The sequence below is a fragment of the Trachurus japonicus genome, chromosome 9 (genome assembly GCF_045865225.1).
Source record: "Trachurus japonicus isolate A0001 chromosome 9, Traja_1.0".
In the NCBI taxonomy this organism is placed as follows: domain Eukaryota; kingdom Metazoa; phylum Chordata; class Actinopteri; order Carangiformes; family Carangidae; genus Trachurus; species Trachurus japonicus.
The window spans coordinates 32,478,780-32,592,311 of NC_140915.1; the positions used below are offsets into that span (position 1 = coordinate 32,478,780).

The 113,532-nt window shown below is 42.2% G+C and overlaps 8 protein-coding genes across 14 annotated transcripts; 4 read left to right on the forward strand and 4 right to left on the reverse strand.

The window, feature by feature from the left end:
- Positions 1-4,248: 4,248 nt before the first annotated feature.
- Positions 4,249-7,123, reverse strand: neflb (neurofilament light chain b). Of its 2 annotated transcripts, none has more exons than XM_085787456.1 (4): positions 5,797-7,123; positions 5,476-5,600; positions 4,959-5,353; positions 4,249-4,868 (listed from the first exon to the last, which is right to left on the reverse strand). In XM_085787456.1, exons 1-4 carry the CDS (start codon positions 6,859-6,861, stop codon positions 4,678-4,680), a joined length of 1,776 nt encoding a protein of 591 aa, XP_085643582.1. In that variant the 5' UTR covers positions 6,862-7,123; the 3' UTR covers positions 4,249-4,677. The 2 variants fall into 2 exon arrangements, with proteins under 2 accessions (XP_085643582.1, XP_085643583.1); XM_085787457.1 differs by having other exon boundaries at positions 4,558-4,865; positions 5,797-7,045.
- A 952-nt stretch (positions 7,124-8,075) lies between these two features.
- On the forward strand, positions 8,076-49,700 carry cabin1 (calcineurin binding protein 1). Of its 5 annotated transcripts, none has more exons than XM_085787451.1 (39): positions 8,084-8,278; positions 8,829-8,886; positions 9,033-9,125; positions 9,232-9,345; positions 9,568-9,702; positions 9,801-9,981; positions 10,081-10,210; positions 10,306-10,455; positions 10,808-11,115; positions 11,232-11,409; positions 11,499-11,632; positions 11,723-11,940; positions 12,415-12,487; positions 12,717-12,904; positions 12,998-13,135; positions 13,317-13,505; positions 13,617-13,859; positions 13,954-14,107; positions 14,202-14,317; positions 14,575-14,736; positions 15,764-15,970; positions 17,530-17,675; positions 17,968-18,229; positions 18,468-18,638; positions 19,525-19,614; positions 19,766-19,929; positions 20,032-20,243; positions 22,714-22,779; positions 23,540-23,743; positions 24,088-24,476; positions 25,767-25,880; positions 34,820-34,983; positions 35,077-35,173; positions 35,288-35,971; positions 39,895-39,969; positions 44,386-44,647; positions 47,581-47,748; positions 47,835-48,037; positions 48,163-49,700. In XM_085787451.1, the coding sequence occupies exons 2-39, from the start codon at positions 8,884-8,886 to the stop codon at positions 48,304-48,306; spliced, it is 6,729 nt and encodes a 2,242-aa protein (XP_085643577.1). In that variant the 5' UTR covers positions 8,084-8,278; positions 8,829-8,883; the 3' UTR covers positions 48,307-49,700. The 5 variants fall into 5 exon arrangements, with proteins under 5 accessions (XP_085643579.1, XP_085643581.1, XP_085643577.1 ...); XM_085787452.1 differs by having other exon boundaries at positions 44,389-44,647; XM_085787454.1 differs by having other exon boundaries at positions 8,086-8,278; positions 20,032-20,129.
- A 4,430-nt stretch (positions 49,701-54,130) lies between these two features.
- On the forward strand, positions 54,131-57,013 carry tbx16 (T-box transcription factor 16). Its single transcript, XM_085787458.1, has 9 exons — positions 54,131-54,371; positions 54,536-54,692; positions 54,808-54,910; positions 55,329-55,493; positions 55,625-55,771; positions 55,868-55,938; positions 56,035-56,123; positions 56,219-56,432; positions 56,524-57,013. Exons 1-9 carry the CDS (start codon positions 54,356-54,358, stop codon positions 56,963-56,965), a joined length of 1,404 nt encoding a protein of 467 aa, XP_085643584.1. The 5' UTR covers positions 54,131-54,355; the 3' UTR covers positions 56,966-57,013.
- Positions 57,014-64,974: 7,961 nt separating this feature from the next.
- Positions 64,975-70,235, reverse strand: klhl22 (kelch-like family member 22). 2 transcript variants are annotated; one of them, XM_085787460.1, is made up of 7 exons: positions 69,433-70,235; positions 68,207-68,372; positions 67,786-68,109; positions 66,912-67,321; positions 66,164-66,356; positions 65,772-66,005; positions 64,975-65,493 (listed from the first exon to the last, which is right to left on the reverse strand). In XM_085787460.1, the coding sequence occupies exons 1-7, from the start codon at positions 69,678-69,680 to the stop codon at positions 65,152-65,154; spliced, it is 1,917 nt and encodes a 638-aa protein (XP_085643586.1). In that variant the 5' UTR covers positions 69,681-70,235; the 3' UTR covers positions 64,975-65,151. The 2 variants fall into 2 exon arrangements, with proteins under 2 accessions (XP_085643586.1, XP_085643585.1); XM_085787459.1 differs by having other exon boundaries at positions 64,976-65,493; positions 67,798-68,109; positions 69,433-69,839.
- An 11,628-nt stretch (positions 70,236-81,863) lies between these two features.
- On the forward strand, positions 81,864-86,513 carry npy8br (neuropeptide Y receptor Y8b). Its single transcript, XM_085787461.1, has 2 exons — positions 81,864-82,019; positions 84,180-86,513. Exon 2 carries the CDS (start codon positions 84,339-84,341, stop codon positions 85,440-85,442), a length of 1,104 nt encoding a protein of 367 aa, XP_085643587.1. The 5' UTR covers positions 81,864-82,019; positions 84,180-84,338; the 3' UTR covers positions 85,443-86,513.
- Positions 86,514-97,046: 10,533 nt separating this feature from the next.
- Positions 97,047-97,843, reverse strand: LOC146981884 (progonadoliberin-1-like). The gene is made up of 4 exons (XM_085788215.1): positions 97,821-97,843; positions 97,580-97,718; positions 97,387-97,485; positions 97,047-97,184 (listed from the first exon to the last, which is right to left on the reverse strand). The coding sequence occupies exons 2-4, from the start codon at positions 97,715-97,717 to the stop codon at positions 97,137-97,139; spliced, it is 285 nt and encodes a 94-aa protein (XP_085644341.1). The 5' UTR covers position 97,718; positions 97,821-97,843; the 3' UTR covers positions 97,047-97,136.
- A 302-nt stretch (positions 97,844-98,145) lies between these two features.
- On the reverse strand, positions 98,146-106,435 carry kctd9a (potassium channel tetramerization domain containing 9a). The gene is made up of 12 exons (XM_085787464.1): positions 106,262-106,435; positions 105,813-105,934; positions 105,686-105,729; positions 105,503-105,599; positions 105,338-105,396; positions 105,109-105,237; positions 104,931-104,998; positions 102,287-102,382; positions 102,047-102,196; positions 101,523-101,628; positions 101,302-101,435; positions 98,146-99,733 (listed from the first exon to the last, which is right to left on the reverse strand). Exons 1-12 carry the CDS (start codon positions 106,307-106,309, stop codon positions 99,617-99,619), a joined length of 1,170 nt encoding a protein of 389 aa, XP_085643590.1. The 5' UTR covers positions 106,310-106,435; the 3' UTR covers positions 98,146-99,616.
- Positions 106,436-106,713: 278 nt separating this feature from the next.
- ankrd39 (ankyrin repeat domain 39) lies at positions 106,714-109,825 on the forward strand. Its single transcript, XM_085787462.1, has 4 exons — positions 106,714-107,115; positions 107,330-107,433; positions 107,527-107,730; positions 107,828-109,825. Exons 1-4 carry the CDS (start codon positions 107,025-107,027, stop codon positions 107,972-107,974), a joined length of 546 nt encoding a protein of 181 aa, XP_085643588.1. The 5' UTR covers positions 106,714-107,024; the 3' UTR covers positions 107,975-109,825.
- Positions 109,826-113,532: the final 3,707 nt, after the last annotated feature.

Here is a 113,532-nt window from a genome sequence, read left to right on the forward strand (position 1 = left end):
AGGCGATCAAAAGTTAGAAAAAAACAATCAAATCTGCAAAAAGGAATACAATATTGCCATCACCTGACTGATTTGTGCTATTGCAAACAGTAAACTGGAGTAGTGGCAAAGTGTTTTGGATATCTACATCTATTACCTAATGAACTCATCCCCTGTCTTTAAAGCCTTTAAAGGGAAATCTGCAATTCACATGGTGGTGGGCCGGTGTTTGTGTGCCTCTGCGTGTTTTGCATCAATGTGTGACAGCTGTGACTAAGTCTTAACAGAAAATCTTCTCCCCTCGTCTTCTAACACAGACCAGATTGTGTCTTCTATTAAAACTCTCCACCTGGGTTCACCATTGGTAAAAACAATGAAGAAAAGAAAACTCCTACGTTGTGGGGGGTAAAGGTGCATGTGGACACAAAGTCAGAACAGCTGAATGTAAAATTCTGAAGCTCTCACATGAAAGTGAGGAAGTGTGGGCTGTGGTTATTGTTTGAAAGAAGATGAAGCTGGTGTTTTTGTCCTGAAACAAGAGTATCCTGTCTGTTTACTTTGCCTGAGGGTCTCTCAGTGTGTCATAACAAGCTATGAATAAACATTTAGCATGACAGACAATTGAAATAATATCTTCCCGCAAAGTATTTGCAGGTATACGTGCGTGCTTGTGTGTGTGTGTGTTTGTTTTATTTTCATGGGATGCAAATAAAAATGAAGTGAAGCATTTATATGTATGAAATGTACCATGTGAATAAAACTTGACCTGACTTGACTCCATTGTTACTGACATTAACAAACTCAGTCAACTGTGACTTCCACGGTGCGGGCAACGACGACAGTGCTTAAGAGACTTCTGAGTGGTCAGACTGTGGTCGTAGCCCCCACCGAGGTGTTTGGTTCCTTAGACAAAAGCAGACAAAAGGCCTAATGGATTTATGGGTCCACTGCCAGGACCGCATGACGCCAGAGGCAAATTGGGCCATAACACCCACCTGACTGTCTGGCAGCAGAATCAGGTAATATAGCGCGCTCCTACAATGCCATGCAGATAGATCAATGCACTATCTCTGCACAAGGACTCAACCTCCTGGGGCAGAAGTTGACTTGCAGTTGACTTTTGGTGCTGGAAGTCATATTCAAACTTTTCTACTTCTGCAGAATGATAAATAAAAGATGCCTTTTTCATGCTCTTGCTGCGTGAAGTCGCCATGGTCACTGTGTAATGATGCGAGCTGTCGATATTTTTCTGTAGTTATTTCAACACCTACATGAATTCATCCACATTTGCTCTGCTTGTGATCTATCGTCTGATGTTATGGTCAGATAAACACAGTTATTTTGCACAGATGGGTTTCATTTGCAGCCCAGCCTGGAGAAATGCAGGCAGTGGGACATATGTGATCACAGAGCCAGTCCTCTGCAGGAAAGTTAGGGTTAGTACATTTACTCCCACAAGTCTAACATCTAATATCTAGGTTGTGATGTACGACAAAGGATGTGCCCTGAGGCTCCCCCATTTGTCTCCATCTGACTCAGTGAAGCATCCTTTGTAGCACTGTAGTGGGTATGTACACCAAGAGAAACAAGTGTCTATTTTTAGAGTAAGAGCGCCACATCTTTAAATGAAATAGCCTGCTGTCTGTCAGGCCAATGCAAAGGCTCGTTCCACAGAGGCTTTTAATTAGGTGGTTCTTTGAGATCAGCAGAGGGAGCCACAACTCTTATCTGAGATTTCCATTTCTTTGTGCAGACAAAGCGTTGCTGTGTGACAACAGAAAAAGGCAGACTGCAGTGTGACCACCCAGTCTGCAGTCTGGACCACAGCCTAGAGTCCAAGAGGAGCGTACACACCCCAACTTCAGTTTAAAGAGCACAACTGGTACAACAATGACTCTCCTCAAAGTGAAGACGTCATCATCCGTCTAAAGACTCAGATAGCAGTAATTCTGTTTTTTGATTCTAATCACCATGAATAAATTAAAAGGAAATGGATGCAAATATATGCTGTCTTTTGCAGGTGCTGACATCTGTGTACACTGAAGTGCAAGATTTCACCTCATCATCACCTCGGTCATAAAGCTAAAGGTTGTCATGTGGGCCTGAGTGCAAATAACGGGTGGCTTTGCTGACAGTTGCAGATTTGCAGATTCGATTCCTGACACTGAGTCCAAAACCCTGCCCCAAAATATAATATGTGTTTGTTCTGATTGAAACTTTATGTTCTTGTACTCATGAAGATAGTGTTTAATGACATTTTAGGTTTGAATTCTTGTTTTTGCTTCTATATCTGATGATGCTGTAAGTCGTCCGATATGGAGATCTTATGGATATGAATATCTCCACAGGTACAGCTGGAACATAAGTATTATATTTAGTGTGGTGAGACAAAAACAGGAACATTAACACTAAAAACAATCAAATCTACTTTAGGGTTACTGTACAATACTTACTGTACAACACTTTTTGTTTTGGCTTTTTACAGGAAACTCAGCTGTCAGCGTCTCCCGCTGCACCTTCTGTTCTTTGTGTTTTCATCAAAGGATCTGGGATCTCTGAGGGCCTCGGTGATGGGCCTCCCTCCCTTTCACATAGTGCATGTCCACAAGAGGGGGAGAGTTATAAGATTTATATACCACTCTGTTCACAGGCCAAATGTGACAGATGAAACAGGGGGTGAAACTCAATAAAAGATGAAAGAAAGAAAAATACAGCTTTTTGTGATATGATATTTTCAGGAGATCTGTTTTCCACTCTGCCCCAAGACACAAAGACACACACACATGTTGAGACCTGCAACTCTCCCCTAACTGCATGTGACACAACACAAGTGATACATATGAGCACCCTGGGGAGTATCTAGCTACAGTATATCCTACCGCGGGTTCACAGTATTTATTATGAAGCGCTCTGTCACTGCTTCAGCATCCTCTCTGCTGGTAGTTTGTGTTAAAATCCAGCCAGCAATATATCACTGGTGCACTTTTAATCAATAAGAAAACATTTACAATATTGCTCCCACTTTGAGTGGGGAGAGGTGTGTGTAAGCGAAGCCAAAGTCATTGCAAAGTAGAATTTCTAATGATTAAACTGAGTGCTCCACTGGACTGGCTCAAGTCTAACTGTAGCAGCTGAGAGCCGTGGCAGCAGGATAATGTAGTCTAACTCAAGGCGGGGGAAACCAAGGGCAAGGTGGATGGAGGGGGAGAGGAGATAGGAGATGCATATGGTTCATGTACCACATGTGCAGAAAGTGCAGGTATTAGCATAAGATGATTCAACATTTCAGAGTGTGCTTCCTCCACGAGTGTTTGGTGTTCATTTTTGTGTTATAGGGATTGCATCTCTGCAGATGCTTAAAGGAAGCTCCCGGTATCTCCAACTCTTTGCTGAGTAAAAAAAAACAAAAAAATCAGTCTGTCCTCTTCCAAGGTTTCATGCAGTGAGATACTTTGCTCTCCCGCCTGATTCTCCCTCCATCTCTCTTTCTCTCCTTAATGGCATAATGAAATTGCCCTCTCTCTCTCTCTCTCTCTTGCTGTCCTGCCTGAGTTGACACTTGGCCAGATTCTTTGGTGCAGCAGACTAGCTGAGTCATAAAGGTTTCAGTGCGTCCTGATTTATGGACAGTGATGTGGATGAGGGTGAGGCAGCAGGAAAAACACTGGTGTCAGCTCACTGATCACACAGAGACTGTGGGCACATCAGAGCAGAGGCGACCTGCTGACTTGAGATAAAGACAAAAAAGCCATTGTAATTTATCTCTTTCAGTCTAGACTTCGGTTTAGCCAAGTCAAGCGAAATCTAATGTTGATGGCGTGAAACTTAATTCGGTTTGATGCAGTGTTTTCTTGTTTCATTACTTGTTTTTCATGTTTTTTTCATTAGCTTGGTATCATTTACTGAAAAATAATAAAAACAAGCCAGACTTGCTGACTTTGCTGTTCGCTGCAGCTCTCGCTTCCAGACAGATTTATCAATATGGATAGAAGCAGGAGCTCTTTGGCAGCCATCTATGGACTTTTTCCATTAACCCCTATTAACATTCTGTCGAGAGAGGAACATTTTGTTATAAACCCTGAGTGAAAAAGGAGCCTGTGGCTAATTAGCAAGTTATAAAATCTCTTTGCTTTGCTTGTGAAATTGAGTCACAGAGCATGGACATTGAATATCATTTTCTGCTAATGCGTTTATTGTGCTAAATATGACTTGATTTGACACGCCAGTGCAAGTGTTCATAAATACAAATGAAAATCCCGATGCCAGCTCAAGGTTGTCAAGGCTTCAAGGCTTTATTGGAGTTCAGTGCAGCACATCAAGGACTAAAAGCACTCCGTGAGTAAGGCATTTCAAAGTGGATATTGCACATACAGATAGTCGGGTTACAGGCATGTTTTGGTGGTAGTAAAGCACACAGGTGTTTTGCAAACACATCTCCACAAAGCAGAATTTCTACTCCAAACACATCCTGCCTTCATCAGTTAATTAATTAGCTTTTAAGTTTCTTTGATGGCACAGTTTGCATGTGTGCATACATGCTATACGTCACTCAAACTGTTCATATACAGGGTAAGGTTCACTGACATTCTTTTGAATTCAAGAGATTCTTTGAGGTTTCATCGAGACAAAAATCTCTGTATTTAAAGCACCGGAGATCCTTTAGCTACAAGCTGGCAGGTTTTTTTTAAGCAGGTAAATTTAAACTTTTTTATCTGTTGGTTTTTTCTCTTCAGCCTCCACTTCCTCTTCTTTTTCACCTTCCTCCTTCTCCCCTTTCTCGCCATCCTCATCATCACCCTCTCCCTCCTTCTGCTCAGCGTCGTCCTCTTCTTGGGGTTCATCTCCTCCTTGCTCGTCATCTTCCTTAGCTTCATCCTCTGCTTCACCTCCTTCAATCACAAAAAGGTGTGAGGAAGGATAAAGGTTAGACTGAGTCTACAACTAAACAGATGCACATGTTAAACAATTACAACACTAACCTTGTTCATCTGCCTCTGCCTCTTCCTCTCCATCTTCTTGTTTTTCCTCCTCCTCCTCGTTCTCACCCTCCTCTCCCTGCTCTTCCTCTGCCTCCTCTTCCTTCTCCTCTCCCTGCTCCTCCTCCTCTTCCTCCTTCTCTTCCTCTTCCACCTGCTCTTCCTCCTCCTCTTGAGGGGCGCTGGCCTCCGCCTGCTGCGCTTGGCTTGCGGTTATTGTCTCCTCTTTTGAGATCAATGAAGTGTACAAGCGGGAGCTCAGCAGGTATGGAGCTGCAGCCTGCATGGTGATCTGTGTTCTTCCATAGGATGGAGCAGCGTACATGGCCTGGGAGTATGAGGTGACAGAGCCCAGACTTGCCACATTCAAACGATTCTCTTCTCCTTCAAGGAGCTTCCTATTGGAACAAAGGACATGCAAGAAAGTAGTGAGTTTTTTGCAGAGTGGGATTCAAGCCAGGATATGGTACAGTAGGCAAACACAGGAAAGACTCAATGCTAAATTGATTATACTCCTGACCTGTAGGCTGCAATTTCAATATCCAAGGCCATCTTCACATTCAAGAGATCCTGATAATCTTTCAAGTAGCGAGCCATGTCATTCTTGTTTGCCCTCAACTCTTCTTCCAGTTGACTTATTGTATCCTGTATAGAAAAAATGACGACATACATTAGAGCATATTTGTATTAGATACAAATTCCGATAATTGATCATGCAGAGTGATTCATTTGAATTGTCAATAAACAGAAATTCATTTCACAAAATCAATTTTCTGTTTTTTGTGTTTTTATTGATATTTTCTGTCCTGTTCCTGTAACTTAGAGTCAATCTGTTCCTCACCTGCAGTGCAGAGATCTCAGCGCTCTGTTTTTCCTCCACATCTTGTAGTTGATTTTCCAGTGCTTGGTTCATCTCACGGCAGGCATCAATCTCCAGTGTCCTGGCTTTGAGGAGCTGGCGGTATTCTGCTGCCTCATCTTTGGCATTTCTTGCACTCTCAGTGTTGCGAACGGTGCCCACTGTCATCACATTCATCTTATCGCAGAACCACTCTTCGGCTGACTGGAGGTTGCGTTGCGCCAGCTTCTCGTACTGTGCTCGGATGTCACGGAGAGCAGCGGATAGGTCAGGTTTGGCGACCTCCATCTCCACAGACACATCGGCTCTGTACTGTATTTGGGCCTGCAGCTCTGCAATCTCGCTCTCACACAGGCGCTTCAGGAAGTCCAGCTCATCCAGCAGGGTTCTTACTCTTTTCTCAAGCTCGGCCCGGTTCAGAGAAGCTTCAGCTGCTCCCTTCCTGGCATCCATGAGCCTGCCCTCTGCTTCTGCTCTGCCCATCACTTCATCCTCAAAGCGATGCTGCAGGTCCCTCAGTACATCTTCCATCTCATCCCTGTGATCCTGGGCTGCTTGCTTTTCATGGCGAGCCTCGTCTACAGCGGCACGGAGCTGGCGGATCTCATGCTCGTACAGGGCCCTGAGGTTGGATGGCTCCGTCTGCCTCTGCCTGAGCAGCAGGAGTTCGGTCTCCAGCAACTTGTTCTGCTGTTCCAGCTCATGGACCCTCTCAATGAAGCTTGCAAAGCGGTCATTCAGGCCCTGCAGCTCAGCCTTCTCCTGGGTCCGTAGATTTTTGAACTCAGAGCTGACCTGGGCAGCTTGGTCAAGGCGGAGCTCAGTGGCAGCTGCAGACACTGGAGCAGAAAGCACGGAGGAGTAGCTGGAGGAAACTCGGGCGTGTGTTGGATAACTTCTGCGTGAGGATGCATAGGAAGTTAATGGGGCGGCGTGGCTGGAGTAGGCAGACCTAGAGCCTATTCCTCCTCCATATCCTGTACTGCGCACCACCACTCTCCTCTTGTAGGTAGAGGGGAAGTAAGGGTCAAAGCCGATGGAAGTCATGACTCAGAGACAGACTGCTCTGTGTCCAGGAATGTAGCTGGGTTGACTGCACAGTGAATCTGCATTACTCTGGCTTTTATAGAGCCAGTAATGACTGTGACGTCAGCTTTTTTTTTCAGGCATGCTGACAGAAGGAATTGATAATGGTGCCAGCCAGCCAGTCTCAGCCAAGGAAAGATAGGGTGGGGTAAGACTCAGTGTTGTGGGTGGAGGAGGCGGGGATATGCGCTCGAGCAACAAGGGACTGCAACGGCCAGGGTCACTGAGGACAAAAACAGTATAGTGTTACTCCTAAAAACTGCAGAAGTTATTACATTCTGCCACCATAAATCCTGACAAAGACACAGTATGTCTGTCATGTAGCTCTAAAATATTGCATGATGGAGGAGGTGATGAAAAACACCCACTATAAAAGATGACATTGCTTTGCACCATTTTGAAATGTCTGGTCATCTTCTGTTATAAAGAATATTGTTGACAATCACCATTACAATGCTCTACATATCCCACTACAATACTACAGGAAGTAAATGCAGAGTAAATCGGCAGAAGATGTAACATTTTGGAAAATCCTGCGAATAAAAAACACCCTAAATCTCAAAGAAACAATTTTACATTATTATAATAAAAGTTTGCCCTCTAGTGGTGATTCGTTTATCTTGCAAGTTACATACAAGTGCTGACAGTACTGTACCATGCGTACAACCTACACATATTTGCATAATTAACCTAACGTTTCACAGTCTACTGTAGTGTTGTGCCCTTTGTGCTGTAAAGACAGTGTAGCTAATGTGGTTCGTACGCATGACTCTGCGAATTAAAAAAGGAAAGGAAAAAAAGACAATATTATTTCCACCCTACAGTTCTGAAAAATAAATGGACGGGTGCGACCTGCAACACTAGTGAAAACTGCCCTACACAGGCTGATGTGACCTGTTTAGTAGCCTAATAAAAATATTCATAGAAGTACCCTATGTGTATCCATCAGTTAAGGCTAATATATATATATATATATATATATATATATATATATATATATATATAGTTCATTTGTTAATTATGTCAACATAATTAAAATAGTTACCTAAGTCTGTGTCGCTAACAGGTAACTTCACCAATGTGCTAAATTACGTTAGTGCGTTACAGCAATATCGGAACATATTATTGGTCACCTGAGTACACCCTCAGTGTATTGACCAATGAGAGACGACCTTACTCCTTGGCGGGTAGCAAACGTCGCGCTGTGAGGCTGTGACGCAAACGCTCCCAGCGTTGACAACAACAAAGGATGATAGAGAAATGAAGTTTCAAACTCGCTTTGTGCTTCGTGTCCGTTAATGTCTGCGGTGTGTGGGCGACGTTGTGCCATGCTGCGGCAATAACAACGTTACGAATGCAGCTGAAACCGGAATAAACGGTAGGTCATCAGTCACCCAGCTTTGCAGGTGATGGTCAAGCCGGTGCAGCAGCAGCTAATGTTAGCTCATCTGACGTGCCAGTGGATAACAACGAGCTGCGGCAGTTACCAGCTTGTTGTCTCTGCTAGCCCGTGAGAAACATACAATTACCACCTGCTGTCCGGAGCTGTGGTTGTAATATTCACCTGTACAAGCTACAGCAATGTCCCACTACAGGGCTAAGCTAACCGTGCTAAGTTTAGAGTCAGATTTGGGGAAGGGACGCTCGTTGTCTGGAGCCCCTCTCGACATCCTCCGATGATCTGGGGTTAATTCAACCCGAGAGGCTCAGCAGCATTGCCTAAACTGAATGAACAACAGGCTGTTGGAGACGAGGCTGTCGACTGGCTTTGGTAAATGAGAGAGTAACTGTTGTCAGCACAGCAGCCTGGGTCAGTGTTTGCAGGAGGTGACTGGTTACGAGACACAACATGTCATGATTCATATTAAGTCGCCCAGTTGATAAATGCAATACTTTTGTGCTTCTATGGTTTCCCCACATTTCCACAGATCCCATCATAGTCTGCAAACCGTGAGAGTGAAGCTCTCCTTTCCTGATATTAAAATGGTAAGGGTTTTTCTATTATCGAGCGCAAGTTCTTCATTTTGTATCAGTACATCTCGTGATCCTGCAGACCTGCAGACGTTTGAACCCCCTTACTCATGCATCTGCTTGCTAAAGTGTTTCACCTCTGTTCTCTGTGTTGATTACAGATTCGCATAGCAGCTCTGAATGCCTCTGCAGCAGCTGCAGATGAGTCTCAAGACCCTTTGAGAAGTAGCAAAAGTCAGACAAAAGAGGCTCAGGTATGTTGTATGTAATAGTGAGTCAGCAATATCTTCTGCCTTGCATGGCTGCAATTATTTTCTTCTGTACAAGTAACAAGATGTTGCTTTTTATTTCTGTCCACAGGAAGCCGAGGCTTTTGCTTTATACCACAAAGCTTTAGATCTTCAAAAACATGACAAGTTTGAGGAGTCTAGTAAGGCCTATCATGAGCTTCTCAAAACTCCACTGCTCAAAGAGGTAAAACATCACACAGTAAATAGTCTCATCACAATCTGCTAATGTACCTGTATGTAACTGTTCTGCTGTGTATCTGGGATGTAATTGAGAGCAGTGTAATACTCTCACAATATTTTGGTTATATGCCCATTTTTAGTGAGGAGGATCACTTGTTTTGGCTCAGGATGAATCTGCATTACACTCTGGTTGGTGCCAAATTTGATGTGTCCTCTGATATTTTAGGCCATGCCCTCCGATGATCAGAGAGTGGGTCTCAAGCATCCTGGACTGATGCTGAAATATTCTACTTTTAAAAACTTGGCCACCATGTCTGCATTGCGGGATGACCTGGAGACTGCCATGGAGTTTTACTTGGAGGTGAGACAACAAAACTGTCCCAGTTATATCCTAGTTAAACACATGAATAGCACTGCACTGAAGGCCAATATAATCTTTCCTGTCTTGTTTTTTCTCAGGCTGTTATTTTGGATTCCACTGACGTGAACATGTGGTACAAAATCGGTCAGGTGGCCGTGCGACTGGTGCGCATTCCTCTGGCTCGACATGCTTTTGAGGAGGGATTGAACTGTAACCCAGACCACTGGCCTTGCCTTGACAACCTCATAACTATCCTGTACACACTCAGTGACTACACATGTAAGTAATACATCCTCATAAGCTTTTTGCATGTCATCAATAGTATGAGAGCTCAGGTAAAGAAAGAGATGTAATTGGCATCTGTGTACATTTTTCTAGGGTGCTTGTACTTCATTGCCAAAGCCCTGGAGAAGGATCATTGTTACACTAAAGGCTTGGTACTGAAGGAGAAAATCTTTGAGGAGCAGCCATGTCTGAAGAGGGACACAATGCAGATGTTCACAAAATGGTGAAGCCCGCTCACATTTTTATCTCTTTTCCTGTTGTGTTGTAGCTGCAGCTCCATATTTTCACATCAATGACTCTGTGCTGTGATGTTTGCAGCGATATGTCTATTCATTATGTGGAAGTGGATGAAGAGGAGCGTAAATCCGTTGTGGAAGAGGCCCTGGAGATTCGAAAACGCAGACAGGCGCTCTCTCACTGTGAACCAAAACCAGACCTTGTCCTGATTCAGCCCATCCGCTGCCTGTCGTGAGTGCTGTGCTGTTATGTCTCTGGAAATTATTCATTCTTCTTCTGTTTGGGTAGTTCAGTTGAAATCAGCCTGTCACTTTTTATTTTAAGTTGGAATAAAAGTAAATATTTCACCATGTCTTATGCCTCTCTGAGGATGGATCAATTAACACTCATACAAGTTTTCTTACAATGCTTGAAAATGCAGAAACGGCATATACTGCACTGAAATTCTTTGAGCTCCACTGACTTTGAATTGAATGTTTTTTTCTAGCTGTAACCACTGAAGGCAGGTTGGTCTGTCGTTTGTTTGGTAAGACAGTTTATTCTAACATGAATGAACTCTTTTTTTTTTTTTTTAATATCTCAGATGGAAACATGTAGGCGAAAGCCTTCTCGCAATGTACAGACATCAGACCACATGTGAGCCACCGCGGCCGAGCCTGGGCCACAGGATTGACTTGTTGGAGTACAGTGACCCCAACTTCCTCCAGAACCTTCCCCAGCCCAGCAGCCCTGTCAGCATGGGTCAGACCACAGTGCTGAGCAGCAGCCCCAGCTCATCTCTGCCTCCAGTAACCTTCTCTGAGCCAATAATGCTTTCCCAGGGTGGCACTCAACTGCCGATTACCACCAGTCAGACCACTGTGGAAATCACCACCTCTGCTCCGCCTGTTGGTTAGTTGTTTAGACAAGTTTTTGTAATTATAAGTGCATCTGTATAAACATTATTTTTTGCAGAATTTAACGTTTTTTGTTTTTGTTTTTTTTTAAATCCCCCGGTATCTCCTCAGCTACAGCAATGGATGTTTCCCTGACAGATAAAGCGAAGAAAGCCCCAAAGAGGAAACGTGCGATAGAAGATAGTGGGGAGACAGCAAAGCGACGCTCAGCACGTGTTCGTAACACAAAATGCAAGAAGGAAGAGAAGATTGACTTTCAGGAACTGCTCTTTAAATATCTACCCTCCAGGTAGCTCACCCCTAGATAATATCCATGCGTATGCAGCTTGTTATAATTCTTTAGATTCAAATCAAAAAATTTTTGCTGGTTTGTCTTAGGCTAAAGAAGTTTGATCCTGATAATGATGAGGAGAGTCTGAGTAATCTTGAGACACAGTGTGATGGGAAGGAGAGCATACAGCCTCTTCTTGGGAGTTGTTTGCCTGTTGACTCAGTTGAATACATGGAATCTGGTATGTAGTGCTACAGTATGTGTATATACATTTACACTGCTGAAAAATGTTTTTATGTCATATTAATGAAACATGTGTTCCCTTCTGTAGAGCAACAGGATGTCCACAGCTACCTGCTCAGTAATATGACCAACGGCGGTATACTGGACCTGATGTTGCACTACCTGAAAGCAGTGGGTCAGAAGTTCATGAAAGAGTGGCCACAGGGGCTGGCGGCTGTGGTGATGGAAGTCTATCAGACCTGGAGAAAGTACAGTTGTGGTCTTCCAAACCCTTTGCTTCGGGACTGCAGCAACAAACACATCAGGGTAAATGACAAAAAAAGAAGAAACAGAAAAAGAAAAACAAACAAAAAAAGGCGCCCAGGCTTTTATAAAATAAGTCTACCAGAGGATCTGAGGCTCACAGATTCAGAACACACTTCTAAGTCTTTAAAAACTTGTTGTTATATATGTGCTTTTATGATGTTGCCCTTTATCTTTTTGTATGACATGCTTTCAATTTTCCTTATTGATCGCCCTCCCCTTTTATGTTTTATGTGTGCTTTTTTGTGTCTTGTTTTTGAAATGTACAGAGGATGTCGACTGCTTTTTAAACAATGCTTTGAAAAAGGGCTTTATAATTTTATCAATATTATCATTATTGGTAAGGATGAATTTCTTAATTATCATTTTTTCCAGGATCTTAAATTGTGACCAAGAAAACAGCCCTAGTTTTTCATCAGAACTGAACCCACTGATCTCTAATATGATTTCTTACATGTGTAAATCTGCCACGTACAGGAAATGCTGACAATGAGCTTAGCATGTATGGAGTTGCAGTTGGAGCAGTGGTTACACAAAAAAGGGAAGACTGGTGAGTAACAATGAGTGAACTCACAAAGCTTAGATGAATCATGTATTATATTGTTGTGGAAACCACAGCGGCTGCAGTGTTTGTCATATGTCGTATCACAGATACCACTGATGGGCCTGAACTGTCCTAAGCAAAATGACACATGGGATTCATCAGTTATTATTAGATCACATGTCACAATGACATGCTTTCAATGGATTTGTTTTGTTTTGTTTTTCCATTCGTCTAGTATCTCCAAGAAGAAGCAGCGTTGGTCCTGGTAATGACGCGGCTGACTCAGAATTCTCTGGGCAGCACTTCCAGGGTGATTTATTTCTCCTGGCCTTAGGTTCATCCCAAAGAGACCTGTTTGAGGATGACTGGCTGGATGTCATGGTGCGTGTCTACTGGCTCAAGGCACGATTCTTGGCCCTACAGGTAGGATCTCCTCTTTCGCTTTTCTTTGAAAACTTTTTAATTTCGCTCATTGCAGACAGATGTGACTTGCAATTCTGTCTGGTCTTTTGTCAGGGAGACATGGAGTTGGCCCTGGAGAGCTACGATGTGTGTATAGGCCTTTTGCAGAGCAAACCAAAGTCTCCTGAAGGGAAACACTACACCATCAACCTGCCAAACCTTCGCGTAGATGCAGCGATCTCTGTGGAGGAGGTCAGTGCTTCATGAGTTATGAAAAGGAAAAAAAAGTTTATATTGTACCATACAATACTTTTAACATGTGTGATAGAAGAAGAAGCAAAAATAATTAATAATAATTTAATTACTTAATATTTGAGGTCCATTGCTGCTTTAACATTGATTTCATTTCTGTGTCTCCTGTCCGCTTTGATAGATTGACAAGAGGCTGAAGTCTCTGGAGCGCTGTCAGTCTTTGGAGGAGATCCAGCGACTCTTTGAATCTGCAGACTTTGAATCTGTCGTCCGTCTGCTGCAGCCCACTCTTAATTATGGCAGCAGGAGTAAACCCCTGGAGTTTGTGAGCTCAGCACCAGAGCGGCCTGCTCAGCTAATGTTACTGCAGGTTGGATATGCTACAGTAATATTTATCGAACTTGCTGTATATACACTATATTTCAAAAAATGGACGAAGGTTGACACGTCTTATCCTCTGAATTGTAACTGTCTGGCCTAGAACTCACTCTTGAAGCTGCAGGACTACCAGCAGTGTTTGGAGTGCAGCGAGCTGGCTCTGAATGAAGCCCTGCAGCAGCTCAACTCTGCTTCAAGCGGCTCTCCCCCTAGTAAGGAGGAATGGGTCAGCACCATTGGAAAATTGCTGGATGGCATCGAGGTCTGTTTCACCAAAGACTTGGAGCTTCTGAGCAATGTCCCCCACTTCTCTAGTATGGCTCGACTGGCAAACAATTTAATTCAGGTAAGAGGAGAGCTGAAAACAACACAACTAACAAAGAACTGCTCCTATAATAAGACATTTCTAAGTCATTGTGTGATTTCTATTGTGTTTTCAGCTGATCGATCTCAGCATGTCCATTTCCGACGATCCCAAGGAGCCTTATTTTTTCTCTGTGCTGCCGTGGATTATACTGTATCGCATTATCAAACACGAGGAGGCAGCTTTTGACTGTATGCTTCGACAGCATATGTCTATAGGGGATGATGAAGGTTTGTTGACTTGTTTCCGTGCCTCTGGTTTCCTCTTGGTGTCCATACCATGGTAGCTATTACAGTAAATGACCTCATCAAGTCTCATTTTCAGATGACTCAGACACTCCGATGCTGCCCTCCTCCCTGATGCTTCTGAACACAGCCCATGAATATCTTGGCCGCCGCTCCTTGTGCTGCAGCTCTGACGGTGCACTCCTCAAGTTCTTTGTAAGTCTGTTTGTAGACTTCTCTACTGTATTATGTCCAAGGTGATACATGAATGCACAGCTTACATGCATTTATTTTAAGTTCAAGAACAAATGTAAAGATTACTTCTATTCTATATTCATCGCTCTGTCATATATTCCTGCTCTGGGATACCAAATAAAGACCGAAACTTATGTTTTTTTGTTAATGTGACTACATGAATTTGTAGAGACCATTTAAACAGTTTGACCAAGCTTCATTCTTTTGTTTCCCTGGAGGTTCGAGTCCTAGAAAAAGAGTTTGTAGCTTCTTCCAGCAGTGATGCTCATCCCTACAAAGAGGAGTTGGAGATGGCGCTGGAACAGTGCTTCTTCTGCCTTTATGGATACCCCAGTAAGAAGAGCAAGGCCCGCTACCTTGAGGACCACTCATCTCCACAGGTCAAATACTTTCTTGTTTTTTGTCTTCTTATTTCTTATTATGAATTTGCTTCGGTTACTATAATACTATAATAATTACTATAATTTGTTGCATTAGCTTGAAGTGACTTCATCAAGAGTAAGCCACAGGGTCAGTCTCAGCAAAGATTAGTTCAACTGTTTTTTGCCAGTGTTGTATTTAATTAAAAATGTGAAACTGAAAAACTACGAGTGTGGCTGAGCAGGTACAATAGTAAAACATAGAAGAGGTGATTACAATTGCTCTGACGACTTTTCTATACATAGCAGGAAACATACATGAATTGCATTTGAACAGCAGCATAATGTTAACAACAAACGTGTTCCGTCACTGACCCTCACGTCACAGAGAACGTGTCCTTCATCCATTAATGTTGTTTTGTAGGCTTACAAGGTCAGGTGTCATTGAAATAAATGAGGTTGTGAAATGGCATTAATGGCATAATAGCATTAATTTACTGAGTGAGAAGTAGGAACGCATTTAAATGAAACACAAACACCATTCCCACAAAATTCTGCTCTGGATCACTTTAGTGTCTCATTTTCATTTTGTATTTTTACGACTGTTCTGTCTCTATGTTTTTAGAGCTTTTTCATTTCTTCAAAGAAAATGAGATGAGAACAAAACATTTTCTTAATCTAGCATTTGTTTCCTTATGAACAGCTAAATTTGATGCGTATTTGGAAAATAAAAGTTAGAGACAATGTGCTAAGAGTCTGATATTTCATAAGAGTCCTGCGAGCTGGAATCTTTGTTGCTACACCCTATGGTGTCCTTAGATTTTTGTAATGCATTTGTCCAGCCACCAGGTGGGTGTCATTCCCACTGCTGTACATTATTGCATTAAGATAAACTACCCTGTGACTGCATTCATGCAATATCACACTGCAAGAGAGAAGCCCTTGGGAGACCTTGTTACCACTAACTGGCTCTGGTGCAGTGTGTTACGCTCTTACACAATAGACTATAACACTCATGTTTCCTGCGGACTTAATCTGTGTTCTGCAGGTTGAGCTGTTGTGGAGTGAGGCCCTCTTCATGTTTCAGTATTTCAAACCAAAGTCACTGCCTGAGTTTGACAGCTATAAGACGAGCACAGTATCTGCGGAGTTGGCTAATCTGCTCAGGAGGTTTGCTGGCATTGCCCCCTCAAGTGACACTCCCACCCTCACCATGGAAGAAGTGGCAGCCTACATCGAGGGCATGACAGAAAAGGTCAGTCAGTGGGCACACACTGCATGTTCGAGCTCCAGTGAGTCATACATGCTAAACAGTGTTCTTGTTCCAGTGGTGTTCTTTTTAACTCTTGTTTTGCCTTCATGTCACCTTTAAAGGGATAGTTCAACATTTTGGCATAGCCATAATCCCTATAGTCATAGCAGTAGATTTGTTACCTTTATTTGTCGGTGAAAGCCATTTTTAGAACGGCCGAGCCAAGTTGTGAGCTGCTCAGAGCTACGCTACGGAGGCTAATGGGATTTCTTGGTTTCCCTCATCAAACGCATCAAATACACCACGCTATGAGTTAATAACGGAGTTGTTTTCGAGGTAAATACATGCAAAACAGCTGATGCGCGTTGCCGCCAGGGGCAGTTTTTCTCTGCATTTGCCTCTAAAACAACTCTGTCTGGTAACGTTCTGTTATTATCTCATAACGTGGTGAATGTGCAGGTCACAACTTGTCCACCAGACTGTTGTGGAGTTATTGGATTGTGTATTTGATGAGTTTGATGAGGGAAACCAAGAAATCCCATGAGCCTCCGTAGCGTAGCTCTGAGCAGCTCATGGCTCTGCTCCACTGATCTAAAAATAGCTCGCACCGACATTTAAAGGTAACGAACATACTGCTATGACTATAGGGCAGTGGTTCCCAACCTTTATTGGCTTGTGACCAAGGGGGCAGTTGTCGGTCTGAGAAGTGAAGTGCACTTCCGCGTTCAAAAAACTGCAATCCCCCGGCTTCCTCTGGGGGCTGGTGTCAGAAGGGAGCATTCCCCATAGACCCCCATGTTAAAATCGCCGATTTTACATCCTCAATAAACATGTTAAAAGCCTGGTGTCAGAACGTTTTTTTGTCTCAATCGATAGTTTCTACCCCCGCACACACTCTGAGGGGGGTGAATTTTTTTTTAACTCTACCGTTTTACTGTTATTAGGTTAAAACTCTGGCCAATTAGGGCGCGGAAACGTTTTAGTGACAGGTCCGAGCAGCTCCGTGGACAGCTGCTTCGAGGCCAGTGGGCGGGTTCTCGGCCGGCCAATCCAACATGGCGCTGTTCAGGTCGCCATATTTGAGTCACAAAAACGACTCCCCAAAACCAATGGGTGACGTCACGGATGCTACGTCCATTCTTTTTACAGTCTATGCTTGTGACCCCATTTTGACATCACACATTTCTGGCGACCCCGCATCACGTGGCCATTAGTCAAGATGCGCCAACTCAGATATTTTTATATGCTGCATTTTATTTGAACTCGATTCATAGTATAGACTAAGTATAGAATGCAGCTGTTTAAGATTGTGTGTGGTGTTTTTTAATCATAATATAAATATATTTTTTTTTATCAATTATTTTGATAAAAGATATTTCAGGGGACCCCATTTGAATTCCAGGCGACCCCACGTGGGGTCCCGACCCCTAGGTTGAAAAACACTGCTATAGGGATTATGGCAATGGGCCAATTTGCCAAAATGTTGAACTATCCCTTTAACTTTTACCTGGTTGCACTGAGAATCATGACTGTTAAGAGAAATGTTGACTTATTTTCTCTAGGCCCCATGCCTTCCTGAGGGTAGCGCTCCTGCACCTGCCATCATAAATGAGATCTACTACCTGCTGGCTGATTACCATTTCAAAAACAAGGAGCAGAGCAAAGCCATCAAGTTCTATATGCATGACATCTGTGTGTGTCCCAACAGGTAACTCATTTTTCATTCTTATTTTGTCTGTCTGTATTTTAATTGTTTTCATTCTATGTAGTGTATTGTTATTTGTGTTTTATTTATTTATTAGGGACTGCGGATGTAAATTAATTACACTGTTATAATCTGGCATATTTACTACTGTACATTAATATGCACTGTCCCTATTCAAATAAAGGTATTATTATTATTTATCTACAGTAACTTTTTAACATGATTTATGCAATGAACATGATTCAGTGTCCATGTGTGGAGTGCACTGACTTCACAAGTGTGTGTCTTTCCTCAGGTTTGACTCGTGGGCAGGTATGGCTTTAGCTAGGGCCAGCCGTATCCAGGACAAGCTCAACTCCAATGAGCTGAAAAGTGACGTTCCTATATGGAAACACTCCCAGGCGGTGCTTAACTGTTTTAAGAGAGCCCTGGAGATAGACACCTCCAACCTGTCCCTGTGGATCGAATACGGTACCATATCGTATGCCCTGCATTCGTTTGCTTCACGGCAGCTCAAGCAGTGGCACAGCGAGCTCCCTCCAGAGGTGGTCAAACAGGTAAGGCACATGTTAATACAAACATTCACCTCGGTGCTCATCATTAGTCCCTGTCAGTTCACATTATATGTTTTTAATGTCAAGATTTTTGTGTGAGAGAGCAAAAGCCGATGTCACATTCAGTTTCTTTTGCTTGTTACTTGTGTGAATTTGTTGTAGAGTAAATTGATCTGTCGCCTTCAGCTGCATTTCTCATTAAACCTCCACTCTCTGTTTGTGTGTGTGTGTGTGTTTTCAGATGGAAGAGAGGAGAGACTCCATGTTGGAGACGGCGTTCCAGTGTTTCCAGGGGGCTTCCCGTTGTGAGGGTGACAGTGACGAAGAAGAGTGGCTCATTCACTACATGCTGGGGAAAATAGCTGAGAAACGCAAACAGCCACCAGTGGAATATCTGCAGCTTTACAAAAAGGTAAACAGCTGTGAAGACCTCAGGCCACATATTCAAGAAATTCAGTCAGCGATTCAGCTTTTGATAACAAAGTTTGGCACTGCTGAGGTGTTTGTTTGCTCTGACAGCAGGTAAAATGTGTCAGTTACTAACAAATCATTAGAAGGTGTGTTCACTGGTTTTGCAGTGCAGGATATCTTGGTTCGATTTGTACTTGAAGTGCCATAAAGCCACAAAGTCAGATGTAGAAATACAAGTGTATATATAAAAACATCTAACATACACAGAACAACGTGAGCTGCACATTGTGTCTGTGCCTTTGAAATCAATCCATTCCTGGAAGGTCTTCATTAAACAAGGAATGCTTATGCTTTCTGCACACCATTGTTTTTAATTATCTCCAAATTCTCCCTTATGAAAACCAGATACGTTCTTTGCACTACAGTGTGTTGAGCTAAAATCTGTGTGTGTGTGTGTTGAAGGAAAATTAAATGATATTTTCATGATGAAAAGAAGGGAAATAAAATCCTTAGCTGGATGTAGGTGTAATAATGCTTAAGCTGATTGCAGACATTTTTCTTGCGCTTGCTCTACATGGAGTTGTTTCATAATCTGCCTACAGGAAGATCATTGCCCTTCCACCCTCACAAGATGTTGTTTTCCAAGCAAGAACAATGTATGGAGTTAGTCATAGCTCTGTAGTTCTGATTAGATCAGTGGAGTCGAACTGTGGATGAAACACTGTGTCATGCGGGTCAGTGAGAACGTAGCGAACACTCACGCAAGCATACATATCTGTCATCTCCTCCTTATACCTCTTCCTCCTTCAATTTTAGGAGTTGATTTTTTGATGCCAGATGATAGTGCTGAATTGTTGATTCCCTCCTTGTATGTATTATATTTCTAGGCAGCAAACTATCTGCATGAAGAAGCTGCCAGATACCCTCGGAAAATCCATTACCATAATCCTCCTGACCTCGCCATGGAAGCCCTGGAGGTAAATGACCTGTGGCTGGCAGCTCGAGTAATATCTATCTGATATATGTCAATTACATTCATGCGATGTTATGTAAGATGCAATCACACTTAAAGACACTGCACACATACTGTGGACCATTCAAATTCTAACTCTTCCTTCTTTCCTATAGTTGCATTTCCGTTTGAGCGCCTCCATCCTAAAACTGCTGGAGGCTGTTGAGCCTCCTGATCTGGAACACGAACTCTTGTTCGGTTTGCTGGTGGAGGCAGCCACAGGGCCGTTTGCGAGGGGTGAAGAGAAGAGTATGCCAAGCATGCCAAGGTCCCACGAAAAGTAAGCTTCAGAAAACCACCCTGGCAGGAGTTATAAAAAAAAAGGTTTTTTTTATGTTACGGCCAATCACTGATTCTGAACATTGTTCTTGATTCACTGCAGAGAGAAACCTCCCTCCATGACGGATGAAGACTTTAATTGCTCGTCAGTTTGTATAGGGAACGTCCACAGCTCATCCCTCCCGTCAGCTGCCACCCCAGGTCTGACATCCCCTCCTTACGTGGCCACGCCGTTTGACCATGATTACGCCAAACGCAAAACACTTCGACGGCAGCAGTGGCAGCAGCAGCGGCATGAAGAGCAGCAGGCTGATGGTACAGTCCCAGTCCTAGACACTGCTTCTGGGGTTGGGCTCTTTGACCTTTCTGCACTGGGACAGGAAGCCCACTGGGGAGCGCTCAGATTGCTAATCACCATGCTTAATGGCTTTGGTTTCAGTTCCAAGGATCCCCATGCATTTGGGTGATTGTGATGTGGTGAAATGGGCAATATGGCTACTGATTATTTGACTGATTTACTATGCATGACAAATCTGTGTTGAAACAAATGGTTTTCAAGATTGAGTTTTGCAGAGTGCATTAAGGCCTGTTTGTGTGAGTGTATGTGTGCGTGCGTGCAGGTGTGTGTGTGAAATAACATCCATTTCTATTCGCTGCTTTGTTGCTGGTGTTAATTTTCTTCCCTTACCAATCATCTTGCTCTCCTAATATGTTACAGTTGTCTTTATTGTAACTTCCTGAAGCTTATAACCTCACGGAGGGACACTTGCAGTATCACTGGCTTGTTTAGATTTTAGTAGATTTCAGCCTTAATGCTGAAATCTACTGATGTGCAAGCTCAGTTGATTAAACAAAGTGGTTTGCATTTACAGAGGTCCTTGATGCTAATCAGGTTTCCCAGTAGCAGCCAAACTGGTTAGTGGGCACCTTCGTTACTATAACAGCCTGTACTTGTGCAGGTAAGTTATTTAAATCAAGAAAGAGTCTACAGTGTACAGCATAGGAAAACAGACTAGCCACACACAAGCACATACTACAAACAGCATCAGAAACCATCCCAGACATCTCTACAAATGTATTAAAAATGAAAAGTTAAAATTCTTTTAGTTTAATGAAATTTTTAATTACACAATTATTTTGCAGATCAGTCAGTTTAAATTGTGAAAAGTGATAGAAGACGATCTTGGCCTATGTCAGTATTTGCCTGTAGTGTTACAACTGTTGAACTGCTGAAAGCAAAAGCAAAACAATGACAATTTGGGCATTTCATGACGAGGATACTGTCTTCATGTTTGAGTACTCTACATTACATGACTAACACAGTATTCATCCAGTACACCGTGCACCATGAAGACAATAGCTACCCATGTTAAAACATGCACATCTTTATTTTTATGTGTTGCAGTCATAACTGTGTTTGTTTGAGTTTGAGAAGATGCTTTTCAGTATGCCTGTTAAAGTTTTAGTTGTGTTTCATAGTGAGTTAACCAAAAACCATCCTCTCTCATATTGAGTATCCTCTGAGTAAAGCAGCATGGATTAAACTGTCAGTAATTGAAAGTGTTAATGACTGTACCTGTGTAGGGTTTTTGTGAAACAGAAGCCTTAATGTTGTTTGGAGAAAACAGTCCTGGCCATTCTTTCCATATGACAAAAACAGGGACATCTGTTCACTCGCCCCATGTGTCATGTTTAGCTTGAATGTGCAAATAACGCAGCCATATTGCCCATGTTGCCAGTTTTGTCACCCTTTTCAGATTCCTTCCTACCTACCTACCTACCTACCTGCCTGCTACCTCTTTGCCTGCTTGCTTTTACCACCTGCTTTGCCATGTATATGCATGTAGTTCAAATGGGGTGAATGTCTTCACAACTGGACAAAGTCAGTCTTTAATCACAATCCACTTAATTGTCTGGTGTATCATGTGGTCGCATTTATTTGGTGTGGGCTTAAGTTGACAAAAAGTCAAACTCCCTGGAGATATTTCAAACTCTTGCCTGAATCATGTGTTTGCTTTTTTCCCACTAATTGGTTATAATTTCCAATTATGGTCAATTAGTGAGAAAATGTCAAGTCAGGAAGAATGTGGCTAGCCTATTATTGCTGTTGAACCAGAAAATACCCCACCATGCACATGTTTGCTTGTAGGTGTCCAGTCTCTCTGGCTTGAGTCCTGCTTAAAGCACATCACGGTGGTAAGACTGTAGGGCCAGATCCAGACATGCATCTATCAAATCATTATCAGAGAAGATAGTCCTGTTATGATCTCCTGTTCATCAAATACATCTTAGAAATCCTCCTGGATTTGTACCATGGCTTTTCTTTATATTGCCTCTCTATTGACAGTTAAACAGGAGATCGGTCATTGGGCAAAATAACAGAAGCCAAGGTGATTTTTTTCCCCCTCTTCTGAGGTTATGAACACAAGTTTAAGTGTATTTGCCACATTCCTGCAGAAGCAACTCTAGGCTTTATTTACTGATCATATCACAGCGAAAGTTATTTCAGGCTGCGGGGGGAATATAGATTTTTGAGGAAAACTGAACTCTACCAGACTGTTGAAATGGTATCGGAACACATGCACTGCACATTTTGTGTGGTCTCTGAAATAGATGCGTGTCTGAATCAGGTTCTACAAATTCAAGGGAGTGGCATTAAATCTCTGCTCCTTTGTCAAGAAAGGTAAATGATTTTTGAAGGCAATTGCAGATTATTTCTTAACAAGTTTGGAGGTGCAGTTTTGCTTGATAATATTTTAAAACCAGCTCCCCATATCTCCAACAGCCTCACCAGAGTTTGACCATGATTACTGCCTGCCCAGGTCTTCAATGTGGCTGGCTTCCCTGAATGGTACTGATCTTCAAACCCACCAGACTCTTTAAGAGGCTATGTTTTTAATCCAAAGTGAAGTGTATTCTCATAGGAACTACTGAATACACAGTTCATACAAATCTTATTGTACCACAGTAACTTTGCTGTTAACTTGTGATTGTGATTTTTTTAAGTCCCATGTGTGCATTATTCTCTGAAATAACAAAAACTGTTGCCCTCTTGATTCTGTTATTTACAGTTCTCTGCCAAGGACCATTTATTTTTGCTGACACTGCCCAAAATGGCATTTAAGAGGAATGCTGGCATTTTGGTTTTGGACCACTTACAAAAACAAACTGTATTGTCTTTTTGACCATGAGTCATTAGTAATGGACTATTAAGTATTTGTGGCTCATGACCTATTTTTTGTTCCATAATTATCTTTTATTACCCCCTGTCCCCCAACACATACACTTACACATATATATTATTACAATTTGGAATTTTGGGCATTTCTAAGCAAGTCACCAACCAATAGTGACACAAGAGGCCTACACAGTGAGCTATACATTTTAAAGTTACACATTTTGGATAACTGGTGAAAATCGTACTTGCTTAATGAAAGATGATCCCATTTGAAATTTTAAGTTTACAGATTTTTTAATGTAAACCCAACTTTTTGGAAAGAAAAGTTATGTATATTTATCCATAATATTCCAAAGGATAATTTTTTTTTTCTCTGTATCTGTGACATTGCGTTTGGCTGCCTGACCCATGATGTTTCTTGTTGTTTTGGCAGAGCGCAGTCAGGACAGTGAGGTGGTGATGCTCTCTGATTCCAACTCCACCCAGGATGCCTTCACAGACCCCACCAGCTCACAAGACAGCAGCCACAAACCTGCCTCTGGGAAAGTCAGTTCATTGTCATCAGAAAGTACAACCCCGGTGAAGGATGGGCAACAAGCATCTGAGGACACGGCTATACGAGGATTCATCCAAAGTGGTGACTTGTTTTCATGCTTCACATTAAGCAGTCAGAAAGTCATATATGATATACACTTGCAGATGAAGTTCTGTGATAAATCAAATGTTTAACTGTTCATATAAAACTCTAATACATTTAGACAAACAAATTTTACATTCTGTCTCTCTGTTTCATGTATGCTTCCTTATCCTTTCACAAAAATGTAATAAATGTAATAAACATATCTCATCTTCACACTTCATCCACCTGAGCATGCACAGGCTGACTTGCACACCCTTTCCTCCTCCTGAACTGCTCTATATCTCTAAAGTGTTCCGTGTAATGCACAGGCTTTTTAATATTTGAATCTGTCTTAACTCCAGCCTCCCATGGAGAGCACACGGGCATCCAGACTGAAGAGAAACTTATTCAGGAAGTGGTAGATTCTGTGGTGGTGATCATCCCTGAGACTTCAACCCCCAAGGCCTCTGCGGACCCCTTTCCTCTTCTTGTCCCGGCCACCCCTCCGAAGTCAGCCCCCGCCCAACAGGCTGCTTCTCAGACCCCAGGCAGTGAGGTTAAGAGGAAGCCAGAGCCCCCAGCCGAGGTGATCGAGGTGCCCAAGGCCCTGCCTGCAGATTGTGTAGACCAGAGGCGCATGCTGGTGGAAATGTGCAACCGCGCTCTGTTCCTCTGCCTCAGCCGCTTCCCTCAGCACTACAAGAGTCTCTATCGCCTGGCCTTCTTCTACACCAACAGCAAGACTCACCAGGTCAGTCCAGCCCTGTTAACTGGCGGTTTTAGTCCACTCTCATTGCATTTCAAAGGTCAAGTCATCTATTAAACCAAAACCGTACACCTACAATCAGTATCCCTCCGCCATTAACGGTGACTTTTAGAGAATATGAGTGCCACTGAAGATTCCCTGTTATTTCCTCAGAAGACACATGCATTGTCTATTTCAGTAGCAATAAAGTGTATCAGAGCTTGGATGGCCATTACGTATTTCTGTCTTGGATTTTTCTCAGGGGGCCTGTGTGCTCTGCAGTGATGCACGAGTTGCTGAAACAGCTTGTGTTGGCTATGAGGCTCTGTGGGCAGAGGTGTGTGTGGGTGGTAGCACAGTGCACTCTCAGCCAGTTTGGCACAGGGAGATTGCGTTGAGCTTTACTGTGGTGGCATCCTTCTGTCAGCACTCTGTTTGTCGAGCCTTTTGAAATTGGCCTATGTTTCTACTCTACTCTGCGCCGTGAGGGTGAATTGAGCCTGTAAAGGTCCAAGCTCACATTTTAAAATGCTCATTTGACCTCAGCGTGCAGTCTGAGCAGCATCATTGACTTTATGGCTCACACGGATAGTGTCTTCTTCATTCTCTTTGTTCTACATTATATTCTATCAGCAGTCACAAGCGCAAAAATCGTAAGTAATTTCCATGAGACACAATTAAATGCAGAATAATTTTTGATTGAGGCTCAGACGGTTGGGGAGGTTTCCCTCAGTTTTTGCCTCCAGTGGTGTTTTCAGCAGCCTGCCTGGATGAAAGCCAGCGCTCTCTGGCAGTGAGATGATGACACAGTCGCTTGATGCAATCCTGTTGACTTCAGTTGCTTCCTCGCAACCTGACAGATCCAGTGTTAAAAGCCTCTGTGTTCCTTTTGTTCTCAGGACAAACGCTCTTCTCACATCTGACCGGCCATCTTTATCCCCGCTCCAGAGATGGAGGGAGAGGGACCCTGTAATTTCATGCTATGGACTAGTGGTATTGTCAGAGATAACATGAAGTGGCGTTAGTTAGCTATCTTTTGAAACAGGGTATTTTGTGTAGACATGGATTTGTGAGTCATCCCACTGCAAAAAGAGGTCTGCATTTTCCTGATTGTAAATGAGTGTCATGTTATCCTTTTTTCAGCAGAAATTAAATTCTGCATCTGTCAGTCTCCTCTGGCGAAGGAGGAGTCCTCTGGGTTTTTTTCCCTAGGGATTCTGTTGTGATGTGTATGTAAAAATGTACATTCAAATTATATGTGTTTTTTCTCATTTATTTATTTATTTCCTGACACAGAACCTACAGTGGGCCCGTGATGTGTTGCTAGGAAGCAGTGTCCCATGGCAACAGCTGAAGCACATGCCAGCACAAGGACTTTTCTGTGAAAGAAACAAGACAAACCTGTTCAATGTAAGTCAGACATCTCCATGCCTACATGTGTTTTTTCTGCTTTGCATTAGGGATGTCACGATTACAGATTTCCTTGGTACGATTATTGTCAGAGAATTTATCACGATATTATGATAATCTTGATTATTATGCGTTAATTGATTTCACAACACTATGAAGGTGTCGGTGAATGAGAAAAGAGAAAATGAATTACCAACACCCAGTTGAGCTTTATTTGGGCTGTGTCATGTCAACTTTCAAAATATAATTACCTTCCTAGTCATATGACTCACTATTTGTATTTGTATATTTAAGTATCTATTTATATAGGACCAATCATTAATCCCCCAGGAGAATTGTTTAAATTATTTAAAGTAGAAGTAAGCGATCCGGTCGTTTCGGCTAATGCTGCGTTCCAGGCAGGCTTTTGAAACCGTAAATTACAGCTTCAAGTCACAACTTACGACTTTGTAGCGTTCCAGGCAACCCACTCGTGTTTTTCCGACCTGTTTCACCGGTGAAAGTGCACTATAACGGCCACTCGTAACTTCCGACCCGTGAACTCGTACCAGATCGAACTGGTATGACTTCACAGGTCGAAAAACACGAGTTACGAGCTGCCTTGAACGCACCATAACCAATGTTCCCTCTAATTTTCAAAACTCCTGAGCAGAAATTCAACTCCCCTGATGACCTGCTTGAGCGACTGTGAGCGACAGCTTAAGCGTACACACAGTACTTCCACATGCTGGTGCTATGGCCACACCTCTACAACTCCAAATATCAATACAATTGGCTATTACTATTATGCTTAATAACAGATTATTTTGACAACATTACCTAGGCTACTCCATATCTAGGTCAGTTACAGTTAATGATAACAAAATACAATATTGTTTTGGCAAAATAGAGTTTGCATTTGTTACCATATGAACAATGTGAAAAAAATAACTAACATCAAGTTGGTGTCATCAACTCTTGGCACTGAAGCATTCTTGATATGAACAGTAATAATAATTCTCAAACAAAAACTTAAATTGTAGTTGCACTACAGACCACGGTTAAGGTCAGACATTTCACAATTCGAAGCGCACATTAGGGAGAAATAAACAGTAAACTAGTCGGGGATATTTGAGTGTGCAACTTTTTTTGTCTTCTGGGCAAAGAGGTGGGGAGCAGTGAGCAATTGCACAGTAAAACACCTTAGAGGGAACAGTGACCATAACAGTCCTCGACCCTACGTCACCACATTCACGGCGTCCCTTGGCTGCACACACAGCCCCGCATGCCGTTCTCTCTCCTCATTGGATAAAAACTGTAGGATACGATAAATGTTTTCTCCTCGGCTCAGGGCAGAGTGACTGACAGACCCGTGTTTCGGTCCAAACACTCTATGTAAGTGATTGCTGTCGGAAGATATAACTATTTAAGACTTATATTAACACAAATATATCACTTACTTCTGCTTTAAGTCATGAATTGTCATCTATACCAAATGTTAAATTTATGCGCTTAACTATGGTTCCGTCATTATATTTCCTGACGGTACGATCAGTTAACCGTAGCACTTAATATCACAATTAATTGTGTAACCGAGTAATTGTGACATCCCTACTTTGCATATATCATTATGTTATCACACATTGCTCAATACCTTTCTTGACACCTGTCATCGCTGGATTTATTGGCAATTTTATAATTGTTAAGATTTAACATTATTCACATGAGACAGAAGTAAGAGAATTTTTTTGACTGAATTGGCTCGGGGCCTAAAGCAGTTGTTTATGTTTAATAAATTCCTGCATCATTTCTAATGTAATTCCATATTGTAATGTAAGTGCAGTTCCTTTAAAGGGGAACTTTGCAAGATCTGCACTTTAATTAAACAGCTTCAGTAATTTTGATGGTTAAGTGACTTGTTATGGGGAGAATGGAGGCTCTCTGCCCTCCACCTAGGCTCTCTTGGTCAAAAACCAAGTTTGCGGGGCAGTGTTTAGCTCAGTTGGTAGAGCACCCGCCCCATATGTCGAGGCTATAGTCCTCGCTGCAGGCGGCCCTGGTTCGAGTCCCGCGTCGGACGGCCCTATCCTGTGTGTCATTCCCCCCATCTCTGCCTCCCATTTCCTGTCACACTCTCAACTATCCTATCGAATAAAGGCATGAAAAGCCAAAAAATATACTTAAAAAAAAACAAGTTTGCAAAATCAGCACCTCCGACCCGGTGTCCTCGATCTTGTCTCGCAAGAAACAACATTTGCTGCACTACGACACAAACACTCCCGATTACATCCGTAATCTTAACGTTACCCACCTCGGTAGACATCGCTCCATGGATTGCCTTCTCGCCGGCTTTGTTGGAAACAAATGCGCATGGACAGGAGGGGAGGGAGGAGGGTAAGCGGTAAAAAGATGACCAAAACAGAGACAAAAGTGACCAGGGAACAGACTAGTTCCCTTTATAAGAGAGAAGCTCTACAGCCACAGATCTATCATAATTAAGTTTAATTTTCTATCTCAGGTCTCTGGTTTAGACCAATACCAGAATGTGCCACCACCTCTGATCTGTAGTACCTCCTGTGTTTGAGGCCTGCTCAGACCAGCTATTAACATCCATCTCAGGTGAGGTCATCACAAGTGGACAGCTTGAAGTACAAGTGTGAACATACCTAATGTAGCTATGATGCATTGAGGACACATCTGAGATGGAACATCACAACTGCAGGTCGTGTGGGCAACATGTGGCGAATGCAAATGTGTCTCGGGCTACACTGAAGGACCGCCCACTGACACACTCTGCTGCAGTCTAATTTGTCCTGCCATGTTTTCATAATGAACCAAAGATGTCTTATGGCTAAAACCTTATTGCACTGTAGAGCTGGGATGTCAGCCTTCCTGAATATTAACTCTGAAGGACAAAACGATGCTGGGTCAGTTTTAAGACAGACCTGATGGACTTAACAAGAGCAATGACAAGAGTGTTCTTAAATGTTAACAAAAGAAAACATTCTATTGTACTTAGGATAATTTTCTTAATGTCGAAATCGTTTACTTCTTGGTTTCATCGTTATGACATTATAAAGTTTTGGTATATATCATCATTAATGTGGCATCAGAGTAGCGTAAAATAAAAATCTGAGGTGTAGGTGACTAATATTCTCTCTGTTTGCTGTGCATGAATGTTTGCTATACTACTCCTATGTTTACACTTTACATACATATCTACATAATTCAATGGAATACACAAAATCAATAATATCCAAAAACATGGAAATCTACTTGCAAGTGCTGCTATAATGGAGTCGCACAGTGTGAGGTTGTTGAATAATCTGCCTTTCAGAATTACAAGGCCTCTGTTGGATTCCGGCAGAGGAGATTACTGTCTCAACCTGTCATCTGTTTTGCATTTCAATTTATTTACTTCTCTCCACTTGACGCTGATAATGTCTTTTCAGTGCTTGGCTTCTTAATTTGTTCCATGAGTGATTTGTCAAGGCCTAAATGCTCTCGTTTTTTTGTTACAGAGCAGCTCATACAGTTAGAATGTCACATCACGTTAGCACTTCATATCACTCAACTGTCAGGGCAGATTTTGTCGGTGTACATTATTTCGTATATGTAGGCTGCAGAGTCGAACATGGACTCCAGAAAGCTGGTGGTAACAGACTGTAGAAGTGATGTGGGCCAGGTCTGAGCTGGAGGAGAGCTCTGCAGCGCTCTGGCTCCCACTGGGTTCTCACAGAGCCCCTTCTGGAGGCAAACCTGCCACCCTGACATGCCAACTGTTGGAGCTTTACCGTTCCCTGCAAACCAAGTCCTCTTTCTCTACCATAGGACAATGCAAACCTTTGTAGAAAATTCATCAAACATGCCTGTTTTCATAAAGTTTATGAGTTCAGGGCTGTTAATACTGCACATCATTACACTACATTATTATTTTAACATTGTCAGCCTCGAGAGTACGAGTGAATAAGAGCCTTCATCAGGTATGGGTTTTTTTCTCAAATGTAGTTGGAGAGAAAGTTGTTCAGCACCCAGTTTTCTGCCAGGTGGATGTTGTCTCTGGACCAGAATCTTTCAATCCAGCTTCTCTAACCTGCACACACATTTCACCCTTATTATTATAATTGTTAGATGTTGACCACATGAGTACCCAGGAGTTGGCACGAATGTGAATGCATTGATCACATCAAACATATGGGTTGACGCACTTCACCTTGATATCAAGGAGACTTGACTGTCAGCAAAATCCCCACCTCACTGAGCCTGATGGTGAATACTGACTTCCCTAATGTAGGTCATGATGGCCTACTTTTCCTCCATGCTTTGGCTGGGTTACATTAACTGGGACCTACAGTATATAACCGATATACTGCTGTTTATAAATGATCCACATGAGTTTGTGTTGCATAATTTATGGATGTGGTTGTCAGTACGAGTACTTTGTAGGAGGACCAGCTTCCTTTTACACTGATGATAAACTAATAATAGGCACACTGGGTTAATAAAGTTAATGTAGATGAAGTGAGGTTGATACTTGAAGAGACAGACGTGGGACATGTAATGAATATTGTATTATGTTATTGTACAGTTTATGGTGATACTGAGGAAGTGGCTTTGGCTATTTGACGTTATAAATGATGACATATTATGTTCATAATCCTGTCCAGTGTGTGCTTTAAGAAGGCTTAGACTCTCCTTGCTCTGCTCCCTGCTTTAGTTATTGTTGTAAAGCTATACATCCATTGTTGTTTACAATGGAATTATCAACACAATTATCGGCTTAAAGAATATAAGGCTGAATCTAATGTTATTGGTCATATTGCTGCCATACTGCCAAAGCCTCTAATGGCTAGGACTAGAGTTCAGACAGACTACTGTGGAGTGATCGTGAGGAGTCCCCGTGCACTCACTCAGGCACAGCGTTACCTCCTCCCTTCACACCGCACACAATACTCTTGCTTACATATTCTTCCACCCACTCACACGTTGTTCACTCTCTACGAAGCTCCAGAGAAAATGCATGTCCTTGTTGCTACATTTCAGACAAACGTAAATCCGTTCTGGTCTTGTAACTTTTCGTGGAACACGTTTTGCACTGATGGTGTCCAGTCAGAACAAGCTTTCATGTTTGATTTGACTGCTTTAACACAACTTTGCTTGTAGGTAGGGCTCGGCGTCTCATTATATTAGGTCAGGAAATCTTCTGGGGAGCTGTTACACTTGCGTTATGTGCCTTTTTTTTGATGCATGACTCAAACATTTGTGTGTTCAGCTGTGCAATTTGCTGTAGGTGGAGCTCCACTCAACCTGTTTTTTTTTTCTGTTGTTTTTTTCTCTCCCTTCGGGGAGGAGTATTGGCCCAATGAATACATTTTACAGAAGTTGATATTTTGATTTGCATGTTGGAGGGTTAACCCTGACTGCCAGTTTGTTTTCCATTGGCTTCTTCTGCTCTGTGTTCGGCTGAGCTTGACATTTTTCAGCCGTTGTTTTTTTTTTTTTTTTTCCTTCATTCACACAACAGGAAGCAGGAAAAACAAGGTGTGTTTGCTTAGTATGTTTATGGTGACCAGCAGGAGAGACACGACCAGAGTTGAAAGAGAGGAAAGGAAGAAGGTGAGGGCTGTTGTTGCGACACTGCTGCCTGAGGAAAATACCTTATGTGTGAACACCACAATCTTATCTGTTCTTCAGCCTGTGTCTTTTGTAGTTAATGAACGCTTTATCTATGCAAACCTGTGTTTTTTCCCTCAGGTTTTTTTGTGTGGTTCTTTTCCATCCTCCTTGCCATCCTCTTCATACATCCCACTACACTGGCATTGCTGCGCTGAGTTCATTTTTCAGCCAGTTAATGTTCTCTAGCTCTTTTCCTGTTGCTCCGTCTTCAGGGTGATCATGCTCTACCCCTCCCCCTGGCTTTTTATTCGCTCTGCTCATCTCTTCTCTCTGTTGCACTCGCTCTGTTTCCTCATTACTCTCTCTCACTCCTCTGTTTGTGTGTGTATTGTGTGGGTGTGCACTAATGGGCGGGAGTTTCTCCGCTCGCCTCCGATTGGCTGGCAGAAGCCAACGACGATTGGCTGTGTGCTGTGTATAGTGCGAGAGAAAGCAAGGGAGGCGTGGGGAGGGGAGGGGGGTGGGAGAAAGAACTCCAGCAAGCTGGGGTCAGGGGAGAGCGGAGATGGAGTGCGTGGGTGTTTTTGTTTTGAGATGGCAGTGTTTGAGAGCAGGAGAGGAACGAGTCAGCTTGTCTGTCAGTGGCATACTGAGCCTATAGGCCCTGACTCCAGAGCTGCTTCTTCTCTTGCCAAGGCATCTGCCATTCTCCTCTTCTATTCCCGTCCTCCCGTGTGCAGCTGTGCTTCCCTCTTCTTCTCCTCTCCCGCTGCTGTCGCTGCCCTAGCACCCAAATGCAGCCCATCCTTTGCTCTGAGAGCGTGAACCTTTTTCAGGGTGGAGGCGCTGCTAGGGCTGCTGGTGCTGCTATCGCCAGCAGGAAACTGTCCAAAAGAATACTAACACGGGTCCTGTGGAGTAGCTTTATTTGGTGATGGTGAGTCGCTTCCTCTCTTTACTTCAGACTTTAACTGATCGAGCACAAGTTCAGTTGGTTTTTGAGTGAGTCGAGTTGTTGTTGTTGTACTTGGAGTGGCACTCATCGCTACAATACTGCAAACTGAAAGAGTTCCTTTGAGCGTTGTTCTGATGTTTGCTTGGTACTGTAGGTTCCTACCGCTCTGGGGATTAAATGTTATTGCACCCACCTAGCAGATAGTGGCAACAAAAGTGAGTAACAAGCCATCGGTGACAGTGACTTTAAATTTGTATAGAATTGTGAAATTCTAGTTGCATGAAAGATGCAGCAGCGGCTGCTGGTTGCTTCAACAGTTTATGCAACTTTCCTGCGATGCAAATTTTGGGCCAGAAACTTTCCTGTCACTGGTGGCATGTTAGGACTTGAGTAGATGAAGTAGGTGAGACAAAGAGTTGATGTTTCTCCTGCAACAGCCAGTACCGGTATGTTGTTTTGACACAATAAGAAGTAATCAGACAATCTGAATGTAGTACATGCTTTCCATTGTCTTTTTTCTTTATCCCTTTGTAATACAGAGTTATTGTGATAACTTTATGATGATACTTGTCCACTGACTATCTTCCCTCCTTTTATTCTCTACAAACAAACAAAGAAATTCTTGAACCTGGAAATAGTTCAAGGAAAGATCAGCTCCCCTTCTTGGTGAGGGCTTCTCTTGTCGTATATTTATCTCTTGTTCACCCCTTTGTTTTTTTGTGCATCTTAATCTCTGTCTGGTTCTTGCGTGATGTATTGGCCACATCTGTGCCAAAGCTGTTGCTCCAGATATCAAGCAGTGATCATATTTTTTCAGTCATTTAAAAAAAAAGGAAGGGGGGGTGCTTAAAATCATTGCATTTAAGTCTTACAAATCTGCTTTAGCTGTTGTGCTACAGCATAATCTGTATAAAGCCATGGCTCTGGTTTCCCTAAACAGATTTGTTGTGGTTGGATGGTAGTCTGATGAAGAATAACTCTCCTCCATTAGAGATGTCTTCCTAAGTGAGCCGAGCTCACCCCCGTACTTGTCCCACTCTTGTTGGAGGCTTTTGGTAATCTGTGCATTGAAAGGTTAAAACCCTCCCAAGCCCTGTCTGTTTGCATCATCATATAATAATAATCTTCTGATTTTCACAGGCATTGGAGCCATATGCTCGTTCCTCAGAACCACTGGCTCCAAATTGGGGTCATTCCACGTTCTTAAATTGGATCCAGTAACATAATTGAAGTGATTCATGTATATAGTATTTTAGAAATGGATTTTAAGAAGTACATTTCAACAAAAAAACCTTGCTATCCCCTTTGAAACATCTTTGTGTGAGTGAGAACTTGGGGAAGGGAAGGGAGGTTTGGAGTTCCCAGGGTCACACTTTCTCAGTGAGCAGGCTCTAAGTCCATGCTCAGGAATGCGTTTTGTTTTGGTTTATTTATCCTCTCTCTCTCTCTCCTGCTTTCTTCCTCTCCAGTGGCTTTGAAAATGTCATCTGATAATGTGGTTCTGTCTATTAGGAGGAGCATCAGCCTCCCCGGTGCCTTCAGCGGCTGATAGAGCCATCTCATTTGTTTTGTTCCGATCTGATACGGTCATCTTCGTTCTGTTTCTCACACATTTTCCGACGCTGCAGCCGTACTCTGTGCCATGTGCTTTGTGGCTGCACGTAGCCCAGCCACCAGCTGCACTCGCATCAGTAGCTTCAGAGTGCAGAACCTGGCCTCGCCCTCACCTGCTGAGAGGACATGTGCTCGCTGAAAAAGGTGGACTTTTCCATCAAAAAAACATCTCATCATGCTTCCTGCAAACGAGGACTGCTTGTTGGCAGCCGGTCTGCTGGTCTGTTGCATTGCTTGGACAGAGCTGACCACTAATGAGGCTGCCTATCATGTGTGCCCAGAGAGAACCCCACGCCCCCCATCCCTCCCTCCTTTCCCACCTCCTCAATGGCCAGCCAGTTCGCGAGTTCTCTCTTGCAGCCTCTCCATCCCCTCATTAGGGATCTCTCCTTTGAATGCCATGAAACTCACACTAATTTCTCTACTTATTTTTCTTTCTGTTTTGTTTGTTTGTCTTATTGTTTCTGTGTGGCATCCCCTCCATATGCCTTCGAAAGCTTAGCGTAGCAACTGAGCATAGCAATGAAAATGTAAATGTTCAGGAATGAACACATTGGCTTTTTTGCTCTTTGGTGTCCAGTCAAATGTGTAACCAGGTAACTGGACTGTTCCACCGTTTGGCCTTCTTGTCCAATTGAGATTTGTAACTGTAGTACCATGTTTTGAACCAGTGTTTGAACCGCAGTTTTTAGAAAATATATTTTTCCTATGTGTTGGTTGCACAGTCTAACTCCTAATTGTCCTTCTTCCTTATTTTCCCCCTCAACTTTTCCAGGGCATCTGGCGTATTCCAGTAGATGAGATTGATCGCCCAGGAAGTTTTGCATCTCATATGAACCGATCCATTGTTCTCTTGCTGGAGGTGCTGTCTCAGCTTAAGGATCACGACACTCTGCTGAAAGTCTCTTTCATGCTGCAGAGAACCCCTGACCAGGGAAAGTAAGGACCAGTGTCGCATGATACTGCTGTTTCTGTTCCGTATTATGTATTTGTTCCATGACTTCTCACCTCGCTTCTTTCTCATCCATGAAGGAAGTATTTACGGGATGTTGATCGCCAGGTTCTGGCCAAGAGAGCATTTTTCCTCACTGTAAAAGTCCTGGAGGACAATCTGAACAGTCTCACTGGGGTAAGGAAACACAACTCGTTGTAGACACGCACACTAAGAGCCGAGCAGCGCTCAGTGTGTTAGACGTCTGGCATGCACCCACTTCATGTTTTGACAGGTTCTGTTCTCTTTCAGGTGTCTGAGCAGCTTCTCAAAGCGCCTGCGTCCTCAATGGGGGAGATGACCACAACTGACACATCCAACAGGCCCAGTTCAGAGGACAGCAAGCATGCACTGCCAAAGAAGCCTGGGCTCACAGAGGGAGTCTGCGCCACCGACGCAGGACCCAGGGAGGCCTCACAGGCACAGCTCACCACACCACTACCATCCACAGATAAAGGGAGTAAGGTTCAGGAGGGCTACCCTGGGAAGGTTGAGACTGCAGGGAGCGAGGAGCACAAAACGGGGCCAGAGGAACCCATGGAGCTGGATACCAGCCACTGGAGGAAGCCCTCTATTACCACAGATTCTCAGGGCAACCAAACGGAGGCTGAGACTTCCCTGAGCACCGCGGAGCCTCAGCCAAAAGTGACTGACAGCAGCCGGACAGCAGAGTTATCTCTGGAGGAGCTAAGTATCAGTTCCAGGCAGCAGCAGCCTCAAGCATCAGCCCCTAAAGTCAGTCTGGCAGCGAGCGGGGCTGATCAGGGTTTACTACGAAGGCCAAACAGGAAAAGGAAGCTTCTGGAGGACATCGAGTCCGGAAAAACCCTCCTGCTTGATGCCTACAGGGTGTGGCAGCAAGGCCAGAAAGTCATGACCTACGACCTGGGACGCATTGAGAAGATCATGTCAGAGACGTATATGCTCATAAAACAGGTATACTTCTTCAAGATGTGTCACACCAGATGGGGCATATGTGCTGTCTGCATACACATAACAATATTGTTTTAAATATATGTGCTGCTGATACAATATAATATTGTTTTTTTGCAAAGTCATACATGCTTGTCAAGCCCGCCTAAAATCATTTTGACTTGAGAAACCCCTTTTCTAACTGAATTAGAAACACAACACCCACTGTAGAAAAGGGACTTTCCCTCTTTCAAACACAGCCGCACATCCAGAACAAATAATGTGGTTTTGCTTTGACTGTCAGTAACCCACATTCGACCTCTGTGACTTTGGTCTCTGCTGGTAGTTGTGAAACAAGTTGCTGACTCTAAATGCAGCCCCTACTGGGTATTTTTAAGATAAATAATAGTTTTTTTTAATCTTGTTGCAGATAAGTGAGGAGCAATGGATCAGTCACAGTTTCAGATTCATTAAATTGAGCTTGTGAACTTTATGCATCTAATCACTGCAGTCACGTAATTAGGGCCCGAGCGGCGACTGCAAGTCGCCCAGCGAAAGCCCTATTGTAATTGCTCTGTTTATTATTATTCTTTCTTTCTTTCATTCTTTTTCTCTCAAAAGGATCGCATTTTTGGAGGCTTCAACATGCCCCAAAACGCGTAAATTTTGGCATGCACATCAGGACTGGCGAAAAATTTGATATTTTAAAGTCGTTGGAAATGGGCGTGGCCAAATGGCTAAATAGCGCCCCCTAGAAAATTTCAAAACATCAGCCCCGCCTTTGTGTGTCACCTAGACGAATGAAATTTAATGGGTTTATAGAACATGGCAAGACACACAAAAAAGCCTCTTAATGTCATGGTGAAATCACAACAGGAAGTCGGCCATTTTGATTTGAATTTTTGATCTGTTTGATCTAACTTCTCCTACAGATTTTGTCCGATTGACTTCAAATTGGCTAGAGACCACCGAGATGCCACTCTGATCAAAAGTTGTGCTCCGCAGGGCTCTAGGTCAAAGGGCGTGGCTTCTGGGGCCTTGAGGATTTTGGCGACTTTTCGTTTGCTCGCCATTTCACCTTCGAACAGCTCTAACGCCCACATACTTTATCCGATCAACTTCAAACTTGCTGGACATGATGACGGCTCCGCCCTGAACGTCCCGATATATTAATTTCCTACGTCACTCATAGCGCCCCCCGGTGGTAACAGGAAGTGGCCAGGTTTTACCTTAACGTGTACTGATGCCACATAGTTGACCCCATCAACTTCATTCCACTTCTAAAACATGCAGACTAAGGTGGTGAAGCTCCATCATGAACGCTGTGAAGCTACGAGTAATGGTGTCCGTGTGGCGACGCGGCGACCATTCCTCGCCATGAAAATACGTTTGGCTTCATGATGGCTTTATTGAACTCCTATCAACATGAAAATTGGTACACAGGTCCAGGGTCACGACCTCAACGTTTCTATGTACTCATAGGCGATCTCACTCATTTGCCCCCTAGTGGAAACAGGAAGTGGCATATTTTACATCAACATTGTCCGATTTCCACGAAACTTCACATGTGTGATGAGGGACTGACTCTGAACACACCTACACGCATCCCATTACTGCCCCCTAGTGGATGAACCATTAACTGCTCATAACTCCCTCATGCTTTGTCCGATTCACTCCAAACTTCACATGAGTGATGAGGGGCTGACCCTGAACACACCCACCCACAACTGCTTAGCGCCACCTGGTGGATGAACAAAACATTGCAGCCCCAACATGCCTCAGGCCCCGCGGTCGCATGGGTGAGCGAGGGCCCGTCATCGCCGCTTGCGGCTTTAATTTAGAAATTGCAATTATTGGCACAGAGATTTAATTCAAAAGCAAGTGCTGAATCATTTTAGTGTCGATGTCAGCCAGTTTTTGCTCCCAAATGAAACGGTGAAAGCCCTGTTAATGTAATGGCACTAGATCTGGTGCCAAAGAGTAAAAATGTGTAGTGGCATAGTGCCATTGCAGGGGAAAAGGTCTGACACAATCTGTATTATAAGATTATTGCAAAGTTTTAGGCCATATATCTTCTAAGCATATATGTTTTGACAACTTTATATTATACAGTTTAAAGACGAGGCAGGAAGAGGTTGGTCAAAAATCATTACATTAACCTTCTCCTGTGAAGGAATTGTCAAAGAAGTTTCTCCACAGCAAAAGTTCCTCAGTTGTTGAAATGAAGTCCAACTTCAGTGGTTTCTCTGGCACTGATGATGTAGTTGCACATCAGCCCACATCAGTTTGTATAGCCATATTGAGCTGAAGATCAATGCTGGCCCTAGAGAAGCTGCAATGTCACTGGCTGTGTAATGCCAAAGAGCTGTAGTTGGAGTGGGAGGGCGGTAGGCGAGGGACAGCAGAGGAGGAGAAATCCAAAGAGATTGGCCAGCAGTTGTTTTGTTTTGTTTTTTTGGTACTTGGGTTAAGTTATTTTTCTGTGTTCTTCAAGAGAAAGCAAAGTGAATATTTTCCCAGGCACACCCTGAGATAGAGTAACCAGAATAAGCCCTGACATGATTCCTACTGTACAACCAGATGAGTTATGCAATTAATATGTTTGGACATCTTCCAGAAGCATCTTCGGTGTGTGCGTGTGTGTGTGCATCTACTTGCACAAACAGCAGATGCTTTGTGGTTTTGTGGTCGGTTGCATTGCACAGCTGCACACACATTGCACCTTAAATCTGTACCATGCATCATTTTCATTTTTTTGTTTATGTCATGCAGTCTGATGTTTTTCTTTATTTCACATCTCTGTTAAGGTGGTAAAAAAAAAATTCAAGGAGCCACTAAATTGTGTGTTCTACATAGACACAGCATTTCCTGCCATCATCATTGCCAGTATTTTCGACCTGAAGTGAAGCATAAACGCTGCTCAGTTTTATCCATAAAGAAGCTCAATCGCATATCATCACGCCCCAGCCCTTCCCACATTTTTATGGCCCAAAGCATCGCCTCAGAATGTGTTCAAATCGCTCGGGGGTGTTAATGACAGCAAAGCAGCTCCTCCATCTCTGAAAAATCACGTTTGTCCTCCAAACTGAGCCCCTTTTTTGGGAATAACGAGAAAAACTAATTCAAATACAAAATACTATTGAATGCAGTGTGTCCTGTCCTGTGAGTGGTTCCATTTTAGAGAGAGATGTGATGGAAATGTCCTGTTGTATTGTAATCACTACGTGACATTTAGAAAACACCATGGGCAAGTGTGTGTGTGTGTGTGTGTGTGTGTGTGTGTGTGTGTGTGTGTGTGTGTGTGTGTGTGTGTGGGGTTTGAAAGGGAAAGTTTGCAGTGGGCTAGAATGAGCTGAAAGCAGAGGGGCCGTCCTCTGTGACGCACCCAAGCTTGACTCAGTCCATTTTAACAATCGGAATAATGTGAAATGTGGAATGAGGCTGGCTGCTGTAAAACCCCTCCCTGTGGGGGTCCCTGAACCGCTGCACACAACAAGCTGCTGGAGAGAACATAACAGCTGTGTGAACAAGATTACAGCTAAATGTACAATGTTGTGCCGTAGCTCAGCTCGCCAACACTCACACACCCACTCATTGAACAGGGGCCTTAATGTGAGTCTTTCTTCACTGCTGCTACGATCAGAGGGAGAGGCTCGGAGGAAAATCCCACTTGCTCTCAGACAGAATCGGAAGAATTTGTTGTTGGTATGGCAGCAGCGTGGGGATGTAACATGGTATATATCATAGGCGAGGTCGCCTTAGAAACGTGTGATCAATTTGCAGCTGCACACGTGCTGCACCAGTGTTGATTCAGGATTTTTTTTTGCTGAAATAAAAGAGATAAGATTGTGAAAATATTGAAGGCTGTGGGTTATATAACCACAGGCATAGGAAGATAATTATGTTGCTGTGCCTTAATGCCCTTGTGTTCTGCATGTTCTCTCCAGGTTGATGAGGATGTAGCTTTGGAGCAAGCTGTGAAGTTCTGCCAGGTCCAGTTGGCCACTTCTGCCCAAAGACAGGTAAGACAATGTAATTCAGCTGGGCTCCCATCCTACCCCCCTCCTGTGCATTTATGTATTTACAGTTCAATGATTATTCTGTGTATACCTCTTTTTTATCCAAGTTGATACCACTTATGTTTTATCACTCATGTAATGGGAGCAGATTTGCAATGTAAATCTTCAGGTATTTAAAGGGTTAGTTCAACATTTAGGCAAATTGGCCCATTGCCATAATTCCTATAGTTTGTTTGTTACCTTTATTTGTCGGTGCAAGCTATTTTTAGAACGGCGGAGCAAAGCCACGAGCTGCTCAGAGCTACACTACAGAGGCTCATGGGATTTCTTTGTTTCCCTCATCAAACTCATAAAATACACAATCCAACAACTCCAAAACGCTCTGGTGGACAAGTTGTGACCTGCACATTCACCACACTATGAGATAATAACAGAACGTTACCAGACAGAGTTGATTATGGCAATGGGCCAATTTGCCAAAATGTTGAACTATCCCTTTAAGGCTTCATGATACAACAGCAATATTTGACTTGAAACCGATGCCAAGAGGGGGAAAAAAAGTCCTCGTGGAATTATCATTACAATAAAGTTATTGATCGCAGCTGGTAAAGATAATTTCTGATAAGCTGAAACCACCTTCCAACTAAACTGATGCACTCAGGACTCATTATTTAAAATGTCTGGTCTCCAGCATGAAGAATTTATACTTGGCCAACCAAGATAAAATGATCCATTAAATATAACTAGGTAGGATGGGCCGACACGGTGGTGCAGTGGTTAGCACTGCACAGCAGGAACGTTCTGGATTTGATCCCTGACTTTGTGTAGAGTTTGGTTCTCACTGTGCCTACGTGGGTTGTCTCAGTGTAGTCCGGCCGCCTCCCACGGTCCAAAGTCCAAAGACATGCAGACTAGGGCCGACACTATGTCGGTATCAGTATTGGCTGCAGCCTCATGTGACCCTGCACAGATAAGCAATATTGATGGATGGTTGGGGTGTACTGTTGTGTGCGTTGTGATATGATGAAAAGGGCAGGATGTCGTTGTGTACTTTCCCATGGAGCGCTACAGCAAAAAGGGCATGTTGTGTGTTGAGTATATTAAAACACAGGAAGCATCCCTGTCGAAAGAGGTAAATGACAAAATCCTCCAGTCAGTTGTGACCATTTAACTTTAACATCATCTGGTCCGTTAGCATATTACTGTATAATAAGGTTAAGCCGACAATTTGAACTCTGAACAGAAAAGCTAACACAAGAAAACTTCTCTGATGGTGATGTCTCAGACGGGGAGAGGTAAACAAACCCCCTCAGAGGTGAACACAGACGCTGGGTTTCATTTATTCCAACAAATCGAGCATAGATTTTGTCAAAGTGTAATACGACATGTTACCGCTGTGTAACTGACTGTTACACTGAATTGTCCTCATGTAATCCCACCCATCTGCCAATCCAAGTAGGTTAAATGCAATTTGCCTGGTAAAATAAAGGTTGAAAAGAAAAAAAAAAAAGAAATGCTACTCATTAAAACCAGCTAAAGCGTAGATGTTCTGTCGTATGTGGGAAAGTGACATGCAGCATCTGTACGGTAGTAACATGTGCCAAACCAATGAGTAATTTGGTAATTCCCAGACTTATTCATGTCTGTCCTACTCCAGCCTGCCAGTACTAAATATAGCCCAAAGCGTGATGTGAATGCACCCTGTTGTCTCTTCAGCCTCACATGCCAGTTGCCAAACTTGTCATCATTTTTATAACTGAGCACTGGTATGCATGCAGCTCATTTGCACAGATATTTTGGGCAAAACGACGGATTGTAAATATCTAAAAAACACAAAGTAAGTGTGTCTAACTGTAGTAAATGTAATTCAGTTCAGCGTGGGCTTTGTCTTCATATTTGTCATCAAATCTCTAATTGCGCTGCTTCATCCTGTGTCGGTGACTCCCCCCCCTGCCCACACAGTCATCAAGGGTTTCTCTGCCCACATCCTGTTGTCACGGTGATGTTCCCCGAAACCTCAGGCTCATGAGACGTAGCTATGGGCAAAATAAATCCCTTTTTCTTGTTCACTTGTCATATCATCTTATTTTCCGCATGATTCTTTTGTCCCCTTTGTTCGTTTCGTCTTCTCATTCATTTGTCTAATTGTCATGAATAAACACGCAGCATGGAGATAATGGCGTGGATGAGACACAGAGCTACGAGCCACATTTCTCAAATGTGTAAAAACCTGGTTAGCACGACAATCTAGTTTAACTTAAAACAACTGTTAGGGTCTGTGTTGTTTTGTTTCAAATGAAACTACATTTAACTCCCATTTAGACTTAAACACTTTCTGCAGTCAGACAGAAATTCAAGACACTTAAATAGAAATAAGTGTCACCAAGCAATGAATTCACAAATAGCTAAGGGAAAGATTTTGACAGAAATAACTTCTGCTTATCAACATGGATGGATAAATATGACTTCACTGCAGTTATTTCAGGTGTCTATAGCATCATTGTTCATTTGATATTTATCTTGGTCTGTATTCTAACAGGGTGCCTCACTCTGCAGTCTAACTGAACTGCTGCTTTAGTGTAATTACTGTGCCACCACAGGCTCATGTCATGGTTTGCGTTTGGTTACACTTGTACATACAGTAGTAGGAAATGTGAGCAGGCACGTTGGCGTTCTCAGTTCGTGGTCATAAAAAATTCTTACAGATTCACACATTCCTTGGAGCTCCCACAAGCGCAGAGCGAGATGAGGCTGTCGAGTGCTGAGGCGGAAAATCAGCTGTGTTGTGCTCTGGGTGCTGTTTGATGCCACATCAGGAGAGAAGAATAATGTTTGGGCTAATTGACCTGTGCTCTTTGTTACTGTCAAGCAGCCAAGGTCTGAAAAAAAAAAGTATATATGTGTATATATATTTTTTTTTACTGGAGGTACTTCATTAAAACACTCAGATGGCAGTCTGCCCTCTGTTTATCAGCAGAGTTGGAACAATATTATTAAGGTCTCATTCTTCAATATGAATTTCTGCTCCACAAACAGCTCCAGTGTCTGTTCCCTTTGGGCAGGCAATTTAATTAAAATGTTCTGTTGGCCGGTCTTTCAATTGTGTTGGAAAGATGACCCAACCTGTACACGGCATCTACAGCTGCTCTAATCTGATTTAAAGCCCAATCTGGATAATTGCAAAGAAGCGTCTTTCAATTCACATTGTGCCTCCGGTTGGCTGCCAGCAGCCCACTCACACCTCTCATTGAGCAACTTAAAGACCCTGAAGACCGGCTGCGTGCCATGTGCTGCTTTATCCCCAGGTACAGTGTGAGTCTTATGCACACGGTCCCGCTGACTTGTTGGTGTCTTTGTCGGTGATGTATAATTCATGAGATGTGAATCATCAGAGCGCTGCTCTGGAGCTGGTTCATGCTCCAAGCTGCTGTGAAGCTCCTTGTTGGACCGAATGATCCGCTGCCGACTGAGGTTTCGGAAGGTTACTCTTGTTTGTTTGATTTGCGTGCGCTCGGCGGCGTTAATCCCACGGGGAGTTTCATCAGAGCACAATTTAACTTCAGCTCCCTGCAGAGAACCTGAGAAAAAAACCTGTGTGAGAGCTGTGTTAGTGCCAGAGTATCTGGTACTGACATACTACATCTGTCAGAGGCTGCTTGTCATGACAGGACTGTAATGTTCTCCTGAACGCTGCCTCAAGGCTTTTGAAATTTGATCTCAAAAGTCTGTATGGAAAATATGAAGTCATTTTATTTTTTAATATATCTATATAATTGCACTGATGCAATTATGTGTCGCCTTTGACTTCAAATAAAATTCATTATGTCTTGAGCTCAATAAATTTCCTCAGTTGATAAATAAGACTGGAAGAGCTGGATTTTAAGGCTGAAAGGACGAGTTTCCATCCAACTTTTCATCCATTTTGAACTGAAAACTAGAGAAGGTGTATTCACTTCTTTTAACTGTGCTCCTCTGTTGCCATGACAGCGGCCGTGGGAGCAGGGCGGCTGTTGTCACAGGTTGTTTGTGCAGCTCTTGTGTTTATAAGTGGTCCTCAAAAGGACACCCAGGAAAGTGGCTCAGAGGGATTTGATGTGGTGTAGAGCCGTGCTCCTTGCCAGCACCCAACACACACAGTCCTGTACACAAGTAAGCCTCCGACCCCCCTGGGGGACCGGCATCGAACCTCTCTGAAGGATATCCGTACGTAACGCAAGAGCCAAGGCTAATGCTGCTGATGTGCGTTGTTTGAAAAGTGCAGTGTTTTTGTTTTTTGGCGCTGAGTCTCAAACCAGACTGATTCTGTGTGGAAGAGGATGTGTACTTGTCAGAGATCTACCTGAGGATGGTTCTGGCCGCAGATGGATCCCCAAGGTCAGTCCCACCTCCTCACACCCAGCGCTGTCCTTCTGTCTCCAGCAGTCTACAGGCGACGCCCCAACCGCACTGAAGTACACCAAGGAGCACCGAGACATCTTCTTCCCAGCCTCCCTGCAGACGCCCGTCCTGCTCAGCCACCCCACCTGCCACCCGTTGTCCAGCCCGGACGGCCAAGCCAAAGTGCTGTACGAGCCCCTGAGCAAGCTGTCCAGACCTCAAGCCTCCAGCTTCCACGAGCAGCCGCAGCACCGGAGACCAGCCGGCCACCCTGCTGCAGCCATGGCCTTCCTACCACACACAGGTACAGCCTGCATTCACACCTTCTTTCTCAGCACTACATACAGAAGACACCACTTCAAAATGATCAGTTCCTCTGGTTTTACTATTCATAGCTATGTGTTTGGGTAAAATGAACACTTGTACTCCATACACACTTGTTTCATTCTGTAACCTACTGACAAAATTTCTCCCAAATTTGACATAAAAATATTGTCATTTAGAGCATTTATTTGCAGAAAATGCCAACAGGTCAAAATAACAAAAAAGTTCTGGTGTTTTCAGACCTTGTATAATGCAAAGAAAACAAGTTCATATTCATTTTAAAACAACACACACAACACTACTTTTTAAACCTAGGAAGAGTTTAGAAATCAAAATTGGTGGAATAATCCCAAGAAGTGTTTTTTTTATTTATTTATAATCTTCCTCATAATTAAGTATGATTTGGTTCAGGTGATCAGCTCAGTAGAGTGAGGTGTGCTTGTGTTGGAGTTCAATAGACACTGGATAGGAATCGATGGCTGCCATACATATAGAGAAGCTGATTTATTAACAACATTTTGGAGTGGTCCCTTTATTTTTTCCAGAATTGTAAGTGTTTAAAGTTTGGTGTTTTTTTTTTTTGTTGCCACAATTAAATCCTCACACACCTAACAATAGTTACTGCCTCCTCCAATGCTACACTGATTTTACAAAAATGGAATGCTCTTTGTGTTTAAAATGAACTGCTGCTGAGGTTGTCAGTTTTATGTGCAGTGGTCCTGATGGCTCAGGGGACCAGCAGGGGGCGCCTGTGGGCTTCTACACATCTATTACATAACAGCAGACCTGGCCTTGTTATATTCTGCCTTTTGGGTTTTGACAGTCCCCCAACAAGAGTTTTAGAAATCAGTGTCCACCAGATTGTGACTCTTTTTCTGCCCACATGAGCTTCTGGAGGGGTTTGGCACAATCACTGCTGATGCTCGTAATGAATATTCTGCCGGAGAAATATGCCGTTTATGTCATGTTAATATGTAGAGATGTAATTCCTACACCCACTGTCTTCAGTCAGAGTCCCTCTGATATTCTCTAAGGTTTAAAATGGAAAAATTAAACCACCAGCTCAGTCACAGAGCCTGAATCTCAGTCATTCACTATCCTGTGTTCCACTCACTTCTTTCTTGTCATTAGATTGAATTGATATTTATGATGTTTTCATGATTATTTGGTTTCCTGTATGAGGTCACTGTGGCTATTAGACAAAGAGACACTGAAGTCAGTCCTGCTGTTGTTGTCGAGGCAGCTTTCATTTCTTTTCTGTCAGCTAAGTGCTCAGTAAGTGGAGCCATTGCATTTGGCTCTCGTCCAGATGCCTCTTCTGTTTTTGTCCATTTTCAGTTAATGGACATTGGCTTTTTACTGCAGTCTCTGAACCCGTAGCTTAATTTTACCACTTTGATTTCTCCAGATGTTTTGTAGCCGACAAACTTGACACAGCTGTTCCTTTTAGATTGAGTTTGGACCCAAAGAATTGCTATGAGGCCTTAACTTGAACTCTTAAAATCAGGCAGAACCGTCTTACAAAAAATATACTTACAATTTTGTGACAGGTGTGATGAGTGATTGGCCTCTTGATGATTATTTTATGGATAAGATGAACCAATATTTAATAAATATATTCACATACATAAAGAGTTGATATGAAACATAATAAGTTCATCTCCATCCTTTCAAACAAAAACACACAGAAGTCAAAACTAAATCTCACTTGTTTCTGTCTGTGGCAGGAAACAAGATTATGTTTTTATTTTTGATTAGATTGAAGCAATGATTTTCCTCACGTTGACATAATCTCTTGAAATCAGTGAGTGTGTGAGGCTGCTTTCTGTGGACAGATCCCACAATACAAATGAATGTCTCATTATAATTTATTACCAGAGTTACTTTAGTTTCATGGTTTGGTTTGTGGCTCAGCTTCCTCTTGAGCAGAATTTATATCGGGCTATACGAGGGTGGAAAGTCCAAACCTTTAATGAATTAGCTGTCAGAGCACAGCAACGTTGCAGAGTCTTGTTTTTGTTCTTAATTGGGAAGTCAGAACAGAACTGAGCATAATTTCAGCTTTGAGAAAAGTCAATTTTATCTCCTCCTTACATCCACACTGTGGTAAATTCACTGAACCCGTCGGATGAAGAAAAAAAAGTTTTTCTTTTTTAATCCATACTCACTCATTACGTCAATTATTTGAATTTGTGTGGATCTGTGAAGAAATATGCTGAAACAAGTTTGCATACACACACACACTCGCATACACGTACACACAGGTTAACATCAAGCAATGCTGCACCAATGTCTGTTATGTAATGGTTTCCTTGGCAACATTAATGGAGTAGCCTGGAAGAGTATTAGATCATTTTTGTTTTCTCTGTGTCACTCTGAGCTGCAGTTATTTCACATGGCAGCAACACAAACACTGACTTGTAAATTCATTTGATAGTGACTTGAAAATGATGTGCAGGATGTATTTCTATTATATTCTTACATAAAATACTGTAACCTCTACTGTGTCCTGGAAAACAGTGTGTCCTCGGTGGTTATGTCTTACGTGGGTGTACACAGTGACTTGTGTACATTGGACATTCACTTGTAGAAATATATTGAGATTTGTTTTTTGGGGGTTTTTTTTACTCGTATGGTGTCCTATCCATGGACACAGTTCAAACATCTTGATTCAGTTAAAGTCAGAGGTTGTATTCAACTTTAATAGTGAGAATCAAGACTGAATGTCCTAAATGTCTTTTGTTAATCAGGTCCCACAGACAAGATGCATAGAAATGTTGTTCCATGACACAAAAATCAAACTGAACTGAATTAATTGTGTTTATTTCTGTATTTACAAAATCACCAAAATACCTGGGCAGCTCAGTATCAATGTTGCTAACATGTATTTTATTGTATCATTTTTGCCCACAGAGGAGCGGGAGGAGCCGTCGGAGGGACTTTCATACAGACAGCAGGAGTCACACCTTTGTCAGCAGATGAAACTTGCCACTGTTTCTCAAGGGCAAGAGGCAGCAGCAGCAGCAGCAGGATGGTTCCAGGAGGAAACTGCCACATGTAGCACCGCACAACCGTGCCCAGGTCAGACCCTTTGTGTCCAAGGTGTGACAGCAAAGAGACTTGATCTGCTTTGAAAAGGTTTTTAAATATTTATATTCTCCTCTCAGACCAGCAGCAGTATGCCAGCAATGAACAGTCGAAGCTTCCAGACCCCAGCCGAATACGCTCCCGCGTTCCAGCCAACATGCCAAAGCTTTTCATCCCTTCCACAGTCACTAAGTTCCCACCAGAAATCACAGTAACGCCTCCGACACCCACACTTCTCTCACCCAAAGGCAGCATCTCAGAGGAAACCAAACAAAGACTTAAGGTACGCTGTCTGCCTCTAAACGCCAATGCCTGTGAGTGAGTGTGTAACTAACCGTGCAGCACAGTTCATGTGTTTGAACTGTCCAGCACTCTAAACAGTGCCCCCTGCTGTCTGCTCCTGTACAGAACGTCATCCTGTCGTCTCAGTCCGCAGCCACAGTCAAAAAGGACACTCTGAGTCAGCCGGCGCTGGAGGTGCAGGAGACGTCCAGCCAGGAGTCGTCTCTGGAGAGCGAGTCGGACGAGGAGGACGATTACATGGACATCTGAGAGCCGGTGTGCACACTCACACTGAACTCTACTCACTACCTGGCCTGACTCTGCCAATCCCTGTGCCCGTCTTTACAGAAAAAAAAAAAAAAAAAAGGAATGGTACATGTCTCTGCAGCCGTCTTTGTTGATGCTTTTGTTCCCTCACGTGCATTACAAAGTAGAAACACTCCTAAATTGAATAAAATGCAGTATTGTCATTGCCTGTCATGTCACTGTGTTGCTGTGCTCGTCAACAGTGATGGTGTGCATGACAGACCATGATGGCTTTAGTCTCACAGCATGTCTGTAATGTGCCATTTTATGCATATCACACATCGGCTTATTGAGCTTGCGTGCACCCAACTGTACACTGGATTTGGCCAGAAAGACTGTCTGTCCGCCTTTTTACAGCCAACCAGAACCAGTCCTGTGTTTATGCATCTTTTTCAGTGTTGTGTGGAAACTTTTATCTCAACGCTGCAGCTAACCCCCCCCCCCCCCCCCCCCCCCCCCCATTCCCCTGAGAAACTGGCCAATCTGAGGTGCCTCAGTCTGGACTGACGCTGAACAGCATGAACCTGCTGTCCTCCACTTCCATCTTTTCCTTCGGCATGAGATTTTCACCTGCAAGGCACGTTACCTTGATACATGAGATATTTGAACCAACATGACGTGGTATGAGGACAATCGGCTGCAATCGAGGTTCGTCCATGTGGCCACCGGTCGCACACGGCCTCACAGCCTGTAGCAGATTGGAAATGTTTACACTTAACATTTGGGATGTTATTCAGTCAGCACTTAACTTTGTGCTATTTTTGTACTCAATGTATTTCTTGTAATAATAATTGTCCTATATATTTTTCTTCGGTTTTTGCGTGCATTTGTAGCTAAGAGGAACAGTTCTTACCAGGAAGACGTCCTGTCACCAGCACTGATCTGAATGATACAGATATTTGGGGGCTTTGGTTATTAGAAATTTAGCTTTTGTACATATCATGATCCAAATATCTTTCCAATGTGTTTGGCTTTAATGGGTTGAGTATTACAGTAAGCTGGAGAAGTGTGTGCATGTGTGAGAGTGTAAACATTAAGGTGAGGGTCGCTTTGATTCCAATCAACTCAGGAAACGACTCACCGTTAACAACACACTTTCCGTGATCTTTCCTGGCTTCAGTGGAATTGAAATGCATGGCGCAGAGGACTTTCTAATACAGATGCCTTTCCATTCAAAACCATTTTGGTAAATTTGTCACAATTCTAGCTTAACTCAGAGGAAGACAATAGAATGTTTTTTACAGATTGTTTTCTATATAAAAAAGAAAGATATTTACTGATTATGTTTCTTGAAAGATGTCTAAAGATAATTTAAAAAAAGACACAAATAATTGTAAACTATCACCCTTGATTAAAAATGTTTTGTATTTATTTTCCTTATTTTTTTGTTCTCTTTGTTTCTCCTTTGCTGTAAGATGGTTTTCTATTGTTCTGCTGAGCTTTTGGGAATGTACCACAGCTAAAGAGGAATCGGGGTGAAAGGCTTCAGCTCAGCCTGGCTCCCCTGGCTCAAGCTGCTGGAGGAGAACTGTTCTCTGTGTCTGGACTGAATGCATTATAGATGTCAAACCAAAAATATATTTGAGAAACATGTTTGTTCTGTGTCCTACTTCAAACATGAACCCTCAGGGGTCCTCGCATCAGATAAAAGCGCTTTTGTTTATTGTGTGTCTGAACCGTTAGCAGAAGAACAGCGAGGTCTGAGAGGTTTGATAGCACCGTCAGTTATTGCTATAACTATGGGTTATTATAAGAACACACAACTCAACACTGATGCTGCAAATCAACACATTACGTCTCCAGGGATATATAGAACATGCTTAACTATCATGCACTTACAGGAAGTTTTCATATCCTGTAAACACTCATAATGCCTTGTTGCATGTTTGCAGCCTCATTGGATACAGATGTGTTGTGTGTTCATATGAAGCACAGACACTACTTGTTACCTGTGTTGTGTTCAGGAACCTAAGTGGCACGCACGAGCAAACACTACAGGTTAGTAATTGTTTATGTATTAAAAAACCAAGTGCATTGCTTTACTCAGTGCAGACATGGCTGAGGATTTACTGCCAGTTTGAACAATTTAAGTCAGTTTCTTTAGTCACAGTTTAAAGCTCCAGCTTTTATAAACACGACAGGAGCCAGTGTTGTAGAGCTGGAGTGTTTCTTTGAACCTACATTTTCACTCTGAATGAAAACATTTCTCAGTTATTTAACAGTGTCACTGCTCACCTGTCACACCAATCACATTTTACTGTATTGACTGATTTCCCTTCATTTAATCAAGGAAATCAAATTCAGTTTTTTGAAAAAACTAGCCAGAAGGCAGCACACATACACAAACACACACACACACATACAATATATATATGCAGCTTGTCCTCTGCATCATAAGAGTTGATAATAAAAACATACAACTGCATTTTTTCTCATCTTGCATGTGGCAAAACACTAAAACAACAAGTTTATGTTCACCTTATGCGGCCCATAAAACATGAAATGAAATGTTATTTACATTCATCACTGCCACACATACTCAGTAAAAGGCATTTTTAAAATCCTGATTGTGAAACACTGAACAAATGTCCGTACTGTCAAAATAAAAGAATGATGATTTAGGCTTTGACAAAGCCTTAAACAATTCAAAAAGAGACTTAATATAATTTCTATCCTTTTTCAATTATTTTGAACTCCAGGCGTAAGATGATGAAAAGCCTCTGGTTGGAGTCACCATGTTTCCAGTGGAGTCTCTGGTCCTGTAGCCAGACCACCCTGCTGACCACATTGACTTTGTGCTCAAAGGGCTTGTACACTCTGGTGTGAAGTCTCCGACACGAGGGAAGTCATTAGTCTTCATTAGCAACTTCCAGGAGTTTCTTATGAAGTGCTGTGAAGTTGTCATTTGCCCCCTTTGCCAGGCAAGCTAGATTTGAGGTTTGTTTTCCTATGCGGGCGACCAAATGTGAGCTCACCCGGCCCCTAGTCGCTGCATGTGAGATCACAGTCACTCTGGGATGGGGACAAGGAGGCCAGACAAGACTTCTCATTTCAGCTTCCTTTTTGTTATATTCTTATTTTTCATATTTTCTACAAATTATAAATGATGCACTGAGCTATACCTAATGAAATCAGACTAATTAGTAAGAAAATAGACAAATACAGGACATGCCTGGTGTCATCTTATTTGTATGCAGCAGTATTTTAAAGTATACAAAGTAAAACTATAATCGACCTGCTCTCTTGCCGTGTGAGATTGTTCAGTCTCCTGTGACATCACGTTGTTTCCAGCCATGGGGTTGCTATCTCTACAAACCCCTCAAAGTGGCCAATTAAGCATCAAAAGGGCATGCTGCATGGCTAATGTGAGCGAAAGGTGTGAGATTTCTCGTCAGTCCACTCCAGGGGCTCTTTATTGGGCTGCTGGAGAGCCGTCTGATCCCTGGGCTCTGGCTGTATATTGGCAGCTGTTAACTGTTGAGCACAAGGGGATCTGTGCAGTTAAAGCAAATGGCCAAAGACTGACACCTGGGAGGTTTGAACATCACCGTGCAAGGAGATCACCAGTGGAACGAAGCAGGAGATGTCAGCAGAGTTACATAACTGAAGGAAACTGATCGGTATGTGTTTGTTTCTTGTGTCTGATCATTACAATCAGCCCTGAACGTTCACACGAGGTAAATATCAGTAAGCAACTCCACTCTCTGTCAGTTTTCTCCACACAACCTCCAGATGTGTCATCCTGACTGGCTTTTACATAAGACATTGCTCACTGTCATCTCTCTACATCCCAGGACTTTGTCCCCAGGCCATGTCCCAAGTCCTTTTACCAGTCACACCTGTCACCTCCAGACCTGGTGTGTAATGGGATTGACACTGCTGCTGCTGAAATGTACACCTCAGCTCTCACACTGACACACTTTTTTTTCCTCCCACTGCCAGAGCAGAGGCGACCTGCAGAGGATTTATCAACACAATCTTTTTCATTTCTCGTGCCATCTTGCTCTTAAGAAAGAAAAAAAAGTTGTGTGAGCTCTGTTGACCCATGAAACAGTTTGAGGCGATCCCCCACACGGTTAAGTGAGGACAGCAACACTGAACCTGTGATTAATAACTCCTCCACAACAACTGGTTTCACATAAGGAGGATAAAAACACATCACACTTCCTCAAGGCCAATGTTGTGCCACCACGTTCCACAGGGGGAGGAAGAAGAGTGGATGGAGGGAGGGAGCTGCATCATCCGGCATTTAACCTTCTAAAATGATAGCCCCAAGCTCTTTAAGTGCATCATTACAGCCACTGTGTTACCAACCATTTTATTTAACATCGACTTGACACAAAGAAGCCAGTCAATATATTCACGGGAAAGACTTTCTTGCAGTAAAAATCTTTATGCACACTTAAGTGCTGATTCTACTGAGCACCGTGGGGGTTTCTAATGCGGCAAACATAGCTTTTAAAATTCCACACTATGCATTATACACTGGTTTTAGTTTGCTTTCCATACAATCACACACTAGCAAAACATGCCTTTGTGTTGGTACTAGAGAGCTGAGCTCACAGAGGGCAGTGTATGCAGCACACAGACATGAGCATACAATGAGAAGTGGAAATGGAAGTGGTGGGTCTGTGCTAGGAAACGGCTTGAATGACATGTGAAAGTCTCCTCAATTCAAATGTTCATGTCAGTGGAAAGTAGACAGGAACTCTGCTTTGGTTATTGTTTTGTTTTTTTTCCTCTATGCTAATGTTGTCAGTGTTTAGCATTTGTTTTGCCTGTGGTAACGTGGCACGCCGCAGGCCGAGACGGGCCCATGAATACTGACGCCCGTGGGTTCTAGCTGGATGTGGGATGGTGGGAGGCAGGGTGGGGTGTTTTTTATTCTCAGACCCCTCCTGTCCCATTCAAGGCTGACTTGGGCTTGTGGTGCTAACTGGCTGTTAATTGCCTGGCCATACACAAGGTTTTCTCCACATGCAGAAACTAGCTCCTTCAAGGGAAACTGGCTTAATGAGATTATCTATCAGAGCAGGGGCCTGTCTAGACACCCCAATACACAACCCCACCCCCACCACTGACTGCAGTCCTTCGGCCCTGCAGACGATGCCCCCAGGTAAAAGTTACCTGTGGAAAGAGTGCGTGTTATCATCATTATCACCATTATGGGTTTACACAGTGTTTCCCACCCACTGTGTAATTTCTGTCACGGAGAAAGCTGAGAATTTTGAAATGGATGAAGGCAATCATATGAAAATGACACATTTCTATTGTTTTGTTTTTTTAAATCACGGGTTAATACATTATATGTACAGTGATAAATGTGAGAATAACATGTAAGAAATCCATTTTGACTCTTGAAAACTACTGTGGTGCAAACACAAACCATTTAAATCTACCCTCCACTGCAGCTGTCTCTGCTGTGTCAAATGAATCACATTGGGTATTTACTACATTGCACAAACACACTAAATGGCATTTTCATGTGTGGTTATATCTGTGTGAATGATATTTACACAGACTGTGGTGCCGCTGCGAGCCCTGATCTGCAGTGGAGAAGTCCGTCCATATTTGTTTTAAAGTCTCTTAGCAGTTAATAAAGATGCATTTCCTCCGTGGCCCTTCCTGTGGGGATGGTATCAACGCTCTGTTAAGTCTCTTTGATTTCCAGCACCCTCCAATCACAGTGGAACATTGACTCATGATTGTGCCACTTCAAAGCCTGGGAATGGTTCCCTTGACCCCACCCACTCCAGGGCTACCCTTAAAAGTCATGGTCACCCCGTCCTGCAGGACTCAAGATCTTTGAATTACCTGCTGCAACAAGACTGACTAAGCTTCTGACCTCACGTGCTGCTGGATATCTGTTGGGCTTTTGGTTTTTTTTTACACACAAAGGAGGGAGAGCAGAGCTTAAGAAACACTTTGGATTTCACTGTTACTTGGATTTCTTACTCGCCCCCAGTGCATGAACCCTTTCAAACATTTCCTGTGCTACTCCTGAACCTGAAGAATGCAGTCAATCAGAGGTGAGTGCTGACTGACTCCTTTTAGATTCACACAGAGCTTTTCAACTAGTCACTCCAGTTTCCAAACTGGTTTGTCTTTTTTTTTTATCTTGTCTATCGTGTCACAGCATTCTTTATCTGTCATTTCTGGTTGAGCATTGCTGATGAATCTTATCATGTTCTAGACTTGAAGCCCAATTTCAACGGCCCTCCTCCTTCCTCCATGGCTGCGGGTCCAGATGCTTATCTCCAGGGTAACATCAGGCTGACTCTGGAGGACCCTGAACTCTGGAAGACCTTTCATGAAATAGGAACAGAGATGATCATCACTAAACCAGGAAGGTAAGACGACATAAATATGGAGATTTAATGCACTTTTTTTTCTTAGAGTTGTGCCCTGAGTTCATGTTTGCATGTCCTTCTTACACACTGATGTGTTTTCCTTCATATTTTGTAGGAGGATGTTTCCACACTGTAAAGTGAATCTCTCTGGCCTTATTCCATGTGCCAAATACATCCTGCTGGTTGACATGGTTCCTGAGGATGGCTTCAGGTATAAGGTAGGACAGCAGCACTTTATCCTTCACTCTGGATAATGCTGACTCAGTAGTTTTAATGTAGTTTTCTAATGCTGACTCAGTAGTTTTTACCTGAGAATAATTTCCAACACAAAAAAGTATCCTTGACTTACAACCATCATGGCTTTGGCTGTAGATATCCCAGAGTGGTTACCACTATCTCCAGACAAGACACCCCCAGTTTAACACCCCCCCTCCTCTCTCCTGACATTGTACATCAAAGGCTGCTATCTCTTCCTGTTTTTCTATCCCCTGCTGGGAGTCCACTGTACTACCCCCTATCTCTGTGGGTGGTGCTGGCACAGCCATCACTCTCCACTCTATCTACTCCCGACTCTGTAAATCACCTTGCTCTGTGACAGACAGACAGACTGACTGACTACCTGTCTCCTTCCTACAGTGGAATAAAGAGAAGTGGGAGGTGGCAGGAAAAGCGGAGCCCCAGCCTCCCTGCAGGACCTACCTCCACCCAGACTCCCCCGCCCCTGGGAGCCACTGGATGAAGCAGTCCGTCTCCTTCCTCAAGCTCAAGCTCACCAACAATACACTCGACCAGCACGGCCATGTAAGTGAGAGCGCTTGAAATGACATCCACTTTTTTGAAGGGTGTTGGATAATTAACTGGACACTTTGGCTGTGTGCGTCAAGTGTTTGAAATGCATTACCCAGAATGAACAACTCTCTTTCCCTCTGCAGATCATTTTGCACTCCATGCATCGGTACCACCCGCGCTTCCACATCGTCCAGGCAGACGACCTCTTCAGCGTCCGCTGGAGTGTTTTCCAGACCTTCACCTTCCCTGAGACTTCATTCACAGCGGTCACCGCCTACCAGAACACCAAGGTCCGTTCACAACACTTTAAACCAACACCAGCTGCTGGTAGCATGGCGCGCACTACTGAGATTTTAACTCAACTCCCTAAACTCTCACCCTTGCAGATTACAAAGCTGAAGATCGATCACAACCCATTTGCCAAGGGTTTCCGGGATGAAGGCACGACTAAGAAGAGGTTGGTATCACAGCAGTTACATGGCTCCACGGCTGCAGAGAGCCCACAACGTTCAGTTTCCCCTAAAGTTTTGATTGACCTCATGTTTCTCTACAGGCGTACAAACAAGAACCCAGCCTGCCTTGAGAAGCGAGCAAAGATGTCAGACATGATGAACAGGGATTCTGAGGACGACAGCCCACAAGGTACAGACTCAATTCCCTCTTCTGCCTGTTGATGTTTTGTTTTTACTCTCTTGTCCTCTTTCCCTAAGTTTATCTGATGATTTCTGTCTTCTCAGATTTCTGCCAGTCATCGTATGAGAGTTATGACGGAGAGGAAGGAGAGCTGCCTAAAAGGAAAGAGGCCGATGGTGTCAAAGAGGAGCGCTACTCCCCGTGGGCTGCAGAGAGGGAGCACAGAGTGAGGACTGAATCTCCTGCCGGGCCAGACACCAGAGATATGTACAACGCAGAGCAGCTTGTTCCTGCTCCAGCTTCCTACCAGCCCTACAGGTGAATACTGATGATTATGTAACATTTCAGAGAATCGTCTTATAACATCCTGACAACCAAAGCGCTGACCACCTTCCTTCCTCCTCCTCAGGTTCCATGAGTATGGGAAGTCTCCCTCTCCGTCCTCCAGCATCGGCAGCAGCAACAGCGGTTCAGGACGCAGCAGCTTCGAGTCCAGAGTCCCTGATGTGGCGACCGTCCCCGACCACGACTCCTCAAAGCCCCGTACACACGAGGCTGGCGGCCCGTCCCCCTGTGGCCCCCAGCACCTCCCGGGCCCTCAGGACTACACCGGGGTCCTCAACATGAGCATGGCCCCGGCCGGCAAGCCGGGCGTCCTCGGCCACCACATCTACAGCCCCTACGGCGCCGAGCAGCCGCTGGGCCAGTGGAGCGGCCCCGGCCCCGCCCAGTACCCCCCTCCACACCATCTGACCGCCGACTACACCACACAAGCTGTGCACCACGGCTATCACCATGGCAACGTGGCTGAGTGGAGCCAGTACCCGCTGTTCTCTTATTCGTGCTGGTGAAGGGATCTTCAGTGTGAACTGACTGAGGGCTGAGAGTCACTCTAACTGATGCTGATGCTGAGGCTGAAACCACTGTGCCATCTTGCCCGGCTGCTGATCCTGCATGTCCAGACCGGCTGAGGGCCAGAGGGCCAGAGGCCGGCCACAAGAAGAGAACAACTGAAAGATGAAAAACAAAGTAGCTACAAGGAGCCTGTCTCTGTTTTCTGTTCAAACTGGCAGGATTCAGACTCCAGTTATTTGCGCCACACTGAGAGATTGTTTTATTAATTGTCTATTTATTTTGTATTTCATCCCATGTTCCAGTGTAAATATTATTTTTGTAAAAAAAGAAAAGAAAAAGAAAAAAAAGGGAAGAATAAAACATAAGTGTGCAATTTATATTTGTCTTCAAACTGTGATGTGATCTAAGAATAAAAGCCTGAAAGTAACGTAACTCTGCTCTGAGTGTGTGTGTGTTCTTGTACATGCTACGTTGTGAGGACTGGAACGAGTTTTTAACCAACAGAGTGAGGACATTTTTGGGAAGTGAGGACATTTTGGCCGGTCCTCGCTTTTTCCAACAGCTGTTTGAGGGTTAAGACTTGGGTTAAGACGTTATAATAATTATAATTAGGTTTAAATTAGGTTTAGAGTAATGGTTAAGTTTAGGCATTTGTTTTGGATGGTTAAGGTTAGGGTAATGGGCTAGGGAATACATTATGTCAATGACATGTCCTCACAAAGATAGATTTACAAGGATGTATGTGTGTGTGTGTGTGTGTGTGTGTGTGTGTGTTAAATCAGATATATGGGGCCAGACAGTAATGAAATACAAGATACACTGGGAAGGGTAGAACTTATAACAGGACTGGATGGTTTAAATGTGGTTTTCCTTCTTACTCATTATCTTTCAATACAAGTCGTGATTCTCATTTCTTTAAGAGACAAAGAAAACAGAACCATTACATCCCAGGTTTTAATATCTTTACTTATCTTAAATCCACGTAGTAGGCTAGTTTCAAATACCTGCCTATAATTTAGATTTTTGCCCAATCCACATCCTGCATGCAGCAGCAGAGTGAGTGAGTGTATTGTGGAAGTGTTGTCTGTGAGTACACGTGTGTGCGTTGTACCCCGGCCACCTCTGATATGCAGCACATCCTTTGGTGGCGTTTGTTTGTATTTCCTCATTGTCGATCTAATGAGTAGTTTCGACAGGCCCAGCATGCATTAAAGGCATTGTATTACTGTAACTCCAGCTCACCTGCTGAGGTTTACCCACCAACATCATAAAGCATTGCACGACTCTCGTTCTCCATCTCAATGAGCCTTAAAAAGCATGAAAACGGGGGCTGTTGGCTCCTTTTCACCACTGAAAAACACATACTGTGCCCATCGCCTCCGCCCCGGGTGGATACGAGCTGCTAATGACTGTTGTAAAGTCCAGGGGGTGGGGGGGAGCTCATCCCTAAGGAACAATTCTGGAGTGGATTTGTTTCAGTGTGATTCATTAGTTTGGAGGCTTCTTGAACCAGTGTGTCCAGTCCCAGACTTCCCCAGCTCTGCACACACTTCATTTACTCATTAAAATGAGCATAGGAGCAGAGGTATCCATGCAGGACTCTCTATGGCTGGTTGAGGGGGGGGGGGGGGGTTATATCCCAGTGGCTGGTTCTTAAAATTAAACTGAGGCAGTAAAGTGGTAATATTTGTCTCAGTGCAATAGAGAATAGAGGTTTGAGTTGCTTCAACTCACTTGAAGCAGGTGACAAAACAGAAGTATTAAAGTGATGATGCTTTTGGGGGGAAATCTATAATTGCCTGTAACTGTACTTAATGGAATCTCATCATCATTGGGGGGTGAAATGTAAAGTTACGATCTTGCCCTTTAAATGAGTGATAACAAATATCTAAAGGGCAAGATCGTAACTTTTTTGAAATGTCATGTTCAGACCTCTCCATAAATATTACCCAGTCATATCATTAATTTTGTTTTAGTACTCCAGAGGAAAGTTTCAGTTGATATTCTTGGCTGAATGATTTCATTTTGATTTTCCTTTTACATGTTTTATTTATCCATGATTACTTTTGGTATATTTGATTGTAAGAGTGAAGCTTATTGTGTCTGTATATGGTGTATTTTGTGAGTATTCGCACCACCTAGTTAAGTTATATACATTAATATGGTGTGACAAGTGTAATAAAGATATGAAATGGACAGCTGTGGAATTGGTTATACAGCTGCTGAATAATTTAAAGTAGAGCTGTACTCGGAGGACACAAAGCATAATGAAGGAACTCACTCCGATGAAAACTGACAAGTAAAACATTAAATGATACATCTGAAGTGAAGTATCCTTTAGGGTATAATTCAGAGCTGAAAAATACTTTTTTGATCACAGTATTTTGAACAAATGAGCGTATTTAGCGATGCTTTACTCAACAAATGTTTGAGGAAGTTATAATGCAATGGATAAAATGCATTCTGAGACGTTATAGTTTCTTCTGATCAGTTGATCACATGGTGATGAAAACATATTGCATACTGTATGTATGATAACATATGGTGAAAATACACATTATGGAAAAGAAGTGCTTTTGAGTCACGTGACTCCCTTTGTTCTTTATTGACTCATTGCTGGAATTTAGACGTTGTCCTCCCCTCCTATGCAGCAGGAGAAAAGAGAATGAAAACGAGCACTTAGTAAAATTCCCTCGACACACATGTCCACAACTCCTCTGGGCTTAATCTGCATAGCTGCACATCAATGAGTGATTTGGAGCTTTTAATTGCTCTGATAATGGTCCAGCAAAGAGCAGCGGATCGACGTGCACTCTGAATAGGCTGCTGAAGTGGTTAAGTGCACGACATATGTCTTAAGTATCCCCCAGGTGGTACTCCAGCTCTAGGGTGAAAAGAGTGATGCATAAACACAGCAGATTGTTGATCCTGAATGATCAGTGCTGGTGTCAGCAGATCCAACCAGACAACTTGGAGAGTGTGAAACAGAGAAGGGTGGAGGGGCACTCACTTAGAGCTGGCAGGGGGTAACAGATGCAGATGAAACAGCAGTCAGCCTTCATAAAGCTGATGGAGTATGGGGCCAAATGGAGAGGAACTGGTAGAGACTGGGTGGAATAAAGGGCACAAGACAGGAACCTCCAGTAAGCAGTTCAAAGGAGGATAATCACCTGTGGAGATTTAACATTACATCTATTATGTTGAGTTACCCAAACCAAACACAATGAAAATGAATATGGATTTTTTCTAAAAGAGTGAAGACATGGCTTTAAAAACCTTTGAGGTCTTAGCAAGACCTTTAGAAACACTGAGACATGACAGTTATGAGACACAGCTCAAACCCATCCATGCAAAAAAGAAAAAAAATACGTATCTAAGTTTTCAGTGATATTTTCTGCACATTTTTTTTCTAAATCTGCAGCAGGAAAGACTTTTACTACTCACAAGCTCAATGCAACATTTTTTTAAACAACAAAAAATGTACAACAATAAATAAAACCCAACACATGTAGGTTTTTAATCTTGTAATATTACTGCCATGAGATTTGCCCTAAAAAAACAAACAAACCAAAAAAAACAACATCTGAGCAAATGACTTTAGCAAGTAATATGGTAGAGCTGCATCCTTGACCCCAAATGCACATGCGTGACAACACTGATATGCCATAGATACTTTTTATTAAATCGGAAAGCTTATCTCATTATAGGAAACTGTTGCAATCATTATTACATATCAGTGACAGTGTGTTGCACTCCCTCTTAATAAAAAGACAACCTACATTTTAAAAATGACTTGTACCTGAAGTTTTTTAGTGTCAGAAATAAAAGATGCAAAGTGGTGGAGGAGTGGGTTAACATATTATCTGACTATATTAAACAGCGTTAACAGTCAACTGAGGCAACAAACAGAAGCACAGAGCAAAGCTAAAACTTGCCAACAGGGATCCTACAACTACTCATTGTGCTCTTTGGATTTTTCCATGGACTAAAACACAGCATGGGAGTAGAATCAATACAAAAACATTACCATGATGATTTGGTTTTCACACTGACATCAAGACTTGACAGTTCTAACTAATTCACAGACATGGCAACACAGAGATGAGGTCAACAACAGGCAGCACCAGTTTTGTTGTTTGTTGTCAACAATCTGTGATATTGGAAGCACAAGTCTCATCTGCAACTTAACATACATTGATACACAAATTACACACATTTCAGTGTGACCACAAAAAGGCACAAGATTTCAAAGCCCAATGATTATTCAGTAGTTTCGATGCAATGATTTGTGACTAATTTGTAGAATATCAGGGTGACAGCTGCCTGATGAACTAACGTCTAAACTAAAGTTCAGAAGAAACTCTGCCAGTAAGTCTTGAAAGAATAAACGTACGCAGCTATGAGTCCTCCACACTAAAAGGTTTTCTCCATGATGAACACAGAAGTAGCTACAGTGACAGGAAACAATATGGGCTCAGCGACTAGCAGTAGCATCAGCACTGGAGCAGGTAGGGATTCAAAAATCACAAAGTGGTTGTAAGCAGTGTGTCCCTGTGTGGTGGTAGTACAGCAGTAATACACAATATGAACACACACAAAGACAGCATTTCTGTCTAGGGTAGGACGTCTGATCTCAAACCAGTAGTAAACCTTATTCACCGGAGATACTGAGAAAGGGAAGAAAAATACATGCATTACATTTGAATTAATTGGTAAGTTTAGATAACTCTCTGTTGAGCTTTTCTGGCCCTGATGATTGACACTACAACCAGATTTGCAGGAATTTGCAGACATAAGGAAGCTACATAACAACGCCTGGAAATGAGGCAGACTGATGCCACTCGTGTGTTCAGAAAAAAAGTGCAGCTCTTTACCAGCAGATGGTGTAACAATCCTTTCCAAATAAGACTTTCCCTTGACAACAGTAGTTTAGTAATTTCCCTCAAATCTAAGAAAAGCAACTCAAGCCTCAAGTTATACGTCTTTCTCACAGCAGGCATGTTTTTTTCTGCTATTTCAAGATCACATGTAAGTTGCTGTTCCATGGTGGCATGGCTTTTAGTGGGACATTTAAATGGTATTTAAATGGATGCATAGCAGTTTTCAAAGTTGCACGTAAATTATTGTTGTTAAAATCACCAAAATGGGGCGGTGCGTGGCGCAGTGGGTAGAGCGGCCGCCCCATGTAGAGGCTACAGTCCTCGCCGCAGGCGTCCCCGGTTCGAATCCCGCATCGGGCAGACCTTTCCTGCGTGTCATTCCCCCTCTCTCTGCCTCCCCATTTCCTGTCTATCTCTACTGTCATCACTATCAAATAAAGGCAAAAAGCCGAAAAATATACTTAAAAAAAAAAAAAAAATCACCAAAATGTTGAAACTGTGTCTTGTTACACATTTTAAGTGAAGCAAGTATAATCTGTCCCCCACATAATAACATAGTTAATGGTTTGGATTCATGATTCAAGGTTTAAATCATGAAATGGACTTTATACAAAATACAATATAGCATTTGCATTACAGACCACAAAGTTGATAGCAGTAGTATTTATCAAAATATTCACTATAAAGAGAGAAAAAGTTCAGACCCACGCTGTCATGTTATTAGGGTATTTGCAAAAGGCTGATAGGAATCCAGACAGCTCTTTGAGGGCTCACGTTTTTCACTATATGTATGGAGACAACTGTGGTTATTCATTAATGTCATTTCTACACATGAAAATAAAAAGAATCACTGGTAATTAATGCATTTGAAAGAAAGGCTGCAAAGTTCTCATAGTTTTTTTTACCGCAGCTGACTGTGTGAGCAATCTCACTTGACAGATTCACCGACATAACAGTGTTGGAGGAAGCTGGTTGGAACAAATTTGCACTTATCAGATATTATTTACTGTAGTTCTGTTAATTAAGAATGCAGTAATTAAAATCATTATGTAGGAGCTTCAGAGGGTGACAGCAACACATTTCAGTGTCTACTACAGATCAACATCATGCAATTAATGTTGATCAAAGTTCAAAATCATTTGGTACTGGTTTATAATTTTTTTTCCCCACTTCGACTCATGCTCTGTTTCACTTCAGTGATTTTGTTTTTTTTCCCCTTCATATCTCTTTGGTCTTAATCACAACAGTGCAAGGTGGAAAGCCACCATGGGCTTCACGATCCTTTCAGTAACACCAGTGCAGACTATACAAAATATCTTGCCTTAGATGGTGACAAGCTCACATAGGCAGGTTCTGTGCTATTTTCAAGAGGAGTCAAACATTTAACTTACGATCCCAAACAATCATACCATAGTTATAGGTATAACTTATGATCTATTTCGACCTCACTCAGACCGTCATGGCCTTCACCTTGGATGACTCATACCATCAGGGTTGTGAAAGAACTGAGGACTCCACCCCATCACGGCTCCGTCCAGCAGCTGAAAGCACGGCCAAACCCAGAGGCGCTGGCTGACCTCATAGAACCGAGCAAATGTCCATGGGGTGTTCCAAGATGCTGCAGCACAAATCTCCACAGTAGACGCTCCCTTTAAGGCAGCCCCGGAGGTTGCCATACTCCTGGTAGAATGTGCCACCAGATTACCAGGAACAGGAAGACCCTGTCCCTGATAAGCCTGTGAGACCGTGTCCACCACCCGGTGTGACAAGCGCTGTTTAGACACAGCAGCCCCCAGCTTGTTACCAGTTACCACCATAACAGACAAACAGCTGGGAGTGTGAGTTTCTCAAAGATTGGGTGCATGCCAAGTAGGCCCTCAATGCCCTCACCGGACACAATGTGCAAGGCGATGTCCCTTTCATCAGAAGTTGGGTCTGGGTGAAACAAGCTGATCTCAATCACCTGATTCGCTGTCTGGGAGTTCACTACCTTAGGCAGGAATGCAGGATTAGCCCACAATGACACCCCTGAGTCACCAGCCTTCCATCTCAAACACTGCTCACTGTGGACAAAGCATGTAACTCACTGACTCTTTTGTAGAACAGATCACCAAAAGGAACAATGTCTTATGAGAAAGGGACTTCAAATCTGCCTGTTCAGTTGGCTCATAAGGGGCTTGAGTCAGTGATGGAGCTCTAAGCAACCTGCCCAGATGCAAACGGTATGCTTAACAAACTGCAAGACCAAGGGGTGTCTCCCCACCGAGACACCCCCCACCGACTCATGTAAGGCAGAAATTGCCACTGCATACACCCTAACAGTGCTAGACGCCTTCCCTGAATCCAAAAGGGACTGAAGGAAGCATAGGACTAGGTGCACAGAACAAGTGAAAGGGTCTACTTGCTGATTGTGACACCAGTCAGAGAACACACTCCATTTCTGACTGTAGCTAGCCTGTGTAGAAGAAGCTTGAGCATTATGTATGGTTTGTAACACCGTCTCATCTAACTCCTCCAAGACGGAGAAGAGCCGCAAACCAAGGCCTCCCTGGCCACCTGGGAGCTACCAGTAGAACCCTGTAATGTCCTGTAGTGGGGGGCCAGGTCATTTGTAGTTTTCATTTAATGTTGATGTGAAAGTTTTGATTTCACCTCTAACTTTAAGTTAAGGGTCTATAGAGCAGGTATATATTTGCTATATTGTCTCAATTGTGTAAAATATTGTTTATCAACATATGCTCCAATCATTTTTTTTATTTTTTTTATTCAATTACTAATTCACGAAAACATAGGTATAGGCACCAAATCACCATTTTAGGCTCAATGGGATAGAAGTTAAGCATAATTCTAAAAAAAAAAAAAAAAAAAAAAGTACAGAAATTGTCATCTTTGATTTTTGCCAACATCAATATTTCAACTCCAGTTGATTCCTCACACAACATTGACTTAAAAGAATATTTCACAGCAATTGTGTGAAAATTAAGGCATTTTTCGAAGACTCATAATTTCTTTTGTGAACATTTCGAAAAATAATTTTCAATCTGAATCTGACACTCAAACCAAAATTGTTCTTTAGACCCTCATCTTCTAATTAGAAGTGAAAACGAAACTTTCGCATCAATTTGAAATGACTGAGTGTCCAGGAACCCCACTAAGGCACTCAAAGTGGTCAACATCCAAAAAAGGACACAATTCTGCCATAACCAAATTCACCATGCCCATTAAATAAAACAGTGCAGTGACAGTCTCCAGTGCCAGTCTCCAGTGACAGACAGTTCACACAGTTTCAGTTCACAGTTGCCTCAGTCTTCACTAGAGTCCTCTGAGTTCTCCATGTCCACGTCTTCCCATGAGGCCTTGGTGCGCTGCTCCCAACTCCTGGCCTGGCCGATCAAAGCAGGAGGCATGAGCGCCACGCAGGCTGCCAGGCCAGAGACGCGCTCTTTAAACTCCGTCTCATTCTCCCACTCATCTGTGTCGGTGTTGTACACGTGGACATATTTCATCCTGTTGCCTTTGTCATGAGAGCGTCCGCCCAGGATGTAGATGCGACTGTCCAACACGGCTATGCCGGGTTCTCCATGTCCAGCTGGGAGTGGGGTCATTAAAGACCAAGAGTTGGCTGTAGGGTCAAAACATCCCACCTGAAAAAAAAAAAAAAGGAGCGCTTTAATTAATAAAAGTGCTGTCTATAATAATAACCTCTGTCAAAAGGTGCCTCCTGGCTCTTACACAGCCAATTTACTTAATTCAGTAAGTCAAAGTCAGGTCATGAGCCTGCATAAAATGTGTGATAAGGTTTGATTTAACAGACTATAAAACATTTTCTAATTTAAACTTGTAACAGCAAGAAAAAACTGCAGGACAGACTCTTTACAAATGGAAACACTACCATCATTGTGCAGGTTAAACACCACTGTACCTTCAGGACATCTCGCCGATATCCACGCTCGTCATTGCTTCCACCAATAACGTAGACGCGTCCATTCACAGCAGCCATGCCGTGCCATGCCCGCTCCACCGGCCCTTCTGCACACCCTGTCCATTGATTGGCTGCAGGGTCAAAACAGTAGGTCTCTCTGAGGTACGCCAGTCCTCTGCGCCCACAGGTTATGTAGATTTTGCCATCTATCACTGCTCCAGCATGGGCGTACACCTGAGGGGAAGTTGGAGTGCCATTAAAGGAATTTCAATGGGGGAATACCAGGTGTACAGCAGGAAAGTCCCATGAATAGTACTCAGGTGAGTATGGAGCACCATCATGTGGATGTATAAGGTACTGCATGCATTTCTATTTCATTTTTCATTTCATACCTCTCTCTTTAGAGGTGACAGAAACTCCCAGGTGTTGGTGTGTGGATCGTAGCGCTCCATTGAGTCCAGTTCATTACTGTAGTCTCTCCCTCCGATGGCATAAATGTGGCCCCCCACCACACAAACACAGTGATCGGCATGCTGCTGCTGCAGAGGCTGGATGGAGCACCACCTGTTGTGACGAGGGTCGTATCTGGGAAATTTGGAAATGCGTCAATACAGCATTTGACCGTGTTATTTTCATCAGCAGATGGAGTTTTAGAAATGGAGATGTTTAAAGTTCCTTTTTATTTTCTGAGCAATTTTTCACTTGGAGAGGATCCAGTGATTGAATCAAAAGCTCCAGAACAGCTAGCAAATGGACTTTGAGGTGAGGTTATTTTCTAAACTGCTGTTCCCACTGTTTTCTTTACAACTTTAAATTGAGTTAGTCAAAGAACATTTTGTAAAAAGGAAAATAATTTGTGCTACAACAATTAGACAATCAAATAAATTACATAGATCAACCAATCAAAAGCCATAGTTTTGGTTACAAATAACATTATGTATCTGAGTTGCAGGCACTGTGGGCTCTTGGACACTATGTCATATCTGACTATATATACTCTGGACTCAACAATTACTTTATTAAGCTAAAAAAAAAAAAAGTTACCAATAATGGAATGTTTTGATATTTGTAGCCTTTAATGTATAACAATGTCAGATCTTTGCTCTTTTCAAGTGCACAAATGTTCTGTCGGGATCTCACCTCCAGCAGCGAGACTCTGCACGAAATCCGCTGGTGTTCTTGTCCCCTCCAATAAGATAAACAAAGTTGTTGAGCACAGCGACGCCCTGGTTGGACATTCTGGGTGCGTGAGCTGCAGTGAGAGTCCTCCACTCCTGCCAGCTCGGGTGGAACACCTGAAACAAGTGCTCGTTGTCTGTGTGGGAGCTGGAGGTGAACATCCCCCCGAAGCCCAATATACAGTGGAAGGTGGAGCGCGGCTGGGTGAGGGCGCTCTGCAGGACTGGCTGCCAGATCTCCTGCTCGTGGTAGCGCAAGGCAGCTGCAACCGAATCCTTCAGTGGACACTGGTTCAGTCTGCTATGCAGTCTCTGCAACACTTGCTTCTCAATCAGGCAGAAACGCACAGCATCGAGCATTTTGAGATTGTCCTTGAGGTCAGAGGGATTATAAATAAAGATGACAACATATATCATCAGTAACAGTCATTCCCTGTTCTTATTATAGTTAAAGCAGAAGTAAGCGGAATGTTTGTGTTAATATAAGTCTTAAATAGTTATATCTTCTGACAGCAATCACTTATATAGAGTGTTTGGTCTGAAACACGGGTCTGTCAGTCACTCTGCTCTGCTGTAAGCCGAGGAGAAAACTTTCCTTGTATCCTACAACATTTATCCAATGAGGAGAGAGAACGGCATAAAGGGGCGGTCCTCTCTGTGTGTGCAGCCAAGGGATGCGCGTGAATGTGGTGACATAGGGACGAGGACCAATAGATCCATGAAGGTAATCCAAGAAGTTAGCCAAAACCACCGGATCGCTTACTTCTGCTTTAATACGGCATTATATATCTGGACGTATGTGAATAAAGTGAGACGAATACAAAATTCGGACACACCTTGAGACTGACCTGCAAGTACACCTGGTCAGTCTCCACCTGCTCAGGACTGTAGTGGTAGTGAAGTGCGGCTTCATACACCTCGTTCTCACTGTTGACCTGAAGCTCGTCGCTGCTCAGCGCCTTGAAGACTTCGTCTTGGGGCAGCTGTCTGTACACGTCAACGCGAGACAAAGTCTGAATGTTCCTGAGGATGTAGGAGTGCAGCCTGGCATTGAGCTGCTGCAGTCCATACAGATCGGCTAGATTATGCACTTCTAAAATGTTGCTCTCATCCAGCCATGAGAAGAGGAAATCACAGCAGAAGCCGATGACGTTCTCCAGCTTTAAAACATGAAAGGACGAAGGACAAAGGTCAAGGTCTGAAAAAAGTGAAACATGAAACAATTCAATTTAGCGAAGAGGTCAACAAAGAGCCTACCTGTACCAGTGTGGCAGCTACCAGGACTTCCTGAACACACTCCAGGTCTAACTCAATCTCTGCCGTGTAGATGTAGTCAAGGATTTTTTTCATGGACATGTAGGATACTCCATGAATTGGAATCTCATTTTGCTGCATCTCCCGAAGGCCTCCTGCAAACATCCCCCTGGTGGAGAAGAATAACATAGTGACAACAACATCATCCATAACACAGATTCTGCCACATTCTTGCTGTGCAGTGTCCACCTCTCTCTCCCTCATGTGGTGTCATTTTCCACTCTGAGCTGTCCAATGAAGACAAAACCCCATACCAGAGGTTTATGTTAAGCAGACAAATCCCCCTAAAGGGATTCCTGTAGCCGTGACAAAACCTTAATTTGCTTTCACACAAATCTGTGTTGAACACACTGAGCTTCAGTTGTTATTCCCTTTAACTACTGGCACATAGCACACTCAACAGTACACCCAAATTAAAGGCATGTGTGTGAAGGGATGTTAGTACCTTGTCTCAACCTACTTTTAGCATCATAATGGGATTGCAGGGCTCTACCAAAAGCAGAGCTCTGGCTTACCAGCACAATTTAAACCACATCCCATAGAAACATTGTCTTGCCCCTTGGTAAAGAAGCCTGCAGACCATTACACAGTACATTACGCTCATCATTCAATCAATACACTTATCTGTACGTCACGCACACTGCTGGTCGCGTGTGGGCCAATTTCACAGTGCCGAAGGTTGATGTAGTCATGATGTAATCAGATTAGAAAATACAAAGACATCACAAGTAAACAAACACTACGCAAGTAGAGGCTGATGATCATATGACAATGAGAAGCTGCAGGAGATAGTGCACAAGAGAGTCAACTTTGAGTCAGTCCGCACCGAGCTGTCAGGGTCTTGTGACACAAGGCTGAAGACACTTGTACTCACTGATTACATTGTGCTTTTGTGTATGGAAATGTAAGTTATGAATAATATATGTTAAATGTGTGGAAAAGTGAAGCTGGGGAGAGATTTAGTAGCCTGAGGGCCTGTTGCCATTTGGACACTGTCTATTGTATGCATGTGAATACTTTCTTTAAATTGCTGTGGTGCCATGAATGGAAAACAAAGAATAGAAGAAGTTTGGATTTGTGTTGTTGTTGTGCTATGACACAAATAAACCAAGTGAATTAAAAACAGAAAGTGAAAGTGAATAACAATTCATCCTGTTGTGACATTTTACCTAAAATAATCGCAAGAGGCTGCCAGTAGTATACGGTGGGCTTGGATGGGTCGACCCTCCACCAGCAGCACCACGTCAAATAGGATGGCGCTCTGTCTGAGAGCCAGCAGGCCGTCCAGCAGGCTGCGGAAATGGGCTGAACTTCTGTAGGTCTGTCGGCCCGGACGGCCTGATGCTCCGGCGCCTCCTCCCACCGGACTCAGCTCTCCATCCTCAGCCATGGCGAGACACCGCTGTTCAGGCTTCATCGCTTTTTATCTGCCCAGTGCTAACATCGCGCAAAAGGAGAATCTTCACATACTTGTCAGAGCTTGTCAGTCGACATGTGGAGGAGGAAGACTCGGTTTGCAGCTAGCGGCTAAAAACCAAGGGTGGTTCCGGGGGTTGTTTACAATGTCACTGCACAGATACGGAGCCTCTAGTTACCGCTGCAGCTCAACGCACAGAGCAACAGGAAATACGTGATACTGAAAATACTTGTTTATCTACACGCGTCCTACAGTCGACCTACCGCTAGCTGCCAGTGCGTAACTTAGCTGAACCGTCGGCTAATGTGAACTTTACACGGAGTCAGCTAACAGTGCTAACAGCTGTTAGCCTGCTAGCCGATGTAACGCACTATCAAAACAGAAAGTTACACTCTTAAAAACTGAAACTAACCGGCTGCAAAACAGTATATTAGTGCTGACAGGAAACAAACCGTCCTACACGAACTGTCTTATCACACTGACACCGGCTCCGTTGTTCAATCTTCTTCACTGTCGTATGATTTTTGACACATCAAAACAAGTCTGTTTACTTTTGGTGTCGGGGCGGTGAGCTCAAACGCTATTGGTCGTGGCTGCTTATTGTCCCGCCCAGTCTCCAAGAACGAGCCAATCACAGACGCGTGTGACATTGCAGGTGAATAATAGGATAGTTATAGTTTTGTCCGTGTTTCTAATTGTTAACAATTGACGATATTATTAGTTATATCCCTTGTTTAGTTTCTGATGATTTACACTGATAAAATCTGACGATTTAGTGAAATGAATCCAGATATCTAATGTGACTCTCGCTGTCAACCACAAGAGGACGCTGCTTCCTGCTCAATTGTCTGTAGTTGTTTCTAAAGGTTCTCTGTGTGAATGTGTCTGCGTGTAGTGCGGTAGGCTTCTAGCACCAGAGGTTGAAAGTAACCCCAAATACCGTTTTTCTGCCTGTGTTTAACTTTGTAAGCACTGGATCTTAACTTGAGAGAGTAATTTTCATTTTTGATTCCACTGCAGTTAGGTAAGTAATATCATTTTCTTTTTATTTATTTATTTTTTATTAGGATCACTACTTACTCGTCATTACACAAACAAATTAACAACACAGCAAGTTAAGTAATTAGGCAAAGGACCATCTGAGTGGGCTACACTGAAACAAATCACACTCAAATAATTTCACATTGTAAAAGGGCTTTTCTTTGTGATGAGTTGCCCACTCTTACTTTGCTTACATAATATAGGGAACAAATAGCTGTTTGTAGTGCTGAAGTACAATGTTATTGAATTGCTACTCTCTTTCTCCACTTACTGGTGCCTATATAAAAACAACAAATGGTATAAACTGTTTATTCCAAAAAATAAGCAAGTAGGCTATATTCAGTGTATCTTTGTATTTAAATAATGCATTTATCAATAGCAAGAACTTAGCAGGGACTACAGTAACTTTTTATCATTCTTGCCAACTCCTATTAGTTGTATTTATCATTTCTGTCCCTACAGTGTTTGGTCTCCAGCTAATCAAACACTTTTCAGATAGATTTTTTTTACCACTGCCAGATGGATTTCCTAAGGCAGCCATGCAGTTATGATGCTCTTTTTTTTATAAAAATTGAAGCTTCTGTTTTGCTTATGATTTCACAATCTCATTCATCTTCCGCTGGTTTCAATTTGCATACATCATTTCCTGACATGAAGAGTAGAGATTTTTCCACCCGCAAAAACACTGTTGGAATAATCCATCACTTGATTTATTTCCCAGTCTAATGTATGTTGCAGTAGAGAAAGCATAGAGAATTGACAGGGGAAATCTCCCCTGGCTTTTTTTCGTCTTGGGTGCAGAAGTGCCCTTTCATATAAAAAAATCATACGTCTCCCCCTGACATATTGTCACCACTTCATCATCTGGCTGAGAAATGCCTTCCCATAATTCCGTCAGTGATAGAACCTAATGCAGCTCCCAGATTGGCAAACAACGCACTACTGATGTCAACCTCACTTTTAAATTGTTCAGCATGAATTTTAAATCATTTCCACACATTATTTGCTAATTGTGCTGACATGATCAGCTACTAAATAAATAGAATAGGGTTGTGCTATTAAGAGTTTTTATTATAAGTATTTACAACTTAAAACAACAAACAAACAAATCCCACACACATACAGGACAGACTCAGACTTTTAAAAAAAAAAAAAGGGGGGGGGGGGGGTTGCAAGAGTGTCATTCAATGTTCATAAAGAAGAAAATGAAAAAGAAATAAAGAAGGATATGCAAATCAATTCATGAGGATGTTATAAATAATGTACCAGTGGTCATCCAGTTTTTTGTCAAAGTCTTTTAGCAGGCATGCTGCCCTTTCCATATTCAGGAGATCTAAGAATTCTCCCAACCATGACTCTCTGGTGAAACATCCCGGTTTGCAGACTTTCCAGTTCATAAGAATGAGTCTTTTCATGGTAAGACAGCCCAAAGTCCAGAGCCGGTCCACTGTGGCTCCTGCAGTGTTGACTGTTGACTGGTCTCATACCAAGTAGGCAGATTGTTGGACAAATGGAGAACTTGACCTTAAAAAGTGATGACATGATATAGCGAGAGATTTAACTGCTGGACAGTCCCACAGTAGATGGAGCAGTGTGCCTCGGGTGCCACAGTTATGCCTGCATAAGTCTTGGTGTTCCTTATTCATTTTGGATAATGTAACTGGGGTAATGTAAACTCTGCATAAAATCTTGTACTGTACAATTCTAAATCTCACATATTTCGAAGCATACAATGCAGATCTCCAGATACCATTCCACTGAGAAGGTGTTAACAATGTATTAAGGTCATGTTCCCCAGCCAGCTGAACAGGAGCATAGGCACCGGGGGCAGGTAAACTATAGATGTTGGAGACTGTGCCTTTCGACAGGGTTGCCTTCCTTAATAGTACATCCCGATCAGGGCAGGAGGCGGGAACAGCGCCTTCTTTACATTTCCTATTCATGATGGATGCTATCTGCGCATATGTTAAAAATGAGGACTTTGTGATATGAAATAAATGTTCAATTTGTTGAAAAGATAGAAGAGAATCACTAAAGATTTGATCAACTGTTAGTATGCCACGTTGCTGCCAGCTTTTGTTGTTTAAGGTGCCATCTCTGGTTGATAAAATGGGGTTACACCAGATGGGGCATGATGGGAGAGAGAGCCCCTCAATACCAAGTCTCCTGTGCAGCTGCTTCACGATAAAGCAAGAAAACCTGATAATGATATTGTCCAGCTGTGGTGGGGGATTGGGACAGTACCATAGGGATGCCAATGATATGGTCTTATTACATGAAAGAATATTTTCCTCCAACCATTGCCAACTACCTACACAAGCATAAGATTTATAAACCCAGGTTAGTGGGTATCGTGCATTATATGAGAGGTAGTACTGATATATATCTGGGACTCCCAACCCTCCTCTGGATCTGGGTATAGTTAGTTTCTCGAAAGAAATTCTAGGTTTTTTATTATTCCAAAGAAAACAGATGAAAAGGGATTCAATGTCACTGAACCAGCTGTGAGGACATTTAAGAGGAATAGAGGTGATGGTATGAGCAAGTCTTGGTAAGACATTGATTTTCAGTATTTTAGCTCTGCCCCACAGAGACAGTGGCAGAGCTGTCCATCTGATGATGTCATTCTTGATGGACTGGAGAATGGTGGGACCATTTAGACTGAAGATTTTAGTGATGGGAGAAATTATAGTGATGCCTAAGTATTTCATTCCATTTGTTTTCCAAAGAAAGGGGGCGTCCTTTAAATCAGATTTAAATGTATAGGAGTTAAGTGGGATTGCCTCACTTTTGCTCCAATTAATGTTATAACCAGAAAAAACTGCTGAAACTGCTGGTATAGAGGATGCTGGTTTATTTAAAGTGAGTAATATATCATCCGCATACATGAATAGGGTTGTGCTACTGTTACCTGAATCTTCCCTCCAAGTTCCCTCAATGTTTCCTAAATTGTTCTTCCATGTTTCCCTCATGTGTCCTCCATGTTCCCTGAATGTTCCCTGAATGTTCCCTCCATGTTTCCTCCATGTTTCCCCCATGTTCCCTCCATGTTCCCTGAACGGGTATCTTGAAGGTCACAGGGAGCTGGTTTTTTTTTTTTTTCTATTCCTGAGAGCGGAGCATTCCAGGACATTAGCAGCAGACCGTCCCCTCTTATCGGAGGAAGGCTGAACAGCAGGAACCCCACAGGCCACAGGAAGAGATGATAATCAAATGAGAATAAGGTGGGCTGAATTTACAGAATAACTTTCAACATAAGATGCAAACAGACTTTACAAAGCCATGTTGGCAGTTGCAGTTTCCAAGACATGAAATAATCCTTGACCTTGAGCTTTTACAAGCATCCCTGTTACACAAATCCTGCAATTACTAAGACGCTTGACCTTCATTCAAATAATTGCTGAAGGAGACCATCTTATGATGCTATTACTGGCCATTGATGTGGGTTTTGTGAGTGGCAAGGAGGGTTATGCAATGGCCTCTTACAAGGAATTGTGCAGTGCAGCAGGTTGCTGGTAAAAAGTGAACATACAAGCCATGCTCCCCAGCATGGCTTTTGAATCCTTCATCTGATAAGAGGAGAAACTGGCAGACCAGGGGACAATAGGATTGATTAGATTGGGACAGCAGAGCTCCAGTGGTGCTATTCATTCTGTTCGCACACCACCTAAGATGGTTTCCATGCCAACTGTCTGTCATCTGTAGTGTGGCACAGGCAATTTGAACGTCAAAGAAAGAAAGAAAAAATTAATTAATGATAGAATAAAATAAGAAAAAGAAAAAAGCACTCTCTGTGTATTTGTACTTGACCTCTTCTCATCTACAAATCTGTGCTATGTTTGAAAAAGCTGAAATCTTAAATATCCTCAATGTTTGTTCATTTTTGGGGGTAAAGCAGAATGTATCAACACTGAGCGGAAAGACTGCAAATCTTTGTAAGACTGGATGGATCATGCAGGAACAGGAGCTGTGTGAAAGCTGTGTGAAGTTGAATAGATGGGTGCAGAGTGGCTGAAGTACAGTCCTGGCAGGTGCAATTTTGCTGTGGCTGCTCGGTTATTGTGGAGTGAGCAATCAATTTTCCTCTGCACCAAAATCCTGTAACACAACATCTTCCAGTACTGTTGTTAGATAGAGGCTGCCAGCCATCGTAAGATGGAAGCTGCTGGGTGATACATAATTCTCCAAAAAATGATAAACAGAGGGTGGGGGAGTCATTCAGACTGTTGCAGGATTTGGACAGATCTGCCTTGTTATGTTTTGTGGTTATTATGAATCATTTTGTGTGAAATGGAAATGACCACAATGTGATTGCACTCTATATTCAATAAGGAATCAGGGAAATTCAAATTAGGCCTACCACTTGGAAAATATTGACATTTATTGTTTGGTTAAAATGGTAACTCCCAAGTCAGCTGCAGCAGTGACTCTTTATTCCTCTCTCAGAGGTCAGAGTCATCTTTGGAAAACGCTGGGAGATTTTCCCACCTCACTGGGGACTTAGAGAAAACAAACCAATGTTGCTGAAATATTTAAGCCTCCCAACAGTATGTGCTGCTCTACATGACAGCAGAGATTATCAGTTGGTGTTGATATAAAGAGGAAAACGGGAAGTAAAATCACATTTTGTCCCGTTGTTCCACATGCTTGTTTGTCAGCGCTTATTCAAGATTGTAAAAGGCTGGACACAACTTTATAGCTTCCTGCTTAGAAAAACGGAAGGTAGATCATCACGTCTTTTTCTCACATGGCAGGAAACTGGCATTTCCCAGTGGAAAAGATTTCACAAGACAACAAGCAGAGACATGATAACACCAAATAGCTCCGCTGGACAGTGCTTTGACAGCTGCTCTCAAAGGAGAGGGCTCATCTGCACTGTGCACCATTTGCCTGCGCTGCTAATGGAATACAAGAGGTGATGGAAATAGCTTAATGTCCCCAGTTTGACATTGATGGTGAAATTACTAATTTACATTAGTATGCTCCTCAGCGCAGGATTAGTAAATATTTTCTATGAGATCTCAGAAGAGATTTTAGAAACATACCCATGTACAGTAACCGTGGTAACAGCCAGCCTTGCAATGAGGCCAACTAGAATGGGACTGATGGCGGATCAAATTTTAATTGGGATAAAGCTACAATGACCGAGAACCTGCGTGGATGGTTGGTCATATCTGCCATGTGTCAGTGGATCTGGACTTCTGGGGATCAATAGCAACGTGCTGTCCTCCCTCTATCACGTTTGGCCGCCTCTGAATTCTGTTTTCACCTCTTGCTAGTGGGATAAGGGCTATTTTGGTGTGTGACATCCACCATCTTATTCGCTGTGACAACGTTAGTGTAAACTCTGAATCATACACCGCCACTGAGGAACACAGAGGGAGAAGTGAGGCAGTAAAAGGATTGGCTGTGCAGCTCACAGATGTGACTGGAGTTGAGCAGAATCTCAACAGAGCTTCAGAAAGCAGGAAGGACATACAGAACATTTATATGAATTAAAGAATCAAGGTCAGCAGGTCTAGTGCACAATTGATCCTACCGTTTGGTCTACTAATGCAATTGTTTGTGTTTTGTGTTTTAATAGACCCCAATCTCGTCTATCTCTCTCTCTCTCTCTCTCTCTCTCTCTCTCTCTCTCTCTCTCTCTCTCTCTCTCTCTCCTGCTCTTTTCTCTTTCCTCTACTTGAAATCAAGTTATTCCACTTTACTGAATGCAATTCTTGAAATAACATAGACCAGATTTGAAATTGTTTTTTCTTTTCTTTTTTTCACCTTTGTTTCATTTCATGCTTGGTAGACTTCATGCTCCAAAATGATAACACTAAGTTTTCATTTTGACCATGACTTGGAAACACATTAGGAATGATTGTGGAGAAATCTGGTTTTGACACTGAGTTAACTAAAAATAGTATGACATGTTGGTAATAAGAAAAAAAAAAAAGATAAATGTGAAGTTTGATACCACTCTCATCTCTGTAAATGTTAATGAGACAGCTTGGAAAAAAAGAAAAGAAAAGAAAACATGACTGTATCCAATGGTAATGAAATCTGCCTTCCAGCACATCTAAATTAATACAGCAATAAACATATTTTATCTTGTTTGTTCAGTACAAAACACTGTCGGTAAGTGTTTTTTGTTGACTTTGTAAAGAACCAAGGTAGCCAATCCCAATTTCCAGTCTTTGATTGTGTCAACAAATGTTCTGGTTTGTCAGAGATGGTCCCAAGTCCTGGTAATTGTTAAACACTAAAATGTTCCAGTTGTTGATATTCAGTACCCAATTGGGTAACACTTTACTTTACGCCTATCTCTATAACGTATTATAACCATACTTATAATGAGTTATAATGCAGTTATAGCACTGTATAACTAGAGTTATAAACACTCATAAATGATCATACTGTAATGCTTTATAACAATAATCATAACACACTATAAAGCATTTTATCATGACTTATAAGGTCAGGTATTATAATACATTATAATTGTTAGTAACTCGCTGACAATGCCCACATTGATAATGTATTAGGAGTTATAATGTGCTTATAAACGTATATAACTATCATTATAAACACTCATAAGTTATCATAATACTTTATAACAACAGCAAAACAAATTATAGAGCATTATAACTCTATTATAATACTTGATCTTATAAGCCATTATAACATGCTCTATGATGTATTATTGTTATTGTATTGAGTGTTTATAATGATAGTTATACACATGTATAAGACAATTATAAGACATTATAACTATATTTATAATGCATTATCGATGTAGGCATTGTCAGCCAGTTACTAACAATTATAATGTATTATAATACCTGACCTTATAAGTCATGATATGCTTTATAGTGTGTTGTGATTATTGTTATAAAGCATTATGATCATTTATGAGTGACTAGAGTTTATAACTCATACAGTGCTATAACTGCATTATAACTAAGTATGGTTATAATGTGTTATAGAGATAGGCGTCAAGTAAAGTGTTACCCAAAAGGGTTTTTTAAACAATCAAAAACATTAGTAGCCTATATACTTATCAGACTACAGAAAAGTAATACAGGAAATTTCCCAAACTGCCAAATTATTCCTTTCAGCACAATTATAAGGTACTAGGCTAAGCTGTAAATCTGCAGTGATTGAGTTTTTAGCTACTTGTGGGCAGTGGAACCAGGTCAGCAACACTCCAGTCAATCCTAGCACTCAACCTTTAAGTAAAGCAAACAGCTGCCTATTTACAGTGGCTACACATGCAGCAGATATGGAGAAACATTAGTGTTCATTCAGACATGTTTACCCTCTGATGAATGTAAAACCCTATGAAAACTCTCCTATTTGTCCATTAATGGTCTCCACCAACAACTGATAGAAATATCAAGCTCTTTATCTCTCAGGGTTTATCAGCGCTTTTGTATCAACTTGCAAATGCAGACAATAACAGGGTTTATAGGTGTGGTGAGAATGAACTGAAACACAAAAGATATAGGCTACAAAACCAAAACAATGATCTGATCTAGACACAAAAAAGTGAAGGGGGGTTAATGTTTGTGGTACCCATTCAGCCACACATATTGTTGAATATTTCCTTAACTACTCTCATAGGATCAAAATCAGATGTGAAAGTGAAAAGAACTACTGAAAAATGATGCAATTTCACTGTATATGAAGTGTGTTTTTCTGTAACAATCACCAGTAGCTTATGCGCTGCTCCTAAAAGTCACATTTAAGAGAAGAGCATCAGGGTGAGCTTCTGTGTCAGATGTGATCTGTGCAACTGACTGGATTGTTTGTCATCTCCGGCTACCTGAGGCATCGTGGCATTTGTTCTTGGCTGGGGTTATTTACAGCCCCGGGGATTTATGGGACTGTGCTGCAGTGATGGTGTCAGGGATCACTTCAACTTGGTTCATGTAAGAGGCTGTTACTGCAGTGGAGTCAATGGATGGCTCTGCAATAAGGGAGTTGGAAGCAAAAAAAAAGAGCCACCTGATCAATATGGTTTTCCATGTTCCAGTGTCTGATTTTCATTGATTTGAAAAGTTGACAAAATGGAATCAACATCAGCCGTATTCAGATGTTCTGGGTTTTTTTTTTTTTCGTCTCCTGGAGTCGTTTTACTGCTCATATGTGGTGAGCATGGGGAACAATGACACAAACATATAATTCATAATAAATAACCTTTCTTCTTTTTTTCTTTCTTTCTTTCTTTCATGAAGAATCCCTGTCAAGTAGTATCGTACAGTGTCTCCTGTGGGCCAGTAGTGAAACAGTAAATATCAAACTGAATACATATCACACACATACACATCACATAAAAATCATAAATCATACTCACACTGACAAACTCATCCCAATAAAACATGGATAACTAAATAAAGGTCAGAGTCAGCTGTTCTCCAAAGGAACAAAAAGACTGTGGCTGAAGGACAGGGTGAGCAGGTTTTGATTGATTAGTGTAATTACGATATTCTCTGGCTCATACAATCTGCACATACATGTATGCATAAGGCTCCTTATCACTGCCTGACATATGGCTACGTTCATGCCAACCAATATAGCGCTAAAAAAATGTTGGCATAGAATCTCATCCCGATGGCATTATGTTTGAGGTTAGCAGCTGTAAATCTTTTCTTACTGATCGTTTTACACCAACACAATGAGCTGGAAACAGGAGCACAGACCCTGACCTCATTTTACTGTAACAGATAACATTTACATAAAGTTGTCGTTCACCGGGTTATAAATCATAATGGTGACAAAGGTTATTTAATAACATTGTCACTATCAAAATGTCATCACAATGTATGCTGCATCTCCCTTATCCTTGACTCCAGCTAGGAAATATTTGACCTTGGTGCTCAACGTGAGAACTTAGGAAATAGTAATTTTTTGTCTAATTTACATTAATTATTGTTAAATGGGTCTTTATGCCTATATTTATCAATGCTAGTATTGATAGACATGTGTTATCCATCCTAACAGAACCATCAACCTTGAACTCATACAGTAAACTGTTGTTCATTACAAATATAAAAAACCTTATAAAATGAATATCCTTTCTTTTTTTTCTTTCTTTTTTTCACCTCCTCTAAACACAGCTGAACTAAGTGTGAAGTTACAGAGAGCCACCATGTTCTGCCTGGCTGGTGTTAAAATCTATTTTGAAGCCCCACTGCAGTGCAGACGATATTAAAAGTCTGTGAAAGTGAGAGTTTTTGTCAACACAAATATATCAGAAACAAACAGGCTTTGAGCTTAAAAATACACAGGAACGATCATTCCCCAAATACTATTAAACATGGATCTGGTGAGCTACAGCAGGGGGACAATTCATTGTTAATGGGGCAGAGTACTTTATTGATTTACACTGCCAGCGACGCATAAAACTATTAACATTTTTCCCACAAGAACAAGTTGTGCAAATTCATTATGTAATATGAGTCTCGCACTGAATCCAAATATGGTCATATTTGAATAATGCTACATTATGTACAGTATTGTGTAAATGATCACAGGATGGGAGTCTAAACAGTTGATAGAGTGTACCTAATAAAAGAACTCATCAATTATGTTTCCAAAATGTTTGTAACATGTTATCTCTTCTGGTTCCACCTTATCATTTCAGATGGAACAAAACTAATCTGCTGTCTCTTAGTTTATGTGCATGTGTTCTTAAACAGAAATGTTAGTTTTGGAGACCTCGTTCCTTTTCCATCCGCCGACATCCTTGAGCCCATCAACTTGTTACTTATCAGTGACATTAAACTGGTGGACACACTGTCAAAAAAACTATTTCTCGTCACCATAGTGCTCAATTGTCTAGACATTTCAGACATACTCCCAGAAATGATTTCCGCTCTCCTTCTGTCAAAACAGACCAAGGGAAAATCTAAATGTGAGTGACAGCAGTGGAGATTGCACAAGGGAACAGGTACAACATCCATTCCAAGTCCCAATTTATTGAATAGTTTTATTTAATAGAGGCAAGAAAAAAGAACTCCCCCTGAGGTACAGTGCATCTAAATTTCTCAACGACCCAGGTTTTCCAGGAAAAAATATGTGCATTGATTAATCACGTTGAGTGACGTGACACCCGTGTCTCTGTGTCAAGTAAACACCCATGGAGCTGTTGTTGTTGGTGGTAAGTCATTTCACTGTTCTGCCTCTCAGACAAACATCTATCACTGTTCTCTCAAGCAGCCTCCACTTGAAACAGGAGTGTGTGGGGACAGTGTGAAGAAGCAGTTAACAATCTGCTGCTCAAGCAAGAGAGGTGCTAAAAAAACAGGTTTAAAATAGTTCCAAGTGTTATCTGTGGAGGGATGTGGATTTTAATCGTGATGCTGTTTGGTATAGTTTAAGCAGAAAACATGAGACCTGGCTTTAGGTATTTGAGACATTAGAGACAATGTTTATCATTATTAAAAGCAATAGAAAGTCCATATATGGTCTTGGTGAGAAAACATGTACACTTAGTCAGTATCCATCAATATTCATTATCAAATGCTGGCAGGAAAAAAAATGATTTGGACTCTTTTATACTGATTTATGCATCATAGTGTTTTGGGTGATAAATTATACTTAAGTGAAATGGGAAGAAGAAGTCCTCCGCAACTGACACACTGTGTCTGTCTTCTTCAACAAACAGCTATTCATGAGAGCTCCACCGACTCTCACAGGGTGTGAAAACTTACAGGAAAAAAATCTGTCTGAATTTCTGTAACACTGTTCACTGTTCAGTTCAAAATGTTCCCTATTGGAAACCAGGACTCAGTGTGTTTCACAGGTTTGATGTCCTATAGAAACTATAATGTACATCAACCTTAGAAACCCCCATAGGAGATACTGCACTACCATAATTTAATACGTCATGACTGTGATATTTTCGCGCGTGGAACGTATGAAACTTGGCTCAATAGATGAAGGTTCATCATGTCCCACTGCAGCAGACTAAATAAAGTGTCTCATGTCGCCCACTCACGCGTCTCCGGGCTTCAGGTGGGTGAAGTGAGACCATGTGTGCAAATTTCAAACAGGCTAACTCAACCCCCCCACCCCCTTGCGCGTGCCTTCGCTTCGCGTCCGTGCGTGCGTGCGTGCGAGTCGCAGAGAAATGATTATGTAACATGTTCATCCCTGCCTGAGTGTGACGCGTAAGGTCGCTTTAAGAGCTATCAGCTGCTATCAGTGATCCAGGCAGGACACCTCCTACCGTCTCCTCGACCAAAAACTCTGTGGTGTCTCACCTGATGCAGAGCAGCGCTCCAAGTCCCAGAGGAAACAAGAATCCCGGTAAGAAACAATGGCTGATGACTGCTGACTGTTACACGGCATTATGTGCTGGAACTCTTCTCATGAAGGTGCTTGGTTACCTGAAAGTAAGAAATTTGATTTTCTTATGGGGTCTGCAGTGTTTTTCTTGACCGGAGCTCTAAAGACTCTAATGTTTCAGTCTTATGTGTCTTATTGGTTTTAATGCGTCTAGAATGAGTTTTAACAGCCGGGTCGCGCGTGCTGGTATGTGAGGCTGTGGGAGTCGTCCCTGTGGGGTTTAGAGTATCCCACTCTGTGCATGTGAGATGCTGAAAGTGTTAAGTGGCGCTGTTTAGTGGGCATTGAGCTAGAGATGAGTGAGGATGGAGCACAGAGCGCACACGGTGGATGGAGTCTCTTCCTCCACCTGTCCGGACCGGAGCTGAGAGTCAGTCCGCCTCAGTGGATCCAGGACAGCTGCAGACACACTTAACACTAACCACTCTAACACTTTGCATCCATTCATGTGTTTTTCACGATGTCTAACTATGTGGCTGCATGTTGTTGTGACATGGCAAAGGTGGAGACTGAACAGAGCTGATGCTGAGGATCAAACATGTTGTTTACAATTTGCCAACATTTTTTTTTCCTTACCAGATGAGACAAATTCCCATGAGCTGTAGTGTCTTTGTCTGGTTTTTCACAGTTCCTCTCAATAGTGTATTTTTAATGTTTCCGTAGGCTATTATTTATGATCTGCAGATGACCAGTATAATTTATAACAAGTCTCATGTTAAATATTAATAATGCCCTTGGTAGATTTCCTTGTTACATTGCTTGGGCTGTCCCCTACCAGCAGACACAACACAAAGCAATGCATCACTTTAAGTGTCTAATTTGTGCCATAGATGATCAGCATCAAGGCTGCAGCATCAGCGAGATATTCAGGCCACATATACAGAAAAGCAGCGTGTTTTAGTCAGGCACACATCCAGGAGGAGATTCATTATCCACACACTGTCATTTAAGTGGCATTACCACACTTAGCTCCATGTACAAGTCTTTCCTTCTATTATGAATGCTCTCGCTTTGTTTGTAATTAGCACGGATGAAACAGCACAATTTAATAATATTACTGCACACAACAGAGACAGCCACAAGCAATTAATCCCCTACCTATCAGTATTTGTCATTGTTAAGGAGGTGTCAATTAAAAATGATAAATCCTCTATATCCTGTAGGTTTCAGTCTGTTTGCGTAGCCATGTTGCAAAACTAATTTCTGGGCAATTGAGCCATGGGCACAACATCTCAGTTAATCAGTGCTGCTTTCACTGTAGTTTGTTCACGCACTCACACACTCACGTACGATTATCTACACACACATCCACACAAAGTGTCGGTCTTGGTGTAACAACATTGTGCTTCTGTTTTCCACTACATTAATTTGTTAGACATTGTAAGGACCACATGTGCTTTAGAATCCAGCCGGCAATTGTGAATGTTCAGTGGCGACGAGCGGTGTCTGTTCCTTTATGGACAGAAACAGAATACATTCCTGCTGTCAGAAGGGGAGAAAACAGTGAGAGGGAATGATTGTCTCTGAAGGAGCAGTCATTATCACCGTTATTGTGATGGAAATTTAAATCAGCGTGCCATTATAGTGATGCCACAAAGTCTGGATCTGTGCTGTTTTCTTGATGATATGCCATCAGCGCATCGTTTATTCTTATAGCCTGTATTTGAGGAAATAGATCATCTACGCTCCACCAACAGCCTTGTGATATCTGCATACCCACAATAATTATTCCTTTCATAAATCTCTGTTTTTGTAATTTTGAATCCACAGTCAGCGTGCACAAAGGTGAAATTGGACCACTAAATACATCTCGCCAACAAAAAGAAACTTGTGGAATTACATCCAGGAGAAGAGCTGTGAATTTATAATCCTATCCCGCAGCAAGAGAATCACTCTCTGCCACACATTCTCATTTAAAAGGAGTTAGTTTAATGATGAAATGAGCTTTTTCAGTAAGTGAGGGTCACTTTCCTTTCATGTTGCAGCTTTCATTGGAGCCACACTTTCAATTTAAATGATAAACCAACTTAAATATCTCAAGAGGTTCCTAAGTTTAGAAATAAACCTTTCACACCTGGAAAACTGTTGAAGGTAAATCATTTCTTTTTCTTTGCTTTTCAGGCAGAAAATGAAGACTGCTGTAAAACCCGCCGAAGATTGAGGATGACGGAAAGCTGAAAAAAATGCAAATGTTATTCATGAAGTAATTACAGAAGGTGTGACCCAACAAATTAGTTTAATTAGTTCCCAGCCTTTGAAGTGAGCCAAGGAAAAAACACCATGGAGCTGCAGCACAGCACCAACCACAACCAAGCCTTGTGGAAAGAGATACCGTGGGATTTCACAGAGGACTGCTCGCTCTCGGTAAGCGGCACCACCTTTCTCATTGTTGCGTACAGCACGGTCATGGCCGTGGGTCTCATTGGGAACTCTTGCCTGGTGTTTGTCATCACGCGACACAAGGAGATGCGCAACGTCACCAACATCTTCATCGTCAACCTGTCCTGTTCTGACATCCTCATGTGCATCGTGTGCCTGCCGGTCACCATCATCTACACTCTGATGGACCACTGGATCCTTGGAGACACCCTCTGTAAACTCACACCCTTCATACAGTGCATATCAGTCACCGTCTCCATCTATTCCCTCGTCCTTATTGCCATGGAGCGCTACCAGCTCATTGTCCACCCGACTGGATGGAAGCCCATGGTGTTCCAGTCCTACCTGGCCGTGGCTGTCACCTGGATCGTGGCCTGTGTGATCTCAGTGCCTTTCCCTTTATACAGCGTACTCACTTTGCCTTTCCAGAACATGAGCATGCCCTTCCCGGTCAATGATCACCCCGTCTGCATGGAGGGGTGGCCGTCAGTTCAGGAACGGCGAGCCTACACCACCTCCCTGCTGGTCTTCCAGTACTTCCTCCCGCTGGTCCTCATCATGGTCTGCTACTTGCACATCTACCTGCGTCTGAGGAGGAGGAAGGACATGGTGGAGCGCGGCCGGAACGCCACTCAAAAGAAAAACAAGGGTTCCACGAGGATCAACGCCATGTTGATCTCCATCGTGGTAGCGTTCAGCCTCTCCTGGCTCCCTCTCAACGTCTTCAACGCAGTGTTTGACTGGAACCACGAGGCCATCCCGTCCTGTAGCCATGACGTCATCTTCTCATTCTGCCACCTCACGGCGATGGCCTCCACCTGCATCAACCCCGTCATCTATGGTTTCCTCAACAGCAATTTCCAGAAACACCTCAAATCCACTCTGTTGCGCTGCCGCTGCTGGGGGGTGGCGGAGAGGTACGAGACGGTCCCACTCTCCACCGTCAGCACAGAGGTCACCAAGGGGTCGATCTTGAGCAATGGATCTATTAGCATCAATACTTAACTCCAAGCCTATTCAGCAAAAGACAAAAAAACTACTGGGGCCTCTCCAGCCCTCATTGTGTCACCCTCTAGAGTTTTTCCTGCTTCATTGCGCGCAAAAGCGAGGTTGACATTTACAAAGTTATAAACCTCACAATAGCAGTCCAGAGGGAGCAGACTGAAGATACTTCACCGGTGGCGCAGTGCCCTCAATTCAGCACAAGTTCACATGTAAGAGGAAGTAGATAACAAAATGATGGTGCAAAGGTTGGACAAGTTTAAGTACTGTTGGGCGACAGAGGACACTTCACAGTGGAAACTGCAGTCTGTACAGTCCATTCCTTGTGTGCTGTGGACACATGAATGAAGAGAAAGTATTTGATATGGTATAAAAATGACATGTTGTCTTTCTCAACTGCTATCAGATGTATTGAGTTTTGCTTGTCACACTTTTGTCCGTTGTAAATGTGAATGATGGAGAGTATGAGAGGACAAAGGGTTAAGGGGTGGATTTTTTCAGTTTTGCTCTTTTATGTTAATAGTATTGATGAAAATGTTAAGGGATTGTAACTGTGATGTGTTAGTGATTACTGACTGAGTATCTTAATACACAACTAAATGAGAGAACATTAGTGCATTAAATGTGGCTCCAGGGGTTTTGTTCGGTTTACTAGCATCATCTTAATGCATTTCGTATTACCTAGAATCACCAGAAACGATGTAATGATCTTTTACAATGAACCTTGGCTTGAGCTATATACATTTCTGCTGTCTGCCAAGGTCTGCGTTCCAGTGTACCGTGTGCGTATGCGGGGATGGTTTTCTCATAAAATGTTACATACATCAACCGTATATCAAGTGCCATGAAATAAAATAAAAACATCAGTAAATGACTTTTTCAGAGCAGTGCTCTTCTGCTGTATATAACATTACTGAATACATGTATGGCCTGTAGAAGATATGACACAGTCTATGGTGTGGTCGGCAATAAAGAGCACTGTGTAGCATAGCGGAGATCTCCTAGGAAACCTGTTGTTACTCACTTCACCTTGTGGTATTGAACTAAATTAAAAATATTTACTATTGTCTTTAACTGTGTTGTGATATTTAGTTTTGATGTGTCACAATTTTCTTTTTGTCTGGCAAACTTCATGTCCACCTTGCTGTCTGAGTGTGTGTTCAACCAAAATTGATTTTTTACTTTCACTTTGTAGGTCACTTCACCCATAATTCTCAGCTTTTAACTGATAATTGATTTCCCATGAAAGACAAAAGTGGCACATTCAGAGCAGACTGCACCACATCCTCAGTAGGAAACAGAGTGGGATCCATACACTGCTGTACTAAAACATGAGCTAGTCCAGACTGGTATTACATGCCAATGTTTTAGTATGTGATGGATTAAAAAAACAAACAAAAAAACTTCTTAACATTTGATATGTGAAGTATTGTTTCTGTCAGAGGTCAAATCCAGTGCTCTGCCTCTGTGTGCATTATTCAGGAGGAAGTCTGAGATCACAACACATTTTAAATGGGCTGGTAGTGTTGAATAAATCAGTGTTGTGTTTGGTGCCATAGACGTGAAACAGCATGGGGAGGAAGAAGAAAAAGACTGGATGAGAGATCAATGAGGATTGTGCTAAATATTCATTCTGAGGGAATGAATGCTAACAGCTCTGCTTTTATCTCCCTGAAATAAGAAGCACATCATCGAAGCGGGAAAGAGAAGGTAAGGTTTTTGCTGTCTGAGACTTTGCTGTTTTGATGTGTGTTGAGGTCAAGTGTAAGACGGTTTTACACCTTGGAGAAAGTCAAACCTGTTTGGTAAGGGCAAGAGAGCTCTCAGAGGTCCTTGTCGGTATAATTGACTGTGTGCTTCTGCTGCCTCGGCCCATCCGACCTTTCCAGGCTGTCAATCCCCTCTCCTCTCCTTTACCGCTTTTCCTTTTCAAACGCCACTGAATGAAGTAGCAGTGTTCATTTTGTGTGGAATAAAGGGCCCGAGATGCCGGAGGTGCTGATGGACTCCAGTGATACTTGACAATGAGTGGAACTTAAATGGTGCCATTGAACATTGTTTCTCAAGTAACTGTTAAGAGACTATGGGCACATTAATGTGCTATGAAATGAAGCTCAGCTGGAGACGGACGCTTAATGACTCCACAGGGCCAGTCTCTACTTGTCTGTGGAACAGTTCCAGAAATATTAGCATACCGGCTCTGTGCATTGTAATTTAAGAGTGATTATCAAACACAATAAACAATTTCTGCAGATTGCAGGAACAACATGAGCGGCATAGATGGCCTGTGATTTACTCAAGCTGTTCTTTTGAGCATTTAAATTCTCTCCAGTCACGTCTTTTGTCTTATTACTGTAAGATTATTCATCACATTTTGCCTTGTTCCCATATTAAGAGGAATTATAGCTTCCAGTGCATTCAATTGCTTTGTAAGGGGAAGTGTGAGTCCTTCTCCCTATAGTCAAGATTTGTAAAGCTCTGGAGGATGCAAAAGACGAATACAAGATTCACCATACAGTATCTACAGCATAAGTGTGTATCTGCAGGGCCTGTGCTGAGCCTGAAGAATGGTGAGAAGTTATGTAATGAGTCTGAATGCAGAATACAAAATGACTTTTCAGCTAAAAAAACAGATATTCATCGGCCTCATGCACTTTGATCCCTTGTGAGAGGGAGCTAATCTTTTTTGTTTTGGCATATGAAAAGGTCAAAGGAGTCTTGACACTGGAATCCTAATCATGCTATTATACACTCAACATCTTAGTGCATCTCAGGACACACTGAAACAGGCAGGTAGCTCACAGAAGAGTCGAACACATAGATCAGCTCAGTCAATAATTTCCTTGCCGTCTTATCTTTCTATTGGATTGCCCTAATTGTTCTGCCTTGTATCAGATACTTCCTGATTCATCAGATGTGTCAGGGAGTGTTTATTTCAAGGGGTATTGCCAGGTTTGACTTATCTACGGTTTTGGAGATCATAACAGCAAGAATGTTGTGTCCCCACAATAATCCTTTAGAATAAATTGACAGTCTCTGTGACTTGTATACTGGAAGATATTTCTGGTCCTCAATTTCCTCTGTGTCTTCTGTAGGACTAATAACACACACAGACACACACAGTTTTGTCTTGCATAACACAAGTAGACTTGACAGCCAGGAATAGCAAGCCCCTGATTGGTGTCAACCAGTTTTTCCTCAGGATTAGTTTTGTGAAACACTGTCCAAAAGATAAAACAAGACTAGACAGACAGACTGGATGGATGGATGGATGGATGGATGGATGGATGGATGGATGGATGGATGGATGGATGGATAGGCAGGCAGGCAGGCAGGCAGGCAGGGAAACGCAAACTCTCTCACACACTCTTGGTCTGATAATTTAGGGTCTGGCCCTTGTGTCTGACCCTCCATTTTCCTTGATCAGAAGAAAACATTTAGCCCACAGCCTGCTTCAGTTGCCTGGTTACAGCTTCCTCAGGGGTTTCAGTGGGTTTCCTTCAAACTGACACAGAGCAACAAGCTATTAAAGGCACTTTATTAAAGACTGGCACCTGAGGAGCTACAGTACGCCAGGCTGAGGCACTGGATGAACCAGGTCAGTCAAACGTGAAAAGATGACAAAAAAGAAAGTCAAACGTTACATTTATTTGCTGTAGATCAGGGGTGCTCATTACGTCGATCGCGAAGACAGTGTGGGTCGATCGCGTGATGAAGACAACAAAAAAAAAGTATATTTAAAAAAACACAGTTGTCTGGACAGCAGACATTTTTCTCACAACCGACCTCAAAAGCGAGGGCAGGTCCGCCGAAGCATCATTCCGGGTGAATCACGCTCTCCGCCCGTTGTCTTTGTTGTTACTTTGTTGCCGCTCCACAGAGCGCACATGGCTACTTAATTATGCACGTGCTGACCATATATGGTTGTGCTGAGGCATTCTGGGGGCGGAATATGAGGTGTGTTCATCTCTACACCATTCAGGTTGTGATTTATCAATGGAATATTGCGGAGATCAGTGTTTCCCACTAACAGAAGAAAAAAAAAGTGTCCCAAAATAAAAGATTTTTTTTTTTTTTTTCCTCAGTGTGTTTACGTGCGGTGCGCCCGCACGCGAGAGAGGCGGCAGGTTGAGAGGCTGACTGGCGGAGATGAGAGATGGTGAAACGCTAGCATGATTATTAAAAAAACACCATCTCTCATCTCTGCCCGCACATAGACGGACACAGGCTCACATACAGACAGGGGCGCACGGTAAATGCAGCTGCAGCGCTATAACCATCCATAAATCTGTCTGTCCGTCCATTCATCCATCCATCTGTTCGTCCGTCTGTCCATCTCTCCATCTCTCCATCCATCTGTCCATTTTAGGTGTACCACCTTGCTTCACTGGCATGTTTACATTGACATTTGGCAGAAAGGGGCTATCAAATTTAAAGGGGAATTGCTGTTTGTTTTTTTTACAACCTGGACCTTATTTCTAGCATAAAATACGATCATTTACTCACCCAGATAACTTTGGTGTTATTACAAGTCGTTCCGACGAAATGAGCTCCAGTCGATAGCCGTGTATATCCATATAATGCGAGAACATGGGGCACGCAATGTAGCCTCTAGATAACACATTATTTGCAGAGAAACTTGTTCATTTCACCAATGTCTTGTTATGATAGGCTAGTGCTATTCCCCTCTGAGTCCGGGGTTAGCTGTTAACAACAGTCTGTAGGTTGACCTACTGACCTCTGACCTGGATGATGTCATCTCTGAGCGCCGCGCGGCTTGTTACTACCGCTAATGCTACAGTTCGTTTCTGCGTGTTTCCGACTTGTCAGAACAAAATGAGCAGCTGGATGAAGTTCAGCTTCCACAGGCTTCCTCTCCTCAACCTGGACTAACTTTTGGAAAAAATGGACCCGAATGCCAAAGTGGAATGATTATTATCAGAATGAGCCGTGCAATGCTCAGAGATGACATCATCCAGGTCAGAGGTCAGTAGGTCAACCTACAGACCCCGGATGTTGATAACAGATAACCCCGGACTCAGTGGGGAATATGGATATACGCGGCTCTCAGCTGGATCCGATTTCGTTGGAACGACTTGTGATGACACCAAAGTTATCTGGGTGAGTAAATGATTGTATTTTATACTAGAAATAAGATCCAGATTGTGAAAACCGGCAATTCCCCTTTAAACATTTAGCTGTTCAGCAAATGTTTAGCTGAATCCAGGTTCAAATCCAATGGTTATCTTGGCTAACCCACATGTGACAACTAATTACATGTGCTGTATTAATTTTATTACATTTGGACAGGCGCTGGGTGATGTGAACCAGCTGTTAGCAGTAGCTCCGTATTTAGTGTACAGACAAGAGTGTAATACTGAGGGATGATATTGAGAAATGACTAATAAGCTAACTTACTTGCCTACATAAGTAGAGTTAGGTGTTAACTTCGACCAGGACAAGACTAGCTGCTAAGCAACTTCACTGTACAGAGAAGTGCTGTTTGAAATCAATAAATGCCCAATGACTCGTGTATATTCTGTCATGACATAAGTTTGCACTGCTTTGATGTTTAGTACTTGTTCAAAGAAGAAGAAAAAAAACTAAAAAATGTGTCTTGCCTTGGGTCAAATGTGATATGATGTTTGATTTTAAAATAGAGGTTAGATGGGCACAGGGAGTACTGTTCATGACAGTATTCTGAGTAAATATTTTATATCCTGTGCTTTTACCTCTCATATATTTATCTCTTATCAAATTATTTCAAATAAAGGACAATACTTGACCCATATGGTGTTAGTGGTGTTTAGTGAATGCTGCCGCAATCTCATCAACAAGACGAAAACCCACGGAAGTGATTTACTGTTGTGTGTTTGCTGAATGACGGCTTGAACTACTTTGAAAAACACACTTTCCATTGAAGATAAGAATGTGGCTACCCCATATTCTGGTCAGCAGGATATTACAGGCTGTTGTATCACTGTCAAATCTCCATGATTAATACACTTCGATTTGTTTTTCACTTTGTTTAAATTCCATATTGGCAAACACAAACACATGTGTCGCCTGCACAAATAATTTTCATGTTGCTTATCCGTCCATGAATAATCACTTTTATAATCCCAAGGAGATTGTTGAGTGTACGTGAAACGAGCCAAGCAAACAATGAGTTGTTACAATACAATTAATTGGCCTCAGACACATGTTCTCATAGTGAACAAATACAATAAAGTACAGTAGATTACAATAAATTAGCGTGGACAGGATTTGATCCAGGTTTATTAAAAACTGTGTTGATAAAACCTGAGCAGCAGTCAGACAGATTGTATATTTAGTAGAAAGTTTGGGTTTTCTCAACAGGCACTTAATTACCACAGCAACAAAGGAGTAGAGACCTCATGGATGCAGTTTCATCCAGGTTTCTGGTGCCCTCTGCTGCCTGAGCACTGAACTCCTGATTGATATTCAGGTCAAGTTTTACTTAACAGCCTTTCCAATATAAAAGTTCATGTGCTTGGCTTATTCTTTCTAAAGAACACATTATACTTTCTCTGAGTACACTGACTGCCCCCGCCCCACTTACTGAGTTCCTCTCTCTATGTCCATTTCACTTCACCTGAATTACTACAGCAAGCTGAAACCCTTTTTTTTAATGGCACAACATCTCCTAAACCACAGGGTAATCTGCCCTCTCACGCCACTGTTGGGTGGAGGTAGACACAATCAGTGTGCTGTAAGATATACTACTCAGAGATGCAGTATGGCATTGGACCAATTGCAAAAGGAGAGAAATGTACACCGTTTTACTGGCAAAACCTAATAATCACATTACTTGGAAACAGAATTAATGAAATGGTGGATGGGCAGATGTCACAGTGTGGTCCAGCCTTTGCTTCATGTTGGCAGTGGTTGCAGTGCACCACACTGGTGGTTAGATGAGTCGACACTTCAGGTCGCAGATGATGGTGGCAGCCAGGAACTTCCCAGATTCTAACATCTTTTCAGCAGACTGTGCAGGTATCCATGTGTCGATGTAAGTCCACCTACCAGGATGCTACAGAGGACACAAAACACAAGCAGCAGAGAAAGAAGAGACACAAGCCTACAACCCACTGCAGCATCTCAAGGCCATCCCAGTTGTCTGCATTATGTAAAATAATGTAACCGTAGGCCAACAGGTTATATTTATTCAGACCTGTACCGTTTACTGTGAAAGCTTTGCCTTTAAGAAATGATATACTCTGTACTGAGCTCATTTAACAAGCTGAATTATTGTTATAACCAGTAATATATGTCAGGGCATCCCAAGAAAGAAAGGCTAAAGGTCACATGCTTGTTTTTGAAGCAAAGCTTTTGTTCTTTGTGATGTGTGCAATGTGAAAATTGGACAGTGATTTCTCATATTGTTAAGTCACCCATATGTTACACTCAGATTAGACTCTTCAAGCAAAACCAGGATTTTAATATCAGGTGAGATACACATTTAAATCTGTATCTGTATATGTTTTGGGGTTATGGGAGAAAGCCAGAGAGCCTGGAGGGAATTCACATAAACACAAGTACAAAATGTGAACTCTACCCACCTATCCCAGAAAGAAGACGGACAGAAAAGATATGAGTTTCTAGTGCTAAACTCAGAGACACTGTGTTGGCCAACTTGCCCATGAAGTTGAAGGGAAAAGAGCAAGAAGGGAGATAGAGAAATGAGAGGGATGCAAAACGTAGAGAGATGATGTGGATGGATAAAGGACAGAATGTGGAGGGTTGAATTACAGTTTTTACATCCGTTTTGAATCCTCCTGTCCCCCCCCAACACAAAACTCTTTCCTCAAACCGCAGTCACAAAACCTCTGATTGTTTTTGCAAAATCAAACCGTCGCCTCAAAATAGTTTTACATGCGCTCAAAGCTGAACAATGTTTTCAGATCTTGCACTAAGCAGTCAAAAAAGAAACACATATGAGCAGTGATTACACACTACACCAAGAAAAAAAAAGATTCCACAACTCAGTGGATTCAGCATTTCCTCTGAATCCAACAAACATAAACTTTGGTACAGTTTTTGCCAATTGCTTGGTGCATGGTTTTGTCAAAAGAATGTTCAGTTCACTAAATGAGTTTAGACAATTAGCAATTGATTCACACAACAGGAATGAATGTTTTAGCAATTCAGAAAAACTGGAAGAAAGGCTGCTAGAAGGAAAATGAATGCCGGGGTAGAGGAAGAAGGAGGAGAGGATGCAGAAAAGTAAATGTGTGAGAAAATTACTAAATCTGCTGCATGACAAAGATGAAAGAGAGGAAGGGTGGATGAAAGAGTGGGAAAATAAAGTGGAGAAAGGTCAAAAGCATATAGAGATGAAGGAGACAAGTCAAATAGCAGTGGATGGGCAATGGAGGGATGTGAAGTGAGGGTGAGGAGTAAAAGGGACAAAGACAAAAGAGAAGGCATGCTGTAAAGGGAAAGGACGGAGGGAGATAAAAGGTCGGAGAAAGATGGAACAGTAGAGGTCAGAGATATGGGAAGACTGGAAAATACAGGATGGAGGGAGAGAGAAGACAAAGTATAAGATTGGTGGACTGGAGAAGCAAGTAGAAAAGGCAGGCAGCAAGTACAGAGAGGTAAAGGGACAAGATGATGGAAAGGAAAGACTGAGACAGAGATAGTATGGATGGATTTGAAATGTTAAGCACAAGAAGAGTGGAGGTAAAGGAAGTAGGCTGTCTGTTGCTACAATGTTGACCAAGTGTGGTTAAATCCATGTCAGTTCAAAAAGAACACACATTCGGTGCCACCTACCACATGTACATATTCTTCTTCATTCTTATATTAGAATATTATTTAGGCCTATAGAATATACCATACCATACCATACCAACTTTATTTATTAGGCACTTTAAAACGCCACTGTGGACCAAGGTGCTGTACAATGGAATATATAAAGACATAATAATACAAAACTCACAACATAAAATAGATAACAGATACAAACAATACAAAAGTAACATCTCACATGGTGTCAAAGGCCAAAGAGAAGAGGTGGGTTATACAGTAGATGATGAAAACAGACAGGGAAGAGGCCTGTCTACTGGGCAGAGGCACAGTCACCTCTGGCAACCAATCAGATCTCGATACAATCTCAACGAGCCAATCAAGTTGCACTAAAAATGTGTTCTCTCTCCTGCTGTAAAGTGTAAAGTCTTTCCTTCCGTTCACCTCCAGTCTTCCTGTCCAACAACCTCCTCTTCATCACCTTCTGTCTTTATATCCATGACAGTCACAATGACCTCTTCTTCATCATGTCCAGTCTTCAAATCCAGGGGAATTAAAAATACCTCCTCTTTATCACTTCCAGTCTTTGTGTCCATGTGAATCAAAACAGCCTCCTCTTCATCACCTACTGCCTTCAAATCCAGATTCACAGGGACCTCCTCTTCATCTCCTCCAGTCAGCCAGTTCATATTCATGTGAATCAAAACCTGTTCTCTTTATGATCTTCTTTCTTTATATCCTAGCTGATCAGATCATTGCAACCTTTCTTACATGACCTCTAATTGTTTCTTTTGTTTCCATTTTAGTTGGTATATATACACAAGTGGCTTCTTAACTAATCATGTTTAAAAACTCACCTTCTTTTCTTTTTCTAAAAAAAAAAAAAAAAAAAAAAAAAATCAGAATCAGGTTCAGAATTACTTTATTGATTGATTGGAGAACTTTTCATTTGCCTTGGCTTAATTTTAGAAACACATCTTTTCAAAACATTATGATCAAATCTCTGAACAATTAGTTTTGGCTCACCACAAATTAGAATTTCTCAAATTGCAGCATGTGTGCAAAAGAATGAGTACATGAAAATCATTTACACGTCTCTGATCGATAGCCTACTCATTAGTTGATTATCAATGAAATTGTCAGAATCTTCACAGGGTTTGAAATATTATTTATCATTTGATCATCATATACAAAATGATCCGACCAGTTATCCAAATCAGTCAGACATTCATGTTATATGGTGGACTGTCTGTTACAGAAGATTGGCTGAGGACCCGCCACAATCATCAATCACAATCCTGTTTTGGAAGTACACACACACACACACACACACAGATGAATCTTTCCCACAGCCTAATCACTTTTTTTTATAACATGATCCCAGTAGGTCATTGCAGGGGATGGGTGCACCACACAAGATTGGTCAAACCAAAAAGACACACACAAGACACTAGTGTTCTGCTGAAAAAGTACATTTTTGTTTAGTTTAGTTTATTAAACTGCCACATGTTTGTTTTTTTCATGAGTTTTCATATCCAATCAAGCTTTTTTGTTGTTGTTCATATAGCTTTTTTTTCCACAAGGATATACATTTATGGCAGTGTATTTTGTGACTATCCTGGTTTAAAAAAAAAACATCTTTACCATTCAACTAAATCAATAAAAATAAATAAATGTCATTTTGGTTGCACTGGCAAATCACCTGACACAAAATTAGGTTTTGAAACAATGAAATGTTGTGGCTGACCTTTTATATGACCTTTTGCAAACCTGCCGTAGAGTTTTGATGTATAAACGTATAAAAGATACAAATGAAGTAGTTTGTAGGAAATGTTGAGCTACAAGCGTGTTTGCCGTCAAGAACATCTTGCCTTGCTCTTCGTCATCCCCAATCTTCATATTCACATCAATGAGTCGTCCTCTTCATCACCTCCAGTTTCAAATCAAACTGAGTCATTGCAACCTCCTCTTCATCGTGTCCAGTCTTCATATCCATGTGAATAAAACCTGACCTCCTCTGCTTTTGCTTCTTCCCTCCACACCAGCAGCATAAAGAAACAAGGGACTGGCCAGCAGCTGTGTAGGATTTCACTCTGCACTAAAGTGATTGTTGTGTTAACTAACAGATAGTTCTAAAATAATTACATCACAGGGAGCTCATTTTATAACTGCACACACACACTCATCTACTTTACTGTAGCTGTGAGGATATTTTACATTCTCTTGCCATAACCTGAACATTAACCATCATAAATAAGTGCCTTCATCTCACAAAACTGTCAAGGGTCCACCATATATACAAGAGGGACTCATAACTTGTCCTTTTTTATTTGCTAAAGTCACTGTGCAGTAACAACTTTGTCATTTAAGAAAGTCAACAAGGCCATGCAGAACTCAAATACATTTACATATTGATAACTTGCCATCAAACTAACAAAACCATAACTGCAGTAAATATCCAGAGGAGCTACAACAGAGGTGGTTTTACACACTTTGAAAGATGTTTATGTGTCAGTTATTTGTCAGGCAGATGTACACGGATTTTTCACACAAACGAAAACAAACATGGAATTACTGCTATAATAAAGGACTAAAAGCGTGCATGTCATGATGTAGTGATAAATAGTCTTTTTTTATGATTGGGACATCAACATTTTGATAAGTGTTGTGATGGTTTCAAGTTTGCATGTATCATCATCACCTGAAGCCACCATAATGTTTTTTTTTTTCAGACACAGCAGAATTAATCATAAACCAAGTTGAACCAAAAACAAACATTTAAAAACACCATGTAAATGTTCGTGGTCAGTGAACAAACTTGGAGACAGAGCAGCATAGCAGTAAAAGTGTATTAAACAAATGCTATGCAAACATCACAACAACTGTCTTATGTTTATAAAAATTATTCGTAGAATGAAGTCATCATCATTTTTTATATGTTCTGTGTCCATTCTCGCTGTCAGTGACGCTGCCCTGAAAGAGAACAGTGAGAAAATTGGAGAATAAATTCAAACCTCAAATGACCAGAGCTTAAAGGTATTTAACCTTTTATAAACCTATAAACCTACGAATATTGTCAAGATTTTCAGAGATTTACTCTCAATATTTTGACAATGTCCGTAGGTTTATAGGAGAGAATAATCAAATATATAAACGACAAATTAGCAACACTTACAAGTAATCCTTTCATTCTGTAAATTTTGGCAAAAGGTGATTCTTCTGCACAGCTCCAAATGCTGCAGGGTCTCTCCACATGTGGAGCCGCTTCAACTATCTGTTCAGAAAAAAAAAAACATCACAATGAATATGTACAGAAGGAAATAGAAGAGTCCAGTGTTTAAGGAGCATTGAGACTGATGAATGCTTACATTGGCCAGTGTGTCTGAGAGACTATCCAGTTCCCTCTTTCCTCCTGGGCTCAGTCCATATGACCAGTGCTGACAGCAGTGCTGTGGCACCAGTGTCCCCACAAGCAGCAGCCATAGTGCCAAGGTTTTTATACCCATTCTGTGGAAAAATAACACGGACACCAGAAATTTTCTTTGGTTTAACCCCAGACTCTGTTGGCTCTCAGTCGATCACAGATTTTTTTGTTTGTTTGTTTTTTACCTTCTCTGCAGAAAGCAGCGTCTCCGATTTGTTCCTCTGTAGTCCTTTGTGAGTGCTCCTGCAAACTATTTCCCAAGCTTTATATAAGCCTGTGATACTTCCATTTCACTTTACCCAACACATCACTACAGGGGGTGACAAAGTGGGATAAAGCTACACTTACTGGCGCCCTGCAGAGCTGTTTAAAAGCTCACTTTGGAGCACGCTTTGCCCACAAACCATCAACCATTTTCAGCTGTTTCGGGTCATTTTATGGTACTTTTATGGTGTATTTTAAACGCACAAAACACTCGTTCATCTCCAACTCAGACACAACAAATGAAAACTTCTTCTTCATTGTAGTTTATTTATAACAGTCATTTATGGAAATACATATATTTCCACGGTCGAGTGCAATAATCATAGATAGGGAGACCACACCACTCCCTCTCTCAAACACAAACCAATCTTTTCCGCATATTGCATTCAGTGAGATGTATTAAAATAAATAACCATAGCTCTTCAATTGATTTTCACTCTCAAGGTGAAATACACATGATTGCCTTCATCATTCATTCTCACAGGCTGGGTACCTACTATTGTACTGAGTGATTGATTAGTATTGCATCGGAGCAGCTTTGAGCTACAGCTAAAGAAACTTCACCAGTCGTAGATGAGTATAACTCGTCACACATGCAAACGGACACTGTAGTAAGAAATGAAGACCCTAAACAATACAGCTGACAACACCTGCTCACTCTAGTGACACTTTTTTGGAAAGATTTGGAAGCACTGGATTTGACTTACATAAAGATTACAAGCACCAAACATTTTTGGTGAAAAAGGTATAACATGTTACAAGTTAACATATACTTGTGCAAATAAGTTCAAAGCATGACTAAGTGATATACATTGATACATGGATCATGTTTCCAAGTAAACCCACTTTGACAAATATGAACACTTAAAAATGGCTTTCTGTTAAAGCACGACAAGTTGGATTATTTCCTCCAATGGTAATGAATGGCATACATAGACATTACAATAAGTAGTGCCACAGTCAAATGCATGCAACCGTGGATCACTCACACTGGATTAAACAAAAGAAGAGGTAGATTCACAGAGCGTAAAACAAGGAAAGTTTTTTTTTTTTTAAACATCACAATATTTAAAAGTAGGAAAGGAGAAACCTCACAGCTGTAAATCCTGTATTGCATACCCAAGCTGTGTTTAGAATTAACTAGCCTGCCGCATAGTTTAACGGTGCACTAACATCACTTTTAGCCTTTTAGACTGTGCTGTTGTATGGCTTTGGCTTGCATTGCTTCCTTTGAAATATGTTGAACCCAGCAAAAATTAAGTTACATACTTAAAAAGGAATATATAATGACACAGTTATTGGTAAGTGACCCCTTCAATTTCTGCTACAGCAGCATTCGGTGAAGCTCGGTGCTCTGAACTTTACCACACATGGATAATCTGACTTTGACTCCCATTAGCGTAACATGTCAGTATAATCACTGGATTGCATCCAGACATATCTAGAAACACTAGAAGAAACATGACTTTGTTTTGGTGATATGCAGCTGAACATTTAAAAACATCCTACCATACATACATGAACAACCCTGGATAAATTCTAGTGCAAGGTATTTAAAGCTAACATAATATTGGTGGAATGCCAGGGATGTGCATACAGCTACCCGTGCTGCAGGCAGGTAAAGAGAGGCTGACAGGAGGGTAATGGGCCAGAGGCCGACTGGAGGAGAAGAGCTTTAAAGAAGCCGGCTGTGACCCACACTGGATGGTGTGGTGAGTTATCTGACACTCTGTGACATGTGCAGAGGGGTCAGCATCTCTTCGAAAATGGCTCCTTTCACATTGGACCCTCTCAGGTTGGCTTCTTGTAGATCACAGCCAGACAGGTCACAGTTCTGTGAAAAACAAAGGGCAGCAGGGACCACATGGTGAGACAGGAGGATTTGGACTGAAGCAGGTTGAAAAATGTAAACATTTTACTGGGAAATACTGGTCATTTAAAGCAGAAGTAAGCGATCCGGTGGTTTTGGCTAACTTCTTGTCAGCCGATGGAGTTAGCAGTCCCCGCCCTCGTCCCTACGTCACCACATTCACGCGCATCCCTTGGCTGCACACACAGAGAGGACCGCCCCTTTATGCCGTCTTCTCTCCTCATTGGATAAAGTTTGTAGGAAACAAGGAAAGTTTTCTCCTCGGCTTACAGCAGAGCAGAGTGACTGACAGACCCGTGTTTCAGACCAAACACTCTATGTAAGTGATTGCTGTCGGAAGATAAAACTATTTAAGACTTATATTAACACAAACATTCCACTTACTTCTGCTTTAATGCCAGACAATGTGCTATGTAGGGCAGCAACAGTCATTTTTTATTACTTGCTGACTCATCATCTCAGTTTCTGAAATGTTAATGTAAAAACTGTGAAAATGTTCAGATCAATTTCCCACAGTGCAAGCTGATGTAGTTAGATTGCTTGTTCTATCAAAAAACTTTATTAACACCAAGAAATATATGCAAATATGAATCGTCAAAACTGAGGCTGATCACTTTTCTGTGTACCAACTAATAACTGTAGCTGTAGTACTACAGCTTAATTCTGCTACTCTTCTGTAAAACCTACACATTTATGGTTAATGTTATTTTATCCTCCAGAATGGAATGAACAAAATCTGATAAATTCATTAATGACTGCCACTTACACTTTTGGTTAAGAAAGTTGGTCTGCATACACTAAACACAAGGCGGCACACAAGTTCGCCCAAAAAACTTGCCCATCTGACAATCCAGCAAAATCAAACTGAAATCTCTGCCAAGGAGCACATTCATTGACTTAAGAACATGTTACCAAACTGAGGGAATCACATTTGCCATTATTAGACATGAGAACTACAAACTTTTTGACACCATCAAAAACCATCTGCTTGTTAATTTCTAGTGGTGTGATTGTGAGAGTTGAACTGTATCACGACAGAACGGACCTTTCTCCACACAACTGTCAGACAGTCATAGCAGAATGGAATGAACAAAATCTGATAAATTCATTAATGACTGCCACAAGAAAGTTGGTCTGCATACACTAAACACAAGGCGCCACACAAGTTCGCCCAAAAAACTTGCCCATCTGACAATCCAGCAAAATCAAACTGAAATCTCTGCCAAGGAGCACATTCATTGACTTAAGAACATGAGTCTCAGAGCTAGACAACGTAAGTCAGAACCATTCAAGTCTAACAAAGATGAATAAGACTTCATTGTATTCACTGTCCACAGATATCCATCTACAGAAGTGTATAATCATAACATTCTCGTATCCTGCTGCTGAGCCATCAGAGATAAAGCCATTTTGGCAAAAGGTTCTGGTGCCACGAAAAAATTGTAAAATCATTTCATTCTTTTTGTCCCTAACAGCTGCTGCAAATGCGGCTCCCAGCTGAGTCAGCATGAGCACTTTTAGAGGTAACTCACCTCCAGATCAGTCCCTGCTAAAGTGGCCCCCCGCAGGTTGCAGTTCTTGAGCTTTGCATTTTTCAGAGTTGCCACGCGTAGGTTGATACCAGTCATCTGGCTTCCTTCCATGTCAACTCCTTTCAGGTTAGCACCTGGACACAAAAACATTTGTTTCTGTTACTTCATGGCTGCAAATGTGGGATGTGCTTTCCTTTGATCAAACATTTTTGGCAGGTTACCTTCCAGGTTCGCCTTCAGTCCAGATGGATCTTCAAAATTGCATCCCTTGAGAGAAGCTCCCTCGGCATTGGAGCAGAGCATCTTAACACCTTGTAGGTTAGCGCCCTGGAGAAGTGCAAACCAAAATATCAACTGCAGTCATGCAAGCTCATGGTATGTTACCAAACTGAGGGAATCACATTTGCCATTATTAGACATGAGAACTACAAACTTTTTGACACCATCAAAAACCATCTGCTTGTTAATTTCTAGTGGTGTGATTGTGAGAGTTGAACTGTATCACAACAGAACGGACCTTTCTCCACACAACTGTCAGACAGTCACAGCAGGTGTCTCGCCCCCCACCAACAATTTAAAATAACACAAAAACAATCAATGCATCTTAGAAGAAGAAGGAGGTGTTCACTTTCCCAGAGTGGAGAACATTTTGACTTCATTCTGCACTGACTTACTTTGCATCGGCTGACACTATATGTGCATATGAATCATTTAGTGCGGACAAGAAAAGCGTTTTCAGACTTACATCCAGGTTGGCTCCAGAGAGATCGGCACGCTCCAGGTTGGAACAGCACAGGTTGGCGTGTGTCAGATTGCAGCGGCTCAGGTTAGCCATCTTAAAATTTATGTAGCGCAGATCAAGTCGAGACAGATCAGCACCACTGAAATTAAGTCCCTAAAAACAGTAGGAGTAATAGTGTCAAACATAAACTCGATAATATAGTGACATTACGGAGTAAATGAATATAGTGTTACTACGTTGTACCTGACAGCGGAGCTCTGATTTGGTGGGCGTTGCCAGAAGAAAGCGAACAAACTCCTTGCGGGAAATGGGAGAGTGGTCCTCAGGTGGCTGTGTATTCTGTGTAGGAAGGAACCATATACGTCACAATTAGGGCTGGGTATCGTTTAAAAATGTTCGATACCAGTACCGATACCAGTACCCTTAACACGATACCGATACCAATTAAGTACTTAAATAGGCTACGCATCATGTGAAAAGAAAGCAGTCGGTTACATGAATGTCACCACTCCTCCCGATTCAAAATATTTTTTTTTTACTAGGGATGGGCAATGAATAGTCCTTCAATAAAATACAATTTTAAAAAATCAAATAGTTTATGAGACAATCTTGTATGAAAAAATATAAATGTCTCAGAGAAACATGGAAAGACTCCACTAGTTCTGTGTGAAACTGTCAAATAAAAAACAAATGAAACTGAGGTGCAGTGCAAACTCTGCAAGGTGCGGATTCGGATTAGAAGCGGCCGGAAAATATTCATGTAAATTAGGCCTAATAGTTTACACCGGGAGAGGAGACTTCCTCGTGGTCCCGCTGTGATCAGAAGCAGTAACGGTGAGTCTCACTGTCCGCGATTTCATTTTTAAATGACAGACAGCTGTTCAGTCGTGATTTAGCGGTAGCGCCGCTTCACTACGGGGAGAGAAGGGGGGGGGGGGTAGAGAGAGAAGGTGTATGTGTGTGGACATTGGTGGCGGGGGGTTCAGGTGCCGCTTCTCATTTCAAAAGACGGACAAAAGAGAGAGACCCGCTTCACCGCCTACAAACCAAAGACGGTTTATAAACCAAGACCAAAGACGGTTTATATCTTTGCCAAGACCTTCCATGACGAGTCAGCTTCCTGTATGCATGTCACGTGGGCGTCTGCACGGCCACGCCCCTTTAGGGAGACCAGAGGCAGCCTGGAGTGTATTGACTCCAATGGGAAAATTGAACGTGAACACAGATTATGGTCGGGCCTTTCTCCCCACAGTCACTGAAGTAAATTTTGGACTGATTTTTCACAAACCACATCTCTTCTGAACAGTTTGACACGAAAATGTCTCTGTCTCTACGACACACTCTCGCGAGATTTGGCACAGATCTCCTAGGCAACGTCAAACAAACGGCCGCGAACTCCCGTGAAAATGATTTAAATTATTTTTGTCATGCTAAATATTACTGTTAGTAGTGTAAATATTTAATGTTATCATAAGAAAATATAAATATCTCACTTTCATCTACCTACAAATTGTATAAATCCACACACATGATCACAGAGGAGGTGGGGTGACGGTTGGCCACGCCCATTTAGAGAGACAGGAAGTGTATACCATTTCATATCATTGGAGCAGCCGCTCATGGAGTATCTTTCCATTTATTGAATATCTTTGTACAAACTGTTGTTGTTGCGGTGGCGGACCAATCACACCGAGCATTGAATCGAAGAACACTTGCAGCGATTGGCTGCGAGCAAAACCATAGAAACTGTCATTTTTTTCTTGATCTGGGTACACAAAGAATCGATTGCAGGTATCGATTGACAATGACAGGCGCAGTTTCGATACTACTTGGTACTGAGTTGTTTCGGTCGGTAGGGGAGAGTGGGGTAAGATGAGCCAGTGGGTAAGTTGACCCACCCCTTGTTTCTAGGAAACTATAGGAAAAAGTTAGCATGTGACCAAATATTTGGAAGGCAGGCATCATTTCATGGAGTCTGTGAAGATTAGAACCACGTGAGTAAAGTGGTTTAACATTTATGACCAAAAAAAAAAAGTTTCACTCTCGAGAGTGAATTTTGTCCATCATAAGTTTTATGAGAATTGTGTTTAGACCAAAAGAGATTATTGTAAATGTGTTTTATACATGGGTTGTGGTATCTATGAGCTACAACATGAGGTAGTAAACCTAGCATGAAACTGCACCATTTTAGCTGTGAGAGCAATAAACCCAAGCTAAGGTAGCTGTGGGGTAAGTTGATCCATTTGGCCAGGGGTAAGTTGAGCCACCTATCCTATGACACTTAATGAATATATTTTGGCTGTATATGTCCAAATGATTAAATCAAGATTCTGTATGTTTGTGATTACAGTAAGTATGTTCCTATAAACAGGAACTTTACTTTCAAAGAAAAATATCTGGGATTCTTCCCAAGATGCCATGTAATTGCAAAACTCCCCGAATCTCAGTGAGTTGTTGGCTCAGCAGGAAGTCCCTGCAGTTTGTGTTCACCTGTAGCCTGGACGGGTGAAATATTAAGTAAAGGGGGAGGTAGGAGATGGATGGAAGGAAAGAAGGGGGGGTTTATCAATTTACCCCACTCCTATAGTTGAGTCACAAGACCACTTTTTTTGAACATGCTATATTTTAAAAACAGTTATATTTACACTCATTCTGTTCATTTGTAGGGATGCAAAACATCCTGAAATATATGCAGATGTGTTAGTTAGCAACAAAACTATAATTGTCTTGATGTAGTGATCCTGAATACAAAAAGTGGCTCAACTTACCCCACTCTCCCCTACCTGAAAAGTATCGAGTACCGATACCCAGCCCTAGTCACAATGCATTCAAGGGAGAGATCCAGTAACTAACATGTGAGGTGTTTGTCCTCCACATTTCATATCACCTTGATTGCTGCTTCCAGCTGTTCTGCAAGCTGCTCAATCCCAAAGAAGCGAGCCTCCTCGAGGACACCTGGAGGACATTTGAGACAACGCTACCAATCTGTGCTTCAGTTCCAATTTCATCAGAAAATGATTGTGGAAATATAATGAGCTTTTTCAGAGTGATTCAGATAGACTTACCTCGTATATTTATGCCTTCATTTATAATGAGCTGACCGTGTCTCAGGTAGTTGAGGATCGGCTCAAAGTACTCAGGGCTGCGATCGATTAGGTAAGCCCCATGCTCGTCCTGCTTGTTGCCCCACACATCTGGAGCAAACAGAGGTAGACAGAACCCTGTCAAAAGGGTGCCTCACATACAACTGACTGCTTGTTGATTGGACAGTTCAGATCAGTGGCCATAAATTACCTTTCTCTCGAAACATGTGTGCAAGCATACTCTCTGGCTCCTTGCTGACCAAGGTGCTCCTGGACATTAGACAGACACAGTCAGCAAATAAGAAATGTAATGTGAATACGGTGTAGTGTCAAAATCTCCACTCTTTCCTTGATTGAGCAGTGTTTGACAGGCTACCTGGTAGTGGTGAAGAGACGCCCACCAATATTGAGGGTCAGCCAATCAGTGTGTGCTCCATGTGGGTCAGATCTGAGCTTGGCTTCACTCTGAGGATCTGTGATATTCAGAAGAGAAGGAAAGTGTTGCTGAAGATGTGTCAACACTTTAACTGAGGGTGGATGAGACTCTTGCAGCACTCACCGATAAATGGATCTCCTTCTGACACGTACAGCACGTCGTCATCTCTGTTAGGAGCACAGACACACACAATGAGGTGATCAGTCCATTATCATTTCGCAATACATCTATTTTTACAGTGGGAGCTTACCTTATAAGGGCAATGTCATCTATAAGACCACCCTTTCCATTGTATAAACAACAGGCTTTGATTCCTAACTTATTGCTTGCTACGGATAGTAAGTCGGACAAGGCCCCGTAAACTGCTACAACCTAAAAAAAAAAAAGAAAGAAAAGATGACATAGAGGTTGTTAGGGATTTAAGTCTGAAACAAAATGGGTCACTCCTGTCTAATACAAGATTAATGAGTCGCAGATAGCAGTGAGCTAGCTGTTACATTTATATTACACAGGGAAACAATGTAACAAAGGAAAAAGTAACCCACGACTCCACATGACTAAATGTTGATAATATGTAGTTGCATTGAACGATGGATTAGTTAACTTTACATATAAAAATGAAACACGTATGCTCAATGGAAAAAGCCAGTCATTCTGCGGCCCAAGCTCCCACACTGAACAGCCTGAGCTATTACCCACCTTGCCATTTTTAGATGTCCCGTTAATAAACAACGTAACTCTTCTCATTCTTTTTGCGCTTTGGTTATAGGTACTTTGCTATAATTTCAATAACAACGCAGCCTCAGCCAGCTACTTGTTTGCCGAGTCAAACTGGCTAGCTAGCTGCATCAGACAACAACACGAGACAAAAGATGCGTTTAGATGCAGGCAGGAAAATGGGATTCTCAGAAATCCATGTCAACGAGGCTCGGGGGGGCGTGTATTTTAATGTATAAAAATACTGTTATACGGTATAGTTAACAGCATAAGCAGCTGCATTAATTAAGTGGCGCAACTTTCATTATCATCATGCCACCATAGTTTGAAAATATGTGCTGTCGCCTGTTTCTCTAAACAAACCTGGAAGGACCGAGGGCACGTAAAGGGAGCCTTCGCACCGCGGCTCTGTGATTGGTCTACGGACGTACGCTATCTTCATGCGTCCGGTGTTCTACCGCAAGCGAAAAGTTGCAGTTCTGGTTTTGTGTGACAGACAGAATAAATAGGATATATTTTAATTCTAATGTGACTCATATTGTCACTTGTTTAAACCTCAGTTTACTTCTTTAGAGCTTGGACTCGCGCGTTTGGAGGCTGATATCTACCACGAAAGACAGAAGAGGAAACACGTTGCTCAAACTGCATGATGCTATTCATAGTAACTCAGATCAGTAACTCTAATATTTAAAGTTTTCGGCCTCAGCTTGAATAACTTCTTTCCCTATTTGTGCGGATTAACACAATGGCGTCGGACAGACAGCAGTGCTCGTGTTGTTCCCATCCAGTGTCTCCTAGTGTTCACCAGACGCTGAATGAAATGGATTTTGAACGAGGTTTGCATTAATGCGCATGGTGGCTGAGTTAAAGCATAGAGCTGACTCTCTCTGTAGTCTGTACTGACTCTTCTCTTTCACTGAAGATGTCTCCAGTTTCAAACAGAGGCATATTTCATTTCCTTTTAAAGACTGCGAGTTACTTTTATTCCTGACATGACCACTGTGTCAGTGAAGCTTAGTGCTGAATGTTGTGTGTCATTCTTCTCTGCAGGTATCTGGTCTGCTGCAATGGATGGGGACTTGGAGAGGGTTAAGTCCCTGACCCAGAAGGGCACAGACCCTAACCTGAGAGACTCTTCAGGATATACAGCTCTGGTGAGTGTTTTTGGGGGGGAATGTGTTTTCATTTAGAGTGACCTCTGTGCTAACATATACATTTGGGCTTCATCTCTGTGTATTTCCCCCCAGCATTATGCCAGCCGCAGTGGCCATCTTTCTGTCTGCAAGTTTCTCCTAGACAACGGTGCTTGTGCATCTCCCCAGACACTGGGCGGTGCCACACCCCTGCATCGAGCAGCTTACTGCGGCCACCTGGATGTAGTTGGACTCCTTGTCGACCACAGGGCAGATCCAATGCTCTGTGATGATGACGGTGCATCCCCTTTGCATAAGGTACAGCACTGCCAATGGTAACACAATACAGCCTTTACAGAGAGACAATGATTTTTAAGAGTGCCTGCATTTGTTACTCTGTTGAATGCTGGTGCAGGCTGCAGAACGGGGTCATGAAGAGGTGTGTCAGCTGCTTCTTGAGCGGTGTCCAGCGCTCTGCAGCAGGGCCAACAAGAGGCTCCAGCTCCCCTACCAGCTGGCACAGCGGGGACATCTGCAGGAGCTTCTAAAGCCACCTGGGTGACAACGGACACACAGCAACTGGAACATGCTGAGTTGTTAAGATCAGACAAATGACATGACCTCTAAGCATACAAGGCGAGGTCCACTTAAGTCCAGATCATGTCGACCTGGATTCACTATACTGGATTATTTTTTATCTGAAATGAGCATCAGCAAAGAGCCACTGAGTGGCACAGCGTGAACACAGCATTACATATTCCTGCTCTCTGTACTATAAACATAAACATCCTGTTTTTGGTTGCTCTTTCATTACTTGTCTGCTAATTAAGTTAGACATACATTTATTATAAGTTAGAAACCTGCCAAACGTTGCACTTTAATCAGGTAGTTGTTTCATTCCACTTAAACAGTTCCAGTTAATTAAATTGTCCATTAAGACATTTTCATTTTCAAGAGCAAACTATGACTATGGTTTTCAATTGGGGTTTGAGAGCTGATAAGTAATGGAGAGGAGGGAAATCAAGTGAATACTTGTACTTCATCATCTCCTTTGGTGTAAGTGGTTGAATGGCTGTTGGTTCGTTGATGTTTCGCAGTGGATACAGATATTTAATTTCAATCCAGGAGCAGGGGGGTGGTAAACACGCCTGCTGCTGATGGATGGACAGGGACAACAGCCCAGTTTAGAAGGAACAGAGTGTTCTAAGGAGTGTTTTCCCTCTTTTCTTACATATAAACACAGTTTTATCAAAGTAATTTGAAAAACATCATAGAACCAATCTACATGAAATGATGAAATGTAACCTCACAAATCAATCAAACAGTGCCCAGCAAACACAAACATTTCTCCCTGCAGCCTTAATCAGATGCTTTGAACTTGTGCCATGTTTGACACAGAAGTTTGTGTTAAAACTGGAGGTTTCCATCTTTGGGTTATTTGTTTAACTTTGTCTGGCAAATGTATGCGACCCGATCCTTCTGGATTTTTTTTTTTTTCCATCTCTGGCAGCAGGTGGAGCTATTGTCTTACAAGCAGCATGTGTTTTTTTCAGTCCAGCATGTGAATTAGCTGGCAGCTCAGACACAGTGACCTCATCCGATCCTCTCAGCTCACTGCTGGAAAACTGAACGGACTGTTAGAGAGAGAGAAATGTATCAATCTAGGAAAGAATCATGGAAGACAACAAGCTCAGCTGAATCATGTATCTGCCACCACACTGAGTTATTGATGAAATAATAGCAAACAAGTGAACATTGAACTGCAGCAGCATTTTTGATTATTTTCTAAACTGCTTCAGATTTCAGGTCACTTTGACATGTTGCTAAATTTAACAAGGTCTTCAGTAACACTAGTGCTTACCTTACATATTAGATTGGTACTAGTAACATGTTTCAACTGTGGCTACTGTACTTTTATGTTTCTGCAAGTATAGCAAAGCTTGCAGCCTGCTGCTTCTAGTATAAAGCTTTTTCACTCCTGCAGATGCTGATGTTTGATAATCTATATTTTTGTTGACCTTTAAAAACACAACTGTCTAGCTACATTGAATCTCTGGCTCCTGTTTTTTCCTATACCTGTGATTTTTTATGCATCTCTGAGCATCATTCTGATCTATAATGGAAGATTGCGCTAAATTAAACAATAGTTTCAACACCACACATTTTACAGGTCTTTTTAAATGCAGCAATTTAAAAGAAAACATTTTCTAAGTGTATTATCAGCTCCTAGCATTTATCTTGCTGCTCTGACTGAGATGATTCAACTTTTCTGAGGTTATCAAATGCAGAGCACATTTCTGAGTGCTTTTTAAACTAGTATTTATATGCAAAGGGAACAAAGGATGGAACCCTTGGGGTGAATAAAGGATGTTGATATTTCCATATCTCTTCAAACAGATGGAAATACTTTTAACTATTGTCTCACTTGCTCACTTATTCAAAGCATGTTCAATAAGTAACACATGCACATACAAGAGGCAGATACCGTTTCCCCTCAGCCTTCCACAGATGTGCAGAGCCGAGTACTGCACTCCTTCTGCGCTCCTGAAGTCCGCACAAATACAAACCCACGACTGAAACATCTCGCTGCAGTCTGAGGAACTTTCATTGGGTCCGCTGGTGGGTGGTGTTTCCAAACTACCTTCAAACCACATCCAGCACCGTGACTGGAGGGGTGCCAGGCCACATCTGGAGCTCATTGCAGCTGACGCCACACAGCACAAGGAGATGGGGTGTCGGGGGTTGGGGGGTGGGACTGGGGCATTTTAGCATGGAGAACTGAGCCAAGAGAGCTGTTTACGCTCACTGACAAGTTCCTCCTTCCACACAGCTGAGGAGTTGTTGCCAGGATCACCCGAATGCAGTGCCACATGTCAGTAATAGCAGTGTACGACTCAGCCTGTTTTCTCACTGGTCATTGAGGAGATTGGTCAGAAGATATCCCTGTTTGTTATCGAAATGGCTCAACAAACAAAAGCACATTATACTGTCAAACCAGTAATTTTGACCGGCACACAGACTATCACACCCGCCCACAGCACCCTCTGATTGTTCCCTTGCCAGGTTCTATGTAACATAATCAAAGGTGATGTCTTAGATGTGCTAGCAGGGAGCGAGATAATGAAAACCCTCTGTGTCACTCGCTAAAACCTGGAGGAATGTTAAAGGGCCTCATTCGTTTTTGATAATTTTTCATGAGCTGGTTTGAATTTGAGAGCTGCTTTGCCCCTTTATGTGGAAACAATCAGAAACTGGCCTGGCGACTGGTGAAAATGAGCAGCTATGTAAAAAAAAAAAAAAAGAAGACATTTTCCACCCTTTTTTTTGAAGTTGCTCCCAAGCAGCCTTGTTACTTCACTCCTTTTCGTCTGTACAAATGTTGTAACGAGTAACATCTAGAAGGGTATAGCGTAATTTTTATGTCTGGCTTTTGTGGGCTTTCGCGTAATGTGAGGACTTGGAGAGGACTCCACAAGACGAGGAATTTGGATTACAGCTCTGTTTAGTGAGATTTATTTGGAAAGCAATGAAACTTCCTGGCCCTGGAACCCACTTCCACCATAATGAGCCCAAGTTAAACCAGCACTGGATGTTATTTTCTTCAGAAATAGAAGGTGGTCTGTATGCCACGCTTGTGTGGAGGATTTGTAGTCATGCACTTTATTTTAAACAGCTCAATAAGAATAACTTTTGCTTTGTGTATATTTGTCCACTTTCCCCACTACCACTGTGAAATTAGTTGTTTTGTGGCAAAAAAAAAAAAAAGGTGTAGCTAAACATAAAAAAAAAAAATGTGATTCAACATTGTATTCAGTTTGGCCAAATGTCAATTTTCTCCATTTGGGTGATATGTGATTCCTTGTTAATATGGGTACATGGGTCATCTGGTCCTGATCTTCCTGTGTCCACCTTAATGCCAGTCTCTGACCTCCCAGCTGCCCTGGCAGAGCTGGACCTGTCTGAGTTATCACTAAGTAATCAGGTAAATGGCTGGCAGATGGGCACACATAAAAAAAACTGCAATACCAGACTCTGTCATGGAGGACCGCCCCACACCATCTCATCTGGTTTGGAGAAGTAGGAGGGTGGGTGTTGGGTGAGGGGGCGTGTGTAATCAAATCTACGGGAGCTGCTCCTCAGAGATGCTGCATAATCCAATTTAGGCCCACTCCCACTTCAAAGCAGCATGTTGTCTGATGGTTGAAGTGATGTTGCAGATCTTACGGTCCCACTTTCCAGGTCAGCAGGTGATAAGAGCCATGAGTCCAGAGGGCTGTAGCTTAGCTCTTCCAGCCAATCAGCACTACAACTGTGGAAAATGTTCAGCTTATCAGGTGATGCATGCTACACACAAATAGGAACATGGGATATGTTTTTTTCGGTGTAATCAATATACTTGTTAGTTCATGATAGATTTTGTTTTAGATTGAGCTACACTGTAGATGGATATGGGCGCCATCTGTGTTTGAGTTCCCATAGCCCAATTTGGATAAAAATGCACATCTGGGATAATGTCAAAATGTCACTACCTGTGATCATAATCGTGACAAAATATCCCAGCGAAGTAGTGCACAGCAAACATTCTGTAATATTTGTATTACTGTACGTATGTTTGCAGAGGGAAGTTAATTTTCCCAGATGTTTTTTTTTTCTTCTTCTTCTTTTAGAAGCCGTGGCGGATGGTTACATTTTTTTTTTATTGATTATGGAGATGTAATCTTCTCAAAAGCATGGCCAGACAAACATCCCATAAGCTGTGCCATATGAGTCAGAGGACAATTAATGAAGCTTTTGAGATCATATATCTAGGTCCCATCAAAACAGAAGGTTGTTACAAATCAGCTTGTTTTGTATCATCTGCCAAATCTGTAAAGGAACTGTGCACATCTACTGTATACTGTGTGCCTATTGTTCAGTGCACTTGAGTTTTCCCAGCAATTGCTCACACACACATATTGCACCCTACCGAGTCTTGATTCACTGGTCTATTTTCTATGTAGTTCTTAAAATGTACATGCATTTATGGGGATGAAAGAATTGGTTAAGTTAATGCAAACAGTTTCAAAAGGGTGGAGGTTTTAGAGACTGCTTACAGCCACATGGACAACATACTATTTTGGAAATGCTTCTAATACTTTTACTTCACTGTCCAGTTGTACATATACAGTAGTGCTATTTATGTGCTATGCTTACCAATTACTTTACAGATTAAGCTTTTACACACAACATATGATGCATTTGTAAAAACATTGGCTTGTTATAGAACTAAACTATCCAATGGAAAGTAAAAATAAGATGAACCCCATCACATAAAACATTGGAATACTACTTGTATATCAATTTCCTAGTAATAGCAATCCAATATAGTAACATGTTATTGATTGACACACATACAGGTCATTTTCTTCTTTTATTTCTTCTTGGGTTTTTAAAAAAATACATTTTAATACTCTAAGCACATTTTAAAGATGCATTTCAAATTTAGGTGTTTTTGCTACTTCTTTTTAAGTGAATGTTCCGAATGATGCACTGATGATAAGATTTTTAGGCAACTGTATGAAATTTACATCTGAAAACTTTGGTGTTATATTGGAGCTTAAACGGGTCTGATAAAGATCTGATGAATAACATTCCACATTTGCTTTAGATATCAAGGACATGACTGTAGCATAATAGGGAAAACAATCTGCATTTCAACCATTCACATCTAGAACAATGGAGCTGGCACCTTATTTGTTAAGCGCCTCTCTACAATACCGAACAAAATATTCACAACAGCCATGACAATACACTCATTCAGTGTGAATATCCAGGGAACGCAACACCGAGCTGCACGTGTAATTGAACAAGATGGTTACGCTGATGAACTAAGACTCATATAGAGGCTCGCCGTCCCTCTGTCAGTAGGTGCCCAGCACACACTAGGCCATTCATATGCGCATTCCTGTCTCTCCACTCGCAGCCCAGCAGGTTCTTCTCTGCCACTCAGGACAGGGGCTGATGCACACAAAGGGTCTTCAATCTGCCTAAGACAACAGCCAGCATAAAGGCCCGGAAAGCCACAACAGCGTTATGTCAAAGAGTAGGCTGGGGGCGGTGAGCAGAGAGCTTGGGGGGCCC

What these genes read in the sequence shown, in the direction of transcription:
- neflb (XM_085787456.1), bottom strand. Translation starts at nt 6,861, where the DNA reads ATGACTTCCATCGGCTTTGACCCTTACTTCCCCTCTACCTACAAGAGG. An exon ending in ATTGAAATTGCAGCCTACAG is followed by an intron (nt 5,354 to 5,475) that starts GTCAGGAGTATA and finishes TTGTTCCAATAG; the next exon opens with GAAGCTCCTTGAAGGAGAAG. An exon ending in GGCAGAGGCAGATGAACAAG is followed by an intron (nt 4,869 to 4,958) that starts GTTAGTGTTGTA and finishes TTGTGATTGAAG; the next exon opens with GAGGTGAAGCAGAGGATGAA.
- tbx16 (XM_085787458.1), top strand. An exon ending in AGGATGGCTTCAGGTATAAG is followed by an intron (nt 54,911 to 55,328) that starts GTAGGACAGCAG and finishes TCCTTCCTACAG; the next exon opens with TGGAATAAAGAGAAGTGGGA. An exon ending in CCGCCTACCAGAACACCAAG is followed by an intron (nt 55,772 to 55,867) that starts GTCCGTTCACAA and finishes TCACCCTTGCAG; the next exon opens with ATTACAAAGCTGAAGATCGA.
- LOC146981884 (XM_085788215.1), bottom strand. Translation starts at nt 97,717, where the DNA reads ATGGGTATAAAAACCTTGGCACTATGGCTGCTGCTTGTGGGGACACTG. An exon ending in TCTCAGACACACTGGCCAAT is followed by an intron (nt 97,486 to 97,579) that starts GTAAGCATTCAT and finishes TTTTCTGAACAG; the next exon opens with ATAGTTGAAGCGGCTCCACA. An exon ending in ACAGAATGAAAGGATTACTT is followed by an intron (nt 97,185 to 97,386) that starts GTAAGTGTTGCT and finishes GTTCTCTTTCAG; the next exon opens with GGCAGCGTCACTGACAGCGA.
- kctd9a (XM_085787464.1), bottom strand. Translation starts at nt 106,309, where the DNA reads ATGAGAAGAGTTACGTTGTTTATTAACGGGACATCTAAAAATGGCAAG. An exon ending in GGACATCTAAAAATGGCAAG is followed by an intron (nt 105,935 to 106,261) that starts GTGGGTAATAGC and finishes TTTTTTTTTTAG; the next exon opens with GTTGTAGCAGTTTACGGGGC. An exon ending in ACTGAAGGCGAACCTGGAAG is followed by an intron (nt 101,436 to 101,522) that starts GTAACCTGCCAA and finishes TTTTGTGTCCAG; the next exon opens with GTGCTAACCTGAAAGGAGTT.
- klhl22 (XM_085787460.1), bottom strand. Translation starts at nt 69,680, where the DNA reads ATGAAGCCTGAACAGCGGTGTCTCGCCATGGCTGAGGATGGAGAGCTG. An exon ending in ACTTGCAGGTCAGTCTCAAG is followed by an intron (nt 67,322 to 67,785) that starts GTGTGTCCGAAT and finishes TCTGACCTCAAG; the next exon opens with GACAATCTCAAAATGCTCGA. An exon ending in ATCGGCGAGATGTCCTGAAG is followed by an intron (nt 65,494 to 65,771) that starts GTACAGTGGTGT and finishes TTTTTTTTTCAG; the next exon opens with GTGGGATGTTTTGACCCTAC.
- npy8br (XM_085787461.1), top strand. Translation starts at nt 84,339, where the DNA reads ATGGAGCTGCAGCACAGCACCAACCACAACCAAGCCTTGTGGAAAGAG.
- cabin1 (XM_085787451.1), top strand. An exon ending in ACACAAAAAAGGGAAGACTG is followed by an intron (nt 12,488 to 12,716) that starts GTGAGTAACAAT and finishes CCATTCGTCTAG; the next exon opens with TATCTCCAAGAAGAAGCAGC. An exon ending in AGAACCCCTGACCAGGGAAA is followed by an intron (nt 34,984 to 35,076) that starts GTAAGGACCAGT and finishes TCATCCATGAAG; the next exon opens with GAAGTATTTACGGGATGTTG.
- ankrd39 (XM_085787462.1), top strand. Translation starts at nt 107,025, where the DNA reads ATGGCGTCGGACAGACAGCAGTGCTCGTGTTGTTCCCATCCAGTGTCT. An exon ending in TGAAATGGATTTTGAACGAG is followed by an intron (nt 107,116 to 107,329) that starts GTTTGCATTAAT and finishes TCTTCTCTGCAG; the next exon opens with GTATCTGGTCTGCTGCAATG. An exon ending in CTTCAGGATATACAGCTCTG is followed by an intron (nt 107,434 to 107,526) that starts GTGAGTGTTTTT and finishes ATTTCCCCCCAG; the next exon opens with CATTATGCCAGCCGCAGTGG.